At 38.9% G+C, this 144,179-nt stretch overlaps 1 protein-coding gene and 1 pseudogene across 3 annotated transcripts; both read right to left on the bottom strand.

The window, feature by feature from the left end:
- Positions 1–25,649: 25,649 nt before the first annotated feature.
- LOC132295542 (plant UBX domain-containing protein 7) lies at positions 25,650–100,675 on the bottom strand. Of its 3 annotated transcripts, none has more exons than XM_059793840.1 (10): positions 100,454–100,675; positions 86,680–86,810; positions 86,276–86,386; positions 77,529–77,724; positions 37,767–37,844; positions 37,588–37,656; positions 35,443–35,586; positions 35,122–35,224; positions 33,411–33,688; positions 25,650–26,056 (listed from the first exon to the last, which is right to left on the bottom strand). In XM_059793840.1, exons 1-10 carry the CDS (start codon positions 100,553–100,555, stop codon positions 25,892–25,894), a joined length of 1,377 nt encoding a protein of 458 aa, XP_059649823.1. In that variant the 5' UTR covers positions 100,556–100,675; the 3' UTR covers positions 25,650–25,891. The 3 variants fall into 3 exon arrangements, with proteins under 3 accessions (XP_059649823.1, XP_059649825.1, XP_059649824.1); XM_059793842.1 differs by having other exon boundaries at positions 33,411–33,670; XM_059793841.1 differs by having other exon boundaries at positions 33,411–33,679; positions 100,454–100,674.
- A 6,620-nt stretch (positions 100,676–107,295) lies between these two features.
- On the bottom strand, positions 107,296–107,394 carry LOC132297788 (small nucleolar RNA R71; annotated as a pseudogene).
- Positions 107,395–144,179: the final 36,785 nt, after the last annotated feature.

Here is a 144,179-nt window from a genome sequence, read left to right as displayed (position 1 = left end):
AGCTCCACTTTCGGTCATTTATGCACGGTTAACCTTCTACGAATTCTACAAAGCTCACCCGCGCAGGGGGACTAAATGTAGGTGTTGAATATATCTCACTTTAAATGGCCCACATTTCTTAGTCAAACGGTCAACGGACTTTGCCACATTATCAACAATGACCCACAAAGCTTGGTCAAATGGTCAACAAGCGACGCCACATCAGAAATGATGGCTCACAAGTCAAACGGTCTAAGTTACATGACACTTACCACGTCAATATACTTCGAACAGAAGATCGAAGACTTGAAGACCTGAGTTGGGAGTAGGACTCAGGATTACTTGGGATCCGAGGAGGTGCTTGGTTTGGTGGATGAAGTTCAGGGCTCGTTGAGTTGACACTCGACCTGACTCGTAGAGAGAGATACCATTTTGACTCCCTACATTTTAGACCCATCTTAATTAACATTATTTTATAATGTTAATGGGCCCCACATATGATGTCATATGACATCATCCAACTTCTCACTTGGCCTATATAAGGACGTGCTCCAAGACCAAGGGAAGCAAAAAAGGGGAGGAGTAAATAAGCTCTCATGCTTTCTCCATACACCTTTATTAAGGGAGTCAATGGTGTACTATTACACTGCCATCTTCACCCTCTCTCTCGAGTTTGTTTGTGCTTCCACCTCTCTCAGTCCACCTCGGATTCTATTATGGTGTCTGGATCACTTAGATTTGTGTATGATATCACCATTTATATATATTTTATTGTGTTACGAAAACGAACCCCCATAGTCGTCAACAACCAAAGGACCAGCATCCGTTCATCTCCGACACGGGGTTGGTCATGAAGAGAGTATCGGTACTGATGGGCTGCTTGATGGAGTTCTCGCCAGCGAACCCATAGATAAACTCGCAGCTGTAGAAGGCACTGTTTTTTCCTTTGCAAAGCTCATGGTTCAGGTGGGCGAACCTGAGGTAACAAAACCGTGAGTCCCACGACCCTTCATGCTCCACCGGTGATGGTGACCGGTCTAGCGAACTCCATCCTCCATGGTGACACCGTTTCCTCTCTCTATGTTTTCTTCGCTACTCCAAGGTTACCCGTTTCAACAACATGAGCTTCGGGAAGTGACCATTGGAGAACTTCTAAAGGCAATGGTGCCGGAGGGATTCTTCATTGTTTTGAATTGGGTCTCACTGGTTCAATGAAGAAGCTCCGTTTTTTAGGCTCGCCGGGGTTTGGTCGCTGGAGTATGTTGTCTGCGCTGTTGCTAGCTGCTCTTTTTCTTTATGGATTTTTGTTCGGCTACCTGCTGATCACTTGCAGATATACACACACACACACACACACACACACACACAACATAAACATATCCTCCGTATATCAATTTAAATGTACACATATACATAAACAAAGCCTATAGCATCGCCCAACAAGTGTCAGGCCTACCATCTTTAATTGATATCTTGACGGCCGGTTTGGGAGCTGAATGTGTGCCTTTATTTGCAACTTAATTTGACAAGACGAGAGACAACAAACCCCATATCACGTGCTCAATGACATGTCAATAGATTCAAGTTATACTCAAATGAAGCACATATTATCCGGTGGTTCAAGGATGGACAATAAATCTCTTTTGCTGACATGTTGATTTCCAATATCTCATTTTATTCTTTTATGTATTCTTGGATGTTCAAACTGAACAGAAATCCTCTCCAGTGGAATAGTTAACTTGTTCCAGCCGGTGAGACACGTTCAAAATGAGGCAGGTCACTTAAAATCAATTGACTAAAAAACAATTACTGAGTACCAAATAAAAAAAGAAATTTTATACTTTATACGAAATAAAATTTATTATTATTATTTTTTTATCTTTTCTAAAAAACATCGCCCTAATTCGCTCTCCCCTCTTCAGATGGTGGTTGGCCATCAAAGGCAACCAGCACCTTACACAGGAGACGATTTTTCTCCCATCCTTGTCATTCTTTCTTCGATCTGGAAGTTTGAGCTTCACCCCGATGGATACTTTCTGCGGAGAATTGAAAGCCTAGTGTCACGAAGTGATTCCTAAGACGCTTGGAGGATGGAAGACACGCATGCTGGTTGGCAAAGAGCAGAGTTTGACTGGGAATGGTTCCAGGGAAGGGGCGTGCAGGAGCACAGGATGGTACCTCTTCAGAGTTCAGGCAGGTCGACTCGGTTCAATTCGAGGTGCTTGTCGCTGGTCGTGGACTTGACTATGAAGAAGGGAGTTGGCCATCCCTGCACAAACTGGTCGGGAGCTAGAGCCGTTCCCCTGACGAGGCCATGGCAGGCCGAAACCAGTCAGCATGTATCCTTGGGAGGGCAGGTCGTGGTGGCTGACCAGGGCGCTTGCGCGAGCTGAAGCAACGCCTTGGTGCCGCACGGGCCGTGCCGCTGCGCCAAATCTCTAGGCCCGTGACAAATGGTATCAGAGCAGGACTTGGGGAAAAGCACGGTGGGGTGCCCCCTTGTCGGTCCGGGAGGGGTCAGAGAATGAAGACGGTGCATTGAATTTGCGTCGATGAGGAGGAATCAATGCAGTTGGGGGGGAGAGCCTCCATCTCCCCAGGAAGAGGCGTCCGTTGAAGTTGCGCATTGAAGGGCCGGAGGGCCGCGCGCACCAAAGTTCGTGCTTAGTCCTTGGGTGATGTAAACCATGGTGAAGGGCGAGCATCAAGTCGGCAGGAGGCCATTGCTTGCTCGGGATGTCGCGGAGGCGGCATGACGGAGAAGAGTCACGTCCTTGAGGAGTGGACGTCCCCTTGGTCCGAGGCCTATCATTGGGCGAGTGCAGTGCCGGGAGCTGCACAAGGAAGCGATGGTGGGAAGGCGAGCATACCGCATGGAGGCAGACTTTGGAAGGGAGTGGACGCAGTAGTGAAGCGCCGCACTGCGACGAGGACGTCGCAGGATTTGGGTGGGGGAGAATGTCACGAAGTGATTCCTAAGACGCTTGGAGGATGGAAGACACGCATGCTGGTTGGCAAAGAGCAGAGTTTGACTGGGAATGGTTCCAGGGAAGGGGCGTGCAGGAGCACAGGATGGTACCTCTTCAGAGTTCAGGCAGGTCGACTCGGTTCAGTTCGAGGTGCTTGTCGCTGGTCGTGGACTTGACTATGAAGAAGGGAGTTGGCCATCCCTGCACAAACTGGTCGGGAGCTGGAGCCGTTCCCCTGACGAGGCCATGGCAGGCCGAAACCAGTCAGCATGTATCCTTGGGAGGGCAGGTCGTGGTGGCTAACCAGGGCGCTTGCGCGAGCTGAAGCAACGCCTTGGTGCCGCACGGGCCGTGCCGCTGCGCCAAATCTCTAGGCCCGTGACACTAGGCTAGAAATTCAATTGCTTTGCATAGTTTGGTATTGACGAAAAGCAGGGTCATCGCCCTAATTCTCTCTCTCCTCTTCAGATGGTGGCTGGCCATAAAAGGCAACCAGCACCTACACAGGAGACGATTTTTCTCCCATCTCTGTCATTCTTTATTTGATCTGGAATTTTGTAATTTTGAGCTCCACCCCGATTGATACTTTCTGCGGAGAATTGAAGGCCTAGGCTAGAAATTCAATTGCTTTGAATCCTTTGGTGTTGACGAAAAGTATGGTTACTGTGATTTTGGTGGTGTGAGAAGGATGTGAATTTGATCCTTCCGTTTTCGACGGAGGTGTTGAGTTCGGGTTTGAAGTCGCAGTAGATGCTTCAATCGACGACGAAACTCAGTTTCCTTCGATGACTTCCACAGATTCTCAGCATAATTTCTTTGTGAAGGGTATGTATCACAAATTTTAAATTTTTTATTTGAGCTAACTCGAATATGAAGCTAGAGAGAGCTAAAATGTGGGAAATGTGTTAGATGGAGTTTGAAACCCCAAATTATGTTGTTGTGTGTGTCACCAGGTAAATTCTTGATTTATATTGGGTAAATGGGACTAAAATAAAAAAAATAAAAAAAATAAAAAGAAATGTTGAATGATTCAAGGGAACATTAATAAGCTCCTCACATTTTCTACTTAAATCTGGACTGTGTTGTACAAATGAACAATAACAATGCCTTTCATTGGGGTAAAAGACCGAGGAGAGGAAAAAAAAAAAAAAATTGGATTGATCTTTAACTAAAATTGAGGCGTCAAAAAAATAAGCACAAAAAGTCTTGCATTTGGGTTTCTGAAGTTTTGTCAGCTATGGCCAAATTGTTTCTTGCTTTTTCCCATGGGTTGTGGTATTCTATGATTCCATTGACATTTTGCTGTTTTTGATGTAGGAAACGCCTCTTCAATATCATAAAACGATCTTCCAACAAATTTTGGAAGTTATGACAGGGGCAACAAAGAACAAGCAAAGGCATCAGTTTCAAGTCACAATGGAAATAAATCTAAATCTAACTCCAAGGTAGGAAAAACGATCACTCTTCCGCTTTCTTTAGTTCTATCACATAAATTGAAATCATAGGTTAGTAGTGCTGGTTTGTTGTTTATGTTACTTAAATGGAGAAATTGGTCTAATGTTCATAATGATAGAAAGTGCCTTAAGAATACTATTCCAATAATAATTTTAGCCAGTCGATTAGAGACTTATGATTTTCACTTATGGTAAGGATGAATGTTCGAAGAGAATTTTAGGTGCTTGGAAATCATGGCACATGGTAGGCATATATAGCCTTACCATTTTGAAGAGAACCTTAATTTTCATTGTGGGGTTAAATTTATCCATGTTTAGCCCTCTTTCGGTTGTAGTTTCTCTCTAGGTCTGGTTCCTTAATTTAATAATTAAAAATTCAATATTGTAACATTCAACATTTGCAGTCATATCATGATTTGATCAATTGGTTCAGTGGTTTGCAGTAAGACATGACGACTGCAACTCAGCAATTTAAAGGCTAAACTCTCTTGTTTCTTTCACATTATATTTTTATCTTTCCTTTTCAATCTTATATTTAGTTAGCAACTTCATTTGGTTACTGAGAAACCAGTTCAAAGATTACAAAAAGGAAATCTGAATTTCTTTCAATTCCTAATTCTTTGGTTTTCTAGTGAAAGGAAAAATAAATCAGCAATAGTACTGTTGTTTGATTTCTTTGGGTAAGCTTTCTCAGCCGTCAAGGAAGGAATTCAATTGCTCATGGAATTAATTTCATTAGAAAAATATGTACTGAATGACTTGTTTGACTATATGTTGTAAACCAATTAAGATTGTATTTATATTTCCAACTTCCTTCTATTTTTATTATTTATTTTTTTGTATACTAGTTGCATTGCATTAGTTTTGTTCAATGAATTGATTTTAAGTTTGAGAGCTAATTCACATAAAATTTAATTTTGGGGCCTATATCCTAAAGGCACTGCTAGTATCGAATGTATATATATTGTTTCAATTCTTCAATCATTTCTTTTTTAAGCGTTTAGAGCAAGACTAATTTATGCACCAAAATTTTATACTTTAAACTAGATAACAAATTTGTCACTTTCTTTGCTTAAGGTTTTATTATTTGATTTATAATAAGATTGATGGTGGCATTATTATTATTATTAGTACTATTACTATCATTGTTTTAATTTATTTGGTAGATGTTATATCAGTGACTTCATGTATATAGAGTTGGAGAGTATATATATGTTATCCACACGGGTAAACAAGCTGCCTTATTTCAATTTTTTTTTTTAAGATGGTTCTTTTGCAAAAAACTAAGTCTTTCAAAAAAAAGTCCAAAGAAACCCTTTTTTTCAATTTTAAAATTAAAGTTTTCATTCTTGTTTGCATTTTTATGCAAGTTTTTATGAGTTAATTGCTGAATGTAATATTAATACCATTTTTTTTTTTCTAAATTCTAAAATTAATGTGTTCATTCTTGTATGCATTCTTTTGAAGCAAAAAAATTAGTTAATTGGTGAACGTAATGTTAACTTCATGTTCCTTTCATGCCACCTTTGATTTCTATTGCATGCATTAATTTGTATTTCATATTTTGATTTCTTTTGCATGTGTTTGATTTCTTAGGTTTACATATCATTTATTTATTTATTTATGTTAGTGTATGATTCCATCTATAATGATTTTTGTTACATGTCTCTCATATATCTCGATGTATTAAAAACTTTCGTATTCGAATTTCCAGTACTATAAATTGAAAATATTGAGTTTTAGTTGACCGGTGCTACTCTTTCCTTTATCTTATGTGTAATTTATAATCATGATTTTTTTGCTATATTATGTTCAATTGTCTTCAATCAATATTCTTTTATCTTGTATTTTTTTTTTGTGCAAATAATGTTAAATATTAGGTATTTTTATGATCAATGTCTATTCCTTTTAAAACCTTCTATTAACATGGACCACATTAGTTTCAGGCATATCATTTGTTGTTAGTTCCCAACAAAATGATCTTTATATGCTCAGTCTGGTGTGTGTGTGTGTGTGTGCGCACTACAAGAAATGTGGACTTTTACGACATAGTATTTACGGGGCTTCTTTATTTTGCCTCGTGATCACCACCATTTACGGAGTTTTTAAAAGAATCCTCATAATTGTTACATTATAGGACATGCTTTCACGAGGATTTAGTAGAATCCTCGTAGAAAAATATTTTTACGGTGTATTAAAGTGCTCGTGAATATTTAGATATTGTTACGGCATATTTGTACACCTTTAACGGAATAAATGTTCTTCGTTGATAAAGTATTAAAATTTCACATTTAAGGCTTTTTTTTTTTGTCCTGTAAATAAGCAATAAAATTAGCCCGCCAAATTGAATAGGCACAATTAATAAAATTACTTAAAAAATATATAGATGAAAAAATGAAAAAATGAACTAAGTTCTTTTACGGTGTATTAAAGAGCTCGTGAATAAATTTCACATTTAAGGCACCTTTTTGCCACGTAAATAAGCAATAAAACTTTCCCACCAAAAATTTTTCACTCCCTCACCAAAGTGCCAAACTAAATAGCTAGGCACAATTAATATAATTAGTTTAAATATATATACCGGACAAAAAGAGAAAAAAAGAAAAAACACAACTTCTAGAGTTTCAGAGTTTTTCGTCCCAAAAGAAGCTTCAACGAGTGTGGAAAGAGAGAGCTTGATTTCCTAAACTCATCTTTCTCAGATTGGACTTCCGATGGTGTCGATCATTCCATAAGCGACCAGCGAAGAGGTTAGGGTTTTCAACCAGCGACCAAAAATTGACGTTGAATCGAGTCACCATGGACGATGGTACGTACCTTGTTACAGTTGCCTCTCATCCTTTCCATTATCAGTCTAATCTTTTTCACAAAATTTTCTCTATATCTATACATTTTTATGCACATATGTTTGTATATATGTGTGTGTGTGTGTGTGTGTGTGTGTGTGTGTTTGTTTGTGTGTCTGTGAACTAATTCCCGATTTGATCTATTTGAGCGAGCTATTTGTTTATACCACCTGGAGAAGAAAGTGTTAGAGATTGATAGCTTAATAGAAACATCTGAACAGTTGCTCGCAGTCAGAGTATTTCTTATTTTCTTTTCAAATCCCATAGATACTAAATCTTTCACTTCTAAAATTCAATTGGATTAATTACATCTCCTAATTTTGCAAAGGTTTCATGAAAGCAAAAAGGGGAAATAAATAAATTTAATTTGCAAGAGGAAAATAAAATTTATAAATGGTGGGTTATCTTTAAGAAAATAAGCTTTGGAGCATCAATTAGTACTATAAATCATGAAATTTAGACAATTTAATTTCATATGAAATCCCTAAAGTGTCAAATTTATTTGAATAGTGGAAATTTGAGTAGAAAAAATAAAATAAAATGAAAATCAAGGTCGTCATAAGTTTATCACAGATGATTAAAAAATTCACCCATGTTGGTCACCTTTCAGAAAATTTAAATGAATCTGTACCTATATCTAGTCAAATTTAAATAGGCCAAGTTATTATATATACGTATATATATGTGGGTAATAAATTGAGCTATGTATATATGAGGTTCTCTTGTTCAATTACTAGTTCTTCCCAAGTGAAGTTTTTGAGTTCTACAATTGATCATTTTTGTCATATTGTTTGTTCTCATAAGATGCTTGTTTTAGAGAAGTTGATTCTTCTGCATCAATGATTAAGCACTCACAGGGAGTGTTCTTTTCCATGAAGGCCATAATTCAAGATTAGGACCTAGAGTTTCCTTGTTTATTCAGGAAATGCCTTCCTGATGTACACTATATTTTTCAGTGAATTCAATATTGTATTGCCTCAAGAACTTGTTTTGATAAAATTACTTCTTTTAGCAGCAGTGAATCCTCTCGTTCTTTAATATCCTTGCAAAGATTTGTATCCTAAATCCTAAAATCCAAGGCGATTAAACAATGTCGATTATGTTATCTTCATAGATAATGCTTAAAGAGTATTAGTTCCGTATGAAAAAGTCCCTATTATCAATGAAAAAAGAAAGCAGCTGCAGCTTTAGAAGCACTTTTACACTTTGTCATCTAAAATTTATTGAAAAGAAATTTACCCAATACATGAAGGGGTGAGCGGTTCTCGCAGATCTGCCACCCGGAGGACTGAAATGTTTGGAGTGGTAGAGGATGGTTGAGGATTTTGTGCTAACCACAAGCTAAATAGTTTGAGCAATATTTCCTGTTACACTATAAAATCATGATGATTGCACCTCACAGCGCCACTGAATTTCTTGTTTGTAGTTGATGTATGTTGTGTTCATTGATATCAAATACTGATGTTTTTGTTCTTTATCTTAACTCAACTGAAGTGACTTCGTTTACTTGCTCTCATTTCCACCCTCTGCAAGTGAAGTAGGTCTTTGTGAACACAATTATTATTTTTATTTATTATTATTATTATTATTTTTTTTATTTTGGAATTTTGTGATCTTAATTCAATTTCTTTGGCAAGTATTTATTCGATTTCGTTACAGAATGCTTTGAGATTTTTGTGCATCACTAATTCATCTTTCATTAATCATGCACGCATTTGGTGGTAGAATAATTTATTTTTTGCATAACTCTGACTTTGCGAGATGAACTAAATTTTTGTAATTGTGTACAAAAACTTTATACCTATGAATTATATAACATGTGATGTAGTTGAAAGAGTTAAGACAAAAAAGGACAAGCGTGTTAAAGAGATTTGAAAATATATTAACAAGTCAGTAAATGTGATCTTATAACTAGATGTGTTTATTTTGGTGAACAATGAGGGGAGAGCTTCAACTACCTTGCTAAAATCTTGTTTTGCAATTACTTTCAAGCCTTTATCTTTGCACATCGTTGTTTTTTACTGTTGTTTCACATTGACATTTTTCTTTCACTTTCACAGTTATTTAGAGAAAAGATAGTAGAAAGAAGAAAGTCTTTGCAGGAACTTACTCCCTGGTGCTACAAGGTCTGTGTGATATCATTGTTGCTAAAAGAAATTAAGTTATCTTCCCGGATTTGCTTTTGGTTCCTCCTTTTCCTCTATCACTATAGCCCTTGTCTTTTAATTATGTTTGCAGTTGGCCAATGACCATGAAAAGGATTTAAAATTTTCTATCATAGAATTATATGGACTAGAGTATTTCCTAGCTTGAATGCAAGCTTAATGTATTCTTGGTTGTCAATAAGACATAGCCTATTAATGTGTTAAAAGACAAGATATGCTGAAATAATAAATGAAAGGCGAAACCACATAGAAATGCTGAAGAAAAACACAACAGCCCCTCCCATTTAAACCAAGCAGATGATCTTTAGCAGGCCAAGTTAGCGTGTACAAGTGTTATCTATTAGGAGTTAGCGTGTACAGCTGTTATCTATTAGCTGTTAATGTATTAGCTGTCAAATTAATTGTATAGTCGACTTACCTTGAATAGGTCTGTGTATTCTGTATAAATACCCTTGAGATATATGAAAGATTACAACTTTTTCAGCCATTTATCAATTTGGTATCAGAGCAAAAAGAAAGGAATTTCCGCTGCTTTCTTTTATTTTCTTTTCTATTTTAACCTTACTTCTAAAGACTTGCAACAGCCGTAAGCAATCTTCTTCGTGCTGCTGCTACTTGTCTTCAATACCTCTTAGCCACGATCCATGGCAGCCAAAACAACCACTTATTCTTCCTCTCTAACCAAAAATTCATCTGACAGCAAGAAGTCCTCCACGATGACTATTCATGAAACTTCTTCTCCCATTCCTATGAAATTGGATGGTGCTAATTATCGTGTTTGGTCTCAGATTTTGGAGATGCATATTGTTGGTAGACAGAAAAAGGGGTATATCACAGGGAGAAAAGTTACATTTGCAGAGGATGATCCAAGCTATGATGAATGGGAGGCTGAAGATGCCCTAGTCAAGTCTTGGCTTATCAATTCCATGACGGTAAATCTGATGTCCCACTTTGTGCAGTGTGGAACAGCCAGGGAGGTTTGGGATGCGGTAAAGAGAAGCTATCTTGATGTCTTTGATTCTTCTCAGGTTTATGAACTGATGAAGAAGTCCTTTCAATTGCATCAGGATGGTCGGCCTCTTGTAGAGTACTACAATGAGCTGAACTCAATCGTCAAGGAACTTGATTATCGAAGACCAAATGATATGACGTGTGCAACTGATATTGAGAAACAGAGGAAGCGTATTTATGAGGATCGGGTCTATATGTTTCTTGCAGGTTTGGATCACAGTTTGGATCAAGTTAGTAGCCGTGTTCTAGCTACCTCTCCTTTACCAAGCCTGGAAGAAGCATATTCTCTAGTTCGTTGTGAAGCACAGAGACAGGTCACCATGGCAATAGAGGATCACTCAGAGGCCTCGGCTCTGGCTGTCCAAAAGAGTTCCCGACCAGCTGCTCCTTCTTCCGACTCTACTTCTCGTCTCTACACTCATTGAAATAGTACGAGACATACGGTTGATGTTTGCCGGAAGAAACATGGTTATCCGGAGTGGTTCAAGCTTAAGCAAGCTGAGAAGAAGAACAAGAAATTTGCTCAGGTTGCTATCACCGACTCTTCTCCATCTTCTGCTTCTCATGTATCTCGAGTGTCTTCTCAAGGAGGTAATTCTGGTTTGGCCTTTATTTCTACTGCTTCTAACACTTGGGTTATTGATTCAGGGACCACTGATCATATGACTAGTAACTCTTCCATACTTGACTCTCTAATACCTTCACCTGTTAAGTCTGTTCAGGTTGCTAACGGGACTCCTATGCTGGGCTGAGAATGTCTCACTTTCTCCTACATTCTCCATATCTTCAGTTTTACTTGCACCTAATCTCTCTAACAGCCTTCTTTCCATTAGCAAAATTACCAAAAATCTTAATTGTTCTGTAACTTTTCATTCTACCCATTGTGTGATTCAGGACAATTTTACGAAGATGACGATTGGCATTGGTAAGGAGAGAGGAGGTCTTTACTACTTGGAGAATGGGGTAAGGGAGTTCAAATCTAAACCTAGCCGTGGTTTTCAAGTAAAGAAAGAGTCTGACAGAGAGAAGATATTTTTATGGCATTGTCGTTTGGGACATCCATCTTTCTCTTATTTAGAACGTTTATTTCCTAAGTTATTTTGCAATATTTCTGCTTCTAGTTTAGGGTGTAAACAATGCATTTATGCTAAAAACCATCGTGTTCCTTTTAAAGTGAGTTTCAATAAAAGTCCTATTCCTTTTTCATGTGTTTACACAGATGTGTGGGGTCCTTTTTCTACTCCTTCTGCTTCGGGCCATAAATACTTTGTATCTTTTATTGATGACTGTACTAGAGTGAGTTGGGTTTATTTGCTAAAATCTAAGAGTGATGTTATACATGTTATTCCTCAGTTTTACAAAATGATTGTCACCCAATTTCATATTCAGGTTCAGGTTTTTCATTTTGACAATGGTGGTGAGTATGTGAATCAGTCTCTTATTGATTTCTTCAAACAACATGGCATCCTCCCCCAGAAAACGGGCGCCTACACGCCACAACAAAACGGCATAGTAGAGCGTAAGAATTGTCATCTCTTAGAGGTGGCTCGTACCTTATGCTTTACTATGAATGTTCCTAAGCGTTTCTGGGCCGAGGTTGTCACGACTGTTGTTTTTCTTATCAACCGAATGCCTTCATGTATAATTAAATATCAAACTCCATTGAGAATGCTATCCCGATTTCACTCTATTCCTTCTACACTTGATCTTTGTCCTAAGGTTTTTGGTTTTGTGTGTTATGTTCATATACATTCTCTTCATAGGGATAAGCTTGACCCTCGTGCTCTTAAGTGTGTCTTCCTTGGTTACTCTAGTTCACAAAAGGGCTATAAATGTTTTCATCCTCCTACAAGTAAATACTATGTGTCCATGGATGTTCAGTTTTGTGAAAGAGAGTCTTATTTTTCTGGGGATGTATCTCCGATTCCTCTTCAGGGGGAGATTAGTAGTAAGGAAGAGGAACGGTTATGGCTGGAAGAAAAGAGGTGGATTTCAGGTAAGGAGGAGGATTCAGCTGTTATGAAAAAAGGAGAACCTTTAGATACTCTTGATCATGTGGAGACTGAGTTCGATGAAAAAATAGGTGAAAGACTAGCCCACTTGTTCAAAGAAGTATATGTGAGAAGGAACAAGGATGCCACTGTCATGCCGCCTCCTTCTAACTCTAGTACCCCTCTTGATGATACTACCATGCCATCGGATGAATCTTCTAGGATTAACTCTGAGGTACATGTTTCTTCTCCTTTAACTTCAACTTCAAATATTAATTCTAACCCTGTAACTTCTGTGGAGATTGCTGCCTTGAATCCACAGGTTGGTGATCAGGGTAGGAGGTATCCTTTTCGTGATCGTAAAGGACCTGATAGGTTGGGTTTCTCCAAATTTTCTTCTAATGTTGTTTATCCTATCTCTGATTTTGTTTCCTATCACCGTCTGTCTAAGACTCACCTAGTTTTTGCCCTTTAGTTGTCTTTAGTGTCTATTCCTAGTCATTTTCAGGATGCCGTTGGAGATCCTAAATGGAAGGCTGCTATGGTAGAGGAAATGAAGGCTCTCCAGAAGAACTTTACTTGGGAGTTGGTCGAGTTACCTCAGGAAAAGAAGACAGTGGGATGTAAGTGGGTGTTTACAATGAAGTATAAGTCAGATGGGATAGTTGAGAGGTACAAGGCTAGATTAGTTGCCAAGGGATACACTCAGACTTATGGGATTGATTATCAAGAGACCTTCGCTTCTGTGGCCAAGATGAGCACTGTTCGAGTTATACTCTCTCTCGTAGTTAATTTGGACTGGCCATTACAACAGTTTGATGTGAAGAATGCCTTCCTTCATGGTGATTTGATAGAGGAGGTGTATATGGATCCTCCCCCGGGGTTTACACTTGAAGGAGGTAAGGTATGCAAGCTAAAGAAGGCTTTATATGGGTTGAAACAATCACCAAGAGCATGGTTTGGCAGGTTGAGCTACTCAATGAAGAAGTATGGTTTTAAGCAAGCTTTGGCAGATCACACTCTCTTCTATAAGAGGAATGGTGATGATATTACTTTGCTTATCGTTTATGTGGATGACATGATTGTTACAGGTAGCAACACCAATGAGATAGAGAAGCTTCGGAGCTATTTGGCTGAGGAATTTGAAATGAAGGACTTGGGGGTTCTGAAATACTTTCTGGGCATTGAAGTGTCTCGGTCCAAGCAGGGACTTTTTCTCTCTCAACGAAAGTATACATTAGATCTCTTGGCTGAAACTGGTAACTCTGCGTGTGTTCCTATAGACACTCTTATTGAAGTAAATCATGGCTTAGCTATCTATCCTGATTAGATTCCGACAAACAAGGAGAGATATCAGAGACTAGTGGGGAAGTTGATCTATCTGACTCACACTAGGCCTGACTTGTCATATGCAGTTAGTGTTGTGAGTCAATTCATGCACAATCCGAGTGATCGACACATGAATGCAATGAATCGTATTTTGGCTTATCTAAAGTCCTCTCTAGGTAAAGGTATTATATTATCCAGGCATGGACACCTAGACATTGTGGGCTATACAAATTCTGATTTTGCGGGAGCCAATTTGGATAGGAAGTCTACTTCAGGGTATGTGTCATTCGTTGGAGGCAATTTGGTGACCTGGAGGAGTAAGAAACAGAATGTGGTATCGTTGTCTAGTGCAGAAGCTGAATACCGTGCTCTTCATCGTGCAATTACGGAGCTTACATGGTTGAAGATTCGCTTAAGTGAGCTTGGGTTTGGTCCAAAGAAACCTATATTGATTTTTTGTGATAATACGGCAGCTATTGATATTGCTAATAATCCAGTTCAACATGATCGAACTAAGCATATTGAACTTAACCGAAACTACATCAAGGATAACCTGGATTCTGGTGTGATAGAGGTTCCTTACATTAAGAGTGCGAGCCAGCTGGCTGATATGATGACTCATGGTGTTACTAGTGGCTCGTTTCATACATCACTATCCAAGTTGGGCATGTGCGATATCTATGCACCAACTTGAGGAGGAGAGTTAGCGTGTACAGCTGTTATCTATTAGGAGTTAGCATGTACAGCTGTTATCTATTAGCTGTTAATGTATTAGCTGTCAAATTAATTGTATAGTTGACTTACCTTGAATAGGTCTGTGTATTCTGTATAAATACCGTTGAGATATATGAAAGAAATACAACTTTTTCAGCCATTTATCAATTGGCCAATGTTCAAAGACTAGACATTTGCAGCAGGTCTTGCAACGAACACCAAGAGAATATGACACATTCAGAAAATTTGCCTTGCAATTTGAGAAGCTTTAATAATAATAGGGGATTGTTGTTGAACTCCAGATTTTTGATATCTTCTACCAGGAATGATTAAACATAGCAAAGACCCTTTTCTGCCTTTTCAATACAAAATGCATATATAGACCACCTAATAAATTTAAGTGCTAATAAGATTTATAGTATATATCAATTTTTTGTTCTACAATCTGAGAGAAGAGTTATTTCATTACCAACTTACTCTTTGAAAAGACCCTTTTCTGCCTTTATTCACATTATCATGAATATAGTTATATATTCTTCTTGCTAGAATTTTGACAAATTTTTTTATCTTTTGTGATAGGTTACTAGACAAAATAATTAAGCAAATAGTGATGGATAAAGAATGGATGCACATGTCTTACAGGTTATTATATGTAGTGGAGTGTGCTTATAAAAGTTAATGTTGTCTACACTAATTTTATGTTTAATTAAATGTTAAAGCTTTAATTTTATAGAGTTGATCCAAAGTATTTAGAAGGAGCACGGAGGTTTGCTGATAAGGTGCAAGTGAATGCGGGCCATCCAGAAAAGATTTTATGCCCTTGTAATTGCTGTCTAAATGCAAAGCACCAACACTTTGACATGGTGTTTAGGCATTTATTGGAAAATGGAATGGATCAATCATACACGATCTGGTACTTTCACGGGAAAAATCTGAATGAAACTCCCAAAACAACGTTTTCGGATTTTTTTATTTCTTCTTTGGTTTCATTAATCACTATTTATATTCTTTACATAATTTTTTTGCAATGCTTGTTTTCTTTTTGGTGATGTTTTTTTATTAGCAAATTTTACACAAATATTGTACTAACTTGTACAATATTAACATGTTCTATTATCTGTACACAAATATTTTTCCTGTGTAGAGAAAAAAAAGTGATGCACCTGACTCTATAACAAGAGTTGATATATGGATCGAAGGTCACATGAGGAAGGGTGGGAAACCTTTGAACGCTACGACAGAAGAAGCAGTGGTAACATATCTTTCCTACCTATATTATATTTTTTAAAAATTCATTTATAAACATGCTTAAATGCATAACAACAAGCATGATTAAAATATGGAATTTCAGAAACAAATGAAAGAGGACACCAAAACCCAACCCAAAGGCACAAGCTCTCTTCGAGATGATGGAGTCACTCATGTACTTGGTCCAGAACGTAAAGGGCGAGTTAGAGGCCTTGGTTTTGGAGCAACAATCTCCAAAATTGAGGCAAATGGTTTTCAAAGGGTGCAAGCAAAAAGAGTAGAATAAATAATTAAAGAAAGAGTAGAAGAAATCAAACATGAAATGATGAATGAAATGAAAGCCGAGATTATGAATGAGATGAAAGCTGAAATGATGAATGAGATGAAAGCCTTGTTGGTAAGTGCTACAACAAGTTATATACGTATTATGTTTTGCCTATATAGCATTTAAATTTAATGTACTAGTTTTTTTTAATCCATGTTTTTATTAATTGTAGTCCCAAAATGCTAGCGCTGGTTCTCAGTCTAATGCTATGCCAAGTCCTATTATAGAAGATCTATAAGGTTTACAATGTGAGTTGTTACACTGGAATGGGTCAGGTGTAGTTGTTGCCAAGGCTGAGATTGCAGCAACGGATCCCAATGCATTAAAAGATCATTTTCCAATTGGTCCAGATTGTTGGAAAGTATGGATTGATGATATCTTGGTCAGCGAGTGTCCTTTGTACCGAGCAAGCCTAAATGGAAATTTTTATCCTCGTGATGCTAACACAAGATCGGTTGTATGGCCTAAGAAATATGTGAAAATTATACAGGTCAATTAGTCATTCACTAACTTATTATTATTATTTTTAAATTAGTCATACGATCTGATTTTTTATGTATTTGTTGGCATTGCATTTTTGAAATATTTTTTTTGACAGGATTGATTATCACCAGTTCATTAGGAGCAGAAGAATCAGAATTTCTATGATTCTAGTCTACAACAAAGGTCAAATACTATGCTTTTTCATTTTCATTATCACCATGGCAATGTATTACATGCTTAAAAAGTTTATTGTTTTAGGGGGTCACGTGCCTTAAGTGGCCATTTTTTTATTATTATTCTGCATAAATGGAGGTCGGGAAATTGTTGCGGATGGAGTTTGGTTTTCATTTATCACATATTACGGTGTATAGGGGGTCACGTGCCTTAAGTGGCCATTTTTCTTTATTATTATTGTGCATAAATGGTGGTCGGGAAATTGTTGCGGATGGAGTTTGGTTTTCATTTATCGCATGTTACGGTGTATAGGGGGTCACGTGGCTTAAGTGGCCATTTTTTTTATTATTACTGGGCATAAATGGAGGTTGGGAAATTATTGCGGATGGAGTTTGGTTTTCATTCCTCACATATTACGGTGTATAGGGGGTCACGTGCCTTAAGTGACCATTTTTTTATTATTATTGTGCATAAATGGAGGTTGATATTAACTTAGGTATTTTTGTTTGTGCATTTTTTTTTTATTATGGTAGATGGTTGCTGAAGCCATAAGATGAATTTAGGCGGAGGGATTGATGTTATGATCCAAACTAGGTAGTTCCAAGGGACAAGCTGATGTGGGTTGTAGAATGAAGCAATCATTAATTTTACTTTGACACCTTAAGATTCTTCATACCCCATAATCAACAAGAAACTACATATTCTCTACCATTCGAAAAAAAAAAAAAAAAACTAAACTACATATTCTCAAATATCTTAGTGACCATTCAATAGTTATTATGTTGCCATATCTTACTGGTTACACTTCTTGTTTTTCTCACCCCTGAATAGATTTTCCCAGGTTTCTGAAAAATATATGCGGTGTTGTGTAAGGCTTTTGGATTACTTCAAAAAAATGTTAAAAAAAATTGGACCGGACAAGTTTGATTGTGCCACTCTTTTTGGAAAAATCTTGATTGGATTATGTTGGAGTGGGATTTGCCCCCATGTTCTACAATGCACAACAAAACCAGCTCTTTACCTCTGGTGTCCAACCAGCCTCTTTACCTCTGCACAAGAGGATCCAAATTTTCCAAAGTTCAAGCAACTTCTCGGAGCCGAAAGTCGACAGTTTGGATGTGCAGAAAATGAAGTTGCCGATGGAAAATCTTCGTGTGGTTTGTGTTTCTCCTCAGGTTGTACTAGCCACTCACCCTGCTTCTGAGGTACACCAACTATCAAAATTTCTTGTTCCTTTTCATACAATTTTTAGACATTTATGTTTTCAATTCATTTTTTATTTGGTCAAGTTTTGTGTTTTTATTTGGTCAAGTTTTGGACCTTTGATGGCAAAATTCAGAGCTAAATTACCATGGGATCAAGTATGCAAATCTAAGAAGGCTGGTGGTCTGGGAATTCCAGAATCCAGACATACATCTTTGGAACAGAGCCTCAATCATAAGACACATTTGGACTTTATGTTCTGAAGACACTCAAGTATATGGAAGGAATGGACAATGAAGCACCTCATGAAGCACAAAAGTTTTTGGGAAATCAAAATTCCAAATGATTGCATTTGGTTTTGGAGAAAACTGTTACAAAATAGACATATTGCACATCCTTTTATCAAACACAAGGTGAACAATGGGGCCTCTACTATGCTGCTCTATGATAATTGGCTTCCATGTAGACCTCTGTTTCAGGTATTACCGTCAAATTCTAGACAGGGATGTCACATCAACAAGTATATGAGAGCATCAAATGTGATTAGTGGCAACCAATGGAATTGGCCTAGAAACCTCCATACTCTTGTTCAACCCCATGTTGATCTTACCACCCTACCCCCACCAAACCATAACAACCCAGACCTTATCCAATGGACACCCTCCCCAACCAAATCCTACAGCCTCAAACACTCCCTCAAAGCCTTGACACCCTACCCCGTGTACAGTGGCACAATTTAGTTTGGTTTTCACCTCAATACCCAAACACTGTTTCTGCCTATGGACTGCAATCCAAGAAAAACTCACTTGACAAATCAGCAATGAGTTATAGAATGCTACATAATGTTTATATTATGTTTGTAAAAGCAGCTGAAAGCCATGAACACTTATTCGAACAATGCCCATACTCCAAATGTATTTGGGGAAAAATTCAAGATAAATGTGGATTCTACAATAATCCAAACTCATGGCAAGATTTTCTATCTTCAAATTGGAAACAGAAATTAAGTGCTAGCTGAGTGTTGACATGGAAAGTTACCTTGGCAAGTTTTGTGTATCGCATATGGATGGAGAGGAACAACAGAAAATTCAAGAACAAAAGCTCTCCTCCGATGAAGACATTCAATGAAATCGTGCAGAGTGTGAGGTTGAGACTCTTCTCGATTAAGAGATGTAATTGCCCTTATGGTGAGACCATTGCAGCCAACTGGAACCTCTCAAGTTCTTTCTTCGAACCCTCCCACAACAACCCCTTTTTCTCCTTCACCTTGCCTAATCAGTAGTGATGCTCTCTCTGTTGTTGCTGTGACGACCCAGGTCTAAGTTTGAATTTCAATTCCTTTAAGAGCAGTTGCATATGGAATGGGCTTTGAATTTTGGTGTTTGTTTCTGGTTGCTCTTTCTAGCTTTGCTTTTGTCTTGGGCCTCTTTGATGGGGACGCGATGTATAGGTTGTGCTCTATGATTTGTTCTGGGTGAACCTATGTTATGTTGTTTTCGGTGCTTGTCATGTCCAATGGGCTGCTTTTCCTTTTTGTTTTGGTTTTTGCTTTGGTACTGGGGAATGCCCCTTGTAATAGTGTATAGTTCTTTTTTACTTTTCAATTTAAACCTTAGTTACCGAAGTGTTAGATTAGTATTAGTAGGTACAGAAAGTCGAAGTCAGATTCACAAGAGACACAGGGCTATCATGTTTTATTTCATTATTGCCTCTTTTCTAACAAAATAGTTGTTCCTTGAATATTAACTTTTTGCAGCAACGTTAAATGGCGTAATCTTCTAACTCAAGGAATTTTCGTCTTAAATGTGGAAGACCATTATCATCTAAGAGCTAGTGAGAAGCATAGTCAGCCAGCTCCTTACATGGTGTCAAGAAAACTTTTGTTTATGTAAAAGGATCTTATGTTTCTTTTATGTACTATCTAAATCACTATAGAAATGAATTATAAATACAAAGCTTGATGATTTGAACTTAAAACAGCACAACCATTAGAAGACACCTAAACCTTCTTCGTCATATAAAACCATTGATGAATCAACTTACAAACCCTTTTACATCCTTGCGTCTCTGCATTCATTCAGCTCACCAACAAGAGAGTAAAATATAGTGAGAACTAAACAAAGAATCAAGAAATCTAAGATCCACTTACACAAACACGATATAATTATTTGGGACAAGTGCAGAAAACACGCTTAAAGAATACTCAGCGTAGCACTTTTTACTCCCTATTTGAAAAAGTGTACCAAAAAATACTGCTAATCTTTTCAAATTGTGCAAAAATACCCCCGACATAAATTAGTGCTTTAATACCCGTTTTGCCCTCTCTTCTGAAAATGCCCAAGGGGGTATGTTTGCATTACTTTATATTATTTTTTAAAAAAACTTTTTTCTTCTCTCTCTCTCTCTCTCTCTCTCTCTCTCTCTATAGATATATATATATATATCTTTAAACATTTTTTTTTTAAAAAAACTTTGAGAATTTGTAGAACAAGAATTTGAATTTTTTGAGACTCCAGTTTATTCTTTTCTACTAAATTTTTTTTCTTTATTTTATTTTATTTTCGTACCAATACTGTTAAACAAAAAATTTAAATAAATAAATTACAATATCAGTGTGCACGGGTTTTCGGAGTTTGAAAATTTTTAAATTTTTTTTATAGTTTGTACTCTATTTTTGTTTTTTGTTTTTTATTTTCTATTTTTATATTTACTATTCTTTTATACCTTTATTTTTATTTTATATTTTTATCTTTACTTGTCCATTGCTGGTGTTCTCCAATAGTGTCATTTCGGTCATTTTATAAAATTATTTATTTTTATATATTTTATAAAATGGTTCAGTAAGGGTAATTTAGTCAATTTAGGGTTTAAATTTGTTAGAGGGGTCTATTTGCACCAGATTTAAACTGTAGGGGCATTTTTTGCATGAGAGGGGCATCCACCAATAGTGTTATTTTCGGTCATTTTATAAAATTATTTATTTTTATATATTTTATAAAATTATTGAGTAAGAGTAATTTAATTAACTTATGGTTTAAATTTGTCAGATGGACCTATTTGCACCAAATTGAAACTTTAAGAGTGTTTTTTAGAGGTGTGATATAGGGGTGTTCTCTGTATTTTGACTTTTATTTATTAGGGTTAATTTCACTGACACCCCCTCAAGTTTGGCCAAATATCACCCTCAAATATCTTTCGAAAATAACTATCACTCATGCTACAAACTTTTATTCCGTTTTTCACTCACACCCCACCTGTTAGTTAAACAATTCTGACAATATATAAAATATGACTAAAATACCCTTTGACTTTGTCAAAATAACTTTTTAGCCTAAACAATTGGATTAAAAGACTAAAATATCCCTAAACTTTTGTAAAGTTACAAATTATATATATATTACACAGACATATACTCCTCTCTGTCTCCCCACCACCACCGTTCCTCTCTCTCCACCACCATCACCACCACCACCACCGATTCTATAACAGGAAGATGCCATCACCGCCACCAAAGATGCTGCCGATTCTATAACCCAACCACCAAAATTAAAACAGGAAGATGCCATCACGGCCACCGGAGATGTTGACTGTGTTTTGTGAAATTAGGTGATTCAATCAGTGAAAAAAAAAAAATTAGGTTCAATCAAGATGTGCGTGTGAATGTGTTTTTGATTTGATACCAAAATTAATTCTTATTTTATTTTTTTCATGTTACCTATGGCTATGGCTATCTGGGGTACTTCTTAGTTCCAGTCGTACCCATAGATCATATTTCCAGGGGCTTCAATTTATTAGTTGTTATATTTGTGTGCTAATAGTAATAGATAAAGTTACCAATATTTGAATAGAAACTACTTTGAATTGGACAGTATATTCTGTTGGTGAACTTGATAATATTGTCGACTCTTCAGTATTATTTTTTTTTCTACCGTCTACAGTTTTCTAATTTCTCAGCCTTTTAATTTGAACAGGAAAAAGATACTAGGCATAACACGTCTTCTAAATTTTGTAATGCATGAGTTGAAAGAGGGATTTACATGCATGTAATAATTACTAATATCTAAAATGGTATAGATTCTTGGGCCCGAGGCCTGTTGGTTGGACCTGAGGCCTGAGCTTAGTTTGACAACGGTGGTTGTGGAGGTGGAGGTGGAGATGACATGGTAGTTGTGGAGGTGGAGATGAGGAGTATAATGGTCATAAAAGTAATTTGATATTTGGTGATAAATGAGATTAAAAAATTAGAGGCAAAATTGTCTTTTTACATATTTTTAACGGAAATTGTGACGGAAAAGTGAAAAATTGACCTAGTTATTTTCGAAAGATATTTGAGAATGATATTTGGCCAAGCCTGAGAGGGTATCAATAAAATTATCCCTATTTACTATATTTTCCTGATTGTTCTGGATCCATATCTAGCTCACTGGACAGGATTATGCCCTAGAGCAACAGTCCTAATCTTTTTTTGAATTTGAGAGTTAAGTTTGATAGGTCTTGGATTGGGCCTAATATTATGTGGCTTTGATGTGTTGTCTTTCTTTTAATCTGTCTGGGCTTGGCCATGTAGAGCCTTTGGGCTTGTTTGCCTCTGTTTAGTTCTTGATATGTTTGTATGTTCCCACCTAATTCAATATATCTTTTTTTTTTTTTTTGGAATTAATATATCTAATTTGATTTGCCTTTCACCAAAAAAAGAAAAGAAAAAGAAAGTGTGTATATATATATATATATATATATATATTCTTATCAAAGTCAAGCACTTACAATATAAATATTACTCTTTTTAGATAAGTAAAGATTTTTAATCAAATACATTGCACATTTGCACATTCTTTTTTAACTACTGTGTGTGTGTGTGTGTGTATATATATATGTATGTATATTTACTCTTAATATGAATATGAATTAAGTGCTTACATATTTCCTTTTTAATAAAATATATTCTGTTTGGGTTTAATGTTTAACATTCTCTTTTGTTGCTGCTTTGTATTATCGCACAAGGCTATTCCTACTTTCACTGGACTCTTTTTGGCGGGTTTATCCTTACCTGTGGTGGCCCTTGCATTTGGGTCTGGGCTGATTCATGCCAAACCAGCCCCAGCCAGTAGGGTTTGTTTGACAGTCATCTCTCATTTTATTTTTTTATTACTTGTTGACAATAGTGCTATGGGATCCCTTAGAACACTCTTTACCTTGTGATTGTATATTTGTGTTTTGGTTGTCATTACTTTCATATTCTTATCTAATCTCACTTAATTTTTAGATACTTTTGAGAGTATTTGTCGGCATGAATTAAAGATTTTCATTTTTCAGGTGTATCGTGTCGTGGGCTTTATTGTATCATATATTCTCGACTTTTGGTAATAACTTTTTGCATTCTTACAAAGGGAAAAAAACACAAGGGAGGGCGGGGGTGATGTATAAGGGCGGATCTAGAAATTGTTAATGGAACATAAATTTAATAATAGAAAAATGATAGGTCTTCCAACGTTAATTGTCGACTCTTCTTACGAATATAACGTGGTTGTATCCTATTGGAACTCTTAAAAAAATTCCCGTAAACATCTATTTCTCTTCCACTCATTCCCAATCACGTTATATTCAGAGGAGTAATCGGCAATTGAAGTCGGAAGATCTATCACTTCTCTTAATAATATAATTTCTTAAGCAATTTTTTTTTATTAGGGCTTGTTTGGCTTGGGCCTTTATTTTAGTATTGTGGCTTAACTGATTTGGGCTTGTGTGGGTGGGTAATACTAATAATAAAATATATTTTATTTATTATTATTATTATTATTATTTTTTTAGGCTTGGTTAAAATTATCCATAGTAATAATTTGTTTTTTTTTTTTTTTTTTTGGGTGGGCTGGAGCCCAGCCGAGCCCAGCCCTCCCCTAAATATGCCATTGGTGATGTATCAATTCACATGTTATTTTCTTATTTATTAGGATGTTGATTCAATTACATTGCGTATGGCATTATTCATATTTCTTAGATTAGCCTGTGCCTACCTATTTAATGAGTGGTCGGAGTCATTGTAGATGTTTTTTTGTTCATTAATTTTGTGGTTTTTTTTTCCAACAAGTACTGTAACTAACACATCTTTGGCATGAACAAACCTTATAATTACTTCACTCATTAATTACCTTTCAATTGAAAGTAGCACTAAACTTAATTGACAACATGCATGCATTTTGGCCTAACATATAACTTTATTTCATAGTTTTTGCTTTTAATTTTTGCAATATTCAATTTTGGATATATCAATCATATATAGTGCCGGCCATGGGGCAAAATATGGGAAACCAGATTATTATCTTCATTAGGCTATTGATGGTACTTCACGGTCACAGCCTCGTACCGGTTCTAGACATGTAGCTTCTAATTCTAGTTCTCGGATGCACTCACCACTCAACTTTGCAAGTTTATTTAGGCGTTGCAAACTACTCTTCCATCCACTCCCACTACTATAAGTTGGTGAATATGAATAATAAATTGAAAGACATGTCAACAACTCAATATATATATATATATATATTAGGGACATTACACGTGGAGATTAAAAAAAAATGTTAGGCTGGCTCAACATTATTCACCAGATACTTAGAAGATGATAGTTAGTGAGTATGGACCACTTCACGCAAGTTCTATTTATACATCCTATTCATCTTTCTAGAGCTTTTCATAGTCAGAAGGTGATCTCTCGAAGAAAATTAAGGTACGGAAAAGATGATATTTAGTGAGAGAGGATGGACCACTTCACGCAATATATATATATATATATATATATATATAGAGCATTCGACAGCTGTATTGTGCGTAGCTGAGTGTATTGTTGGATGCTCCGACCCACTTCACGCAAAATATAAAGAAATTCTCATATTTTGTGAGTTCAATTATGTTTATGTTGCAGATAAGATACAGGAAAACCGAAAAGGTGCAAGAAAACTTGCTGAAAAATTTCTGTAAAAATAGAAGCATTTTATGCCTTCTATATCTGTATCCATATCCATGTGGCCGGCATCGGCAGCACTGGATCTGGTGGTTACATTCCAGGCCGGCCGGGATGATACGCTTGTCCCCCAACCCAGGTGTTGAGGGTGGTGGCAACCTTCCTGCAACAGCTCGTCCACGAGTTTGGTAGAAGCATGCATGTATTTTTGCGTGCGTTATTGCAATAGTCTCTCTCTTTTGGTGTTGATGAGTCCTTTTAATTCTCCATGTACGATTGGGTTGTAGAATATAATTCAGTTTTTATGAATAAATTTTAGGAATATGCTTCGTGTACAGTACACAAAAAGAAAAAACAAGAAGATTAACTTCGAGGATCCAACACATGAAGTACGTACTTTCAATTCTGTATCTCCAATTTTGAGTGCCCTGAGATATAGATCCAAAAACTTCTGCACAGCTTCAGCTAACCCACAGAGATATAGATCCTGACTTATATCAAGTAAATTCAAGGTAATGAAGAACTCCTATTAATCAACCACTGCCTTCAGACAACATTTCCTAATTTCCACATCTTTCTATTTTTCCTTTTTTTCTAATCTGGATTCTACCTTTGTTTCAAAAATACTTCGACTGGCAGATAATATACATTTTATTTCAACTTGAACCACAAACATGACGGTTGGTATATAAAGTTCAAAAACCACAACATGCAAGTACGCGGGCTACAAGCACCAGAGGATTTACATGAAATTGAACCTAAAGTTGTAAAAGCAATAGTATCAGACATAATTGAAAGGCAAGAAATGGAACAAACTTGAAATTGTACAATATAACGATAAATACGATAATAGTGTGATTTCCATGCTCCTGACGAGGACTCTATATGTAATAAACAAGATGCAGTATAAGACAGAGTTGTCTCCAAGAGACCCCTGTGTTTAAAAGCAACAAACAAAGAAACAATGTTCTAGCAGTTGCTCCAAAATTCTTCAATGCAAGATTCCAGTGATCGCAACACACTCAAAAAAGGTACCGAAACATCATCTTCATTCCCATGTAACTGAAATCATCGAGTTGGCAAGCCCCGACTCATCAAATGTTAATTTGCTATCATATTCGAGAAACTTTGAAGCCCCTGGGATTGCCTGCGTTAAGCGAAATGGACGCGACTCAGCTTCCTCAAGTACAGAGTAGCAAAATGACCACAGCAACTGCAAAACAAAAGCTAAATGAGAAAATAGTACTTGAAGGATTATGAATAAACATCAATTCAGACAGTCATTGTTCTAGCAAGGTATATGACATCATTTTATCCCCCAACTAAAAGACTATCTATCACAAAGATGTTAAGTGGTAAAGTTGTCGATAACTCAATGGATCCTAAGACCAAATTTGTCAGAGATAAAAATGAAGTATTTTAGGATCCTGGATATAAAAGTCTTGTAGGAAAGTTAATTTGCTTAACTCTAACCTAGACAGACTCTGGTTTTCACACTATAGTAGTTAGTCAATTATGGAGACTCCAGAACAACATTATTGAGATATTTAAAAGGAGTACTTGGGAAGGTTTAGTGTCCAAATTATCTGAACTTAGATATTATTAGGTGAACACAAATGTGAAAGAATAAAATTCAGATATTCCCCTTTTTTTCTTAATAAATATAATATTTTAGTTTACAGGCCTATATTTATAGAAGTGTATAACAAATTCTATCTAAGGAAAAGTTATATACAGATCATAGTTCCTATAATGTAGGAACTACTTATTTAAAATTTTAAAAAGTCAACTATCTAACTATAGATAATTTCTAAAAATCCTCCCCAACTAATTTCCTAACAATTCGGCCTAGATCATTCCACACTCCCCCTCAAGCTGGCTCGAAAATATCTTGCATTCCCAAATTGCATGTAAGATTGTCAAATTGCCCCTTCGGTAATCCTTTAGTGAGGATATTTGCTACCTGTTCTCTTGTAGGCATGCATATCACTCCTTATAATTTGTCCTTAATAAAATGTCAATCAACTTCCACATGCTTAGTCCTATCATGTTGGACAGGATTGTGAGCTATGTTGATTGCAGCTTTATTATCACAATAAAGCTTCATAGGCATTGGACTTGAGATTTTAAGATCTTCAAGTAATCTTTTCAGCCACAAAAGTTCACAAATTCCATGAGCAACTGCTCTGAACTCAGCTTCTGCACTACTCCTTGCTACAACGGTTTGCTTCTTGCTCCTCCAAGTAACCAAGTTGCCACCAACATAAGTATAGTAACCTGAAGTAGACCTCCTATCCGTCACACTACCTGCCCAATCAGCATTGGTATAGGCTTCAATCCTTAGATGGCCGTGGTTTTCAAACAACAAACCTCTTCCAGGAGTTCCCTTTAGGTATTTGAGAATCCGGTAGACTGCCTCAAAGTGTTCTTCTCCTGGTGAGTGCATAAATTGACTCAGTACACCCACTGCAAAGGCAATATCTGGCCGAGTGTGTGAAAGGTAAATGAGTCTTCCAACCGGCCTTTGGAATTGCTAGGGGTGACTAGACCTTAGACGACTTAGGTGGTCGCCTAAGGCCCCAGCCAAAGCCAGTAGGAAGGCCTCAATTTTTTTTTTTTTTTTTTTTTTTTATTTCTTTATATTATATCCTTCCTAAATTTTTTATTTCATTCCTATTATCAAACTCCAACCAATATAAAGGCCCTCAAAATTTTTATTTCCTTATATTATAACTTTCAAATATTTTTATTTGTTTATATTATAATTATAACCTTCCTAAAAATGTTATTTCCTTCTTATTATTAAACTCTGCCCAATAGAAAGGCCCCAATTTTTTTTTTTTTTATTTCTGTATATTATAACCTCCTTAAAATTTTTATTTGTATCAATTATTAGACCCAAACCAATAGAGATTTAATAGGAACCAAAAGATTTATATATTTGTCTTACCTCTTTTTTATCTCTCTCTCCCTCAACTTTTCAACAGAGATAACAGAGGGTTTAGTAAAAACTTGTTTCTTTTTTCTCCGGAATTTGTAAAACTTTCCATATTCTTATTTTAACTTTTATCTTCTTTGTTTTGTTTTCCTTCTTATTTCTTACATATTTTTCCTCCTTTTTCATTAAGTATAAGTTGAATAAATCTAAGATCAATTACGTGACAAGAAAGATTAGTTGGATCAACTATACATTAGATATTAAAAGGCCACTTTTATATATTTTTTCGCCTAAGGCCTCAAATTATACTGAGCCACCCTGGGAATTGCTCTTGGTTCACCACTTTTTCTGCACTTGCTGCCCGCAACTTTAAATTGGGCTCCATAGGTGTTTCCACCAGTTTGCAGCCAAGTAAACTTGTCTCTATAAGTAAATCCAACACATATTTCCTTTGAGAGACAAATATCCCTCTCTTGGATCTAGCAAATTCCATTCCTAGGAAGTATTTCAAAGCTCCAAGATCTTTTATCTCAAATTCCTTTGCAAGAAAAGAAATCCTCCAATTCTCTTATATTATCTTTGGTCAAGATTATGTCATCTACATAAACATTAAGTATGGCTATCTTACCATCACTTGAATGTTTGTAGAACAGAGTGTGATCAGCCTGACTTTGACAATATCCACGACCCTTGATAGCTTTAGTGAATCGATCAAACCACGCTCTGGGTGATTGTTTCAAACCATATAGCGATTTCTTCAATTTACACACCTTTACAGCTCCAGGTGGTAGATTCATAAACACTTCTTCCTCTAGCTCACCATTTAAGAACACATTCTTTACATCTAACTGTTGCAATGGCCAACTCAAGCTTGCAGTAAGAGACAACACCACCCGAATGGAATTTACCTTTGCCACCAGGGAAAAGTTTTCCTGGTAATCTATTCCATATGTTTGGGTGAAGCCTTTAGCTACGAGTCTCGCCTTGTATCTCTCAACATTACCATCAGCCTTACATTTGACCGTGAACACCATTTGCAGACTACGGTCTTCTTTTCCCTTGGCAACTCAACAATCTCCCAAGTTTTGTTCTTAACAAGAGCCCTCATCTCTTCCATAACTGCTGCCTTCCACTCGGTATGATTTAAAGCCTCCTATATAGTTCTAGGAATTGAAACACTAGAGAGATTAGTGGTAAAAAGCTCTATAATTTGGAGACAATCTATGGTAGGACACATATTTAGCAATAGGATGCATGGTACAAGAGCAAGTACCCTTCCTGAGTGCAATGTCAAGGTCATGAGAAAGGCTCTCTTCATTACTGGTTTCAAGACTTAAAGATGGATTAGAGACGAAAATACCTATTTCATTCAAGTTGCCTTTATCAGAACAATTTTCTTGGCAGGTAGTAGGTTGATGCTCTTTATTTTGATCCTTCCTTCTTCGAGTGCAAACACGGAGCTCAGATTGAGGTTGGATTTGAAGTGGTTCTCCCCCTGAAGTGTAGTCTATAATGTTTGACTCAATAGGCTTTGGAGTTGTTGAAATAGTGGGTTCAGTAGATTCAGTAGGTAAGGTAGAGTTTAGTGAAACACTCGGCAATGGTAAAGTGCCTAAAACTTCCCAAAAATGGTCTTCCCTCTCATTACTCCCCCCCTGAAGAGTATTTTTGGTGAAATAGGGTTGAGTCTCAAAAAAAGTCACATCCATACTCACAAAGAATTTCCTAGAGGTGAGGTTATAACATTTATACCCTTTATGTTTAGGAGAGTACCCAACAAACACGCACTTTTCAGCCCTAAGATCAAGTTTTGAACGGTCCTGTGTATGAACATGTACAAAAGCAGTGCATCCAAACACTTTAAGAGGTAATGAGGTGAAGATCCTAATATGGGAAAAAATTGACAGTAAGCTGTTTCTAGACATCTCAAATTTCAATACCTTAGTTGGCATTCTGTTGATCAAGTATGAAGCTGTAAGAACAGCTTCACCAAGAATAGAGTTGAAAAATTCTTTTTCATTGTTGGTTCTAAATACTTGAATCTGGGTTTGAAACTAGTTTTCAATCATTGCATAGAACTCTTTAAACACTCTCGTAACCGCAGATTTTTCTCTCAAAGATATACCCAACACACTCTAGTATGGTCATCAATGAAAGTGATGAACCAACTAGTTCAAGTCACATTAGTAACTCAAGAAGGCCCCCACACATCACTATGAGTCAAATAAAATGGTTTGAATGCTTAATATAAATGAGAAGGATAAGAAACACGATGATGCTTTGATAATTGACAAGATTCGCAATGAAATAACAAAGGATTTAAATTTTTGAACAGGGATGGCCTAACCTATAGTGCCATAACATTATTTGACTTTTAACAGAAATAGAAATATCACTACTACTCGAAGCTTGAGTTTGTCCACTCTTGAAGATTTCATTATCGAAATAATAGAGTCCATCAACCATCTTAGCACTGCCAATCATCTTCCCCGAATATAGGTCCTAAAATTCACAGTGAGAATCAAGAAATTTGACAACACAATTAGAATCCTCGGTGAGTTTACTAACTGATAAAAGATTACATGAAAGGTTAGGCACATGGAGGACATATTTTAAACAAGGTTTTCTGAGACAACTATAGAACCTTCTCCTGCAACTGGAGACAAATATGATAAACTAGTCATATGATCAGATGCACCAGAATGAATGATCCAAGGTGCCGGATTTAAAGAACTAGTGAGAGCACTTAAAGAGCAACCTTTTTGGGCAAGAGAACCTGAGGAGACACTTGAAACCTAAGTTTGGTTCAGCAGTTTGGAGAGATGATCAAGCTACTCCTTACTGAATGGAGATGTCTCGGTTTCAACAGTTTCCTGCATGTTTCTCGCGTGTGCCTTGGTTTGGTACAGAAATCACACCAGATCTTGGCTTTCTCTTCAATCTTCCGTTGTGGGTGATTTGTTGGTTTTGGATTGACTGCAGCTGTTGCCGTTTCAGTGGCTGTTACATTGAGTGCAGAGTTCTCATTATGAGTGCTAGAGGATTTCTTTCCCATCATCACCAACCTGCGGCTTTCTTCCATCCTAACTTCAGAGAAGACTTCTCTAGTGGTAGGCAGTGGCTCTTTGCCTAGAATACGTCCTCTCACTTTGTCTAACTCAATATTAAGTCCAGCCAAAAATTCAAATCCACGGTCCATCTCAACTGTTTTCTTGAATTGGGTACTATCAACTGCACACTTCTATTCAAAATCATAAAAGAGGTCAAATTCTTGCCACAAACCTTATAATATGTTGTAATCCTTTGTAACAGTCTGATCTCCTTGTCTTGTTTCTCGGATCCTTGTTTTAATTTCAGACTTGTGCAGAATTGCCCCAGTCTGAGTATGACTCACTCACTGTGTCCCATAATTCTTTGGCAGTGGAGAGATACATATATGTCTGGCCTATCTCCGACTCCATGGAGTTCACGAGCCATCAGTCCATGACATAATCATGGAATTTTATGCATCCCAGACGGCATATGATGGATCATCTTCCTTTGGAGCCAGCTTTGCACCAGTTAAATAACCAATCTTCCCCCGCCCTCAGACGAACAACTTTATGAATTGAGACCACCGTAGAAAATTCTGTCCATTCAGCCGATGAGTGGTAATTTGGAGGATTGGGTTGTCACCTGAACCAGATGAAGTGATCTAGGATTTCCGAGCATTTGAAGAATCGGCAGAAACTTCCTCAATGGAGATTCCAGACATCACGGATTTAACCAAAGAAGTCGTCCAAAGACAACGAATAATTCTTCTATAATTCTGGTATAAACGGCCAGAATTAACGATGAATGTTTGCTGATTTTATTGGATAATCAGCAGAACAATGGAGTAATTTACCGTCCTAGTGTGGGCGGCTCTGAACACAAAGGTGAAAGAGAATAAAATTCTGATATTCCCTTTTTTTCTTAATAAATATAATATGTTAGTTTACAGGCCTATATATATAGAAGTGTATAACAAATTATATCTAAGGAAAAGATATATACAGATCATAATTCCTATAATATAGGAACTCCTTATTTAAAATATAAAAAAGTTCAACTATCTAACTATAGATAATTCCTAAAAATCTCCCTAACTAATTTCCTAACAATTCGGCCTAGATCTTTCCACATTAGGTTTATCAAGGCAAGAGCATCTTGCATCGATATTATTACGGGATCCATTTTTGGGAGGATATTTGGTGTGGCAATCATCCTCTTGAGCTCACTTTTCCCAGGCTCTTCAGGATTGCTACAGATAGACATGCTATCGTCTCGATAGCGGGAGAACGTTATGGAATCTGCATTTTCAAGGCATTTTCAGGATTGGTAGGTTGAGGATGCCGTTGTTTTTTTGGAGGAGTTGTACTGCGAGGAGATTGTCGCTAGTGTCTATGACTCTTGGGTGTCGGTTCCATGTTCCCAGGGTCGCTTTGATGTTCGGTCACTTTACATGTGTATTACGATGACCCAGGGGATCCCTTCCCGTGGAATGCTATATGGCGCTCCAAGGCACCTATCAATGTGGCTTTCTATGAATGGAAAGCAGTGTTGAGGAGGAGGGGACAAGTTGTAGTCAATTGGTGCTACATGTGCAAGAGAAACGAGGAAACAGTTGACCACCTTCTTTTGCATTTCCCAGTGGCTTGCAATTGCTGGGTTTTGTTGTTGGTTTGTTCAGGATTCAGTGGGTTATGCCTTGTTCATCTAGAAACTTGATTGAGCCTTGGAGGGGCTGTACACGTTTGTGCATCTGGGGGTGTTTATGGCTTGAAACAAAATAGGAGATCCTTAGAAGGAAAGGAGAATCCTATTGGGGCGTTGAAGTTCGCCATTATTAGCACACTTTTTTGTTGGGTTCTAGGAAGAAATTGTAAATCCATAGAGGAGGTACGTAATTTTTTTGGACTCTGAGAGAGTTTAAAGGCCCTATTAGGCCTTGTGTATTTTCTGAGGGATGTGTTCCCCTTTTGCAACCATGACAATGGCTCACGCAATATGTGACATATTGTGGGTGAGGTTATTATTGGTAGAGGATGGTGAAATCTGGCAACTAGAATGTGGCTGCTAACCTAGCCGTTTATTACTTGGGAATGCACCAAACAATGAGGTTGACTACCATTTTGTGCATGATAAATTTTCCTATTTCTAGTCTTGTTATCAATTTGGAATGTCGTCATCAAGGTAGCTGTTTATGGAAATATTAATAATGTTTATAAGAGGTACATAGTATTAATCTACTTTCTTACATGTCTAGTGATTATATAGATATATAGAAGCCAACCTATTAAGGACTCATTGACTATAATTCTCAATGTACATTTTTCTCTACTGCAGCCTTGAAGTGTGACAATGGCTTAATGAACAAATACTCATTTGTCAAGATATTTTAATTATTTGTTTTCTTCATATTGGTTCACGTGAACCCAGGTGAATCCAAGTACTATGTTCCTCGTATTACAAACATAATTTGATATCTCTGTAGGTCCACCAAATCTATATGGGAGGATGAAAAAATAAATAAATAAAGATAAAATATATAAAAGAGAAGTAAAAAAATGAAGAGATCAAATTAAGAAAGCTAGAAAGAAAACTTTACCTGTATCGGATCAGTGCGGAAGAAGTTCCTCTGTAGCCTGCGTCCATCTGGAAGACGGACTCCCACCCTGCAAAGGAGGTTCCTATCACCCTTAGGTTCTTCAGGAAGAGGTGGATACACAGGCTTCTTTACTGAGCACATTTCTTTGTCCTCATCAATATTTGTTACGTCTTCCGAGGTAACTCCAGTAGCATGTTTCATGCCTTCCATTGAAGCAGCCAATGCTAATAGCATTTCTTCATCTTCTTCATTTTTTGCATCTGCAGCCACTGGAGCCTCTGAAGTCAGTTAATACACAACTTTGAGTCACAGTGACGTACCGAAGGGGACAATGGAAAAACATAGAGAAAACTCAACAGGAGGAGGAAACCCTAATGCAAGAAGAATATTATATACAGACCATATAATCCGGACTAGATTTCAGTATGTCTTGACCAGCAAGATGAAAATACCGTGATATAACTTAAGTCAATCAAAGTTGTAATAGATATTTATTAGGACATATTACAGAGAACCTGTACCATATATGGAAATCACCTACTTATACGTTGAGGCTTTAAGAGATTATTTCAGAAATTATAGCATGTTGTCATAAGTCCAACCTTAGGGGAATACTTTGTAGTGAATCAAATTCCTAGGGCATTCAAAAGGAAATAATGAATAATTAGAAGAGCTAAACACTCAATCAGAGGAAGAACTAAAGGTTTAAAAAAATGGTGTATGACATCTTCAATTAATTAAATAAAAATGCACAAATATCCAGAGAAAGAAGTAATATGAAACCGCAAAAGGAAAACCACCGAGTCTTTAGCTTTAGCAGTATCTCCTCCACTTTTCGCATGGGAGGTTAAGGGCTGAAGTCCCTACCGGGGCAATAATGGGTGTATATTAGTTGGGTATGTCTCTCTTACCTAAAAGAAAATAATAATAATAATAAAAAGGAAATTACCTAATGTGGATTCAGTCTATGTAGGGTGCTTGAGAGGAGAAGATTGTACACAGATGTAACTATCGGTATTACTTACAACAAAGTGACCAGTCTTTAGAATTGTAAATCAGAACTTTTAGCATTGCATCAAGCAATGACACCAAGGAATATGAAATTAAATGATGTAGGTTGTCCAGAAAGTATGATGCAGTGGCCAAAACAGTAATTAAATAACAGACACTTGAATAACCTTTACACAAGGAACAAAAATGAAATTTATATGTTGGGAATCTGTACATTCCTGGAGGTATTAAGATTAATTTCCAGATTATGTATCTTTCCATCAGATTTCATTCTCTACAAACAAAAATATTACCAACAATTTTTTTTTATGCAGTCATAGTCTCATAGTTTGCTATTTATTATTTAGCTATAAAATTCCAGATTAGACAATATCATTTCTAAAATTATGTCACCAATATACTAATGATTCTCTCTCTCTCTCTCTTCCGAGAATAACCAAATTTTCTTATAGCATATCAAGTATTAACATGTTTTGAGGAGTAAAACAGCATAGTAAGAACATATAAGTGGAAACACTAAATGGAAGTACGATTGAGATAAAAGAAGAGAACATATACCACTCTATCAATAGCATGAACAGTGAAGAAGAAATCTTGAAGTTTAAAGCATACTGGATCATTATAGTAAAAGATCATGGATACACATATAACAAAGTTACACGATGTTAGGCACATAAAATAGCATAAAAGCCTGAAACACCTTGAATTTTGTGAGGTGAAGTCTGGGAACTTTCTCTTGGACGTTTATGAGATAGACTGAAATTATGATCGTTGGGACTGCCATCCATGAATGGTAATAGGTCCTACAGATAAAAAGATACATCTTAAATCAGAGAGACTACATACAAGACAACCTTTATATTATGAAATCTCTTAGCCCCTTTCCTGCATACAAATCTGGCAGAGATGCTATATATAAGACAACCTTTATATAATGAAATCTCTTAGCCCCTTTCCTGCATACATATCTGAGGAAATACAAATTTTGTATAACTCGTTGCAGGAATTATATAACATATACCTCCAGCAAACTCTCTGGCTGAATCATCCCACGCCATAACCGCATTTTCTGCCCTGTGACCGGGTCAATTACGAGAATCACAGGAATCGAATCCAATTTGTAATACGTATGGACCTTCCTGCCCTCCTCTGTATCATCATATACCTGTGAACACAATAAGAGATGATATAACATAGATAATGAACAAAAAGAATGAGGCACCTTCAGAACATAAGATATTGATCAAATTTTATTTTCGAGACACATCCATCCTTACAACCTTAGATCCCATATTCTACCACCAGTGACTTGAGTCACACAGGTTAAGTGTATTTTATCTCATAAAAAGCTATAATAAATGACAAAACTAATAAATTTACCTGATAAAATTTTGCAAAAGGATACAAGGATATGCAACCCATCCGCAAATAAATGGCATTAAAGCAAGAAGCAAAACTCACCAGAAACCAGTTGCAGCTAAATTTGTAGCAATGGTAAATTGGAGATAGCATCATAGCAGTTCATCAACAAGGATATTTTTCTAAATGGTTCATAATACATTTAATCAATCTCTGTAGACAAACCAACCTTTTTGGTCAAGCAACAAGTGGTTGCTATGAAGTTCAACAGTGATGACATTCATAAGTAAATTTTTTTGTAGTTTCTGCAGGCAGCAGGGTATATGCTTCAACCCTGCAAAGCACTTCCTCTGTTAGGTTTTCTCTTTATTTTGATTAGATCTCCTTGGCTTATTACTTTCTCTTTTTACCTCAATAAACTTCATATGATATAAAAATACAAAAATAAAAAACTGATATAGGAAGGCACCATCACCGCAGATGCTAATTGCCTAATTGGTGTGTGTGTGAAATTGTCCAACAACCTGCACAAGTCGCCATAAAGAACCTCTTTCTTTCTTTTTTTTTTTTTTTTTCCAGGGGCAAAACAAAAAATTTATTAATCAGAGGCCACAGAAATAGACCCTCCCCGAAAAAATTTTAATAACAAACAAAAAGGGGCCTTATCGTATATTACAGTCAGAGCAAGGATGTAGAGGCAAAAGATGTCAAAAGAGAAACTCAAAAGGACCATTCAGTAGTGCTTCCCCATGGTTATCATAAATCATAGCTGCCACAAGACACAACAGGCTCCAAATATAGATATTAAAAACGAAGGATTTTGACTTCATTTATTTATTTATTCTTTTATTTTTTTGGAGTACAAATCCTGAACATTCCAGATCCCCTTACAGGCCCCAATTGCAATACGGAGGTACTTCACACTATATAGGAGGCACAAATGCCTGTAACATCCAATGATGAACAGCTATCACATGAATTTGAAAACTCCCTCTTTTGAGCCCAAGTTTACAATGTATTTCTATTTTCTTTTACAAATGTTCTGAAATCTAATTTGATCCTTCTTTTCAAAATCACTTTCAAATTTGATCCCTATTTCATAAGCATTTTCAAATTTGATACACTGAAACTAACAAATAGAATAAATGAACTCAATTTTTGACTCAAATATTTTGGAAGACAGAGGACTAAAGCATATCCAGTATGGGAACATATGTGACTTTCTTATTCTTAACTCCTCCGCAATTATTTGCTTGATTGCAGTTAAATACTTTCTAAAATAAATGTAGTTGAAACCATTCAAAAGCTTCACAATATCATATAAAGCAATTCAATTCTTTGAAACAACAAATTGAACAAAATAGCATACATATTTATGGAAGAAAAAAAAACAAAATAGCATACATATGACATTACATGGAACCAGTCACCAGTGATTGAAGTACTGACTAATACAATTGCCATATTGCCCAATTTATATTGATATTTCCATAATTGGAACAAATTAATAATCTCACACTGGCATCTCAAAACACAGTTGCATCAGGTACCATAATATTTGTTCTTAAAAATACCACCTAATACAATGTCTTTTATTCTCTTTATACATACAGCAGTTCGAAATCATATTAGAACTAGCAATACCATGAATAAGAGCAATATAATGAACATGATAAGAAAATCATGAGTGTGCTTCAGGGTAATACCAAATAGACAAAATAGCACTCTGTTCAACAATCCCAAATTAAAAGTAAAAAAGAAAAGCACCAAAACAAAAACTGATGGACATCAAAAGCATGATCCAAACCTGCCAGAAGATGAAATTGGAGCTAATTGTTTGAGCAACAGCTTCATTTGCCCAGGTATCACGGTTAAGCTTCACAAAGCAACATGCGTATTACTGAAAGTGAGACATGATCCAGAAACCAAATGCACAATTTTTCAACAGAAAAAAGGAAAGAGGCAAGCAAACTCAGAAAATGATACCATGTGCGAGCTGAATTCCTTGGTGGATTGCAAGTTTACTATTAGCCACTTGTTCTGGACTTTAGCAGCATCTTTTGCCTGCATTGTAGATCAGTTTGAATCACTAAACTTGAACCTCAAGTATTCCAGCCCCTTTGACTAACAAAGAAAATGTCCTTCTTATACATTTTTTTAATTTTTTTTTTTATAAATCGAAGATTTTATAGAAAAGCGCTCAAACAGGGGGTGCATTCCAGATACAACTGCACACAACCCAAATGCCACTATACCCTCAAACTATCCAAAAAATACAAGAGATTCTCCATAGATTTACACACCCAACCATGAGTCCAAAAAAAATAATGAAGTAAGAATATGGAATTCGACTGACCAAATAAAAGTCTACTAAAATTTTCACTCATTTTATGATTTATGTTTTAGTAAGAAGCTATACAGATTAACAATGGTTCTCAACAGAATTTTATGAAAACAAAAACAAGGAATTATTAACTAAAAAGCATGCCCCATTTATACAAGTTACATTTAAAGGTTGGGTGGACGTATCCCGAGCAGAAAGAGAAATTCCCAATACGCTTCTCCAGACAACCCAAATTCATAAGAAGGAGTAGCAAGATACACGCACACACAAAAAGGAGTAGCAGCAAGCCATAGAGATGAAGCACAAATTACATAAGACAAATAGCCGGAGAACAACTTTGCTTCAGTCAGCCAAAACATCATTAGTGGAAGTACTTCAAAATATGGATATTCTCAACCTAAACAACGTAGTTGTGATTTGTACAAGTGAACAAGGACAACCAAAAGAATGACTATTCAGTAACATGTCAACCCTTACACACATATCATCATGTTAGGATTTATGCCTCAAAATCTATCAATTATTAGGTTTCCATTATAAAGCCGTTTATATGGTAATTTCATGAAAGGAAGTCTTCGCCTCTAAGGAATTTTTTAAGGCAAATCTTGGCTGCTAAGATATTGTAATCCTTGCGCAACAAGAATAGAGTTTGGGACTCTACAAATAGATATCTAGGTTATTGTTGGGAGTTATGAGTTGAGAGAGATGTAGCCCGTCGAGGGCAGCTTTAGGAGGGAATGTTTACAGGTTTGGTAAAGAAAGCACTGATGGCGAGAGGGAGTCTTGTGATGTGGTACACAATGTAAGGCTCGGGTATCCACCTCAATACCCTGCAGCAGTACACAAAAGAATTCAAGGGTAAGAGTTTGTGAACATGATCCAGTGTTCAGTATTCTCTTCGGTTGTAATATCTTTACATGATTATAGTGGAATATCTCCCCATCCGAGGACGTACCCTAAATTTAGAGTGAGCCACGCATATCTTGTGTTTTGTGTGCGATTGCCTTTATTGCTTTCAGTGGATCTCTATGTTCTTATGTTATTGCTTCCGTTGTGCCCCAACAAGTGGTATCAAAGCCAACGGTTCGTCTAGGATGTTCAGCCTTTATGTGAAGAAGAAAACACAAGGAGTCTCAATAGGTGTTGCAACGGAGTTCAGTTGCAGGTGGGGTCAATCAATCGGATTGTTTGGTCACAATGGGCCGTAAGGTTCACTCTCAGCCTTGAAAAGAGTGGGAGAATCTCTCTCAGCCCGCAAAAGAGAAGGTTCGCTCTCAGTCCTAAAAGAGTGGGATCTCTCTCAGCCCTCAAAAGAGAAGGTTCGCTCTCAGACCTGAAAAGAGTGGGTTTTCTCTCAACCCGCAAAAGTGAACGTTCACTCTTGAGCCTGCAAAAGGAGCATGTAAAGAGAAGTGCTGGTTCAGTCGAAGCATTGATCGATTGAAAAACTAGCATCGATTGATCGTAGAACTAGCAAGTATCTATTGAAGCAAGGCTAGAAGGGTTCGATCGAAGGGGAAGCATCCATTAATAAAACGATGAAATCATGATGGGTGGCACGGAGCTCGAGTCAGCCCCAGAGATTTGACAGATGGAGAAGTATACAACGAGGCAATCACACGTTTGCCAGATTGAAGTCACGTGTTGTCAGATTCAATTGCCGAGGGAAGTGATGATTGATTGGATGGAATTTGAGTCAGGGTGGAGATTGATAGGATTTGTTCCTCAAATTCTATCAATTATTAGGATTCCATTATAGAGTTATTTTATATGGTAATTTCTTGTAAGGCAAGTCTTCGCCTCTAAGGAATTTTTTTTAAGGAAAGTCTTGGCCCTATGAAACTATAATCCATGTGCAACAAGAAATTGGTATAAATAGATACCTAGGTTATTGTTGAGAGTTATGAGTTGAGACAGATGTAGCCAATGGTTGATAGGTAGAGGGAGTGTTTATAGGTTTGGTAAAGAAAGCACTAATGACGAGAGGGAGTCTCGTGAAGTGGTACAGGGTGCAAGGCTCAAGTATCTGCCTGCCTCAATACCCTAGAGCAAAAGTACACAAAGACGAACTCTAAGGTAAGAGTTTGTGTACACGATCCAATGTTCAGAATTCTCTTCCGTTGTAATAACTCAACATGATTATAGTGAAATATCTCCTCATTCAAGGAGGTAAACCAAATTTAGGTTGATCCATGTATATCTTGTGTTATGCGTTTGATTGCTTTATCGTATGTTCTTTTATTGCTTCCGTAAGCCTTACTAATTGCCCTTTATCGGCTCAGCAGCACATTTCACGCTTCCCAATAAAGCTTGCATGAAAAATAGAAATAAGGATGCGCGAAAAAGGTTGTACCGCCATTCCTGCTTTCAATCTTTTGCTTGCCGAACGAAGCGATGGAACAATGGGATACAAAAAAACGAAAAACTGTTAGGAGTGTTGAAGGTGTTTAATGAGTTTGTTTTGTACAAAGAGAATGTCATCTTTATGAGCTAGGGTTCCCCCCTTACCAAAACAAAGGGCCTCTTTACTTGAGTAAAAAATCAAGTGGCAATGCGAAAAACGAAAAACTATTAGGAGTATTGATGGTGTTTAATGAGTTTGTTTTGTACAAAGAGAACGTCATCTTTATGAGCTAGGGTTCCCCCCTTACCAAAACAAAGGGCCTCTTTACTTGAGTAAAAAATCAAGTGCCAAAATGGTATTTGGATTAACATCAAGTGCCAGTACAGATAGAACCAAAAAGTACCTTCCACAACAAGAACCAAAAAAGACCAATTCCAATCCAATAAAGGAAAAATAAAAGAAATTTTGAAATAATTAGAACAAAAATCACAATTGCTCACATATTTTGAAAATTTGAAATTTTGAAATAAAAATATAAGAACAATAGAACTCAATCCTACCACATATTACTCACTGAACGCATTGAAGATAGAGTTACCAACTACCAGGTAGACCTCACATTGATGACAAATTTTGAAATAATTAGAACAAAAATCACAATTGCTTCCTTTTGGTACAACTTTGTAAACAGGAAAAGGAAGGGGATAAGAACTAAACACCACAAGCAAAAAAATTCAGAAGGGTCCTTACCAAGTGTGATCCCTGTAACCAAAGGCTAGGTTAATCGATGATTCTGGAAGGAATAGACTAGATACATACCTAACCTTTGACAGTAAATAAAAAACTAAATTAGGTCTTTTAATCTTCTCCTTCAATTTTTATATCAGCAGCATAATTATGATAATAGCTAGAAATTTTGACCAGAACACCACTGTTCAAGCCTCAGTCTGCCCTCTCCTAAAATTCCAAATTATGACTCATAACTGAGTTTGATGACACTATCCTTGGCACATCTCTATATGTATTTGCTCTTACATATAAATACAAGATTGTGCGTAAGCATCTTCCCACACAATATAGAAAAATCACCTGTGCTGGTTTCCTTTTACTAGCAGTCTAGCAAGCAATCGCATGTGTGGGATCCGGTTGTGCATTATATTAGAAGAATTATTTTACAATTATTCTTTAAAATGATTTATTGCTGAAAATTAAAATGTAACTAGACTGTTTCTTCTTTTTTGACACGGGTGGAAGAGAGGGAGGGAAGAAGAAAAATATGGTAAAAAAAAGACAACCAAGAGTTGGATAAACAAAGAACTATGCTCTGATATCATTATCAAAATATAATTCAAGTTTAAAAGTTCTAAAGTTACATTCTCATCTTCCGTCACCCATATCATTATCAAAATATATTTCTTACTTGGGCTTGCTTGTTGGGTGATTCGTCAAGGAGGGTGGGAAGTTGGGACCCGGTGATAGAGCATTTCGAGAGAAGGTTGGCTATGTGGAAAAAGCAATATCTTTCAAAGGGAGGGAAAGTTACTTTGGTGAAGAGTACAATGTTAAGTCTTCCAACTTATTTTCTTTTGCTTTTCCAAATCCCCTCCTCTATTGTTGGAAGACTTGAGATGCTTCAACGGAACTTCCTCTGGGGCGCACGGGGGGAGGAGTTTAAATTTCATCTTGTCCGGTGGGAGCAGGTCTGCAGTCCCTTTAAGTTGGGCAGTCTTGGGAATAGGAGATTGGCCATTTTAACAGAGCGCTCCTAGGCAAGTGGTTTTGGAGATTCGGTAGCGAAAGACATAGGTTATGGAGGAAGGTTGTTTCATATCGTTTTGGGGAGGATAGAGGGGGATGGTCATCTAGGCTGGTCAGATCTGCTGTCGGCGTGGGGGTGTGGAAATCCATTAGGAAGGGATGGGATGAGTTCTCTAAGCATATGAGGTTCAGAGTTCAAGAAGGAAGGGACGTCCGGTTTTAGGAGGATACTTGGTGGGAGGATCGTCCATTGTCTTGTTTGTTCCCAAGGTTGTTCAAGATTGCTGTTGATGTACATGCTTTGGTAACTGACTGTTATCAACTCGATAGCGGTAGGTTGTCTTGGGATGTGCGGTTCCGGCGATCCTTTCAGGATTGGGAGTTGGACGACGTCAATGGCTTGCTGGACCTTTTGTATAGACAGGAGGTGGATGGTACTGGTTCGGATTTCTTGACTTGGGTGCCTTCTTCCCATGGGACTTTTCAGGTCCGTTCCTTTTTTCTCCGCCTCTCAGGGTTTCATGGTTCCAATTTTTCATGAAAAACGGTTTAGCATTCGATGGCTCCTCTTAGGGTGGCCTTTTTTGTTTGGATTGCAGCTTGGGGTAGGATCTCGACTCTGGACAATTTGAGAAAGGGAAGACAAATCATAGTCAACCGGTATTGTTTGTGTAAGAATGATGGAGAGTATGTTGATCACCTTCTTTTGCATTGTCCCGTCGCTCATGACGTATGGAGGGGCCAAAGGGTGGGGGCTCATGTTCATGACTATTGGAGGGTGACCCCCCTTTGTGTTTGGTGGAGACTTTGGAAAGAGCGGAAGAGAAGATCTTTTGATGGGGAGGAATTCTCCATTGGGACGTTGAAGTTTTCTATTATTTGTTCTCTTTTTAGTTGGGTTATGGGCAAAAATTGTATATCTTTAGATGAAATCATGGACATTTTGCGTTCTTTGGATCCATAGGACTCCTTTTTTTGGTTTCGGTATTTGTACATCTCTTGGGACGCGTTCCCCTTTTGAACGTTTTCTAATACAATTTTACTTATCAAAATAAATAAATAAATCTTCATCTTGTACTCCACATTAAAGAGGATGCAACTCCTAACTTTTAACACAAAACACATAGCTGACAATTTTAAATGAAACGTAACTTTATAGGCACAAAATACAAAGAAATATAAATATAAGTAGTTCGGAACTCAAGTCTTCAATTGCAAGCCAATTCTCAAGACAACTTTTCGATCTTCCAAATAACAACCTAAGCATCCACATGGCGTTGACAAGGCTGCCATGTTAGGACTGCATCATCCTCCCTGCGTGAGAAAGAACTCGACCTCGAGTTTGGCACAAAATTGTCAGGATCAATTAAAAATCTAGACATAGCTTTCCATCTCTTCTTTCCTGAACTTGAGTCAAATGCAACTGATCTTCTTATACTAACAAAGAACACATTTGCATCATAAACAATGGTTTTTTAGATTTCCTTTGAAGTTGTGTAGATCCACAAAACATGGTGGAACACAAATCATAATCTAATAGTTAAATCAACTTCAATTTTAGTTCCAACAAACGTCTAGTAGTTGTCGTGCACTCCAAAAATTCATCCCAAATCATATTATAAAAGTGAAATCCATTATTTGTGAGCTCCATATATTCAAAAGCTTCATAATCAATCACAGTTCCAAGCTAGGGACACTTGTTTTAGCTCTCTGTTAGAGAGTGTGGTGGTTATTTCTTTTATTTATCAAGGACACTATTGTCTTTATGTCTACTTGTGGAAAAATACGAGTTAAGTCTCCTTGATTAGTGGTAGGTTAGCACTAGAATTGTGTAAATATTTGTTTCCTAGAGTTTAGGAATTTGATTGATAGAGAATCAGGGATTCCTGATTATAGGGTTTTCAAAATTAAGTTAGTTGCTGATTTTTCTCTCTGTAATTTCTTATATATAGCCCAACGGAGGCTCTTGTAAAGATATTAACATATTCAATATAATTGAATTCATTTCACCACATGGTATCAGAGCTGTAAGGCTTGGATTTCCCCAAAAAAAAAAAAAAAAAAAAAAAAATCAGCGATTTTTATTTTTTCTGTTCAGGCCTTCATAGCCAATTTTCTCTGTGACTTGTCTTCATTGCAGTCATTCTCTGGCAATTTCTTTTGCCAATTTTCGCATAACCCTTCTGTCCGGCCTTCATAGCCGATTGTTGAAGAATGTCAGAAACTACTGTTCAACCATCCCAATCACCCGAGGAAGAGCAGGTTCAGCGCCCCACAAGTGAACTGCAGAATATTCACCGGCGTACCAACTTAATGGAAGGAACTACTTGAAATGGTCTCAATTGGTTCGAACTTTTCTGAAAGGAAAAGGGAAATTAAGTCACTTGCTGGGAACGGGACCAAAGAAAGGTGATGTAGGTTTCGAAGCGTGGGACGAGGAGGACTCAATGGTCATGTCCTGGTTGTGGAATTCCATGACACCTGAAATTAGTGATACATGCATGTTCCTACCAACTGCGAAGGCCATCTGGGACGCTTTCAACCAGACTTACTCCAAAGTTCGTGATGCAGCGCAAGTATACAAGATCAAGACAAAGACAACGTCTACAAAACAGGGGAACAAGTCCGTGATTGAGTATGCCAATTTTCTGCAAAACCAGTGGCAAGAATTGGATTACTATCGGGTGATTGATTTGAAGTGCAGCGAATGCGCTGTAATTATCAAAAATTTCATTGAAAAAGATCGAGTTTATGATTTTCTTGCAGGCCTAAACTCTGAATTTGATCAAGTCAGAATTCAAATTTTGGGCAAGGAGGAGGTACCATCTCTTAATGAGGTGATTTCATTGATTCAGGCTGAAGAGAGTCGGAGAGGAATCATGCTTGAACCTCAGTTGATTGATAGCTCAACACTCGTAGTCTCTAGTAACAACAAGCGGGGTTTCACTCTAGAACAACGGCAAAAAGCTGAACATGGAAAGGCGGAATTATCAAAGGGGGCAAACCGAGATAATCTCTGGTGTACATACTGTAAAAAGTCGCGACATACCAGAGATCGTTGCTGGAAATTACATGGGAAACCACCCACATCCAGCCAAGAATGGGGAAACAAAGGAGGACAGCAACAACGACAACAAGGACAAGCCCATATGACCTCACAGGTGGGTCAGGACCAGGCAAAAGAATATGAAGGATTCGACAGTGAAGAGATAGAGAAGTTAAGAAACCTGCTGGGAACCTTGAGAAACCATCTTCTGGTGCTTGTTCTTTAGCCCTCTCAGGTGAGTCTTTATTCTCCCTTGGATTAAATATTTCTGATAAATTGTTTGTGGATTCATGGATCATAGACTCGGGAGCCACAGACCACATGACACATGCCTCAAACCAGTTCAGCACTTATACCCCATGTCCTAGCAATAGGAAAATCACTATTGCCGATGGAACCACAACCACAGTTGCTGGCGTAGGAGAGATCCAGATCATCCCTAGTCTTGTTCTTAAAAATGTTTTACATGTTCCTAAATTGTCCGCTAACCTTGTGTCCATTCAAAAGCTTACTAGAGACTTACATTGTCATGTTACGTTTTATCCCTCTTACTGTGAATTTCAAGACCAGGATTCCGGGAGGAGGATTGGACGTGCTAAGGAAAAGGAAGGACTCTACTACCTTGAGACACAGAGCCTTCCGAGTATGATCAGGACAAATTTATCCTCTTCGTTTCTCTCTTCTTCCAATAAAGATGTCATATGGTTGCATCATTTTCGTCTTGGACATCCTTCTTTTGCAATTCTAAAAATCATGTTTCCTTCTTTGTTTAAGGGATTAAATATTGGGATTGTGATATTTGTGAGTATGCAAAACACACTCATGTAGCTTTTCCCATTAGCAATGAAAGAAGTTCCTTCCCTTTCTATTTAATTCACAGTGATATATGGGGACCCTCCACAGTCCCAAATGTTTCTGGTTCACAGTGGTTTGTGTCCTTTATCGATGATTGCACTAGAGTCTCTTGGATATTTTTAATCAAAAACAAATTAGATGTGAGTAATATCTTTCTCAATTTCCATACAATGATCCACAATCAGTTTGGTACCAAAATAAAGAGGTTTAGGTCTGATAATGCGAGGGATTACTTCAATCAAGCCTTGTCACCCTTCTTTCAAAAGGAAGGAATTATTCATGAGTCATCTTGCATTAATACTCCACAACAAAACGGAGTAGCTGAAAGGAAAAACGGTCATCTCCTAAACACTACTAGAGCACTCTTGTTTCATCAAAATGTACCAAAACACTATTGGGGGGAAGCAGTACTTACATCTGGCTACATCATAAACAGACTTCCTTCACGGGTTTTAGAGTCAAGAAGTCCAATGGAAGCCCTTTCTAAATTCTACCCCGACCTTAGTGCCACAAACAACCTTACCCCTAGGATATTTGGGTGCACTTCATTTGTTCATGTCCATCGTAACAACCGGGGTAAATTATATCCTAGAGCCATTAAGTGTGTGTTTGTAGGATACTCGTCCACACAAAAAGGTTACAAATGTTTTCATCCTCCTACCAGGAAACTTTATATCTCAGCTGATGTCACTTTTGCAGAAGGGAAACCGTATTTTATTGAACCGTATCTTCAGGGGGAGTCATCTATCATAGAAGATAAGGATTTTTTTCAGCTCGCTTTACCATCTTCGCCTCGTTCACCATCTCTCTTACCTGTATCAAACACTCAATCCAACTCAGTACCTAAGCCTGAATCTCCTGTTTTGTCACCTATGTCTCCTGTTGTGTCTCCTGTGAAGGATAATATGACTCTTGATCACGTACGGTATGGGAAAGGGAAGGTGTACTCGAGGAAGCAAGGTCCAGCTCCTGATCCGGTGCAGGCCCAAACCTCTAACTTGACTCCTGAGAATGAGGTAACAGTATCTGAACCTACTCCACTTATAACTGACCAGGATTTGCCCATTGCCGTGAGGAAAGGAACTCGAGAGTGTACCAAACGACCATTATACCCTATATCTCATTATGTATCCTTAAAGAAATTCTCACCAGCCCGTAGGAGTTTTCTCACGAGTCTAAATGAAATCTCTATTCCAAACACTTTATCTGAGGCATTATCCAATGAAGAATGGAGGAAAGCAATGAGAGTTGAGATGGACGCATTGGGAAAAAAAACATGGGGCGTGGGAGGTGGTTGATCTACCAAAAGAAAAGAAGGCAGTAGGGTGTAAGTGGGATTTTTACCTTGAAATATAAGGCTGATGGATCGTTAGAGCGCTACAAAGCAAGGCTAGTTGCTAAGGGGTACACTCAGACATATGGAGTTGATTACCAAGAGACCTTCGCTCCAGTTGCAAAAATGAACACTTTGAGGATCTTGTTGTCATTAGCAGCCAATTTTAATTGGGAATTACAGCAGTACGATGTGAAGAACGCCTTTCTACATGGTGACCTGGAAGAAGAAATCTATATGAGCATCCCGCCAGGATTTGGAGGAGTTGAAGGGAACAAGGTATGCAAGTTAAGGAAGGCCTTACACGGTTTAAAACAATCGCCTCGTGCTTGGTTTGGCAGATTTACTAAGGTGATGTTAGCTACAGCATACAAGCAGAGTCAGGGAGATCACACTCTTTTCATCAAACACTCAGTTTCAGGGAAAGTCACGACCTTAATAGTCTATGTGGACGACATAATTATGACTGGAAATAATGAGAAGGAGAAGCAAGCCTTGAAACAATGTTTGATCAAAGAATTCGAGATAAAAGATTTGGGGAGATTGAAGTATTTTCTAGAGATTAAAGTATTTTCTAGGGATAGAACTGGCTCATTCTAGACAAGGTATCTTCATCTCGCAGCAAAAGTATGTCACCGATCTTCTTAAGGAAACAGGAATGCTCGCAAGCAAACCAGCTGCAACACCTATAGAGCCGAACCATAGACTTGGAGAGGCTATTGGAGATCAAGCAGTAGATAGAGAGATGTACCAGAGATTAGTTGGAAAACTCATTTATCTTGCCCACACCCGGCCGGACATAGCATATTCTGTTAACGTCATCAGCCAATTCATGCATGACCCCAAGGAGATTCATCTTCAAGCTGCCTACTGTGTGCTTCATTACTTGAAAGCTAATCCTGGGAAGGGGATAATGTTCAAGAGAAATTTTGAGCTTGTCCTTGAAGCCTACATAGATGCAGATTATGCAGGGTCCCCTATGGATTGGAGGTCTACTTCAGGTTATTGTACATTCCTTGGAGGCAATTTGGTAACATGGCGAAGCAAGAAGCAAAATGTTGTAGCTCGGTCAAGTGCAGAAGCTGAGTTTAGAGCAATGGCACAAGGTGTCTGTGGGTTGTTATGGTTGAAGATTATACTGGAAGACTTGAAGATTAAATGGAGTGGGCCATTGAGACTCTACTGTGACAATAAATCAGCAATCAACATTGCACATAATCCAGTGCAACACGACCGAACTAAGCACATTGAGATAGACAGGCATTTTATCAAGGAAAAACTAGAAAGCAGATTAATTTGCACACCATACGTTCCCACGGGAGGTCAATTGGCAGATGTTCTTACAAAGGGGCTCAACCGTGTTATCTTCCAAGAAATTATTTCCAAGCTGGGAATGGTTGACACCTATTCACCAGCTTAAGGGGGAGTGTGGAAAAATACGAGTTAGTCTCCTTGATTAGTGGTAGGTTAGCACTAGAATTGTATAAATATTTGTTTCGTAGAGTTTAGGGATTTGATTGATAGAGAATCAGGGATTCCTAATTATAGGGTTTTCAAAATTAAGTTAGTTGCTGATTTTTCTCTCTGTAATTTCTTATATATAGCCCAACAGAGGCTCTTGTAAAGATATTAACAGATTCAATATAATTGAATTCATTTCACCACACTACTTAATATATAATAGGTGAGAGGTGTGGGAAAACCCTAATCTTTTGACTCACCTTTCATAGAACACTCCTTGCTCTTTCTCTCCTCTTTTTCTCTACTTCTACAAACCCTAACTTCTTCAACTTTAACTTGGTATCAGAGCCAAATCAAGTCTAGAACTCATTTACATTCAGTTATCCAACACCAGAAGAGCTTGACGACAGCGTCAGTTCACTAACATCATTCTGACGTCAGCATATACAGTTCACAAATTATACCAACTGGATCGCCTGAATTTTCTGATAATTAAGATAGTATTCTTGTTGCCTTTTTTATGCTTTTTGAGGGTCATTTTCCATTGTTGAAACATTTTTAAAATTTCAGCCCTATTGATTTTGATTTGGATTTTGGAGCCATTTATGGTTGTTTATGTTATTGAAATCCCTTCAAAGGGTGTCGTTTGTGCCTTAGAGGAGATGGCTTGGTGGTTGTGTTGATTCATTGCATTTAGGTTGAGCTTTTGGCCAAAAGGATGTTCGGCTGAGGTTGTTTACAGGCTGCTGGTACTGTTTTTGTGAGTTTGGTGCTAAAATCTGCTGTAAAACCTTGTTTGGGTTCTTGGGCTGCAGGCTGTTGGTATTGTTTTGTGATTTGGTGCTAAAATCTGCTGTAAAACCTTGTTGGGTTCTTGGGCTGCAGGCTGTTGTTACTGTTTTGGTCAGTTTGAGGCTGAAATCTGCTGTTTGCTTTGTGTTGATTCTGGACCTATAATCTGTTCAGCTCCTGGTTTATTTTGTTTACATTTTACCCATGGCTGAGACTAAGCCACAAACCATCAAGGACGATGATATGCCTAAGTTCATTACCTCGCAAAAATTGAACGGAGATAATTATCTTTCTTGGACTCATGCAGTTCCAAGTTTTTCTACATGGGCGAAGGAAATTGAAATACCTGACCAAAAATCCTCCTCCTCGTGAGAAGCAAATTGAAGATTGGGCATGTGAGGATAGTGTTGTTATGGGATGGCTTTGGCACAATATGGAACCCAAGAATGCTAGTACAGTTGCATTTTGTGATTCTTCTAAGAAGATTTGGGACTCTATTGCAGTCATTTTCGCACTAGAGTATGTTTCTCGAGTTTGAGTTGTATGAGAAACTTTTTGCTACTAAGCAGTCTGGGAAACCATTGTTGGAATACTATAGTACCTTGAAAATTTGGTGGGATCAGTTACTACAACATTGACCATTTAGTACTGATTTAGGGTAACAGAAGAGGCACTGGGAGGAATTTATGATTGCTACATTGCTATCTGTTTTAGATACAGATCTTCGTGGCTTCAAATATCAGATTCTCACTAGCAAGAAGTTGCCCACAGCTGTTAATGCTTATCCTCGTCTATTACGATCATCTTTGGGGCAAAGCTCCACTATACCTCCTACAGAGTCTTCTGCATTAGTCTCTAGCAATGGAGGTTGTCGTGCTTCTCATGGTGGTTCTCGTGGTAACTGTGGTAGTTGTGGTTTTCGTGGCAATTCCCGTGGTGGTGACCGTTTTGGTGGACGTGGTGCCAAAAAGTGTGATCATTGCAGTGGTACAAATATATAAACTTGAAAGGGAAAAAAATATGGAATGAACTTTTTCTGAATTAGCTCATATTCTCACAAGTTTACACGGGTTCTCTTTATAGGAGAGAATACAACCACAAAATCAGGAAACTGATTTCCTAATTAATAATTTCCAATAGCTAGCTGGCCTAATTAATAATTTTCTAATTTACAACATTGACCAATATTCTATTTACAGCAAATATCCTCCATATTATTATATTTACAACTAATAATATTTGGTAGTATTACTACCGAATGTTTCTTTTTCAACACTACCCCTCAAGCTGGTTTGAAAATATCCTTCATAGCCAGCTTGCCAATTAGTCTGTCGAACTGTCTTGTAGGAAGTCCCTTTGTAAGCACATCTGCAACTTGCTCGGTAGTAGGAATGTATGGCATACATATCAATCCGTTTTCGAGCTTTTCCTTAATGAAGTGTTATTAGCAGCAGTCTCGGCAACAACAAGGGCAGAACTCTCAACAGGCCCAACATTAAATGTATGCAGCTCTCTTCTCTTAGAACCTCAGCAAACACCTCACCAATTGGAGAAAGTGGAGTCCTACCAATAATCCGTCCCCGTACTTCATCAAATTCCACATTGAGCCCAGCAAGGAATTTGTAAATGCGATGAGCCTCCGCGGTCCGTTTGTAGTGATTGGCATCTTCAGTGGATTTCCATTCATAATCATTGAACAGATCCATGTCCTGCCAAAGGCGCTTTAATGAATTGAAATACTTGGTGACCGAGTCTTCTCCCTGCCAAATCTGACCAAGTTTCAGAGTCAATTCATAGACCTGAGACTGATTTCCCAAATCAGAGTACATCTGATTCACGTTGTCCCAAAGCTCCTTGGATGTAGAGTAGCACTATAGTTGGAGCTAATATCCTCATCTATGGAGTTCACGAGCCAAGTCATCAACATTGAATTTTCTGCATCCCCGGTCACGTACGTTGGGTCCTCCAATGCTGGTGCCTTCTTGTCTCCTGTTAGGTACCCGATCTTTCCCCGCCCTCTGATGTACATCCGAACGGATTGGGACCACCGTAAATAATTGTCACCATTAAGGCGAATAGTGGTGATCTGATCCGAGTGAGAATCGGTATTGGCTTGGGTTGCAGGATTGGTTGGCTGGGTTGTGACAGGTGGGGTTGACACGGAGGAAACGTCAAACATAGCTGATCAGTGAAGAAATTGGGCAATATAGAAATTAGGGTTTTTTCCGAATTTCTTAGGGTGGCTCTGATACCATATAAACTTGAAAGGGAAAAAAATATGGAATGAACTTTTTCTGTATTAGCTCTCTATTCTCACATGTTTACACGGGTTCTCCTTGTAGGAGAGGATACAAGCACAAAATCAGGAAACTGATTTCCTAATAAATAATTTCCTAATAGCTAGCTGGCCTAAATAATAATTTCCTAATTTACAGCATTGATCAATATTCTATTTACAGCAAATATCCTCCCTATTGTTATATTTACAGCTAATAATATTTGGTAGTATTATTACCGAATCTTTCTTTTTCAACAAAATCACAACCTTGTTGTTCGGTGAAATATGGCAAACCACAACATGCAAATCAGGTTATGGATAGTACTGCACAACCACTGTTGCCTCATACTACATCTGGACATGTGGCTTCGGATTCTAGTTCTCGTGATACGCTCACTACTCAGTTGAGGGAGCTCACCCAGACACTACAATCTACTCTCCCACCCTCATCGACTGCTACCTTAGCCAACTCAGGTAATATTGCACGTGTGACCCAATCTTCTCCATCCTGGGTCATTGACTTTGGGGCTAGTTCCCATATGTCTGGTATATCATCTCTCTTTTCTGATCTCAAATCTATTAAACATCATATTGTTTTAGCTGATGGTTCTTCTCGTCCTATCTATGGGAAGGGTGTCCTTCACCCTACCAAGTCATTGTCATTATCTTGCAGCCTCTATGTTCCTAATTTTCCTTTTAACTTCTGTAAGTCAATTGACTTCCTTTTAATCTGCTTTTTTTAAGTCAATTGACTAAGGCATTGCACTGTAATAGAACTTTTTCTCCCAACTCGTGTTTTATAGGACCTTAAGACGAAGAAGATGATTGGTTCAGGGCATGAGAAGGATGGGCTATGTTATTTGGATCCTGGTGAACCTCCTACATTGTCATCAGCTTTGAGTGCTACAATCTCGCCTTTTCAATGGCATTTTCGTTTGGGTCACCATCGTTGGCAAAGTTGGGATTAGCTATTCCTACATTGAGTAATGTGTATGTCTTAGAGTGTAAAGCTTCCTAGTTAGGCAAGCATCACCGTAGTTCTTTTCCTAGTTGTGGTTATAGTCATCAAACTGAGTCTTTTGATGTAGTCCATACGGACATCTGGGGTCCTTCTCAAACCACTAGCTTGAATGGATTTCATTATTTTGTTATATTTGTCGATGACTATTCACGAATGACACATTTACTTTTGATGAAAGAGAGATCTGAGTTACCTCGTATTATTGCTAAATTTTACAATGAAATTTTTACTCAATTTGGTAAACGCATTAAAATTCTTCGATCTGACAATGCTTTGAAATATAAACAGTCGATTATGGATTCCTTTTGTGTTGATTGTGGTATCCTTCATCAGACTAGTTGTGCTCACACCTATCAACAAAATGGTGTTAATAAACGAAAGCACCGCCATTTGTTGGATGTTGCGTGAACCTTGTTATTCAATATGCAAGTTCCAAAACAGTTTTGGGTTGATGCAATTCTTACTGCTTGTTATCTCATTAACCGCATGCCCTCTGTTATTTTAAATAATTAGAATCCTTTCTCTCTTTTATATTCTGATAGCTCTCCTTTTCAACTTACCCCTCGTGTCTTTAGTTGTGTAGCCTTTGCTCACACTCTAGATCCTGGTCATGATAAATTGTCTCCTCATGCTTGTGTGTTTTTCTAGGGTACTCCCACACTCAGATGGGGTATCGCTGTTACAGTCTCGAGTCCTGGTGTTACTTTGTGAGTGTTGATGTTACCATTTTTGAGTCCACTGCTTTCTTCACATCGTCTGGTTTGCATTTGTCTTCTGATCTGATATCTTCTTGTGAAGGGGAGTCTTCCTTATCTTTACCTACCCTTCCGATGCCATTAGATCCATCTTCTAGTTCTCCTCCATCTTCTAATCCCCCCTGCAGTTTTACCAGCAGTCACGATCTCGGCATGTTGTTCCTTACGCTCTGGACACATCTCTTCTCAAGTTCTTGTTCCTCCATCATCCACTTCTGCCATTGATGATTTACCAATTGCATTACGTCGAGGTAAACGTACTTGCAGTCACCTCCTTTTGCATTGCCCTGTGGCGATTGATTGTTGGAATCTTATTGTTGGGTTGTTTGGCATGTGTTGGGTTATGCCACGATCTACTAAGGAATTGATTCATGTTTGGAGAGGTTGTCGAGTGAGAAGAGACGTTCGTGATTTCTGGAGAATTGTACCACATTGTGTATGGTGGTGCATTTGGAGGGAGAGAAATAGCAGAATGTTCGAAGGAAAAGAGTCGCCTACGGAAACGGTCAAACTTTACATTCTTCGTTCTCTCTTCAATTATGTGAAGAGGAGCTTTTGTTCTTCTTCATATGATTTAATTACTTTTTTGGATTCTTTGGGGCCTTAGTTCCGGTTCCACTTTTGTAATTGGGACGCGTTCCCCTCTTGAACGCTCTTTTTATGCTATTTTTACTTATCAAAAAAAAAAAAATGATCGTGTTTCTTCCTCCTTGCAGTCTTTTTCCTTTACCTTGTCCTCTGTCTCTATCCCTTCATCTTATAAGCAGGCCTCATCTATGTCTTGATGGAAACACGCTATGGATGAGGAAATGAGTGCTCTTCACAAGAATCAGACTTGGGAGCTTACTGTTCACCCTTCTGGGAAACAAACTATCGTTTGTCGTTCGGTTTACACGGTTAAGTATCTTCCTGATGGTAGTGTTGAGCGTCTTAAGGTGCGTCTGGTTGCCAAATGGTACACGTGGACCTCTGTGGTTGATTACTCAGAGACCTTTTCTCCTATAGCTTGTCTTTAACTCTGTACGAGTTCTATTGCCAGTGGCGGCTGTTTGTTGTTCTTGGCCTTTATAACAGCTTGATATAAAGAATGTTTTTCTCCATGGGGACTTACAGGAGGAACTTTACATGGATCAACCACCTGGATATGCTGTTGCTAGTAGTGAGCACCTTGTTTGTCGTCTGCGCAAGACTCTATATGGTCTAAAGCTCTCCCCATGCTTGGTTTTATAGATTCAGTGTTGTGGTGATTTGAGTTTGGTTTTCAGCACTCTACTTCTAATCATTTTGTGTTTGTTCGTCACTCTTCTGCTGGTACTATTGTCTTGATTGTTTACATCCATGATATCATTATATCTGGGAGTGATTTAGCAGGCATTGCAGAGTTGAAGCGACACTTGGGTCATCATTTCCATACCAAGGACTTGGGTGCTCTTCACCATTTTCTTGGGATTAAGGTTACTCGTTCTCGTCGGGGCATCTCACTATCTCAATGGAAATATGTTCTTTTTTTTTTTGATAAGTAAAGATGTATTAAAGAGCGTTCAAAAGGGAAACGCATCCAAGTACAACAAGCTAAACGTGAGAAAGAAAGAAAGAAATACAAAAGAACCCCCCCCCCCCCCCAAAAAAAAAAAAGAAGCATAAAAGACAGCTAATGATACGGTATTTTAGAATTCCTACAGGAGATTCCTCCCCCTCAAAAGATCTACTATTACGTTCCTTCCAGATACACCACCAAACGCATAGTGGTACCGCCCTCCAAAAATGAATAACATGAGAACCCATACCACACCCTCTCCATGAGTCAATCAAACCTCTCCTAGATTGGGGCATGACCCACTGCATACCAAACAAACCAAAGATGAAACTCCAACAGTTGTGGGCCACATGACTGACAATGTAAAAGAATATGATTAACTTACTCTTCATCCCTCTTGCACATACAGCACCAATTGACCACTACCTGTCTTCTCTTCTAAGGTTGTTGAGGGTAAGAATCTTGCCCGAAACGGCAATCCAAAAAAAAAAAAAAAAAAAAAAAAGAAGAAGCCACCTTTAAGGGAACCTGCGACCGCCGGATTGTCTTCCAAGGAAAATCAGCCTCTGAGAAACCAGAGAGGCAGCGGAAGAAAGACCGGACCTCAAATCTCCCCTGGGGAGAGGGGACCCAAATGAGGGAATCTAGGCCTCCCCATCAATCATCTGTCTATACAGTAGATCCAACAAGTCGGAAATGTCATCCAACTCCCAATCCTGAACACGTCACTGAAAACGCACATCCCAGGTGATCCTCCCGTTATCAAGCCGATAACAGTCGACCACCCAAGCATGTCTGCCAACAACAATTCTAATGACCTAGGAAACAAAGAAGCCAACGAACGTTCACCACACCATACATCCTCCCATAGCCTAATATCCCTGCCGTCTCGAACTCTGAATCTAATATGCTTGGAGAAATCATCCCATTCCTTCCGAATAGACTTCCAAACACCCACACCAGGAGACGATCTAACCACTCTAGAGAACCACCCACCTCTCTCCTCCCCAAAGCAGCAAGATATAACCCTCCTCCATAATCGATGGCGTTCACCTCCAAATCTCCACAACCACTCCCCTAAAAGAGCCTTATTAAAAGGGACCACCCTTTAGATACCCAAACCACCTAATTGAAAAGGCGTGCATACCTGTTCCCACCGAACAAGATGATATTTAAACTCATCCCCCAAACCACCCCAAAGGAAATTCCGCTGAAGCTTCTCTATCCTTTCGGTAACTGAGAATGGAATCTGAAAAAGAAAGAAAATATGTAGGAAGACTTGACAATGTACTTTTCATAAGAGCTTCCACCCTTCAGACAGATATTGTTTCTTCCACCCGGCAAGCCTCTTCTCAAATCTGTCAATCACAGGATCCCAAACCCCCACCCTTGTCGACAGCGAACCCAAAGGCAATCCCAAGTAAGAGATGGGGAAAGACGAGACCCCACACCTAGAACCACTACAAGAATGGAAATGTCCTGCACCTCCCCCATCGGGACTAAGGTGTTCTTCCCCACATTTACTTTTAGGCCAGAAACGGTGAACTCAATGGAAATATGTTCTTGATCTTCTTTCTGAGACCGGTCTCCTAGGTGCTCGATGCCTCGACCTGTTGATACTCCTATGGATTCAACGGTAAACTAGATGGTGAAAATGGGGAATTGTTTGCCGATGTTGGCCGATTCCGATGACTAGCTGGGAAACTGATATATCTTACTGTTACTGAGGAGGCCCAGGACGACATGGGCCGGATCTGACTTGCAAGCACGACATCCGGTCCGTATAGCTGGGTCGGCCCATAAAAAGACACTGCCATATGGGCCGAACGCGAATAAGCCCATCAAAGGTGACCAGGACTTATGGAGGAACAAGCCCAGATCCAGCAACCCGTCAATATTTGTAAATATCTTGTAAATATCTATAAATAGGAGAAGGAATGGAAAGAAAGGGATATATCTTTTTGTTGAAATGTAAGAATTCTAGAGAGAGAAAGAGTAAGAATTTCTTGCATCTTCAATTGGCGCCGTCTGTGGGAATCGCATGGAAGTTTGGTTGATCAATGAGGAATATCGAGTGGATTCAGACCAATTCGGTTGATCGAGACTCGATCTTTGGGATTTGGATCCAGATCTGAGCGATTGTGACCTACTCTGGAGGAATTACAGTTCTTGAAGCTTTGGCAGAAGTGGCTTCAGATCTACGCAACAACGAGTTGTTCGATTGTGGCAGGATCTGACGGATTTAGAGTTCAGACAATTCAGATCTCGTAAACGGTGAGCATAATTCGGAGAATTCGAAACCAGATCTGAAAAATTCCCACTCACGAAGCTCGGATCTACTCGCGAACTTGAGATTAATGCCTTTACTCCGTTCAGGAATAATGATAGGTGAAAGCTCCAATCCGATGGAGGCTGTCCAGCAAACAAAGCTTGAGGAGTTGATGAACTTGATTGAAGCTCTCAAAAAAGAGAATGCAGAATTGAAAGCTGGAATGCAACATCGGCAAATACCTGCGGTTTCGCATCCACTTCCGGTCGGTGAAGGAGGTGTTCAATCTAATATCGCGCGTCAAGGCGAGCAGGACGAGAACAATCAGTCAGCTCACCACCGTGATGAACGGATGATGGACAATTTGCCGCCAAATGTTCGTCGAGTTGAGGATCACGAAGGATCGACTCACGTTGATCCGCGACATGAGCAGATTAGACAGAATGATCCGCATCGGGAAAGGTTCGACCAAGAGGAAGGGATAGAGGTTGATCGCCGTCGAGTAGCGTCGCCTTGGCAAAGAGAGTTCATAGAGGAACGGTCGTTCGATCCGTCTTACCGGCCCTCCATGGCTACTATCACTCATCGCGGTTCGGAGGGCAGAACCGTAACTCACAGAGCTACCGCTGGACTCCAGAGAGAGAATGAAGCTCTCCGATCCGCAGCTCGGACGGTTGATTCACCATTCACCGACGAGATCTTGAATGCCCCGCATCCAAGGAAGTTTGCTATGCCAGTCTTTATTCTGTTTGACGGAACAACCGATCCGATCGATCATGTGTACCATATCCAGTTGAAAATGGCCCTGAATATGGAAAACGACTCTTTAATGTGCAAATGTTTCCCTACAAGCCTAGCCGGACCGGCGCTCAGCTGGTTCAAAAACTTGCCTAGGAGCTCCATTGGTAGCTTCAGAAACCTGTGCGATCGGTTCATAAGCCAGTACTATGGGAACAAGCGCCCGCCGAAGGACATCTCGAGCCTATTCACGATGAGGCAGCACAAAGATGAACGTCTCCAGGCTTTTCTTACCAGGTTTAATCTCACTAAGAGTATGGTGATCGAATGCCACCCTTCTACAGCAGTTCAAGCCTTCAAGTTAGCCATGACACGTGGAACTCCGTTTCACACCAGTCTGGTAGTGAACACGCCGACTACTATGGATGAACTCAATGAAAGAGCCGATGGCTTTGTGCGCCTAGAAGAAGAGGAGGCAGCTAATGCTCGGACAGCGTCGCTCGTGTCGACCGAGGAAAAGTCCAAGGCAAAGATCAGGCAGAAGCAGGCTCAGCCGCAACGTCAGACCTCTTGGAAGGCAGAAAAAAGGTCCAGGGAGGAAGAGCTGATTACTCCGCTGAAGGTCACTCTGGCGAGGCTGTATCAGGAGAACAAAGATAAGTTTCATCCACCACTGCCAATTAGGCAACCCCTCGAACAGAGGGATCAGACTAAACATTGTGCTTTCCATTCCGATTTCGGTCATCAGACTAACGAATGCAGGAACCTGAGGAGGCAAGTGGAGATGTTGATAGCTAGAGGGGAGTTCGCGAGTTATGTTCAAGGCTCGGCGATAGAGCAGAATCGACCGGTGGAACAAATAAAAAGGAGTCATAAACAAAGCTCCCACAATTCACAACCAGTTCGTATAATCAATGCTATCCATGGTCGACCCGAGCCTAGTGAAGAGTCAGATGAGCTACTCCGGGCGCGCCTGCGGCAGGCACAGATGAAGAAAAGGGTCAGCAGTGTGAATACTCTACACCAGCAGAGCCCGTCGATGCAGATAAAGTTCGACTGGACAGACCTGCAGCGTGTTCAACTGCCCCATGAAGACCCGTTGGTAGTCAGTTTGACAGTGGCGGACTGCTTGGTGCGCAGAGTTCTGATCGATCCTGGGAGCAGTGCGAATGTCATGCCGAGGGACACATTTGATAGGCTCGAGATTACACCAGAGAGGCTCAAGCCCACTGGAAATCCCTTGTTAGGGTTCGATGGGAAGAGGGTGGAGCCCGTCGGGATGGTGGAAGTAGAAGTTCAAGCTGCAGAACGAGCTCTTATGGAAACTTTTGTGGTTGTAGAAATTCACCCCTCGTATAATCTCCTGATGGGAAGAGGATGGATTCACAGAGTCCAAGGTGTACCTTCAACTCTGCATCAGGTCATGAGGTGCCTCGGACCCGATGGAGATAAAGTGATAGACATTCGGGGGGATCAGGTTGCAGCCAAAGAGTGTTATTCCGTCACACTAAAGTATGCTGGGAAAGGGAAGGCGTCCGTCCGTTCGGCAAGCCCCAGATAGCAATTACAGGAACCTCCGCCCGAGCAGAACAGGGTGGAGGAGTCAGTCGACTTGACCGAAGAGCCCCTTCTGGATGTGCAGATCGATCAGTCCAGGCCAGAACGAACTACCAGAGTAGGTATAAGACTGACCAGAGAAGAGCAGCAAGAGCTAGTGGATTTCTTGTCCCACAATGCCGACGTATTTGCATGGAGTCACCTAGACATGCCTGGAATTAGTCCCTCCGTATCCTGTCATTCCCTGAATGTCAATCCCAATTTCAAACCAGTGAAACAGAAGCAGCGAAGATTTGCTCCAGAACGTAATCAAATCATAGCGGAAGAAGTCGATAGGCTGCTTGATGCGGGATTTATCAGAGAAGTGCACTACCCTGATTGGTTGTCCAACGTCGTTGTCGTGCAGAAGAAGAATGGGAAATGGCGAGTATGCATTGATTTCACCAATTTGAACAAAGCCTGTCCGAAGGACAGCTTCCCGCTGCCTAAGATTGATCAAATGGTGGATGCCACCACCGGGTATGAGCGTTTAACCTTTCTGGACGCTTATTCGGGTTATAATCAGATCCCTATGGACCCCGCAGATGAAGAAAAAACTTCTTTTGTCACCGAGCGAGGAACATACTGCTACAAAGTTATGCCTTTCGGACTAAAAAATGCGGGAGCAACTTATCAAAGACTTGTTAGCAAAATTTTTAAGAATCAAATGGGAAAGATTGTGGAAGCCTATATTGATGATATGGTGGTAAAGAGTAGGAAGAAGGATGATCATCTGAAGCATCTGCAAGATGTATTTGATGTACTGAAGCGATATGGGATGAGGCTCAATCCAACCAAGTGCTCGTTCGGTGCGAGTTCCGGACAGTTTCTGGGACACGTGGTCAACCGCAGAGGCATCGAAGTTAGCCCCGCTCAAGCAGAGGCTTTGATTAAGAATGCCGAGCCAAAGACGATCAGAGAGGTGCAAGCCCTCACAGGACGAATAGCTGCATTAAGTCGATTTATTTCAAAATTGTCAGATCACTGCAAGCCGTTCTTTGACACGATTCGGAGCCATGGAAGGCAGGTCTGGGGGGATGAGCAACGACAAGCATTGACTCATTTGAAGGAATATATGCAGAATCCACCAGTCCTGTCAGCCCCAGATCCGGAAGAAAAGTTATTTCTATATCTTGGAGTATCTGGTGTCGCGACAAGTGCCGTTCTGGTTCGTTGCAAAGAAGGGGTGCAATACCCGGTATTTTATGTAAGCAAAACAATGACAGAGGTAGAACAAAGATACTCAAAGGCCGAACGGGTGATACTTGCACTTGTAAATGCAAAAAGAAAGTTGAGGCATTATTTCGAATCCCACCCCATAGCTGTTCTAACAACTTTTCCAATCAGAACGCTTATGCACAAGCCAGAGCTCTCGGGCAGAATGACAAAGTGGGCCATAGAGTTGAGTTCATTTGACATAACGTATGAGCCGAGAACAGCTGTTAAAGGGCAAGCGGTGGCCGATTTCCTGCTAGAATGTGATTCCGAGGATACGGAAGAAGACCTTAGATGCGGCTCTTGGAAACTTTTTGTGGATGGCTCCTCTAACCAGATGGGGGCTGGAATTGGGATCAAACTGCAAACCCCAGAGGGTACTTCCTTGAGTCAAGCACTCAGACTTGAGTTCCGAGCCACCAATAATGAAGCAGAATACGAGGCGTTGCTAAATGGGTTAAAGTTGGCCAGAGAGCTACAGATCAAAAGTTTGACTGTATATAGTGACTCGCAGTTGATTGTTCGGCAGGTAAATGGTGAGTACGCGACCAAGGATGACACGATGGGGGCATATCGTTCTGCCGTTCTGCATAAAGCCAAGGACTTTGCAAAGATTGAATTCATACAGTTACCGAGGGAACAGAATGCAGATGCGGACCGGTTAGCATGTAGTGCTTCGAGTTCCGGTGAAACATTGGCGAGGGTGATTCCAGTAGGAATACTGACCCAGCCATCTATCTTCAAAGAACCCTTGGACTCTGACCCTTGGCAAGTCAACGTCATACCGTATGAACCGAGTTGGATTGACCCCATCATTACTTATATTCGAGATGGCGTTTTGCCTATGCAGAGGGATGAAGCTAGGAGACTCAAAAAGAATGCTGCAAAATACGCCATCGTGCGTAACCAGCTGTACAGAAGGTCCTACTCTGGTCCATACTTGAAGTGTGTCACCCCCGCGGAGTCGCAGCAGGTATTGCGAGCTATTCATGAGGGTGTGTGTGGCAATCATTCTGGGGGGCGATCGTTAGCGCATAAAGCAATGACACAAGGGTATTTCTGGCCAAACATGTCAAGGGATGCGGAGGAGTTCTCTCGAAGGTGAGATAAATGCCAACGATATGGACCATTGATCCACCAACCACCTGAGGAATTGCACGTAATGGCCTCGCCATGGCCTTTCGCGCAATGGGGGATGGATGTGGTCGGTCCTCTGCCAACTGCAAGAGCTCAGAACAAGTATGTGTTACTGGCCACGGATTACTTCACTAAATGGGTGGAAGCAGAACCATATCCTAGCGTGACTCAGACTCATGTGAGACGATTTATTTGGAACAATATTATCTGCCGTTTCGGCGTTCCAAGATCAATAGTCATGGACAATGGCACAAACCTCGACAGCAGGCAAGTAAGAGAGCTGCTGGAGGAGTATGGAATCAACCAGAAGTTGGCTGCAGTAAGTCATCCTCAGACCAACGGACAAGCAGAAATCACAAACAGAACCATTTTCGCCTGCATTAAGAAGAAGCTGGAAGACCATAAAGGGAAGTGGTTGGATGAGCTCCCGAACGTTCTATGGGCTTACAGAACCACCCCAAGGCGGCCGACTGGGGAGAGCCCGTTTGCAATGGCATATGGTACCGAGGCAGTTATACCGGTTGAGCATTTGGTCCCCACTATCAGAAGCTTAGCATGGAGTCGAGATCAGAACGACAAGATGTTAAGATTGAACCTCGATATGATAGACGAAAGGAGGGACACAGCGGCTATAAGGTTAGCATCGTATCAGCAAGTATTGGCGAATAGTCACAACAAAAGAGTAAAGCACAGGGATTTTGCCCCTGGCGATCTGGTTCTGAAAAGAAAGGTGGGGATGGTCAAAAAAATGATGCCACCCTGGGAAGGCCCATACAGAATTGCAGAAGTCATAGGCAAGGGAGCATATACGTTGGAAACCATGGCGGGAAGGTCGGTCAGCAAGCCCTGGAACGCCACGTCTCTGAAGAGGTACTACCAATAAAAGCTAAGTTTCGGCTTTAATTGGATGTTGTTTGTTGTCAATCAAATACGTATGAATGTGCAAGTTACTGAAGTTTACAGAAAATAACTTTCTTTTCCAACGGCCTACTAAAAAATGAAAAGCCAAGTGGCAAGTGGCATTCTAGCCGAGCGCCAGGCACTCAAGCAAGACAAGTGGCAGCTGGCACCATAAGCCTGACATAAACAAACACACGGCAAAGCTAATATAAAAGAAAAGAGAGAAAAGGTATATATGTATTGAAAATAGATTGAACAGAGCACAACACAAAGGGAAAAAGAGTTCTGTCATTTCATTGATATTAAGCATTGAGTTTACAAAAAGTGAGATGTCCATCGTTACAAAAAGGTATGGAATCGAAGAGTCCGGAGGAGCCCTAGCTAGATGCCTCAGTACCAACAGCATCCTGGTTGTGCCGACCCGCCTCCTCGGTCCCATCAGCCGTCTCACCTTCACGAGGTGGGGAATCAAGATGAATGACTGAATCGTTCGGCTGGGGCTCAACGTCAGCAGTGGCTATAGAAGGTACCACAGTTGACGATTGAGGAGCGATCAGAGGCAGAGCGGTAGGAGGAGCTGTAATGATCCTTGAGGAAGCAATGTCCTGGCACTCATCGAATATGCGCTCCGCTTCGGTGGGTTCTGGGTCGACATAGACCCCCAGAGGTTCGATCCCTAAATCCTTGTCGACCTCATCTGGAGTGGAGCTGGTCTGTCCCTCATCCGGAACTCGGTCGGCGAAACCTTCTCGGAATCCTTGAGCATATCTAAGAGCACCGACCCTTGAGAACCGAGCGTGAAGAGCCAGCATCCCACCGCTCACTCTGCTGATCGCATCGATCAGAGCGGTACGCTTGTCCAGAGCTCTCTTCTCAAAAGCCATCCGGGCAGACTGTTCATCAGCCAGAAGGCGCTGGAGCTCTGCCTTTTCGTCTCTGATTGAATCACGCTCAGTCTGCCAGACGCTCTTTTCAAGCTCGAGGGCATCCTTCTCATCCTGAAGAGAGTCATTCTCCTTCTTCAGGACATCTCTCTCTTGTTTAGTTTTTTCAAGCCGAGCCAGTGCCTCGGTATTCTTGATGGCGAGAAGGTCATTTTCTTTATTAGCCACCTCCAGGCTATCAGAAAACTTACGAGCCCTGGCGTTCCCCATCTCCACCTGCTTCTGCATAGCCATCATTCCGAACAATGTCTGCATAGATGTACATTAATAACGGTTAAGCCAATAGTCAGGTCAGGCGAAGGCAAGACCAAATAATATGAGAGAATTCATGAGTTGGAAAATAAAAGTCACCTCCATAGCAGATTGGGGAAAGCGGCTGAACACATCCTTCTGGGATAGGCCCTTTGCCGCCTCAAGGTCTTTCGGAGTCCACATACTCCTATAGTACGCCATGGCGGTCTGGCCATCCTTCAGCATGGTCTCGTTCGGTTTCACGAACGTCCCATCCGTTCGGGTGTACCGAGGGGCCCATGGCGGTAAGGTGGGGATAGAAGGGGGGCCTGAAGCAGAAGCAGAGGCACCAGCTGCAATAGGCCCGGAGGGAGCAGAAGCTCTGATCGGGCGATGCAAGAGAGCACCCGGCCCGGAGACCCGGGTCCTTCTTATGAGAGGTTCCTCCTCAGGATCGACTCCACTGTCAGGATGAGGCCTTTTGCCTCGTTCTTTGTCCCGAACGCCCCCCGCGGCAGCAGGAGCTGTGGTAGTTTGGGGAGACGCGCTCGGGTTGGCAGCAGGGGTGCTGACAACGGAGTTAATAGCCACTGTGCTCGGGATAGTGTCAGAGATGGTGGCTGAGGAAGAGGCTGATGCTGGAGAGGAGGTCGCCCCAGCAGCAGGAGTGGCTGGGGGAGTATTTTTCTTCCTGCCAAAAAAAGGAATCTGAAGCCTGCTCATGTTGTAGCCGAGTGATGAGAGCGCTAAGAGGTTGTCTGAAGTGAGGAGATCTGAGCAGGAAGGAATATCGTTCAGAACGTATTTCTTCAAGTAATTACTCCTATCCCTGCAAACACTGTAGCTCAAGTCATCACAAGGTATTCCTAAGGAACGGCATAAGAAAGTACAAAAACGGGGAACGCATGTTTCGCAGGGGCAATCATGTTTATGAGATTTGAATTTCTTATAGGAGGAAACAGAACAGACACCAAAGGCGCTCGGGATTGGGTAACCCTCTGCAGCCGGCGAAGACCAAGCCCCACTAATGCCCACGATGCTATCCCTCCAACCCTTTTCAGATTTTATTGTGTCCGTACATATGGACATCTTCTCGAACGGGTAGAGGTGGTAGAAGGGCTCGTTAGTACGGATCTTACTGACCTTATAACACAGAAGAAGATCTATGAGGTCAAGGTCCAGATTTCTGTCACGCATCAACAGGAGCATAACGGATATGATTCTAAAGAAATTGGGGTTTACCTGCAGGGGGGATATCCCCAATCTATTGAAGACATAACTAAAGAAAGGGTGCAGAGGGAACCTAACGACATTCAATTGAAGGTTCGTGAATAAGACTTCGCCGGGCAGGAGGCCGACACCGGTCATAATGTTAACGTCCTTAGGGCAAACCCTAACTTCGATGTTGTCAGGAAGTCTAAGTCTCATACGAAGAACATCCAGATCTACAACCATGGTGGAAGTGCTTGAAGGATCTAAAAGGGGGTAAAAAGAAGCCTGCCGAAAGTAAAAAGGAACAAAACTAACCTCTGAGGACTGCAAGATCGCTGGAAGAATGACTCTTGAAGGATTTCACCAGAAAAAGCTTAGCACTGTTCTAAAAAGAGAGAGATTTGACTGATGATGGAGACGGTAAAAGGCGTGAAGTGGTATTCTAGAGCCTTATAAAGGCGAGGGGGGCCCGAGGGCCGAAGCGTCAGGAAGGCGAGAAATTCATCGAGCCCCGGAACATTGATTCTGGATCTGACCGTCCGTTCCCCCACGTGGTTCTCTCGAGCCGTCAACATCATGATGAGACACCATCAATAATTACCCCCTTATTAAATAAGGGGCAATTATGGGGGCAGTTGAGGAGGCCCAGGACGACATGGGCCGGATCTGACTTGCAAGCACGACATCCGGTCCGTATAGCTGGGTCGGCCCATAAAAAGACACTGCCATATGGGCCGAACGCGAATAAGCCCATCAAAGGTGACCAGGACTTATGGAGGAACAAGCCCAGATCCAGCAACCCGTCAATATTTGTAAATATCTTGTAAATATCTATAAATAGGAGAAGGAATGGAAAGAAAGGGATATATCTTTTTGTTGAAATGTAAGAATTCTAGAGAGAGAAAGAGAGTATGAATTTCTTGAAAGAGAGTATGAATTTCTTGCATCTTCAGTTACTCATTTTGACATTACTTATGTTGTTGGTGTGGTTAGTCAATATATGCATGCTCCTCGTCAACCTCACTTTGACGTTTGTCGTATTCTGTGTTATCTGAAGGGTGCAGATGGGAATGGCCTGTTGTAAACACCCTCTTCTTCATTATATGTATCCGGTTTTAGTGATGTTGATTTGGTTGGCAGTCGTTCCAAAAGGCGGTCTACATCTGGTTAATGTACCTTTGTTGGTGGTAATTTGGTTACATGGCGCAGTAAGAAACAAACAGTAGTTGCTCGCTCTAGTGTTGAGGCCGAATATCGTGCTATGGCTTACACCGCCTCTTAGATGTAATGGGTTCGCTCTCTTCTTCGGGAGATGGGTATTAACGGTCCTACTCCTATGCCGATGCATTGTATCTTTATTGCTAGTAATCCAGTTTTTCATAAGCGTACCAAGCATATTGAGGTGGATTGTCATTTTATTCGAGATTTGCTGATGCAAAAACAGATTGTTACTCCCTATATTTACTCTAAAGACCAGCTAGGTGATGCTCTTATGAAGCCGCTAGCCCGTCCTGCTTTTCAACGCATGTGTTCCAAGCTAGGCATGTTTAACATGTATGCTCTAGCTTGAGGGGGAGTGTTAGAGAGTGTGGTTATTATTTCTATTATTTGTCAAGGGCACCATTGTCTTTATGTTTACTTAATTTATGACAGGTGAGAGGTATGGGGAAACCCTAATCTTTTGATTCACCTTTGAACACTCCCCTCTCTTTCTCTCTTCTTCTCTACTTCTACAAACCCTAACTTCTTCAACTTTAACTTTCTCGAATCTTCCTGTGTCAACCAATGGTTAGTTTTTGTATCATTGCAAATCTCCCATTAGTGAAGCGTTAAGTGAAGTCGTACTTGAAATGACATCCTTAAACTTACATGAAAGGGAGTTCATGACAAGACTTCATGCTTACCTTCATTTTTCTCCATTGCTATTGTTGTCACCACATTCTCATAGCTTCCTGCTTTTGAGATTTCTTCTTTTGTAGCTTCCTTATCAAGGGTCGTGAATTGATCCCAATCCATAGGCATTTTTTACGCATATGATTCAATGCATGGTTCATCATCAAAAATTGGAGGCTTACTCCAATCAATGAATGGTTCTATAGCAATTAATGTTGTGAACGACCATGAATCATCATTAGTTGAATCAGTCTTTGAATCACGATTAACCTTTTCCAACCATGGCTCCTCAAGATGGACGGAAATGATCTCATCACACTCGTCACTAGAAGACCCACGACTTGATCTACCACGCTCACAACAAGCTTCTTGGCATTCAAGCCACAGGCTAAGTTGTTCAACTTGTCTTCTAAGTATTTGAAGTTCATAATCCCTTTCATCCCTCAAATTTCCAATCATACAGTTACCATTTCTTCCTCTACCTCTCCTAGCCGCCATTACAAAAAAACAATAGAAGTCAGCCCAAGAGCGTAGCGCAAGTTCTAGAACCAAATGACGCAGGTGGGTAGGAGGGAAGAAGAGAATACAAAAAAAAAAAAAAAAAAAGAAAAAAAAGAAACACAACCAAGAGGAGTTGGATAAACAAGGTATGCTCTATACTATCAATAGCAAAACATATTCATCTTCCATCACTCATATGTTTAAATCTTCATCTACAATGCTTACATTAAAGAGACTACAACTCCCAACTTTCAACATAAGTCACAAAGTTGACAACAACAAATTAAACACAACCTTTTTTTTTTTTTGATAAGTAATAATCGATTAGAAAAGCATTCAAAAGGGGAACGAGTCCCTAATACAAAAACAAAAGTTGAACCTAAGGCTCCGTTTGGTTAGATGGAAATAAGTTAGAAAAGAAAAGAAAAGAAAAGAAATAGAAAGTGAATGAAAAGAAAAAAGATTTTCTAGTATGCATTTGGTTAGTATGAAAATTTATCCAAGAAAATTGTAAAAAAATATTAGTTTGTTAGTTTTGATAGTATGAAAATAAAAAGAAAGTGATTATGCATACCAAAACTACCCTTATGAATTAAAATGATAAATTATTAAATTCAAATATATAATTGTTTATATTTATTTTTATTATTTATATTTAGAATAAGGCTTCATAATATTTTCTAGGTAAAACTAATTATTAGTTTAAGATAAACAGATTAAAAAAAAAAAAAAATTAGAGACTACTGTTTGGGAGAAAAATTAAATATTTCACCATATAAAAGATATATATATATATATATATACCGGATTATGAGTAGCTAGAATTGCAACATAGAACAGAGTATTAAAAAAAATAAAAAATTCTATTTAGAAGCAAGATCTATTTTACCATGAATTTGGTTAGTATTAAAGTCTTTCGAGAAAGTTATGATAAAATATTTACTTATCAAAAAAAAAAAAAAAAAAGTTATGATAAAATATGATTTTATTAATTTGGGTAGGATGAAAGTGAAAAAAAAAAAAAAAAAAATTCTACTTACCAAAATTACTTTTATATGAGTTAGAATTTAAAAAATAAATATTGTTCAATAGATGATAAAATAAAAAATAAAAAAAAAAAATTATAATAAAATAAGGCAAACTAATTTTTAAAGGTTGGATTACACATAATTAGAGAGCAGAGGCTCAACTAAATATTAATATTTTTTTTCTTTTATTTTTGAACCTTTGCATTAGACACGTGGATTATACTAAAAAAGATGCACCTATCCTATTTTATTGAAAGAAAAAAAAAATTATTGCTTAATAAAAATAGTTGTTGAAAACTCACAAAATCAGGAAAGAGAGAATTACCCAACAACAAATACAAACAAGTTAGTTAGATAAAATAGGAAAGTCAAATAAAATGGACTCCTTTCACGGGAAAATACTATTTTCACGTGTTTTGTGCGTGAAAATTTTTGGGGACAAATAGACCGATGCGGGAAACTAGATTTTCTCTTTCTTTTATTTTTCCTTCTATCCAAACTCCAAAAAAAGTTTAAAAATTTTCTCTTTCCTTTCTTTTCTAGTTGATTCCACCTAACCAAACGAAGCCTAAGGACCCATAGAGTCCAAAAGATCAACCAAGTCAGCGGTAGAGGAGCAAGTGCTTCCTTTTACATAACAAAAAATAGAGCGAAGAATATGAAGTTTCAAGGTCGCCAAAGGCGATTCCTTTCCTTCGAAAATTCCGTTATTCCTCTCTTTCCATATGCACCACCAAACACAGTGTGGAACTATACTCCAATAATAGCGAGCTTGACTTCTGACTTGGTATCTTCTCCACGCGTTAATCAAACTTATGGAAGACTGAGGCATTACCCAATGCATGCCAAATAAGCCAAAAATGAGGTTCCAACAATCGTACGCCAAAGGACAGTGCATAAGGATGTGATCCACAGACTCGCCATCTCATTTGCATAGGCAACACCAATTAACAATAGCATTGCCTCTCTTCCTCAAATTGTCCAGCGTCAAAATCTTAACCCCAGACGGCAGTCCAAACAAAGAATGCCGCTTTAAGTGGAGCCTTGGAGCGCTATATAGTCTTCCATGGGAAAACAGGACCAACAAAGTTGGAAAGGCATAGAAACATGGACCGGGCATCAAATCTTCCATGGGAGGAAGGAACCCACAAAATGTCATCACTACCTCTGCCTGATACAACATATCCAAAAGGGCACATATCTCATCCATCTCTCAATCCTGAAAAGAACGCCTAAAGCACACATCCCACATAATCCCACTGCTATCAAGCCGATAACAGTCAGCTACACAGGCGTGTCTATCATCGGCTATACTATAAAGTCTAGGAAAGGAGCAAGACAACAGTTGATCTCCACACCATAAATCCTCCCAAAATCGGACACGTCTACCATAGCGAACCTTGAATCTGATATAGGAAAAGAAGACATCCCAACCCTTCCGAATAAATTTCCATGCGTCAACGCCTCCCGCGATAGAGATTGAACGGGAAGACCAACTACCGCTCTCCTCCCCAAAACGACATGAAACAATCCTTCTCCACTAGCGATGTCATTCCCTACCGAATCTCCACAACCACTTTTCCAAAAAAGCTCTATTAAAGGGAACCAAGTTTCGGATACCTAGACCGCCAAGCTTCAAGGGCTTGCATAGTTGCTCCCATTTGACGAGATGATAATGGAGCTCCTCGCCCCTTCCACCCCAGAGAAAGTCCCTTTGAATCTTTTCAATCCTTTCGGCGACAGAGCATGGGATTTGAAACAGAGATAAGAAATAAGTGGGAAGGCACGAGAGAGTGCTCTTTATAAGACCTTCCCCCCCTTCGACAGATATTGCTTCTTCCACCCTGCCAACCTTTTCTCAAACCTATCATTTACAGGATCCCAACTCCCCACCCTCCTAGAGGAGACCCCCAAAGGTAGTCCCAAATAAGGAATAGGAAAAGCACCCACCCCACACCCAAGAACTGCAACTAAGGAGGAAATATCCAGAACATCTCCAACCGGGACAAGCACACTCTTGCCAACATTTACCTTTAGCCTAGAAACTACCTTGAACCAAACAAGAATGCACCTCAAATATCTAAGTTGGGAAACATTGGCATCACAAAAAACAAAGGTATCGTCCGCAAACAGCAAATGGGAGATCGCTATCTGATGAGCTAAATCTCTGCCCACTCTGAAACCCTTGATATAACCCAAATCCTCTGCTCTCCTCATTAGTCTGCTCCATAACGATGAGGAAGAGAAAGGACAACAAGGGGTCTCCTTGTCTCAAACCTCGAGAACTCGCAAAGAAACCAACAGGAGAACCGTTCACGAGAACAGAGAACTTGACGGACGAAATACATATCTCGATCCATTTCCTCCACCTACTTCCAAACCCCATCCTCTGAAGCAAGTAAAGAAGGAAACTTCAATTGACGTGATCATAAGCTTTTTCAATGTCAAGTTTGCATAAGACGCCAGGACCCCACTCCTTATTATAAGAACATAATCCAATATCTGCCGTCCTCCAACAAAAGCATTCTGGGACTCCAAAATAATTCCATCCAAAACATCACTCATCCTAAAAACAAGAACCTTAGCAATAAGCTTATAAATGCATCCCACTAAGCTAATTAACCGAAAGTCCTTAATATCATAAGCGCCACCCTTCTTAGGAATAAGTGCAAAAAGAAAGGCATTTAATGACTTCTCGAAAACGCCATGAGAATGAAATTCCTGGAAAGTACCCATCACCTCACTTCTCACCACCTCCCAGCTCTCCATCAAAAACCGCATAGTGAACCCATCTGCCCCGGAGCTTTGTCACCATTGCAACTCGATAAGGCCTTCAACACTTCCTCTTCAGAAAATGGGACCTCAAGACCATCTCTATCCAACCCAGAAATAGCATCGAAATGAAGACCGTCAAGCCTAGGTCTCCACCCCAACGTCTCGGTGTAAAGCTTTTGGTAAAAGGAGACGATCTCCTTGCACACCTCATCCTCTCTCCACAACTCCAGACCGTCCAAACGGATTCGCCCAATATGATTAATCCTTCTATGAGCATTAGCAAGCCTGTGAAAGAATTTCGTATTACGATCCCCTTCTTTAAGCCATAAAGCCCGAGATTTCTGACGCCACGAAATCTCCTCTATATTAGCGATCTCAGCAAAAACCGCCTGACAAGAAACTCTCCTAGAGCGCAGAGATTCCACATCCCGTCCCAACTCTTCAAGAAGATCAATCTTAGCGAGGTCTCTATTTTTCCTCCATTCAAGATTCCCGAACACCTCCTTGTTCCACCTCTTAAGCTCAGTCTTGAGGGTCCGAAGCTTCCTGGCTAACACAAAACTGAAGGAACCTATGGCCATCGCCTCCTCCCACCAAGACTGGACTTTCCCTTGGAAATCCGCTGATCTCAGCCACATATTCTCAAAGCAGAATGGAGTGCACTGAGATCTCAGACCCCCGCAATCTAGAACTAAGGGAACATGATCAGAGGTCACCCTTGCAAGAGCCGCTACAACAACATCCAGGAATTTCTCTTCCCACTCCCCAGAAATCAGGAATCTGTCCAGCCTTAATAAAGTAACCGAGTCCCTGCCATTAGACCAAGTAAAGGCTTCCCCTTCCACTGGTAAATCAACAAGAAAATGATTATCAATAAAGTCTGAAAACTGAGTCATCTCCGAGGACCACCTACCCCTATGGATCTCTCAACGGAGACCTAACAGAATTAAAGTCCCCACCCAGGCACCAAGGGAGAGACCACAGTACCTTAACGTGGCAAAGCTCCTCCCAAAAGGAAGGTCTCTCACTGTCAATAATTGGCCCGTAGACCCTAGAAAATACCCATCTGAAATTGTCTTCCTCCATCTTGAACACGCAGGACAGAGAATAACTCCCCTTCCATATGTCCATCCTTGACAGCCACCTACAATCCCACATAACTAGGATTCCACCAAAGCTACTTGAAGTGTTCAGTGGTTTCCATTCCACGAACCTTCTTCCCCAAAGACTCCTAACCACCCCGTCAGAAATAGAGCCCATCTTGGTTTCTTGCAGACAAACGCCATGGGCACTCCACTTCCTCACAGCTACCTTCACCACCCTCCTTTTGTCCGGATCATTGAGACCACGAATATTCCAAGTGATAATTTGTAGCTTCATTAACAACCATAAACAATCATCTCCCCTCCTCCCCTTCTCCCACTCCTGGTCCTTCCCCTTTCCCTCGCCACCCCATCCTTCCCTTCATAGTTAACATAAGAGATGAGATTCTTGACCTCCTGCTCCCCTTTCCAAGACGTTAAAGGTCTCCTACTTTTAACCTCTTTCGTGCCCTGCATGTTCCCTGCAACGTCTCTCCCTTCCACAATTGTGTGAAGAATGGATAGGACCTGATCACCTTTGCCATTTGATGAGACACCCAGCGCTTCACTTGTAACACTGATATTTGCAACTACCCAATCCTTGCCCATATCAGCATTCGTCTCTAATCCACCATGTCGCACAACAGCCAATGGTTCCACCAACCCCAAATTAGAGTGATCTGATTCCACCCATGGGACTAATTCATTAGAGCATACCCGTTGTATGGAAGCCAAAACTTCATCCTCCTCCTCTACACTATCCTTTCCACCAACATACAAATCCGTCTACGAATCTGTAACCGTAACAGAGTCACCCGTACCATGAGCCACCGAACTATGTGAAACAATCTCCCCTGATCCTCCGAGTAGCAAGCAGTTAAGGCCTTTAAGGGCGACACGGAGGTAGAGCTCTTTAAGTAGAGCTGCTGCAGACTCCTCTGTCAGTCGAAGTTGAAGATCACGTCCCACACAAACCGTAACCCCATCGGACAGTTCCATTACAGCACTGACACTTGGTTCATCATACCCAGAAAGAGAAGACCCATAATCGCCAGAAGCGTCCGAGCACATCCCTGACTCAACTTCCGGTACCGTTGACAGATCCGGCAGCTCACATCCCTTCTCCATCCCACCGCCACTCCTCAACACCCTACAAGGAGGAGTAAAAGAAGGAGGAGCATAAGAAGGGCTCCAAGAATCAATAACAGATGACAAACCTGGATCAATAGAAGTGGTGGATCAAGCGATCCAATTCTGTTTTTTGTAACGGGTCAATCGATTACCATGGCTGTACGATTTGCCCTGATTGGTCTGATGTGCACCGTTGAGGCTTTTATTTTCCGACAATACAGGGGCAGAGATGAAAGGCCCTGTTGTGATTGTATTACAATACATGTCGTGTCGGAAAGTCATGTTTTTCGTACTCGTACCTCCCTTACCTGCGCTGATCTGCATCAATCTCATCTTCTCCGCCATGGACCAATTTCTTTGTACAGATGGATGAAATGCAAAAGAGTTACGCTTTGATAAAGGATGGACGTGAGCATGGGTTGAGCTTCCTCTATTGGACCTTAATAAGACATTTGGGCTGGGCTTGGTAAATGATAAGGAGATGGACAGACGATTATTGAGGCCCCGCTGGACCATCCTCTTAATCCCTTGAGAAACACTAGGCCCAGACCAAGACATAAGACCATTAACCATAGGCCTATGTTGCCCATGCTTCAAATCATGCCCATCGTCGGTACTTTCCATAGCATCTGAATGATCACGTGGCCTGCCACATTGGAAAGCAGGCGATGCGTTGAACCTCACACGTCTCTGTCCTTAGGGATGAGAGGAAAGACGATGCTCGTGTCCAGATCTCAACTCCACTAGCTGTGGTGGGGATCTAACATGTGAGCCTATGGAGACTTTCGGGAGGATGGATGGTGATAATTCCTCCCAAAAAGCAACTTTAAAGGCCACTGTCTCATCTTCAACGAAGATGAAATTCGGGATCACATCTTCATCAGAAACATAGAGAGTAACTCTCTCTCCTATCACTATATCATCCGCCTCCACATCTCTAAAACCACCGCACATATTCCATATGGCTTCGAACAGTGTCTGACAGCGAAGATGAAGGGGCAATCCGTACATCACCACTCGTCTTCCCCTTCCCCTAGCTCTCACCACCGAGCAACCGACTACAAAATACCAAACATCAATTGACAGAGTAGCAATGCCCCATGTCTTCTTGCCAGAAAAAAGAACTCTTTGTGCCTCTTTCTCCGACGGTAATCTGAACAAAAGAAGACAGTCAGGCAGGGTTGAAACCGTTACCCTACACGCAATCTTCCAAGTCTGCGTCGCCCACGTCTTGATCCTCTCGATACTTCCCACATCTATATTGAAACGTCCAACAAGGCAGGATTTTAAAACTGATTCTCAGCATGCCGTACTGTGATGATCGACCCTGAAGGTCCTACCCTCTTCGGTTGGGAAGCTTTCAACCTCACTGCTGAGAATAAGATAGGGTAGATTCGCTACTTCAAGAAAAGATCCTCCCTTAAACCCTAGTCCATATTAGCAGTACCAATCCCCAAGAACCCTAATCGCCCAAGGATCGCTTCTGACAGAGAGGAAAAGGGCAAATTCATCCTCAAACAAAATAACAAATTAAACACAACTTACTAGGCACAAAAAACAAAGAAATATAAATATAAGTAGTTGGAAACTCAAACAAATAAATATAAATATAAGTAGTTGGAAACTCAAGTCTTCAATTGCGACCCAATTCTCAAGACAACTTTTTATCTTCTCATTGGCCACCTAAGCACCCCACATGGTGTTGACATGGCAGCCATGTTGGACAACTTCATTTCAAGATATATATGTATCTTTGGGCATATAAATATATAAAAATAGGGCAACAGAAGGCATTCATGCTATAACTTATAATCCAACAATTTATTAGTTGATATATTTAGTTTCTCAAAATTTGAACAATTACAATTCAGATAGATATAAAGGCTTAACATACTATCGTTTTCCACATCACTTCTGAATGCACGTACACCCTCATCATAGTCTCACTCTTCCTTCTCCACTTCCTATATGCCTCTCTACCAATTTATACTCACTTCCCTTACGTTTGGTACTAGTTTTCTTCTGTTTCCCTCATTAATTTGGAGCCATGGTTGGCACTTCTGGCTTTGAGAACACTGGAAACTATGATAGCAGCAGCAACAATAATTCTCAATTCTGTGAGGTAGAATATCCCCTTACAATAATTTTCTTGCTTGCTTTTATAAATGTTTCTCTACATTTTTACTTACCCAAAAAAAAAAAAAAATTCCTCTTACAGAAATGAAGATTCTATTGGCCATAAAAACTATCAATAGTCCAATAGTTACAATCACTCTTCATCATTACTCTATTGATTTCTTTGATCCTAATTACCAATGAAGACGAAATATATTGGAAAAGAAGGGGAATGAAACAACCACAAGACTTCGCATCATATAGAGCATGGCAAGAGGGAAATTTTAATTAAAGAAAAAGGTGATTCCTCACCTTATAATTGTCAAAGCAAAAGGCAGAATTGCAAAATTTAATATAGAAATGATTTTTTCTCAAAAACCACCCGATACAAATATAATAATCAAATTCGGAGGACTCTGCAAAGCAGATGTCATGGCCTACCAATGAATATTCTAAATTATTTGAGTATTAAACAAACCATCTTTTTTGTTACGAATAAGAGTGATATACGTTTATAAAGAACCTTATTATCCAGAAGAACCATAATTTGCCTCCAATACAGTTCCTACAAATTAGGAAAAATATTTGTTCTGCTGCACTAACCTAAAAATGATAATTAAAAAGGGTAAAGTGCAAAAAAAAAAAAAAAAAAAAAAAACCCTTAAACTATTGCCCATTAGCAAATAACCCCCCTAAACTACAAATTGCCCCCGTGAACTATTGATTTGTTGCAAATAATGACAAACCCATAAGAAAATATTATTTTACCCTTTCTCATTAATTCTGTCACTTATTATTAAATTATTTTTATTATATTTTCTATCATCTAAATTTTAATTATACCATCAAAATAATATGAATTTTTTTCATAACTTGTTACAATAAGAAATATATTTTAAGTGCAATTCAATAAGAAAGGGCATTATGATCATTTAATGAAAAATAGTCTAGGCATTGGGTCATTTTCCAACAAAATGTGATAGTTCTCGCGCGCGCGCGCGCCGGGGGGGGGGGGGGGGGGGGGGGGGGGGGGGGGTGGGGTGGTTTATTATGCACAAAATGTACTTCAAGTATTTGCAGATTCAAACAGAGTTAAAGGGGTTTGTTTTGCATTTGACCCTAATAAAAATTATTTAGCAGCATAAAGGACTCAAAAGAGCAATTAATCATTGTTTCTAACCAGCTTGCATTCTTCAGTCTTTACTACTACCATATGATAGTGCATTGTATATTCTATTGTTTCTAAATCATGTACTTATCTTTAAAAGGAAATAGAATAGCATAAATGTTCCTTATATTAAATAGCTATTAGTCCTCTAATATTTTATTTAAATAAATGCAGACAACTCAAAGGCATTGGGCTAGAAGCCCAGACCAGTCATTACTAGTGCAATTTCTTACTGTCATTTAAAATTTTCATCAACAAAAAATTACACAAAATGAACTAACCCACTTACCTTTTCAAAGGGCCCATGGTGCATCAGAGCAAATGGAGGACGATACAAAGAAGCCAGATTATCTCTAGAATTATCCACTGCAGATGTGGCACCTTGTTCAGATTCCCAAATCCCAGGACGTTTCATTTCCTCATTAAAATTGCGGAAGGGAACTACTGAATGAGCTTCATGTGACGGATATCCCATTCTTGATGCTCTGGATTAAAGAACAAAAAACAATACAAAAAGAAATTTCTCCTTTTATGAGCAAAATAATAAAGAATTAGATCCAAAACACAAAAGACTAAAAGTGAGTGAGTGAGAGAGAGAGAACATGCTATGTTGCCTCCAACAATGTGAGACATGCAGACTCACCAAAAATGAGTTTCGGATACATTTGGTAGGTGAGAATGGAATGAAATAAAATGGAATGCTCTTATTTCCATTCCTTTGTTTGGTAAGTAATTTTAAAGTAGGAATGATCATTTCTGACCATTCCCAGAGAATGGCCATTCTCACAAATCATTCCACTTCCCAACAAAAGTAATGGCCATTCCATTCCCACTTAAAAAGTACGGAGTAAAAATGATATTAAAAAACCCCTCTTCTTCAACGTTATGGTCCTGAAGCTTTTCATTCCACTTCCCAACAAAAGGAATGGCCATTCCATTCCCACGTAAAAAGTACGGAGTAAAAATGATACTAAAAAAACACTGTTCTTCAACGTTATGGTCCTGAAGCTTTTCTCCTCACAAACTCAAGTCCATCACCTTTACATCTGAAATCAGCCATTGGCTGCGATCAGTGACAAAGCACTGTCCGATATCAGTCATTGATGGCGTTCCGACTTCGGCAACAAAGCACTGTCCAAAATCGGCTCTGCTATTCCAGATTCGGGCTTCACTCTCTCTCCTCTGTCTTTCTCTTTCTCGTTGCAACAGACCTTATACTAGCATTTTGAGCTCCAATCGATGAGAGAGAGAGAGAGGTTCAATAAAAGGTAAATATTGTTGATTTTCTCTCTGAATTGTTCGTCGTGGCTCAGATTGGAAGATTCACAGGGAACTCTTCACTGAGAAACGAGAAACATAATAAGTAGCTACATCGCAGATTAAATTTCCAAGTCGATGAGAGAGAGAGGGGTTCAATAAAATGTAATTGGTGTTGATTCTCTCCTCAGTTTCCAAATATACGTTGTGTTTGGAATGGTTTGCAATTATTACCACGAGATTGGGAAGATAAAAGAAGAGAGAAAATATGTGTATTTATAGAAATATATTTGGTTGAATAATTTTCCTTTTTAACCCGTCTATAACCAAATAGTGGAATGGGAATGACCATTCCATTCCCACCTTATTTCATTCCTCCGTACCAAAGAAAACCTTACACTCAAGTCAATGAGAAATGAGCAAATTGATTAGACGCATTGTAGGCAGAACATAAACCAAAGAAACAGATGACAACAATTTGAGTAAAGAAAGAATTATAAGAAGAGATCTTTTTTCTATTGCAATTAAATTCTTTCTTCTTCTTTTTTTGTTCAGCATTTGTTCCCATCACTACAATTTTATATAAGCACACAAATATGAATCCAATTAGAAGAAAGGGATAAAATGATAATAAATTTATTAAAACAATTTGGACATGACACAAATATCAGCAAAGGCAGAAATGATCTGGACAAAGGTTGCTCAACTAGTTCCCACAGAAACATAAACGTAAGGAAAACAAATTATAAGATTGGACTAGATTCGGGCTTCAATCTATCTCCTGTGTCTTTCTCTTTCTCGTTGCAACAGACCTTATACTAGCATTTTGAGCTCCAATCGATGAGAGAGAGAGGTTCAATAAAAGGTAAATATTGTTGATTTTCTCTGAATTGTTCGTCGCGGCTCTGATTGGAAGATTAACAGGGAACTCTTCACTGAGAAACGAGAAACAGAATAAGTATCTACGTCTCAGATTAAATTTCCAAGTCGATGAGAGAGAGAGGGGTTCAATAAAATGTAACTGCTGTTGATTCTCTCCTCAGTTTCCAATATACGTCGTGTTTGGAATGGTTTGCAATTATTACCACAAGATTGGGAAGATAAAAGAAGAGAGAAAATGTGTATTTATAGATATATATTTGGTTGAATAATTTTCCTTTTTAACCCGTTTACAACCAAATAGTAGAATGGGAATGACCATTCCATTCCCACCTCATTTCATTCCTCCGCACCAGAGAAAACCTTACACTCAAGTCAATGAGAAATGAGCAAATTGATTAGACGCGTTGTAGGCAGAACATAAACCAAAGAAACAGATGACAACAATTTGAGCAAAGAAAGAATAATAAGAAGAGATCTTTTTTCTATTGCAATTAAATTCTTTTTTTTTTTTTTGGTTTAACGTTTGTTCCCACCACTACAATTTTATATAAGCACACAAATGTAAATCCAATTAGAAGAAAGGGAGAAAATGATAATAAATTTATTAAAAAATTTGGACATGACAAATATCAGTAGAGGCAGATATGATCGGACAAAGGTTGCTCAACTAGTTCCCACGGAACCATAAACATAAGGAAAAAAATATATATATAAGATTGGATCAGAGAAGCGCACAAAGAGGAAGTGGAAACGACAATGAATTATCAAAAACAAATTTTTTTTTTTTTTTTTGATAATTAAGCAAATTCAATAAAAGGAGTTCAAAAGGGGAACACGTCCCATAAACAACAAAAGGATCCTATGGACCCAAGGAAGAAATAAAGTCAGTTGTCTCCTCCGGGGAGGAACAATGCCTGCCTGAACCCCAAAAGCATAAATATGTAATAAAAGTTGACTTAAGAACAACAATCGAGGATTCCTCTCCTTCAAAGGATCTATTATTCTGCTCCCTCCACAAACACTACCATAAGCACAATGGCGCCATCCTCCAAAACCCACGAGCATGACCTCCCACAAAGCATCCTAGCCAAGCCTCCATCAGTCCTCTCACAGATCTAGGCATCACCCACGAGACCCCAAACATGCCTAACAAAAGAAACCAACAGTCAAAAGCCACTGGACAGTGCAAAAGAAGATGATCCACCAATTCTCCATTACATTTGCACATACAACACCAGTTAAGTGTGATTTGTCTTCGCCTCCTCAAATTGTCAACCGTCAATATCTTGCCCCACACCATTGTCCAAGTAAAGAAATCCACTTTGAGTGGCACCTTAGATCTCCACACTGTTTTCCACGAAAAAATGAACTCACTTCAAACCTTCCCCGAGCAGAAGGCACCTAGACAAGCAAATCTCCACCTCTGCCACGGGTCTCATGCCGATACAGGCGCTTTAACAACCCGCAAATGTCGTCCAACTCCCAATCTTGGAAAGCTCTCACAAACCACCCATCCCAAGTCAACCTCCCGCTATCAAGCCGATAGTAGTCAGCAACCAATGCATGCCTGTCAACAGCAATCCTAAACAAACTGGAAAAAGAACAGGCCAAAGAACAATCACCACACCAAAGATCCTCCCAAAAGCACACGTCCCTACCATCATGAACTCTGAATCTGATGTGTTTTGAGAACTCATTCCATCCTTTCCTAATGGACTTCCAAACGCCAATACCACCAGGAATCCTCACCCAATATGAACACCAACCCCACCAGCCCCACCCCCCCCCCCCCCCCCCCCCCCCCCCCCGCGACGGGTCTCTTCCCCAAACCGGCACAAAATAACCCTCCTCCACAACCTATGGCGTTCCACTCCAAACCTCCATAGCCACTTACCAAGGACAGCCCTGTTAAATGGCACCAACCTCCTTATCCTTAAGCCTCCCGCCTGAAGCGGCCTCCTGCTCCCAACGAACAAGGTGATACTTAAATTCTCCTTGTAAACCACCTAGAGAAAGTTCCGCTAAAGCCTCTCAATCGAGGCAACAACCACAGATAAACTCTAGAAGAGGAATAGAAAATATGTAGGAAGGCTTGAAAGCGTACTTTTCAAAAGAGTGACCTTCCCACCTTTCAATAAGTACTGCTTCTTCCACCCTATCAGTCTCCTTAAACCCTCTCAACCACCGGATCCCAAACACCCACAGTCCTCGAAGAAATTCCCAAAGGTAACCCCAAGTATGTAGTTGGAATACTACTAATTCCACATCCAAGAACAAAGGCTAACTCATCTATATTATGCACCTCCCCCACTAGAATCAAAGCACTCTTCCCTATATTCACTTTCAAGCCTAAAACCGCCTGAAAACAAACCAACACCGACCTCAAGTACCTCATCTAGGACACCTCCACCTTACAGAACACCAAAGTATCATCCGCAAACAATAAGTGAGATATCTCCAGGTGATGAGCAACATCCCCACCCACCATGAACCCCTTGATAAACCCCAACTCCATCGCCCTCCCCATCAACCTACTCAGGGCCTCCATAACAATAATGAACAGGAAAGGAGACAAGGGATCCCCCTTGCGCAGCCCTCGTGAGCTACCAAAAAAACCGGTCGGAGACCCATTAACCATCACCGAAAATCTAGCTGAAGAAATGCAGGCTTCACTCCAAGACCTCCATTTATCCCCAAACCCCATTTTTTTCATCAAATACAACAGGAACTTCCAACTCACATGATCATAGGCTCTCTCAACATCAAGCTTGCAAAGAACCCCTAGGACACCGCTCCTCAGCCTCGTGTCCACACATTCGCTAGCAATAAGAGCTAAGTCAAGAATCTGACGCCCACCAATATAGGCATTCTGAGACTCCGAAATGATATCATCCACAACATCCCACAGTCTATAAACTAGAACTTTAGCTATTAGTTAGTAAATGCATCCCAACAAACTAATAGGTCTAAAGTCCTTCACATCCGAAGTTTCCCCTTTCTTTGGAATAAGTGCAATAAACGATGCATTCAAGGAACTCTCAAACCTCCCCTGAGAATGGAAGGCATGAAACGTATCCATCACCTCTCCCCTGACCACACCCCAACTCTCCAAAAGAAACCTCATAGTAAAGCCATCCGAACCCAGAGCTTTGTCCCCGTTACAACTCTTAAGCGCCTTTAACACTTCCTCTTCAGAGAACAGAATCTCCATCCCAACTTTACTAAGCTCAAAAATGGAATCAAAGTGAAGCCCATCCAACCGGGGCCTCCAAGCATAAGGCTCCGTAAACAAACCTTGGTAAAAAGAGACAATCCCTCTACAAACATCCTCCTCCCTGACCAGAACCTCCCCATCAATAGTAATCCTCCCAATGTGATTGCCTCTCCTATGAGCGTTGGCCAGCCGATGGAAAAATTTAGTATTCTTGTCACCCTCTTTAAGCCATAAGGCTCTAGATTTCTGCCTCCAAGAAATTTCTTCCGACACTGCAATCTCCGCAAGCTCTATCTGGCACGCATCCCTCCTACTTTTCTGACTCTCATTAATACCACCCATTCCTTCCTGCCTATCAATCTCAGCAATCTCTGCGAAGGCCCTATTCTTCCTCCACTCGAGGTTCCCAAACACCTCCTTATTCCACCTTTTAATCTCATGTTTCAGCCCCTTAAGAACATCTTTACGTCATTTCATTAAGGGGACGGGCACATCCGTCATAGAGTCAAAAATTCCTAACGGTCCTAATTACTAATTAACAAGAGGGGGGGCGTTGAGCACATGCGGCAAACGTGAGGGGAGGACGGTGTAATTAAGGACCACATTGTGTAATTAGGACAACCACAAGGAGTGTGAGTGTAATTTACCCTAAACAGGTAACACAATACGGATAGCGTAACCTGTTTAACACCCTAATCCCCTCCCACCAAGCCCTCACACACCCCTAGAAATCCTCTGCTCGTAAACACATGTTCTCAAAGCGAAAAGGAGTACTCCTCATTCTCAAGCCACCACAATCTAAGATCACAATAATATGGTCAGAAGTTGGTCTAGCCAAAGCTACCTGGACCACATCAGAACACCTATGTTGGAGGAAAGTACCTCAAAGTGTGGTTGCCGGATACAGATTGGATTCTAGTCGTTATTACTATTATAATGACTAGCTCCTTGCTAAGGCTCAATGGAAATGGGTCTTTGTGGTCTAATTCTTGACCTTGTTTTGGGCCAATGGACTACTTGTAATCTTTTATAGGGATGCTCTTTGAAGCTAACCTACCTGGGCTTACTTAGGCCCATTTTGTAATTACCTTATTCATTTACTTTGATTGATTACAAGGTTAGAAGAGAAGCTTGGGAATCTTAGATAACCAAGAGTGCTAAGTGATCTTAGGGGTGGTAATTTATACGATCCTCCCCTTTCACTTGGTCAAATCTCTTGGAATGTGTGTTTTGTTTAGTAAGCCCAAGCTCAGAATTTTGAAATAAAGATGTTTAAAAGGATTAAGGATGAATAAATGCTATGCTTCCTATAGATTTTGAAAACATTTTCAAGAGCCAGATGAAGTAGGGAATTATAGAAGGAAGTGAAGAAAAGATGAAACTAAAGAGAGATCTTGAGAATCTTCTATTTAAGGACGAAGTGAGTTGGAGGGCAAAACTCTAAGCTCAAATCGATTAAGAAAGAAGATTTTAAATCAAAGTTGTTCTACAAGGTAGCAAATGGGACGTATAAAAAGAATATTAGTAAGTCTTTAAAGGTGACCTTATTGGTTACAAAATTGTCAGGTTTTTCTGGTGCAATGGTAAAAGCATGCGCCCAAATGACACGGGTTAGAAATTGACCAGTCACTTTATACAAAATGATATCACGAGTTAGCTTTGTCTTTAATCTTCCCTTTCCAACAACCTACATAAGTGGGAAATGCATTGGATAATGGCATTTTCGAATTATTTTCTAGGTCAATTAAACAGAATCCTAAATAGGAGTGTGCCTTCAATTTAAAGGGCTTTCAAGAAGGATTGGATTAACAAAGCTGTATTTAAAATGGACATAAATAAATCGCTAAATTAAGATGGTTTTACAATGGCAATGACTCAAGCTTGTTCAGAAACCTTGGCCTTCTTGTTATGTGGAACAAATCCCATTTACCTCAAGATTGTGGAGGTTTTTTACATACCAAAACTCTTTGTGCCATTTACTGATTAAAAGCAAGTACAATTTGGGGGAAAAAATCTAAAAAATTGGTTGGGATAGTAATCAAAAGGAAACTTACTTCTGTCTTTGGGAAACTATTTCCAAGGTGTTCCCAGATTTCACCACTGTACGAGATCCATCAACAGTTTTGAAGGATCAAAGGTATGATTTTTGGTAGGATTTGTGCCTTGGATACCATATCTTCACTCTTTTCAACTTCTCACAGGAACTTCCAGTCTTCATGGATCACCCAACTCTAATCTTGTGGTGCAAAGCCCCTCCTATTCTTAGAAATTTCATTTTTTAAGAAATTTGAAGCATCGTGAACTGGTTGAATTCTCTAACCTTCTCCTTTTGGATAAGGTCTAGTCCAGAAAAGAAATGTTGATATATGGATCTAGTGGCTTATTCTCATGGAATATAAGGTCGAACATTTTTTTTCTCCTTTCCCACTACCAAGGTAACTTGGAAGGCAAAGCACTCTCTTGAAATCAAGGCTTTAATTTGTTGGTCATTTGCAAACGAGAAAGTTAATACTCCCTCCGTCCCATATTAATAGTCCATTATCTCCTTTTTTTGCTATCCCATAATAGTTGTCACATTTCAAAAATCAATACACTACTTTTTATTACATTCCCAATTTACCCCTAAAAGATTAAAATAATTAAAATCTCAAAATGGGTGGACCCCATTAAATGTCTCTTGAAAGTCATTCAATCTTGGACTGATTCAAAACAAAACTTTTAAAAGGAAAGGGCAAATTGGGAAATGTATCTTTTGCCAATCTAATAAAGTATAATAAAATTTGTTGTCTTAAAAAGTGCGAAGTGTGGAATTGGACCATTATAGTGGGACAGAGGTAGTACTAAAGATATGCTCCAGTCTAGAAAGCCTAATAAGGCCCCGAGCCTAATACTTTTGTTTTAGGCAAATCTAACAATGGAACTCCAGCATCATTTTATTTGCACCCCTTCCTCTATTACTATCCTGCACAGAATTTCGACATGGTAAGCATTTCTTGGATATTTCTAGTAAACAATCACTCCTTACTTGAGGCTTCTTTTGGGATGCCATATTGGCTTCATTTGGGTGGCCCATACAAAGAAACTGTAGAATTTTTAAGAAAATGTAAATTCTAGAACTTTTAAGAAAAAGAAAATTCTAGATTTTTTAAGAAAGAACCCTTTGGAGGAGATTTGGTAGAGAATCCAGTGTCTCGCTTCCCTTGAGGCTACAACCTTACCGATTTCAAAGGTGGTTTTTTGGCTATGATTTCTAGTGATTGATTAGCCATGAGTGCCCCTACCAAGTAAAGATCTCTCTTGAGGTAGTTGCCACATCAAGGCAAAATTAAGCTCAAAAGTTGTTCTTTTAGTAATGCATATCAATCAGGGTAGAGGTATTTTAAAAGACGAGACCTAAAATATTTTTCTATGCTGTCTTTCTTCCGCGAGGTGTGACCCACAATCTCTTCGCTAGCGTAGCCCTCGGGTTCATCTGATTCATATCCAGTGGCTGTTTGTTTAGGAAAGATTTCTCCATTGGTACCGAAAGATCTTCGATCGGCCAGATGATTATTTAGTTCTATGGGCAAGATGCTTACCATTTCTGCCCTTCAAGGATTTGATCTTCCATCTTGTATAATCATCCTATTTCATAACAAGAAATCGAACTTCAGATCTGAAAAAGGGCGGGCAAGAACACATACCCATAAAATATTGCATCATCATAAAGAACCTCCCTTTTCACTGGTAAAGGTGGGCGTACTTCACTTCCATCATCTTGTCTAATATTTTCCCCCGTGTCCTTTTCAAGTTCACTGAATCAAGAATAGAAACCAATATTGAAAAAGATACCAAAAGAATAATAGTAAGCAGAGCTATAACAGATGAGATTTTTTTTTTTTTTTTTTCCTTTTTTTGATAAGTATTTGTTGAAGAGCGCCCAAAAGGGGGATGCAGCCCAAACAACTGCACAAAACTAAAGCCTCAAGCTATCCACAAAAGACAAAATAATCTCTATAGATATACAATTGGAACCCTGAACCCAAAAAAAAAAAAAAAAAAAGAACTATAACAATGAGATATTAGTGTTGCTCTGACACCAACACACCTTGAACTTTGATCTGGCAGAGGTGTATGGTCATTTTCTAATACAGGAGAGTATGAAGAGGATGTCACAGCCCCACCCTCATTTCCAACATAGAAAAGCTGAATAGCTTCTTCAAGCTTCCAACTTGTAGCCTGCACCCACAGGATTTTACCATCAAGTTCAACATTGAGAGGGAGAGAGAAAGAATAGGATCTAATACAAACATTTAACAATAAACGTCAATCCAATGAGTTTCTAGAAACAATTTTTTTTATTATGCTAAAGACATCCAGACCAGCTAAAATTTCAATATTTTTGGTTAAGATAGAAGGCACCGAAGCTCATATAAGCAAACTTAAGCAGCAGTTAAATGCATGTCAAATTAGGCAGACAATAGAACAATCTCTTAACTATGACAATTAATGTGTCTCTCTGTTCCATCTTTTAATAAATGCTTTCACCAATCTGAGTTGATTCATCAAAACATGAAAAGGATTACCTTGCACACCCTCGACCCAAGCCTTAGCCACAAACTCCCAACACCATTCATCAAACACCAGCCCTTTAGAAACTTAAAAGGTTTGGGCCCTGAGGGACAGTCAATAGAAGACGAGATCACAAAACCAAAGTGGTCAAATAAGGAAGCTGAAGACAATATTAACTTGGAGTTGGGGAATGAGTCCATCCAAAGAGAATTTAGAAGACCCCCTTTTCTAATCAATATTCATTATATTACTTAGTATTGGTACGCTTGCTTGCTATCAATATTCACCTCTTGTTCCTGTCACCTTAAAGGACCGATCACAAGCACAACAGAACCATCAGCCACACATCTCTAACTCACAATCCCACCCCACAACCCCTCCGACTAGAAATTGCATTCCCTGCCAATCATGTACCAAAGAGGGAAAGAGATGGAGAGAGAGAACCCCACAGCAAGCCAGCCAAATCCCTACTGACTAGACAATAGAACAAAAAATTCTTAGCTCCCATTTTACACATTCCACACCAATCAACTATATATGGACTAACCCACACAGGTGGTAAATGTTTAAGAGATCTCCTGGGGCAGTTCGACTCACAGTGCCGAAAAACTGGATTTAAATGATATGTGTGGTTTGCAGGTACTTGCACATATTCAAAATTTACCTTGCAGTCTCGTGTACCAAAAGTCACCAAGTTGGAAGGGTTACCCTTTCCAAAAACAAGACTATATGCTGACAACCATAGTTGCTAAAGACGCACCTACGCTCTGAAAAAGCCCCAGGCTCGTCAAGGCTCATCTAGAGCACCTCAACCTAGTACAAGCCGGGAGACTTCAAACTCACAGTTTTTAATAGGCTTCAGGCTAAAGAAAAGGGGCACCTTCTATTTTTTAATCATTTTCTTTTCTATTTAATGATTATTAAATTGAAATGCTCGATATCATATTATGATCATATTGTTCAACTTTATGAAATAATAAAAAAAAATTCATAAATTTATGGTTCACTACAACAAAAATTGCATTTAGTTCTTGACTTTGAATGTTTATATGAAATATGTTTAAAGTTTGCATGATTAAAGTTTTTCATTGTTCCAAATTTGTAATCACATTTTGGTTGATGCATATGCTTGTGAAAATATTTATGAGCATTAATTTACCTGATCCTCTTAGTTGATATATAAAAAATTCCATTATTAGTTGTGTCACATATCTTGAATTGTTCCAATTGTTCATTGTACATTAAATTTTTTTTTAAAACTGTTAAAATTGAAGAGAGAAACAAAAAAACACGACAAGAATATAAGTGGGTCAGCCACTAGGGCTAACATCCACGGCACACAAAGCCCAAAGGTCTCATCAACTTAATTATACTCTCTCTTAATTTTTGTATACAATGATCACCTCTATTTATAGGTGAAAGAATACAAACATGCGATAAATATGATATAGGAAAGATTCCTAAAATCACTATCATGATTCACTCGTATCAATATTTTGTCAATTAGTGATTTAAGGGCTTTAATCACTCCTACATCTCCAAATAAACATTTGAAATGGAAAAGATATATGTCATTCAAATGGGGAATGCATCCCACAAAAATTCCATTTTATTTTATGTTGATTTAGCTAATTCATTGAATTTATATGTTAAAAAATCCTTTATTTGGATATTGACAAGTTTGTGTTGCATAATTGAATTATTCTTTATATACTTATAATTAATATGCATTATTACTATAATTAAAATGTATTACGCCTTACTTTGATCTGGCTCATGCCTTATATTGCGCATTGCGCTTGGGCTTCAGGATACCTTTGTAGCCTTTGTTAACAATTATGCTGACAGCTCTTCTAAGGATTACCCATAGTCAAAATCTTCCAACAACCATCAACCTAAATAGAAGGAAAAATAAAACCTTAGGAGAGGCCTTAGTGCACCAAATCTCCTTCCATGGAACCTAGCCAACCCTCTACTCTAAGAACCCTATAGGAGGTCTCCATAAGTCAACTCAACAAGGCCAAATGCCAGCTATTATTATATTTGCTCTGCAGCCACATTTTTGCTAAATCAAATGCAATGATAGCAAGCAAAAGATGCTCACTTGATACTCCCTCTGTCCCATATTAGATGTCCCTTTTGCGGAGTAGAACTTTTTAAGGTGACATGTAATTATTGCATTGTTCCCCTTTGAAAAATATTAAGTTACCCTTTCAAGTTTGAATATATAATATAATCAAGTTCGAAATTTTTTAAAACTAGGGTATTTAATGGGAAGATGTGAAAAAAGTTGTTTGAACTTTAGAAGTTGACAAGTATTTTGGGACAACCCAAAAAGGAAAGATGGACAACTAAATTGGGACAGAGGGAGTATAAAAATAGCAAGTAAGATACTTGAGACCTTTGAGAGTATGTGGCATCTCCTCCATCAGCACCTATAAACTTTACATGTTTAGAGAAGCTTAAAATGATTGGTAACTCATGCATATCACGATGCATGCTATAAGAAGTTCAAAAATAGCAAACTTAAAGAAAGGAATTTTCCGAAGAAAAAAATTTTGATTGGGCCCCTTAGGATCTTTATTTTAGTTTGCTTGTGATTTGATTTCATTTATATTGGGCAGAAGACTCAAATTTAAAATTTTCAAAACACTAATTTTCCGTATCAAAGTCCATTTAGAAGTAAGAGAAAACCATCCGCATATATAAATCAATGTATTCTTCAATTCAGTAAATATCAGCATATTGAAGCTGTAATCATGAGTCATATTTGTTCAAATTATGTAATTAGATCTTTCTACATGCTCTTTATTAGATCAAGTTCTAATTGAGTCGAAGTCTTAAATTACTATTATAATTATAATGATGATGATGATAATGATGATCATTATTATTATCATTATATGCCAAGTAGATCTACTATGGAAATCATAGACTTAATAAGGCAATTAATATAAGAGTGTAGGAGTAAACAAACAGAAATACACATAGTTTTAGTAGACCTAGAGAAGGCATATAATAGAGTGCCAAGTGATATAATTTGGGAGGCTCAACAAAGATAACTAGTTGCTATAAAACTTATAAATCTTATTAAAGATATATATGGTGAGACATTGACTAGAGTTCGTATTACATGAGGAGAAACTAGTAAACTCTATTAAGTATGAGTATTTGAAGGATCGGTTTTGAAGTTCATAACTATTTACAATAGTGTGAGAAGAAATAATCTAGTTACCCGGACTCAGGTACTGGTGTGTGTTTATGGGTCGGATTCATCATACTCCTGAATTATTGGATACGGAGACACGACTAAAAACCAAAAATTGGAATTGAATACCTAGACACGTCACATATTTAAATAAATTCCATGTAATCTTTTTACCCATAAATATTTTATTTTCAATTATTTATTAGAAGTTAAAAGAGTTGTAGATGTCTGAATTTCTTCTTGTGAAATGAGTTTTAAATGAATATGTATCTTAAAAGATAAAGATTATTTTGTATACTAAGCATCAAAGTGAACATCAAGCTTTTCAAAATTACACACTCTTTTAGCCTTTTATCTTTTAAATAAAGGAAGAGTTGTCATCAACTTTTCAAAAAAGAGAAGTTGTCATTAATGTAGGTTGTAGAACAACTGTCACTGTAGAAGCCCAGGCTAAAAAAAATATAAGCTGATGATTTATATAATATCATTTTCTTTCTCTTGATTTGGTGGAGTTGTCGAGTCTTCCCCTTTTGTTGGTTTGGAGACGTGGCAGCAATACAACCTTTCAATGAAACTAATCCAGAGAACGCGTGAAAATACTCAGCACGTGGAGAAGAAGCATCTTCAACTTCCTGAAAGGATTTCACTTTTTAACCAGAGAGCTTGCAAACAAGATGAATGGCAGCCGAACCTTCACAAGCATCAACCAATGCAAACGATCTGTGGGTTTTCTTCACTAGCCATACCCAATAGATGCAAAGGAGTGTCTGACCCATATCCCATGTCCACGTGTCGGTGTTCATGTCGTGTCATGTCAACACAGACACCTTGGCCTTCAATGGAGAGTCCGGGTAACATAGAAAATAACTAAAAAAATTAACGTTCTATGGTGAATGTTGGCCGATGACACAATTTTATTAGACACATCTAGGGAAGACTTAACAACAAAGTTAGAAACGTGGAGAAAGACTTTGGAAGGAAAAGGCCTAAAATTTGTAAAATTAAAACAGAATATATGGAATGTAAATTTGATATCATAGCAAAAAAATGACACATACCGATATTACAAATCAAGACAAAAAAGTTACTCAAAATAACTAAAGTTGTTACATAGGGTCAATATTTCAAAATATAAGGAGATATATGGAGATTTAGCAAGTAGGACTGGAGCAGGGTGGACAAAATAGAGGAAAGCTAGTTCTACCCTGCGAATATTAAATAAATCAAGAGGAAAATCCTATAGGATGATTATCAGTCCAGCTATATTGCATGGAGCAGAGCGTTGAGCATAGAAAAGGAAATAAGAACACATTCCTGTAGCGGAAATGAGATGCTGTGATAGTACTTATTTAAAATTAAAATTAAAATTAAGACTAAAAGAGATTAGATTAGTAATGAACGAGTAGAGAAAATCTAGGAATAGCTCCCATTAATGATAAAATTAGAAAAAGTAGAATTAGATGAAATGCTCATATACAATGTCGATCCAAAGATTGTAACGGTTGAAAGAGAAAGGGGTGTTTGCCTAGAAGGTAAACGACATAGAGGCCGACCAAAGCAAGGACAATGATCAGGTCTGCCATATATTCCAGCAACTTCAACTTTGAAATTCCTATGACTAAACACCCAGCCAACCTCAGACCCCTTCATGTCATACAGCCTAATCTTTTGTCCATGGATAGAAGCCTAAATCTATAAACTCTCCGTAACCTAAATTCACAAAATAATCATTTATAATTTTATACAAAACAAAATTCTGAACTTATTCTACAGTGCAGCCCACATTACTTCTTGTATTATACGTTGTAGGTGAATGTTTGTTGCACCCCTTGTACATCACATCAAGAAACATATAGACTCATGAGTTGTATATTTTTTTTGATAAGTAACTCGTGAGTTGTATATATCTATTTTATCCCTATAGATGAGTATTAGTGTCTGCGTCCAGTTATGGAGAAAGAGGAATTACAGGATGACGAAGATCCTCATCGGTTAAGCTTAATAATGGCGATATAGGCACTGTCTCGGAGGTGAGACTCAGTGGCTAAGATGAGAACAGACACAACCTAAGAGACAGAGTTACAGTGACAGATAAAGAGATAGTGTGAAAGAATAAGAATAATCATGAAATTATTGCTTCTTTTCCTCTCTTCAGCTGATGATGCAGAAGCTCTTCTGAGTAAAAAATGCGACAGGAACATAGGGTGCAGAGGACAGTTGAAGATAACAAGTCCACATGCAAGAACAACTCGAACATTCATAGATAAAGTAAAGCATAGTTCAAAATATGTGAGGATTGTGGCTCGGAGGTCATTTGATGTCAAGTCTTATATGTAGCCATCGGTGTCAGAGTCGAGCACAGAGCACAAAACTCAACAAATCCCAAAATGACGCAATCGAATTATGAGGCACTATGTGGACTCTAGTCCTGTCCATGCAGACATAACGTGAGACAACTTTGATGAAATACGATAATGCGAAATTGAGTAGCGGAGACACAGTTCTTGTTATGGAAAACCAGCAATTTGAGCGGTAGATTAAGAGGTTTAGAAGATGGCTTCAGCCATGAGTGAGCTTAACAGGGGGGGAATATTCAAAAACCAAATGAACTGGTCGTAGGTTCGACTCCTACATTACATGAAAAAATGGGATGGATTCTTTAGAAACTGTCGCCCAGTAGTGGTAAGGAGCAAACCAAATGGTCGTAGGTTCGACTCCTACGTTACATGAAAAAATGGGATGGATTCTTTAGAAACTGTCGCCCAGTAGTGGTAAGGAGCTCCAAGTATGGGAAACCACCCCACCCCCCCCCCCCCCCCCCCCCAATGTATAGTGATCCCAAGGTTGAGTCACATCGTGTACTAATCAAGGGAACAGCATGATTAGCCTGCTCTTGTCCCTATCTGATGTAGAACAGCTCGCTCACGATTATCTGAGCATATAGGATCATTGCAAATCAGGGAGGCTGAAAAGGTAAGGAGAATAGAAGGAAATAAATAAATAAGGAAAAATCAAAAGGATCATCACTAATCAGGGAGGCTGAAAAGGTAAGGAGAATAGAAGGAAATAAATAAATAAGGAAAAGTAAAAAGAGATTTGGTGTAGTTGCCAGCAATAGAAGATATTATTCTCCATTGCAAGAATTAAGGAGGATTCAGAAAATAAATAAGAAGATTTGGTGTAGTTGCCAATAATAGAAGATATTATTCTCCATTGCAAGATTTAAGGAGGATTATACTCCATCAAATCTCATATTTCCCCTTTAATATTATTTCACGCATGCTTTCTTTTTTTTATTTTTTTTTTGACTTGCCTATATAAAGGCAAGAGATATAAATCTACAGACATCATCATTATCAATATAATTTCAGTTTCTCTCTTGTGAGTGTGTTCTTTTTTGAGTTCAAGGATTTAACCCTATTCTTTATCGTTTCCGCTACGTTAGTTGGTATCAGAGCAAAGTTCCAAATCCAAGATTCGCCTTTGTTTTCGATGGCTAGTTCACGAGATGGAAGCAACACCTCCAGCGACGGTGATCGTGATGGAGTAGCTCTTTTGAGGGCTGAGTTTACTGAGTTCCAGACCAACGTTAATCGAACCTTGCTTGATATGCATGAAACTATGCGTCAAGTATTGGAGAGATTGACAACAGTAAAACTGCACAACGAAAACAACACGCTGCCCAACAACAGTGATCATGGACATCCTGCTAGTAATCGTAACCCAAACCCACCGAATAGGCAACCAGCCTATGAGGAAAATGTCGGTTTTGGTAACAACCGAGCCGTACAGGTGTTTGGAGATAATCGAGGTCGATGGGAAATTGATGATTGCAGGGATTTTCGTATGAAGATTGACCTACCCACCTTTCAAGGTCATCTTTATATTGAAGAATTCTTGGACTGGATTAGTGAAGTTAAACGTTTCTTTGACTATATGAAAATCCAGGAGGAGAAGCAAGTCAAACTCGTGGCCTATACGCTGAAAGGCGGCGCATCAGCATGGTGGGATCAAGTACAAACTACCCGTGCACGTAAGGGTAAGGATCCGGTACGTACATAGGTTAACATGAAGAAGTTGATGAAAGTTCGATTTTTACCCCCTGATTACGAACAGTTTCTTATTAAGAAATATCAGTCCTGCACGCAGGGAAGTAGAACGATTGCTGAATATACTGAAGAATTTTATCGGTTATCATCCCGTAACAACCTAGTGGAACCCGAATTTAGTATGGTGGCCCGTTTCAAAGGCGGGTTACGATGGGATATTGAAGAGAAAGTGGCGCTGCAACCGTTATTCAAACTGTCTTAGATTGTCACGGCGGCAAAGAGAACAGAATCGTTACTGGAGAATTCGAAGAATCGGTCTCGTGGTTCATATAATACCCCACGTCCTACACATGACATGGGTAAACAGACCGCGGTAGCCCCAATTCCAATGACATGGTGAGGCATTGGGGATGGTCCAACAAAGGCCAAACCCGCAGCACCCATAGGCCCTGCTGAAAGGGGAGCCCAAACTGTGAGAGAAAATCCCTATGCACACCCAAGTATGGGCAAGTGTTTTCAATGTGGAGAACCTGGCCATAAATCCAACAAATTGCCCCAAGCGACCGATAGTAAATCTGGTCGAGCATGAGGAAGGCGAGGGTGAGGAAGGCGACAGTAAATCTGGTCCAACCTTTGAAGAAAAAGAGGTGACTAAAGGAAACAATGGCGAGTTGTTGTCCCACTCTGTAGTCGTGAGGAGGTTAATGTTCACGCCAAAGAAGGAGGAGCACCCGCAGCGTCATAATGTGTTCCGTACGTGTTGCACTATCAACCATAAGGTATGTGACGTTATTATTGATAGCGACAATAGTGAGAACATTGTTTCCTTAACAATGGTTTGAAAATTAGGGCTTAAAACAGAGAAACATCTCCATCCATACAAAATTGGATGGATCAAGAAAGGCTCAGAAACGCAAGTAACTGAAACCTGCACTGTTCCATTCTCAATTGGGAAAGCATATGCAGAGGAGGTGCGTTGTGATGTAGTCGACATGGATGCATGCCATATGATATTGGGCAGACCATGACAATTTAATGTCAATGCCACTCACCGTGGTAGAGACAATGTGTATATTCTATACAAGAATGGTCAGAAGATTGCTTTGGGTCCGCTGAAAGAAGCCGAATTTCCCAAAGGAAATTCAGTTATGTTGATCAACAGTGAGGAATTTCTGGGCGAAGTAAGAACTGCCCCTGAAATCTTTGCTATTATGCGCAAGGGGGAAGTAGTTGAACAACCTCCTTTTACAGTACCAGCAATAGTGCAGCCATTACTATAGGAGTTTAGTGAGTTGGTGCCGAAAGACTTGCCTGATAGTCTCCCTCCCATGAGGGACATTCAGCACCACATTGACTTGGTGCCCGGGGCGAGCTTGCCAAATCTACCACATTACCGAATGAGTCCCAACGAAAGTCAAATCTTACAAAAGCAAGTGGAAGAGTTACTACAAAAAGGGTTGATTCAGGAGAGCATGAGCCCATGTGCTGTTCCGGCCTTGCTAGTACCGAAGAAAGATGGCAGTTAGAGAATGTGCGTTGATAGTCGCGCAATTAACAAAATCACTGTCAAGTACAGATTTCCCATTCCACGGTTAGATGATATGCCGGATATGTTGGTGGGATTGAAAGTCTTCACCAAAGTGGACCTCAAGAGTGGATACCATCAGATCAGAATCCGCCCTGGAGATGAGTAGAAAACGGCGTTCAAGACAAAAGAAGAACTGTACGAGTGGTTAGTCATGCCATTCGGATTATCCAACACGCCAAGCACTTTCATGCGATTGATGAATCAGGTACTTAAACCATTTATTGGTCGATTTGTAGTTGTTTATTTCGACAATATTTTGGTTTATAGTCAAACAGAGGCAGTACACCTTTTGCACTTGAGAGAGGTATTAACAGCTTTGCAGAAGAATAAACTGTTCATTAATCTAAAGAAGTGTAGCTTTGTGACACCAAGCCTAGTATTCCTCGACTATGTGATTTGTAGTGATGGCATTTGGGTAAATGAGGAGAAGGTGAGGGCCATTCAGGAGTGGCCTACGCCAAAGAATGTGGGAGAAGTACACAGTTTCCATAGCTTAGCCACGTTCTACCAAAGGTTCATCAAGAACTTCAGTAGTATTGCATGAAGAAAGGAAAATTCCAATAGGGAGAAGAAGCTGAGATAAGTTTTGCCTTAATCAAGAAAAACTGTCAACAGCCCCAATCTTAGGTCCTTCCAGATTTTGAGAAGCTATTTCAGGTAGATTGTGATGCCTCAATAGTGGGAATTAGAGAAGTTCTATCACAAGAAGGAAGGCCAGTAGTGTTTACAGTGAGAAGCTGAGTGAAACACACAAGAAGTGGACAACCTATGAGTTAGAATTCTATGCGGTGGTGCAAGCTTTGCATAAATGGGAGCGGAGCATTCACTTATCCAGCAAGAGTTCGTACTGTTTACAAATCACCAGGCACTGAAATCCATTAACAATCAAAACAGTGTTAATCGGATGCATGCGCGATGGGCGACTTATATCCAGCGATTCACCTTCTCGCTAAAACACAAGTCAGGCCAACAGAACAAAGTTGCAGATGCACTAAGTCGGAAAGCGGCTTTCTTAGCGACTATGAGGGCTGAAATCACAGGGTTCGAGTGCCTGAAGGAGTTATATAAGGCCGACGAAGATTTTGGCCATGCCTGGGCAGCGTGTAAAAGGAGCCAATCCTTTAAAGGGATGCACATGCGGGAAGGATTTCTCTTTAATGGCAATCAGTTGTGTAGTCCACGGAGCTCTTTGCGGGAGCAAGTGGTTCGTGAATTGCATGGAGGAGGATTAGGAGGGCATTTGGGGTGTGATAAGACGCGAGAGCTGGTAGAAGAACGGTATTATTGGCCACAACTCAAGCATGACGTGGAGAACCATGTGCAGCGATGCTCAATATGCCAAACTAATAAAGGCCAATCTCAGAATACTGGTACACACCGCTGCCTATTCCAGATGCTCCATGGGAGGTTTTATCCATAGATTTTGTTCTAGGGTTGCCGAGGACGCAGCGAGGAGCAGACTCTGTTTTTGTGGTGGTTGATCGATTTTCCAAGATGTCCCATTTTATTGCATGCAAGAAGACGAACGATGCAGTCCAAATGGCCAATCTATTCTTTAAGGAGGTGGTTCGTTTACATGGGGTACCACAGTCCATTACCTCAGATCGTGACACCAAGCTCTTGTCTCACTTTTGGCGGACTTTATGGAAGAGATTCAATACCTCTCTTAATTTCAGTAGCACCAGTCACCCCCAGACTGATGGCCAAACAGAGGTGGTGAATAGGACCCTTGGAAATATAATTTGCTATATTTCAGGAGAGAAACCAAAACAGTGGGATCTTGCTCTTGCCCAGGCAGAATTTGCTTACAATTGCATGGTTAACAGGTCCACTAGCAAATCCCCACTTGCGGTTGTGTATTGCTATCCTCCAAAAGTTGCTTTGGATTTGGTATACTTACTGAAGTTGCCGGGGAAGAGTGTTACTGCAGAGAAAATGGTTGAGCACATTAAGACCATTAAGAAGAGTGTCAAGAAACATCTAGAGGAAACTTACGCCAAATACAAGGCTACAGCTGACAAGAGACGAAGGAAAAGAGTATTTGAAGAAGGGGACCTGGTAATGGTGTATTTAAGAAAAGAGAGGTTTCCAGTGGGAACATACAACAAGCTGCAAGCCAAGAAATATGGTCTGTACCAGATTCTAAAGAAAATCAACGACAACGCCTATATGATTGATTTACCTGCTGACATGGCCATTTCTTCTACCTTTAATGTGGCTGACATACATGAATGTTATCCGCCAGATTCGGGTAACTCGGGAACGAGTTCTTTTTATACAGGGGAGACTGATGCAGAACAGCTCACTCACGATTATCTGAGCATACAGGATCATCGCAAATAAGAGAGGCTGAAAAGGTAAGGAGAATAGAAGGAAATAAATAAATAAATAAAAGTCAAAAGGAGATTTGGTGTAGTTGCCAGCAATAGAAGATATTATTCTCCATTGCAAGAATTAAGGAGGATTCAGAAAATAAATAAAAAGATTTGGTGTAGTTGCCAATAATAGAAGATATTATTCTCCATTGCAAGATTTAAGGAGGATTCTACTCCATCAAATCTCAGATTTCCCCTTTAATATTATTTCACGCATGCTTTCTTTTTTCTTTTTCTTTTTTTTTGACTTGCCTATATAAAGGCAAGAGATGTAAGTTTACAGACATCATCATTATCAATATAATTTCAGTTTCTCTCTTGTGAGTGTGTTCTTTTTTGGGTTCAAGGGTTTAACCCTGTTCTTTGTCGTTTCCGCTACGTTACTACCTCATCAGCTAATTAATCAATCCGGGGTTTTCCATAACACATATTTGTACATGTGTTGATATTAATTACCCACAAAAAAAATAATAAGAGAAGTTGAAAGAGTGGGAATGGTTAGATTAGCCCACTTTTCAGTAGGTTATATATTTACTTATGCAGCTTTATTGATTGCCTTTACATCATGTAAATCTGGTTAATTCTTTTCTTTTCTTCTTTTTCCACGTGTGTTTATGTTGTATTCGCGATAGTCTCATTTGTTTCGATGGGGAGGATGTCCAAATTTGGGGGTCACGGTGTTTTATAAAACATTCTTGGTCAAGAAAAAAAATGTGAATGAATGATTAATTGGGTCCATATAAAAAACTACCCACATAAATTCAATCTTTCCATCAAAGGAAACAATCCATTCATAACACACAATCTAAGATAAAAGAGAAATGGTTAAAATTAGTCCCCAAAAAAAAAAAAAAAAAAAAAAAACTAGATATATGTGTCAATAGTAATAAGTACCCTCAGAAGTTCAATCTTTCCATCAAATAACACAATTCATTCACAACACACAAACTAAGCAAATATAGAGAAATGATTGAAGATAGCAGAAAGTAACGAGCTGGGTAAGATGGGTCAATATTAAGAAGTACTTTCAAAAATTCAAACTTTCCATCAAATGATGCATTCCATCCAAATAAGATACATACTAAGCAAAAAGAGAGAAATGGTAGAAGCGTTGAAGCTACAAAAGAACAAGCTGATACAATGGGACGATGTTAATAAGCTTAGTTATGTAAACTCCCCTATTCTCCCCAACACCCGTGTTGAGACGACACAATGTCACAGCATGTGTATGGGCACTGAATTTTTACATATGATGAAAGAAGAATAAAAGGTTAAGTTTGATAGCAATGAAGTGTTTTCTACTTCTAAGATAGATAGAATCCCTTTTGTAACCATATCCAATTTACTTTAAAACTATAATTGAATATAATTTTGAAAATAGGACGTGGCCACATACTCATAAGTCATACCCAACTTGTAGACATTCTACAAACCGAGTCCATGTAGTCAAAGATTTTAAATTCAATGATGCACAACTCATAGACACATACCCATAATCTCACACACAATACATGCACCAGAGTCCTTCAAACATAGTTAATAAGTACCCACAAAAATTTAAAATTCCCATCAAATGATGCATTCCATCCATATAAAAATACAGACTAAGCAAGTATATAGAAATGGTATTCACCCAAAAAAAAGTAAATAGAAATGGTATTCACCCAAAAAACAAAGTATATAGAAATGGTTAAAAAATGTGTTATTGTTAGTTGTTTCATTATTGGATCTCTATGTCTGTTTGTTATTTGCTTCCACTGTGCGGAACAGAGGATAGCCAACAATAAGTACCAAAAAATTTAGTCTTTCCATAAAATGATAGATTACAACCCGTCAAAATTAACACAGACTAAGTGAATATAGAGAAACGATTAAGTTAGTAATAAAAAATAAAAAATAAAAATTCTGTGTACAATGGGTTGGGTTCGATACCAATCACTACCCACAAAAATACGATACATTCCATTTTTGCCACACAGACTAAATGGTTGAAAGTAGTGATATACAAACAAATTGGAGACAAGAAAGAGTAATAAAAGATTCAAACTGGTTAAATTTGAAGATCATCAAAGATACAAATAGAGAGAGACCTGTAAGAACTGTCTGGCAGTATCGGCGGTCTGGCCTGCGGCGATCTCGAGGAAGGAAGAGACCAACCGTTGCTTGTCGGTGGCAGATAGAACGTCTTCCATTTTTTCCCCACAATTGAGCGACGAATTGAACCCAAAACCAAAATCCTAAAATGAGAAGGGAGCTCTCTCTCGAGCTTTCAGATTCTTAGAGAGAGAAAGAGGACACCGCCTTACCAAATAAAAAATATAAATAAAATCAAAATCAAAATTGTAATTAGCGAATAGAGACAGAGAAAGTATATTTTATGATTTTCACTAAATCAGGTTGATTTCTGGGTAAATAAGATATCTCTCCGATGGAGTAGTAATTATTCGTTAGCAGTGTAGTACTATTTATAACTTAGGTTTAAAAAAAATAAAAATAAAAAAAATGTATACTATTTAACTTAGGTTTAAATAACAATAATTTTTTTTTTAATAAAAAATATTTGTTATGATATTTAGGCCTACTATTTTATCCTATTTATTAAAGTAAATTAATTAAATCCTTCCGTAATTAAAGATATAAAAATAATAATAATATAAAAGAAAAACTCATAATATTCAGGTAGACATAACAATAGTGAGTTTTGCATAAAATCGTGTAACATTATTCTTTATAAAATATATTATATTATGGTTGATTGGACTTTAAAAAATAAAACTATATTTCTCATTGACGCAATCAATTTTTTCTTCTCAATTTTCATTCGAGTTTGAACAGTAGGACAAGTCGAAGCCAAATTTTACATGCACTTTAGTTTGACTGTTTATAGTCATATGCAAGTTCAATTAAATTCAATGATGATGAATGGAGTAACAAAGAGATATCATTATAATAGCCTTTTATGTTAAGAAATTTAGTATTTTTCTATGGCATTAAGAAATTTAGTCTTTTATATTAAGAAATTTGGCGTGATTTAGTAACATTTATGTGTTCTTTATTTTTTAACTTTTTTTTTTTTAGACATTTTTATTTATATATACAGTGTTTGGTAAGGATTATTTGTTTCTTAAATTTTGTAAACAATAAATCAGATTTGGTAATGAATATTTATCTCATAAAATAATCAAAAAGAATTTTAAGCTTTTAACACACACACACACTCTCTCTCTCTCTCTCTCTCTATAGCACACTGGTATAAAATCATGTACATAAAAAACAAGGAAAATGATATTTATGTAGATGGATTTATCTGATTTCCTAGGCAGAATCCTAGGTGGCGTCTAACTGGCAAAAAAAAATGCACGTGCGTGCGTGTGTGCAATCCATTCATCTTCCCCGTCTCTCCTCTCTCTCTCTCTCTAACGGTTCCACCACCATCTTTTGGGTCTTTTTTCCCCTACTCCTCTCTTTCTCTCTCTCCAACTTCATCACCCTATTAAGACGAGTAATGTTGGTGGGCCAGAATGCCAAATTTGAGCGCAGGGGTGTCAAAGATCAATTAATGGTGATGTCGGCAACAGAACTCCGATCGATTGATGGTGGTGTCGATGCAGGAGGCTTGTTCAGTGACGGAATCCAATCTTCTTCTTTTTGGGATTCTTATTTGGTGAAGAAGACAATGGAAAGAACTTATGTATAGCCCTTTCCCTACCATCTCTCTCACTAGTTTGTTGGGTGAACAGATCTCTCTTCCAAAGCTATAACTCTTGGATGATCTATTAATTTCACGGTGGTCGAAGCTCGCAAGATTAACGCCAATGAGAAGCAAGGACAAAAATTTTAGATTTTCATCGTTGTGCATTGTTGGGTCACTGGTGCCTGTCGCGAGTTGTGTCGTCACCGTAAGAAACTGATTTTGATTTTGCGGTCGTTGTTTATAGAGGTAAGGCTTAATCGGTTCTTTGTCCTTTTGGCTGGAAGTTGCAGAAGTGGTGAACGATCCAACTAGTTTGTCGACACCAATGAGTATAGGTTGTGTGAGATCGTGTGAATGAAGATGGATAGCTTCGGAACTGAGAAGATTGGATGTCGCTGTCCTGTAAAAGCTTGTTGGATTCTGCAGCTCAACCTTCACCATGGAAATTGACGATGAAGACCCATTCTGGCGAAGAATGAAGACGGTCCAAAGACCCGTTGTTTCGAGCTCGAGCATATGCCTCCATAACGCCGAGGACGGAAGCTACATCGTCTGCGCACGTCATTTGAGCATTGCTGGTTGAGTTTTTGCCGTTCACTATGGTCATTGGCCTCTGTAAGAACAAAACCCATTCTCACCTATAAAGTACTCCTTGCTCGCCAGACATAACAGCTGGGTAGATTTTTTGAATAAAACATAAAAGTTTTTTAAAAATTCTTATTTTTGACCCCTTATGACTAGTTATGTTTGTTAGCTAAGGGTGTGAAAATAGCCTATAAATATATGGTTATTATAATAGATTAAATACGCTTTTTACTTCTCTCCTTCCGATTTCTTTCTGTTTTAAAACCTCTATTCATTCAACCAAAATATTGTATGTATATATATATATCCAAGTTTATAGGCAACATGACACAAAAACTTGGTGATTCGTTTCTCTGTGAACGTGCTTATGGAGGACATTGTAGTTGTATCTTGGAACCTTTCATATTTGTCATAACCTGCACGTATGGAGGCTGTAAAGGCTTTAGGACAGCGCATAATGCATGCCTCTCCATTACACACGTCAAACGTTTCTTTACTCTTCTCTTATTAATTTTATACATTTTACTCGCCTATTACTTTAATATATTGCGGTATGGTTACACTGTGATATGAATATGGAAGCTCTGATGGCCCTGGATTTTTACAAACCCAGTGCGTCCTGTGATGACCCGAAACGGATCCAAAAGTGCAGAAGCTAAACATAAACAAGTCTCTAGGGATGTACATCATCCCTAAGACACCTAAGTGACCCTCCATGAGGCCACAGAACTCAACGAAAACGAACTCGGAAGGAAAAAAAAAAAAGGTAAGGATATACTAAGAATGGTCCAAGGGTAAAATAGTCTTTTCACACATAAAACGAAGTCTCTAAGGATGCATGTCATCCCTAAGACACGATTGTGACTTTCCATGAAACCACGGCACATAAAGGGACAACATACGGAAACAACGTTTTAAAAACAAATAAGTTTAGCCTTAGGGGCAAACTAGTAATTTTATAAAAAGTTTCGGGTGCTACCAAACACGCCATTGGATAGACAATGAAAAATTAATGAAGTTAAACTCAAGAATCGCCTAATTCGGAGTCTGGAATAAGAAGTTACGGCCATTTGAAAACGAGGCACCAAGGTTGTCAGGACATGGCACCATGGGCGCCCATGACACACATCACGCGCGCGCGCTAGCGCACGCCCTTGACAAGCTACTACCGGTAGTAGAAGCTACTACCGGTAGTAGGACAATTGAAGCTACTGCCCAAGCTTCGGAAATGCATGTTCGGGTTGTAATGACCCGGTCATTTTCCTTCCTTTCCTTTTTCTGAAATTTTACGGATAAATTTTTCCGTTGAATTTTCTTTTCTGAATTCGGCTACTCATCACTTAGTGTGGTCTTGAGTACTCGGAAATAGTTTTTGAGACTCTTTCATTTGGATTAACAACTTCTTTTAAGGACCGAGTCAATTCCACATTTTTATTTTTTTGACACTATTCACTTTTCGTCTTTTTCCCGAGAATGATTTTCTTCGCGTAACCTCACTTTTTGTGCTTGGATTTGGTTCCGATTGATGAGCGCTGAAAAGTGCGCATTTAAAACCCTTAAGCTTAGGTATTCTAGAACCTTTATCTATTTTATTTTCCCACTTTAGATTGATTTTGTATTATTTCCATTTTCAGGTACTTATCCCCAAAATAAGCTAACTCAGCTAAATAAGAGCATAATTGAACCAATCTTGAGATGAATCAAAGAAAGAAGCAAAGTGGGAGCAAAAGGAAGCAAGTGGTGGAAATTCAGCAAGTTCGATCGATCTCAGAATATATTCGATCGATCGAAAGTTCATCGATCTTAGCTTTCCAAGATGGATCCAAGCTCTTTTGTCCTTATCCAAAGATCCCACAAAGTTCGATCGATCCAACTTTTTTCTAATTGATCGAAAAGATTCCATCTTATCCACTTGTACCACCCTACCTACCACATTTGTCTCTTTCCCAAAAATATCTTCAAAATATCTCAGATTTGTTTTTATCCAAAAAGGCACCGTCATAGAGGATCGATCCAGCTTCAATTCGATAGATCTCAGCCATGTTCGATCGATCTCAACACAAGTTCGATCAATCAAACTCCCCAAAATCCCGAGAAATTCCAAATTCTAGCTCATTAAAAGTTGTCTCATATCCAATCATTGGGAGGAATATTGGTGTACGAGCCCAGCTCATTTGGGGTGATATTTGACCTACCTATATAAGGAATATGAGCCACTTTTTGAGAATGATACTTGATATACTTTAGAATAGAGAGGAGGCACAATTTTGATATTCTTAGGAAGGAAGAAAAGAAAGGAGGAGGCTAGAGACACAAGCTTGGAGTTCTTCCATTAACCAAGAAAAGGGGCAATCTCTATCATGGAGTTAGCCCTTGAGGGTTGGAGGACACCATCCATGAGTGGCTAGACATCCTCTTGGGGCTAGAGTTAGCCCTAAGCATGCTTTCTACATCTTGATTTATGTATTTTTGAGGGGATTTGTATTGTGATATATGTTTTGACACTTTTATATAAATAGATCTTGTTTATTCAATGATTTATGTGGTTTAATGCTTTCAATTGATCATTTCATTCTATCCATATGTCTATGTATGCTAGAATAGATGTTCATGTGTTTGTCTCTATTTCTTGTGTTATTGATGCATGTCTATGTGTATTAATGCTATAGATCTAGAGATTGTCAAGACATAGTACTTAATGGAATGTTCTTGTGATTTATTTGACGGTTCATACTCATTTCTTGATGGATTGTGCCTCTCCCTTACTTTAATTAGTTTAATTTCATATCATTAGCTTAATTGTAGTGTAGTTATAGTTTAGGTGTTAAATGGGAGGACAATCCATACTTGTTGTTTGATGTTCCATACTTATGAAAGTAAGTAACATATATCTCTAACCTTGTGATGTGTTTGGATTGTGAGCTTAAAGAAAGGATTAATGGCTTAGTTTGATATATTGTGCTATCCACCATGTTGCTTAGATAATATATGCTTAATTTGTCATCCATGCTTGTTGAAACAACCACACACACACACACTATGTTGCAATACATGATTTACCCTCATTAGTCATTTATTAAGGGTGTAGAAAAGCTATGCTTAGTGGTGATCTCTAAACCCCAAGATCTCTCTCTTATTTTCTCTCCATTACATTTAATTACCTACTTTAGTTTAAATTACATCTTAGTGTAATTCAACCACCAACCAATCTTTTTATCACTCGACCTATTAACCCTAATCTTGATTCCTCAACCTAGTACGACCCACCAATCCCTTGGGACGATCCCTACTTGCCTTAACTATATTTTTAGTGAAAGGTAGTAGTGGCAATTTCTAAATGCAAAACTTGGCCACATTCATCATAGCTCTACACCATTATCTTTTGGTGCACAAACTTTTGGACTTTGGGGGTGACGCCTCGAAGTAACCACCAAGTTTTTGGCGCCGTTGCCGGGGATTGATTGAAGGCAACGTCGTATTTGTGGAATCAATTAGGAATTAGTACTCTTTTGATCGTGTCTTTACTTTGTTTTCATTTTAGTTACTTATTGTGTCGGTTCTTATTTGACTAGGAGCATTGGGCTAGAAGGTGAGCAAAGGAGCATTTCAAGTAAGGAGCTAAGCAAAAGCAAAGGAAAAGGCTAAAAATCTAAAAAATTTGAAAGGCTAAAATTGAAAATTGAATTGAAGTGCTAAAGGACCCTTTGTGAGTTCTTTCTTAACTCAATCTCTAATTAAATCGTCGGCGCGTGTGGAGGCTTGTATTTCAATTCTTAGATAAATCGTGAGCCCACGTGGAGGCAATTTACTTTTCTTGCATATTGTTGATAGCATGGGAATATGGGAACATTGTATGTGGAGGAAGTTTGTTGATTGTTGATTTATTACGAATGTGAAGTGTTTGTTCATTACTTGTTGTGTTGCATTGTGCATGTATGGTCGTAGATCATTGAGACCCACTCTTGTCCTTCTAAATTTTCATCTTAAATTCGTTGTTCAAAACCTTAGGGGAAGAGGAAGTTCTAGTCAATCCATTTCATCAATGGAAGGACATAATGAGGACCATGTGGAGGACTTTGGTCACATAGACCAACAAGGCATCCTCCACCCCAATGTGCATCATGATAACATGCAAGTACCATTAGGCATGCCGAGGCCATTCATTCACCCACCACAACAACAAGGCCAAGTTCCATTGGGAATGCCAAGGCCAATCTATGCTCCACCACCTCTCATCATTCAAGGCAATCAAGGTGCCCATGTTGCACCTCCAATTGCTAATCCTCCCCTTGCTTTAAGAGATCACTACGTGCCTAATGAATACAATGCACCCACATGCATTCAATTGCCACCATTTAGAGCACACCACTATGAGATCAAACCACAAACCATTCAAATGCTTTATAACTATCATGGACTTCTAAGTGAAGAACCTTACAAGCATTTGGATAAGTTTTTTAAAGTATGTTCCACCGTGAGATACACGGACATGCCGGAAGAGGTCTTAAAGCTTAAACTTTTTCCATTCACCCTTAAAGACAAGGCAAAATATTGGTTTAACAATCTTAGACCTTTTTTAATAACTTCTTGGGCAGAAATGCAACAAGAATTCTTGAAGAAGTATTATCCGGTTTCGAAGACCAATGCCATGAGAACCTCAATTCGAGAGTTTTCACACGAGGATGGGGAAACGTTTCATGAGGCATGGGAAAGATTCAATGAATTGCTTAGGAAGTGTCCACATCATGACATGCCCAAATGACAATTAGTTCAATATTTCTTTGAGAGCTTATCGGACAATTACAAGGGCATGGTTGATGTTTCCATGGGTGGCTCTTACATTGATAGGTATGAGGATGACGTATGACGTCTTTATGAGAGCATGAGTGAGAATTCTTTGCATCGAACTTTATCTTCCAAGAATGGTAGAAATTCAAGTGGAAGGAAGAGTGTTGGCTTACATCAAGTCGACCATTCCAATGAAATAGCCGCCAAGATGAAATCCTTATTTCAAAGGTTTGATCAATTCTTGATCAACCAAAACTCGACAAATCAAGTATCTTCCATCCCTAACCATTCCCATCATGCATCCAATAAGACATGTATGACTTGTTCAAGTGTTTTACATTCTAGTTCCAATTGTTCCCATGGACATGTGCAAAGTGAGCATTATGAACAAGTCAATGCAACTTTTGTTAATCAAGGGAACAATCCTTATGGCAATCATTATAATCCTAGTTGGAGGAATCACCCGAATTTCTCTTGGAAAAACTAAGGGGAAGGCTCAAACCCTCCCCAAGGTGGTTTCTAAGGGAAGTATATTCCACCTCCGATGCAAAGCCAAGGTTCCCAAGGATATAGACCATTCCAATCACAAGGAAACCAATTCTCTAATTTTCATTTTCCTAATCAACCATCATATTCTCAAGGAAATGCTAGGAGTCCCGCTTTTGAAGAGAAAGTTTTGACTGCCCTAGGCACTCTAGAGGCGAATACTCAATTGCTTCATTCTTATTCTCAATCCATTGTTAAGCTAGAAACCCAAGTAGGGCAAATAGCTAGTACATTAAATGCTAGAGAGAAAGGGAAAATGCCTTTGAATGCCCCACAAAAACAACAATGTGTTGTAGAGACTCATTCCTCATCGGAAGGTCACACAATAGAGCATGTCAATGCAGTGACAACCTTGAAAAGTGTGATGATTGTGGACAACCAAGTGGGTATGTCCAATGAAGAGAGTGAACCGGTGCAACCACAAGTTGACACCCGTCCCGTTTCATATCCTATTCCTCCTTCATTGCATATGCATGATTTTTCAAATGAGAATATCTTGAAAAGTGATTTTGAAAAAAAAAATGTGCAACATAATTTCAAAACTTCTTGTGTTGAAGAGACTTCAAAGAAAATGTTTGAAAAGGTTTTTGAGCCAAGAGCTCCATTCCCAAATGCCTTAAAAGGATCCATTTCAATTGACAAGCAAAAGGCCAAAACAAATGAAATTGTGGATGTGTTTAGGCAAGTGCAAGTCAATCCTCCACTTTTAGATGCAATCAAGCAAATTCCGGATTATGCCAAGTTTCTAAAAGACTTATGCACCCAAAAGAGGAAGAACAAAAGCCAAGCACCTAGGAAAGTGGTCTTAACCGAGCAAGTAAGCTCAATTTTGCAGCATAACACTCTTCCGAAGTTTAAGGACCCCGGTTCACCTACCACTTCATGCATCATTGGAGATCATATCATTAATCGAGCTTTTCTTGACCTAGGAGCAAGTGTTAATCTTCTTCCATACTCGGTATATGTCAAATTAGGCTTAGGAGACTTGAAACTGACGTCGGTGGTTTTGCAAGTTGCCGACCGATCCATCAAAAAGCCTAGGGGTATCATCGAGGACGTATTGATTAAGATTGATAAATTCTTCTTACCCGTTGCTTTTGTTGTCATTGACACGGAACCGGTCCCGAATCCTAAGAGCTAAATTCCCGTTATCCTTGGCAGTCCTTTATTGGCAACCGCGAATGCCAACATTAATTGTAGGACGGGGATAATGAAGATCTCATTTAGCCACATGAAGGTGAAGTTGAATATCTTCAATCCGACCCCCAATTCATTTGACAAGCATGAAGAAGTTAATGTTGTGGAGAAATGTCATGACTTTAAATGTGAAGGAATTGAGTTTTTGTGTGAGACCGAAGTTTCAAAAAGTCCATCTTCAACCCTGCATTCTAAGAAAATTGTTTTAAATTCTTGCTTTGAAAGGGCATGGAAGCCCAAAGATCATTGTGACCAAGGACCAAAAATTTCTTTTGAGCCTAATCCAACAAGTTCTCTAGGGAACCATTTGTTGGGTGGAGTTCAAAACACTTATCGCCCTATCAAGGAGGGGATGCACTACAAGATGTTTGATCCGGGCTAAAAAAGCCCAGCGTCTTGCTAGAGACGTTAAAGACTAGTACATTTCGTAGGGTGTCAAAACCCTATTCCTCCTTCATTTCTATCTTTAATTTCATTTCTTGTGAAGTTTAGATATTTGGTTTAGGTTTATATGCAGCGCTAGGAACTGTGATTAGGATTGCATGTACTTTTATGTTGAAATTGAGCATTTTGCATAAGTTTGATTGATCTCAAAATGAGTTCGATTGATCGAACTTCCCACCTGCATCAAACCTGTATCCAAATCACCCTCTGTCCTATCGATCGAGAAAAACCTGCATATTTCAGCTCTTTGTCCCATCGATCGAAGACTTATCTAGATCGATCTTTAGTTCTTCGATCGATCCAACTTCATCTTGGATCAATCTGCAGTCTCAACAATTAGAAAATTTTTGAACTTGCATCCAACCTGCATCAAAAGGCTCTTTGTCCCATCGATTGAACATGTCTGCAGGATTTTGCATGTTCGATCGATCGGAGTCATTCTTTGATAGATCTTAAAGAGATCGATCTCTGTTCTTTGAATTACTGTTTTGTTTTCAGTTTAATTTCTTCTTGTTTTGAATTTTAAATTTAAAATAATAAATGTTTTATTTTGTTTATTCAATAAAAAAATAATAATAAAAAATAAAAAAAATATTTTCAAAAGCTTCAAAACAATTTGTCTTTTAGTGAGGAGAGATCGATCATAGTTCGATCGATTTGAGATTTCAGTTCGATCGATCGAACTGGTGACGGAATGTTTTTAAAAATCAAATCTAGGTTTGTTAGATCGATTCCACAGATCGATCTAACACCCTCTCCCTCGTTCCTCGCCACTGCAACTTACATCCTCACCTCCGGCGAACTCTCCGGCAACTCCATCTCACCTCGAATCTCACTCCCTCATCTAAGATCTTAAATCTCATCTTCATCTCATCTCATCTTATCCCTCGGTTTGAGGCAAAATCCGAACCCAGCTCTTTGATTCAAGCTCTAATTTCATGAATCTATGCTCTAAATGTTAGATCTAAGGTGTTTTGAAGATGAATCTTGCCATTGATGACGTTTTGAAGCTTTGTATATATGTGTATATATATGTATATATATGGTTTTATATGTTTTTGATTTTTGATTTGATTTCGGGGGTCACAGGCCAAATCAAGTGACCAATGTTGATGTTTTGTTGTGTAGATGGGCCAACGACCATGTTCGTGAAGGCCCCGTGCCATCCATGTCACAGATCTGTGACTTTTCAAGTTTCACCTCACAGTTCGATCGATCGAACTTTTTATTCGATCGATCTGTAACAGATCGATCTCACTTATTCTCGATCGATTGAACTTGCATCGATCTCACATTTTTGTGATCGATCGAACTTCACAGATTTGCTTTACACATTTCACACACCATCTCTTGTGTTTTATGCTATCTCATACATGCCCAATGCTTGTGTTTTCTACATTGGATGCATTCTATACTTATACTGTCTAGCATGCTTCACATCATGTCACTCATTCCTTGTCACTTGCATAGATTCATGTCCTTATCTGTTTTGTCTATCTTATTTGACATACATGATTCTATCAATTGTGCTTTAATTCTTTATACTGGCACTGACTTCCTTTTTGCAAGTTTTCCTTTTATTTTGCAGGCCATGGCGAGGGTCAAGACTGTTGCTCACGGACATTATCACCGCAGGGCCAGGCGGAGTTTGGACGACGAGGCAGGTCCATCTCATGCCCAGGACCCCATTCAAGAGGAGCTAGCAGAGCCCACTCCACCTCATTCTCCATCCGACAGTCGACTACAGTCTTCAGTCGAGGCATCTTCTTCACAGGCTGATGCTGAGGCTGAGCACATACCATCTTCATCACCATCGCCAGCTCAGCCAGCCCAGCACTTAGATCAGCCATTACCGAGATACTCACGCCTTTGGGTAGCGCACGAGTCGGTCTTTGACATAGACTTCTTCTCCCGGTCTGTTCTTACCAGAACAGCATATGACGATATAGACCGGAGGGGCATTTCAGCCATGCTAGTCCCTGTCACATATCCAGTATACCCGAGGTTGGTCCGGATGTTCTTCCAAAACCTCCGACCTGCCCCGAGTAACCTGGCGGAGCTGCGGATTACCATTGACGGCCACCCTATCAGTATTATGGTGGATGCTCTTTCCAGATCTTGCCGTTGTCCACACGTCTGCCCTCCCGATCTCCAGGATACCTATCCTATTCTATGGAGGCCCACATATGCAGACATGGCCGTTTTACTCACAAGTCACTATGCCGGTGGCGAGACTTTCGCCACCCGGACTTTTCTGCCAGATAACCTGTGGTTCTTCTATTCGGTGCTATACTGAATTGTTTTTATGGCCGGCCATAAGATACAGAGGCGCGGCGACTATCTGACAGCTTTATATGCCTTCTATACAGGGCACTGGATATCCATTCCTGCGCTCATCTGGAGCGTTATGATGAAGCTGTATGTTGACCATATCAGCAAGGCCAAGCCCAAAAGGGCTAAATATCTCCCATTCAGCTATCTCATCACACAGATTCTGAGAGACCAACACTATCCCTTCCAGCCACGGGAATATACTGAGTCTGGGGCCTGCACATTCAAGAAGAAGGATTGGTATAAGAGTTACAACGCTCTTATCAAGAGTCTGCAGGACGATATTGTCGAGGCAGCTGAGGAGCTAGAGAGAGAGGAGATGGAGCAGGCAGCAGCAGTAGAGCAGGCGGTGAATGATATACCAGTTGATCCGCCTGCCATGCACATGGATATTGATTTAGAGCAGCCCGCAGAGGACCAGGAGCATCACTCTCCGGCTGGGTCGCCCATTTAGGATGAGGAACAGGCTCAGGATCATCATTCTCCCGCTCCAGCGGTACCTGAGGCTCCAGCACAGACACCCGGCTTTGGAGAGCGACTCCAGGCTTTAGAGGATGCTGTAGTATCTATCCGCGCTGACACGGTCTTTATTCGAGAGGATGCTATCTCCATCCGAGCTGACATTACATCTCTCCGTACCGATGTCATGGTTGCGTTGCGAGACTTATCTCGAGATATCCGCGGAGCACGCTCTGCCCGTCCTACCTCCTCTTCTTGATCTCTCTATCCCTTTACTCCTGTCATTTTATATATCTGTGATACTTTATTACTGTTACTCTATTTTTACGGCTAGTCTGTTGGCCCTGATACTGTGCTATGATGTCTATTATTTCTGTTTATACATGCTATATATTGGATGTCATACCTTGTATTGATATATCTGTTTATGATTGACTCCATTAAGTGCATCCCAGTGACTTCAGTGAGAGAGAGTACTGCCCAAAATTTTCAGGACCACCCTTATACCTCTCTCTATTTTCAGTTGCTATCCTATTCATACTTGCATGTCCACTATGCACTGTTATTATCCCTCTTGTTATCTGATAAGTTTTATCCAAGTGCCAAATTTTTAGGACCACAGTTAATCCCAAGTTTGGGGGGGCTATGCCACTTACTTTGGATACTTCTGTTCCGGCTATTCTTTGCTATAGTTGCACTGGTATACTCTTTCCTTTTGTTCTCTTTGCACATTGAGGACACTGTGCCATTTAAGTTTTGGGGGTAATAGTGTGATTTGCAGTGTTTGCTTTAAATTCAAAATTTTGAGCATGATTTGTGTATTTGAGGAATTTTCTATGATTGGTCCATAACTAGCTATGGTTTTGATCTTTTGAGGACTATATTGCTTAAAATTTAAAAATTGCTTGACTTGAGAGTCCAATACTCCTTGTATGCCTTGTGGATGCCATTTAGGGGCAAATTTTTCGAAAGATTGATATCATGCTTGCACTTGTGGTCCACATCATCCTGATTTTGTGATTGTTTTAAGAGTCACTCTAGTATTCTATACTAGCATAGGTGCACACTAGCATTCATTTGTGGGGTACATGCTTTGTTGATTATTGAACTGGTTATATCCCAATTGGGCTAGTAATGCATTGAAAACTTTCATTTTTAATACAGGTGGATAACAACCCCTTTTCACTAAGTAGCTGGGATTCTAGCCTCATCAAGCACTGAACTTCTTGCGTCGAAAGGTGGAGGGCCTAAACTCTAGGTTAATAAATTAACTTAAAAAAAAAAAAAAAAAAAAAAAGAGTTACAAAAGCAATAAAAAGTGAGGACTTCTCCCAAAAGGTGAGAAATAGGAAATGATTAGATGGAGGTTGTCTTGATTTGTAGCTTAGTTGATTTGAGCTTGTAAGTCCTTAGGGGTGTTTCAACACCTAGTGCCCTAAAGTCGTCTGGTTTGGGAGTCATTGACCTAACGCTTGACCTCGTGGATCGCTAGAAAGCTTAATAGATCAACACATTACACCATGCTTCCATCTTTGATCCTAAAAAAAAAAAAAAAAAAAAAAAAAAAAAATTGAGTGAAAAGAATAAGCGCACTTAGAACAATAAAGCTTTAATAAAAGGTCAACTTTTTGTCTTGATGATCGGTACTAGATTTGTGTGCTAGTTTGAGGGTATGGATGTGATCATTTCTTTAGTTGGGTAAGATAGCAACATACTTGATGCCGGTCCACTAAAAAAGGATTCTAAAGTTGTTTTGATTTTCATGATCATTTTCTTGATATGTAGAGGACTATACTTGCTTGCTTGATGTTGAAATTTTGGAAGATTGATTGGAAATGTTTGAAAAATTGCATACTTGAGGTAGTTTTCTCCCAATTTTTGTTTGCAATATTGGTGCATCTTTTAAAAGAATGAGCTTAATGTTTATGGGTAACATTTCTGGAAACTCTCACGAGACTTCACTCATCCACTAGGGGTAACTTAGGGGTTTAAAAGGCTTGCTGCATATGATAAATGTAATCGTGTTCCCTACGAAAGTGGCGTTATCCATTTATTGCTTTCTAGTTCATAGTTCTATAGTTGTTCATTTCATTCATTTACTTTCTAGTTCATTGCTAGGGACTAGCAATATTTAAGTTTGAGGGTGTGATGAGCGCTGAAAAGTGCGCATTTAAACCCCTTAAGTTTAGGTATTCTAGAACCTTTATCTATCTTATTTTCCCGCTTTAGATTGATTTTGTATTATTTCCATTTTCAGGTATTTATCCCCAAAATAAGCTAACTCAACTAAATAAGAGCATAATTGAAGCAATCTTGAGATGAATCAAAGAAAGAAACAAAGTGGGAGTAAAAGGAAGTAAGTGGTGGAAATTCAGCAAGTTCGATCGATCTCAGATCAATCAGTCGAAAGTTCATCGATCTCAGCATTCCAAGATGGATCCAAGCTCTTTTGTCCTTATCCAAAGATCCCACAAAGTTTGATCGATCCAACTTTCTTATGATCGATCGAAAAGATTCCATCTTATCCACTTGTACCACCCTACCTACCACATTTGTCTCTTTCCCAAAAATATCTTCAAAATATCTCAGATTTATTTTTATCCAAAAAGGCACCGCCGTAGAGGATCGATCCAGCTTCAATTCGATAGATCTCAGCCATGTTCGATCGATCTCACCACAAGTTCGATCGATTGAACTCCCCAAAATCCCGAGAAAATCCAAATTCTAGCTCATTAAAAGTTGTCTCATATCCAATCATTGGGAGGAATATTGGTGTACAAGCCCAGCTCATTTGGGGTGATATTTGACCTACCTATATAAGGAATATGAGCCACTTTTTGAGAGTGATACTTGATATACTTTAGAATAGAGAGGAGGCACAATTTTGATATTCTTAGGAAGGAAGAAAAGAAAGGAGGAGGCTAGAGACACAAGTTTGGAGTTCTTCCATCAACCAAGAAGAGGGGCAATCTCTACCATGGAGTTAGCCCTTGAGGGTTGGAGGACACCATCCATGAGTGGCTAGACATCCTCTTGGGGCTAGAGTTAGCCCTAAGCATGCTTTCTACATCTTGATTTATGTATTTTTGAGGGGATTTGTATTGTGATACATGTTTTGACACTTTTATATAAATAGATCTTGTTTATTCAATGATTTATGTGGTTTAATGCTTTATGTATGCTAGAATAGATGTTCATGTGTTTGTCTCTATTTCTTATGTTATTGATGCATGTCTATGTGTATTAATGCTATAGATCTAGATATTGTCAAGACATAGTGGTTAATAGAATGTTCTTGTGGTTTATTTGATGGTTTATACTCATTTCTTGATGAATTGTGTCTCTTCCTTAGTTTAATTAGTTTAATTTCATATCATTAGCTTAATTGTAGTGTAGTTGTAGTTTAGGTGTTAAATGGGAGGAGAATCCATGCTTGTTGTTTGATGTTCCATACTTATGAAAACAAGTAACATATATCTCTAACCTTGTGATGTGTTTGGATTGTGAGCTTAAAGAAATGATTAATGGCTTAATTTGATATATTGTGCTATCCACCATGTTGCTTAGATAATATATGCTTAATTTGTCATCCATGCTTGTTAAAACAACCACACACACACACACACTATGTTGCATTACATGTTTTTTCCCTCATTAATCATTTATTAAGGGTGTAGAAAAGCTATGCTTAGTAGTGATCTCTAAACCCCAAGATCTCTCTCTTATTTTCTCTCCATTACATTTAATTACCTACTTTAGTTTAAATTGCATCTTAGTGTAATTCAACCACCGACCAATCTTTTGATCACTCGACCTATTAACCCTAATCTTGATTCCTCAACCTAGTACGACCCACCAATCCCTTGGGACGATCCCTACTTGCCCTAACTATATTTTTAGTGAAAGGTAGTAGTGGCAATTTCTAAATGTAAAACTTGGCCACATTCATCATAGCTATACACTATTATCTTTTGGTGCACAAACTTTTAGACTTTGGGGGTGACGCCTCAAAGTAACCACCATCGATTTTGCATGCATCCATGATATTTAAATTACATGTTTTGTGTATTTTTACTTTTCTAGAAAAGTATACTAGTTTACTTTTACGTGAAAGGGCATGGATGCATAGATTCTTCGGAAACATTATTTGTTGTTGAGGTTTTTTCGTAATTATAGAAAGTGATTATTTTATTTCTTAGGGACACTTTTTAATTTATTTTGGAAGATATTTTCAAAAAGGACCTTTTTGCAATTACCAAAAAGTGTGACAAGTGTCGTACTCTCATTGGGCCACTTGTAAGCATCTCGTTGGTTCACATTTGAAAGCCTTGGATGATGACATGTGGAGGGTAGAGATTCACCCATTTGTTGGCCTAGCATTGGTGCCCTTGTTGGCTTGGATTGTTGACAAGTGTAGGTTTTAGATTATGCCCAAAATGAACCATTGGATTAATGATAAGTGTAGGCTTCTAATTAAAGTCTAGCTTTTGTGTGTATGAGGGGATGGTGCAAGACTATGTGTGTTTGACTTCCATTGACCAAGTGAGTGGAGGAATACACTAAAGTGTTTTAATTATTTTATTTTACACATTAAACTTCTTCTTCCTCACTTAGAACCCTAGCCACCATTGAAGGAAACCATTAACCTAGACTTAAAACCTTGGTTTTGATCTCCTTCCACTCACCTTAGACCTAAAAGCTTGGAACACAAAACACTTGCCTCACCTTCCTTTATATAACCCTTGAAGGAAATTCCTTTGTTTGCTTTGGATTCAAGAGGAACAATCCTCTTGTGAGGTACGGGTTATTTAGGTTTCTAATCTAAGTGTTTTAATTGTTTTTATAGCTTACAATAAATTATTTACATGTCTTATACTTAATTTTTAAATTAATAGGTTATAGTACCTTGCATGCAATTAAGCTAGGACATGATATTCTTGAAGGCCATGACTTGATCTATAACTTGGATTAGTATAAAGTCATTTGGAGTTGTTTTAGAATCTAGAGATTTAATTATTTAAAGTTAATTAATTTCTATTTAATTGTTCCATTTACTTAATTAATTTTTTGAGTTGATATATGTAATCACCATGATAGTACCATTGGTATATAATTTTTTGGAGTCATTTGAAATTGATTTAAATTCTAGAGAAATTAATTAGTTAATTTAAATTGACATTTAATTAATTTCTATTCAAGTGTTACATTCATTTAAATTGACATTTGACTTGATATATGTAATGAGTATGGTATGTTCTTTACATATATTAAATTGAGAATATTTGAATCAGTTTAGAAAACTTTATTTAATTATTTTCTTGTATGAAATTTAATTCACCTAGTTATACCTAGTTAATTATTTTCTTGTATGAAATTTAATTATTCTATCATTAATAATCAATTATATCGGAAGTCATTCTCAGGTCCTTACCTGAAATGTTTAAGGCCCACTGAGGCCCTCACGATTCTAAAACAGGTTCATGACGGGGATTATGGCAACCACTTTGGAGGCAGATCCTTGGCACATAAGGTTCTAACTCAAGGTTATTTCTGGCCTTACTTGGCTCGGAATGCTGAAGAGTATGCCAGAAGAAGCAATAAGTGCCAGCGACATGGTCTAATAAAACATCAACCTGCCGAAGATTTGCATGCAATGGCGAATCCATGGCTATTCGCTCAATGGGGGATTGATATGGTCGGTCCTTTACCCAAAACTGTGGAGAAAAAGGAATATGTGTTGCTAGCCACGGATTACTTCACTAAATGGGTTGAAGCCAAAGCTTACTCAAGCGTGACCCATGAACAAGTGAAGAGTTTTCTACGGAACAATATAATCTGTCGATTTGGGGTGCCGAAGGTTATCATGATGGACAATGGCCCGAACTTAGATAACCAAAGCACAAGAAAGTTCTTCACTGAGCATGGGATTAGGTAGAAACTGGCTGCAGTTAGCCATCCTCAGGGAAATGGGCAGGTCGAAATAACTAACCGAACCATTTTCAGCTGCTTGAAGAAAAAGTTGGAAAAACTCAAGTCAAAATGGTACAAGAATCTACCTCAGGTGCTTTAGGCATATCGAACCACCTTACGAAGGCCAACGGGAGAAAGCCCTTTTGCCATGGCCTATCGGTCCGAGGCTCTCATCCCTACGGAATCAACAGTTCCTACTTTTCGGACCCACTTGGTGCTCGAAGGAAACAATGATCAACAGCTTGAACACAGCCTCAATCTCTTGGAAGAAAAGAGAGATGCCACAACAATTAGGCTCGCTTATTACCAGCAACAGTTGCATAATAGTTACAACAAGCGAGTCAAGTTCAGATGTTTTGTGGAAGGAGATTGGGTGCTAAAGCAGGAAACAGACTATGTAAAAAAGTTACAACCTAATTGGATTGGACCTTATAGAGTAACAGAAGTAGTAGGGAAAGGAGCTTACCGATTGGCGGAAACTGATGGGTGTCCAATTGCACGTCCATGGAATGCAATACACTTGAAAAGGTACTATCATTAGACAATATGGCTTATTAATTCTCTTCTACAGATAGTATATATTTGTTTTTTCTCTAAATATGGCTGTTGCTAGGCCCATATAATAAAAGTTTCTTGAGTCATACACATCTTTACTTCTTTTACTTTAAGTAATATGGGGGTATCACTTGTTGTTACTTTCTTTTTCATTATAGGGGGCAATACATATACCCTACTATGGATATTATGACATGTACCCTACTGTAGATATTATGACAAAAGAAAGAAATTACCAAGAAGGATATTACCACAAAACAAACAAAGCAAAGCTATACATTTTTTTGACTTTCTAATGATACTTACAAGTCCATGAAAAATGTACTTTAGAGTGCATGTGCATTGCAATGAATGCCCATTGAGCATTCAGGCTATACTTAAGTGATGGACCCAAAGGTGCTTTACAGTTTTACTCTCGTTTTTGGACACAAATCGCAAATGTGTATAGCTCAGAGCATTTATCTATTGTGGTCCCACATCGGGAAAAAACTACTTCTATACGTTCTTTTATATGGGAAAATATTAAAGTATTCTGGTGCATTGCAAAGAGGGCCCGTTGGTAAGAGTAACGGCCCAGCCCAAATTGTGTTCAAAGCCCTAGTGCCAACGGGCATCTTTGTAATAATTTTTGTTCTTTCTTTCCAAACAAACCAGGTTTTTGGCCCATATATTCCTTGTCCCACATTGAATAGGAGTACAAGAGGTGTATAGTAAATATAGAGTTAGCACACTACATTTGGATGCCACGAAGAGAGTCTCTGTGAACGAAAGTCTCACAAGCAAATGTATGGGGGACTTCTCAGTTACATGTACTTTTTTTCTTGGCCTCATGTCATTTTTAAATCGTTGGCCAGCCGTGCATACTTGATAAGTTTTCTAGATTAGGCTCATAGTCGAGGAACACATCGCCTCAGACCTTAAGAGTCCAGCATAATACAGTTCATCTCAGGCTCATAGCCGAGGAACACATCGCATCGGACCCCAAGAGTCTAGCACAATACAGTTCTTCTCAGGCTCATAGCCGAGGAACACATCGCTTCGGACCCCAAGAGTCCAGCACAATATAGTTCATCTCAGGCTCATAGTCGAGGAACACATCGCTTTGGACCCCAAGAGTCCAGCACAATATAGTTCATCTCAGGCTCATAGCCGAGGAACACATCGCTTCGGACCCCAAGAGTCTAGCACAATACAGTTCCTCTTAGGCCCATAGCTGAGGAACACATCGCTTCGGACCTCAAAAGTCTGACACAATACAGTTCCTCTCAGGTTCATTGCGGAGGAACACAATGCTCGGACCTCAAGAGTCCGGCATACAACAGTTCCTTTCAGGCTGATAGCCAAGGAACACATCGCTTCGGACCTCAAAAGTCCAGCGCAATACAACTCCTCCCAAGCTCGTAACCGAGGAACATATCGCTTCGAACAACAGGAGTTCGTGCAATATAATTTCTCTCAGGCTCCTAACCAAAGAGTATACCACCTCGAACAATTTAAGTCCGAGGCTACGCCAGTAAGGTATAAGACCAACTGGGGGCAAAAGTTCTCTATGGTAATAGGCTCACAGATCCTTTTCTAATGGACTAATGGTATATAACTCGTGGAAAGTTTTGTCCCACATCGAAATAATACAAGGAAAACAACTATTAATATTTCTATGCCATACGAATCAGTGGCAAGAAGGGTTCCCTTGACGGTTAGAATACTAGACAGAGAAACCATCCTCAAGATATTAATTAAACGGTCAAAGGGATTCCCTTCTTATCATCTTTCCTATTTTTGCTTCGGACCACAAGAGGTATGAAGTTCTCAGGCAATGAGCCTTCCTCCTTGAGGATAGGAACACATTATTATAGTATAGTAATGTAAAAACCAAAAGCATTCACAAGTATGAAAGATACTTCGGAATAAATGTAGTCATTGCATTTCAAGAGCAAAAATATATAGTTTCTACATTCATCCCTTCAAAACAAGAAAAAAAAAGAAAAGAGTTACACAACTCTACTTCCTTTTTGGATCAAAAGGAGCAGCAGAGTCAAAGGCATCCACTACATTCGGACTTGTGGATAAAGGAGCTGGAAGGTTAGAAGATGGAGGAGCTGGCAAGCTTGAAGCTGGATGACCCTCTGGATGAGCCTTCACCATCTCAGCAAAGAGCACCTCAGCCTCTTGGGCTTTGGACCCTCAGCATAAGGAAAGGACACTTCCATGTCAACATTAAAGGCTTCTGGATCCTTTGTTTTGTCACCAGAACCCTGGCTGAAGCCGAACCTAAAAACTTTTGCACTAGATAAGCGCACAATAGTGGAGTAATGTCCTTGCATTTGTCTTCTAGCAGTAATGCACGTACCAATGACATCATTCAAGCGTTGGTCTTCAACTTCCAGAATCTCTACCTTCGCCTTAGAAGCTGCCAAGCGATTATTATAGACATCCCCCACATAAGAAACGATCTTTGCATTCATAGCAAAATGTGAAGCCTTCTTCTCAGCATTGCCCAGGTCTCTTTCTAGTTTCTTAATGGAAAGAGACTGAGCTTCAGTAAGGGCATATAGTGCCATAGTGTGATATCCCTCGGACCCGAGACACGGGTTGATCAGGCCCAAGCCCAAACCCGAGGAAATATCTAACAACTAATATTTAATGAACACATAATACAAATTGAAATAATAAGAAATAAATAATAAATGGCTAAAATGAATTCTAATTGAAAATCCTCAAAGTATAATTATTAAAATCCAAAACTCTAAAATAACCTCATAACGTTAACAACTCGGGAATCCCTCAAATGGACCCTTAATAATGATAAAATCTCAAATTGGAAAGGAAAGAAAACTATAATCCAAATCCAAAGCTAAATAAGATAGTAGTCCTACGTAGTCAGAGAAATAGAAGTCCATTTCTACTCTGCATGATCAAGCTTTAACCCTAGAACTGACGCGCACCTGAAAAATAAGAGAGTGGGTCAGACCCACATGCAAGTCCTATTCTACTACGATCCAAATAGGAATCCGATACACAGATACATCCTAGATAGACTCAACAATATCTAAAGTAGTCCATATATGTATAAGTACACACTATAGGACGCTTACTAGTTCAATAGGTTTATCTCAGCCTGAGTAGAGATACTATGCAAATCGCACATAATGTGGTCATGTGTACCTAGACCCACCAGGGAACAACAACTACTATCCAGCTATCCATCCTAGGCAATATACGCACCCTACCCGTGGTCCTGAGACTCAAGCTCATACCATGGTATCATATTATATATATATAAAGTCCGTGTCCTTCCAGTACAAAATATCACCCATCTAGTATAGTGGTTTAATATATGTATACAATTCATCCCAGAAACCAAATTATGTCGCTCAGTTATTCACTGACCTGACACTAATATGAGTTGGACTTAACCTTTATGGTTAATTCACACCTTAATCCATTTTAGGTAGGACTTAGTATTTGAACCAATCCATCCCTAGTATGCCACCGTCCCATACCGGTGCATACAGTCCTCCAATCCACATAATTGATAAAAATAACATTAATTAATTTATCAACAGTTCTCCGAAATATGCATCAGTATAGTTTAATACATATATAATGACATTAGGTATTCACTACAGAACCTAAAAATCATGCTCCAATCATTAAAACTGCTAAAATAAATCATAGCGTCCCAATCCTCCAAAACAGCCGATAAATTGATACAATTATAACAATTTAAGTATCAATTAAATCCAAACTAAGTAAAGTTAGATATAATTAATTCACCATACTTATAACATTGTAAAAAAATATGATTATGTATATTAGATTATATATAAAAACCTTGCCAAGTTTCAGTAAGTAAAACTAACAAGACAGTGTGCAAGCTACCAGTTTTCTCTTAGGTTTTTTCTTGCTCTATTCTTCAATCCAATTTTGAATTTATATTTTTTCATCATAATACCAATCTTATACAGTCCCATACATCACTTAAAACAATTTAAACGAAGTGCATACACCCAGTATAACCCAAACAGCCCCTAAAAATCAATTTTGTAGCATTTTAGGAGAGAGCAGGCTTTTTCAAAATTTAGAGCCTGCTCAAACTCACTTAGAGCCTACTCAAACTCACTTAGAGCCTGCTCTAAATCACTTAGAGCCGGCTCTAACTCTATGGGAGCCGGCTCTAAGGGTTTTGGGAGCCTGCTCTCCCTCCCTTAGTAGCCGTTGTCCGATTTCCCTTTGTCTTCTTCAACTCTGGTGATTTCCAGTCTCTGAATTCAGTTTTATTACATGTTTTAAGGTTCCATCCTCCTCCTAGATTAATCACAAGACAGAATTATACAACTAAGAATTGAATTAAACATCAGTTTTTAAAGCAACGACAGTAAGATTCAACACTGAACTTTTAAACAACTGAGAACCAGATTAATTCAATGCTTCTAAATACTGATTAAACATGTATAAAAGATGTAATTAAGACTTAGTTTAATCCTGGAGTCTATCTAAGCATGCACAGAACACAGATTAAAGGGATATAGTAGAATAGAGACTTGCCTTTAAGACTTTGGATCAAAATCTCTACGCTGTCGTTTTAGATTTTCCGGTAAATCCTTCATCGTTAAATCCCTCTGTTTCTCTTTGGTTCCACACACTTACCACCCCTTCAGTCTTTCTTTGGTTCAGCTGTAGCCTAAGGCAAAACCCTAGACTTTCTCTCTGTAACTCCTTCTGTATTTCTGTATCTCTCTGCTTTACAGAACACGCTTACGTCTTGTTATTTTGTTAAAACCCTAACCCACTGTATTGCTTATATTTATAAGCTTAAACAATAAACCCTAATCCGTGTATAACTATAAAACCTAGCTACAATTTCAGTCGGCCCATTCGTGAAACCTAAAACCCTAAATAATTAAACAGTTCACAAAACGATTTACAGTTACTAATTATTAAAGCAATTAATTTAGTTAATTCAAATAACACAAATAAATAAATATAATTAATTTAATAATACAAATAGTTCAAGTCATCAAATACAAATAATTTCAATTAAATAAAAAATCAATTACCATACCACAATATAAAACAACTAAGCACATAATCAAATAATACGACACATGACCAAATAAAATGCACTTAAATGATAAATTTTAAATACCAGAGATATCCTTTTAAAATTAGGGTATTACATTCTTCCCCCCTAACAAAAGGAATTCGCTCTTACCTTCTTCCAATATTTCAGGAAACTACAAGCGAATGACATCCTCCCGTTCCCAAGTGGACTCAGCCTTATTGTGATGACTCCACTGAACACGCACCAAAGGAATAACCTTATTACGAAGGATTTGATCCCGACGGTCGACAATACGACACGGTGACTCCAAATAAGGTACATCCGGCTGTAACTTAGTCTCCCCAACATCGATATGCTAATATCGATCCTCATCTCGCAGAAATTTCCGCAACATGGAAACATGGAATACATTGTGTACGCAATCCAAATTATCCGAAAGTGCCAACCGATAAACAACAGCTCTAACTCGATCCGTAATTATAAATGGACCGACAAATCGCGGAGACAACTTCCCTTTCTTCCCAAAGCGCAATACACCCTTCATAGGAGACATTTTGAGTAGAACTTGATCCCCAACCTGAAACTCCAAAGCACGAGTGTGACGATCCGCAAAACTCTTCTGCCTACTCTGGGCAATGTGCATGTGATCCCTAATAAGAGCAATTTTCTCAGAAGTATCCTTAATGAACTCAGGACCCAAGAATCTGCTCTCACCAACCTCCATCCAACAAACAGGCGATTGACACGATCGGCCATACAACGCCTCAAATGGTGCCTTCCCAATAGTCTTCTCGAAACTGTTGTTATAAGCAAACTCCACAAGTGGCAAATAATCCTCCCAGTGGCCCTTGAAATCCAGAACACACGATCGAAGCATATCTTCTATGATCTGATTAACCCTCTCAGTCTGTCCATCAATCTGAGGATGATAAGCAGTACTAAGGTGTAATTCTTTACCCAAAGCCTGCTGAAAACTCTTCCAAAAGCCTAACACAAAGCTCGAATCCCTGTCTGAGCTAATAGACAATGGAATGCCATGCAACTTCACAATCTCTGAAATGTGAAGTCTCGCCAACTGCTCCGAAGTGAAGTCAGTGCGAATCGGTAAGAAATGAGCTAATTTCGTCAATCTGTCCACTATGACCCAAATGGAATTGTGATCCTTGAAAGAATTAGGCAATCTCTTCACAAATCCATTGAAATGCTCTCTCATTTGCACTCCGGTATCGGCAGTGGCTATAGAGCTCCTGGTGGCCGCTGATGATCAATCTTGACCATCTGACAAGTACTATATCGAGAGACAAAAATAGCAATGTCTTTCTTTATACCTGCCCACCAAAACTGCCGCTTCATATCCTGATACATCTTGTCTCCTCCTGGATGAACAGAAAACTCAGAGTGGTGAGTCTCAGTCGTTACATCCTTCCTCAACTCATCAACAGAAGGTACCACTAACCGTCCCTTGTACCTCAAACCTCTATCAACCCCCAACATAGTAAAATGGAACCTCTCCGGAAGCTATCTCTGCAACTTTGTCAATGCACTGCTGATCCGTGAGTTATGCCTTCAAAACTTTGTGAATGATAGAAGGTGTAACCACCATGCAAGCCATGAAAGCCTCCGACAACTCCTCCACCGTCTTCAAAGCATTCCACTCAGAAGTGAATAGAGCAGAAAGATTACCAACAGGTCGGCGACTGAGTGCATCCGCCACCACATTCGCTTTTCCTGGATGGTATTGTATAGAAAAGTGATAGTCTTTTACAAACTCCAACCACCTGCACTGTCTCATATTCAGCTCCCGCTGAATGAACAAATACTGTAGACTCTTGTGATCGCTGAATAATCTGAAGGACTCACCCAACAGATAATACCTCCAAATACGTAAGGCAAAGACCATAGCTGCTAACTCCAAATCATGTGTTGGATAATTAAGCTCATGAGGCTTAAGCTTCCGAGATCCATACGAAATCGGTCACTCCTCCTGCATCAAAACACATCCAAGACCCTGTAACAAAGCATCTATGTAAACAAGATACTCTATCCCGCTCTGTGGGGTAGACAAAACCGTTGCAGAGGTCAACTTAGTCTTTAGGTCATCAAAAACTTTTTGACAATGTTCATCCCACACAAACCGTACACCCTTCTTAGTCAGATGAGTGAGTGGTCCCACTATCTTTGAGAACCCCCGGATGAACATCCTGTAATATCCTGCCAATCCGAGGAAACTCCGAATCTTAGTAGGTGATATAGGCTATCCCCACTCAACCACCGCTTAAACTTTGGCCGGATCCATCGCTATTCCCTTTTCGGACACCATGTGACCCAGAAATTTCAGCTCTCAAACTTGGCATACAACTGGTGCTCACGAAGCATCTGCAAGACTATCCGAAGATGTTTAACATGATCGTCCTCTGACCACGAGTAAATCAAAATGTCGTCTATGAAGACAATTACAAATTAATCCAAGTAAGCCCTGAAGACTCTGTTCATTAAATCCATGAAAATTGCTGGTGCATTAGTCAACCCAAACGGCATCACTCGAAACTCATAAGATCCGTATCTTGTGAGAAACGCTGTCCTCGGAACATCCTGCTCTCGAACCTGAAGTTGATGATATCCAGACTGCAGATCAATCTTAGAGAAATAGGTAACTCCCTTCAACTGATCAAAAAGATCATCAATCCTGGGTAAAGGGTACTTGTTACGAATAGTAACCTTGTTCAACTCCCTGTAATCTATACACAGCCGAAGTGAATCATCCTTCTTCTTCACAAACAGAACTGGTGCTCCCTAGGGTGAAGTACTCCTATGAATAAAACCCTGGCTGAGTAGCTACTGAATCTGATCCATTAGCTCTCGCATCTCCACTGGTGCCATCCTATATGGTGCCCTAGCAATAGGCGTAGTGCCTAGAGCTAAGTCTATTATAAAGTTGATCTTGCGACTAGGCGGCAACCCTGGAATCTCCTGAAATACATCTGGGAAATCCTGTACAATTGGTATGTTATCCAATGCTATAGTAGTCCACTCCTCCGTTTCCTCCTTCATATGAAACAAATAGGTGCTAGTGACCCCGCTAGAACGCGACATAGTGACGACGTACATGTCCTGACCAGGTATGGTGAAAATAACTGACCTATCATAACAATCAACTTGGGCATGGTAATACGATAACCAATCCATCCCAAGTATCACATCATAAGTGTGCATGTCCAGGACCAAAAGATTTGTAAGAAATCTAAGTCTACCAATATCTAGTGTCACAGGCCCATCACTTTCATGAAGAATGGCTGTATTGCCTAACGGTGTAGAAATCCCCTGAGGTCTACTGAATACCCGAGTCGTCATCCCAGAAAAAGCAACAAAAGATCTAGCTACAAATGAGTGTGTAGCATTCGTATCAAATAAAACACGTCCATGCAAACCATGAATAGGAAACTTACCCTCAACAGCCTGAGGTGCCTTCATATCCTGTCGCATAGGGTTGTATACCCCACCATAATGTAGCTGCTGCTGTGACTATCCCTGAGGCTGCGGCAGTGCTGGTAACGCTGGATATGCCTATCCCTGAATCCGTGGAACCTGTGGAGCTGGTAGAGGCACTGGCGCCCTCTGCCCCTGCTGCACATGCTGTCCCTGTTCCTGTCGTGTTTTGCTTTAGGACACTGTCTGGAGGTATGACCATACTCTCCATAAGTGTAGCAACTACCCTGGAAAGTACCAAACGGCCTCCTCTGTCGGTTAGCCTGTGGCTGACCCTGTCCTGTTCGTGGTCCCCCATTCTGCTGTCGCTGAATAGGTGCCACATCCTTGGGAGCATCTGAACTACCTTTGTGCTTCTTCCAAGGCTGCTGTCCCTGGAATTTGCCCTTCTCATTCTGTCGATGTCCGTTCCCATTCCCTTTCTCAGCTGACTGATTAACAGAGTCTCTGTCACCCCGCTTCTCACCCTTGGCCTGTCTGAAGTCCACGGTCAACTGATACTGCTGTAGAGTGGCATCTACCACCTGAGCATAGGTAGTATAGGCTGGACTACCTATAAAAGCTCTCTTGATAGACCACATCAGTCCCTTAACGAAACTGTTGCGCTTTTTCTCCTCTGTATCCACCTCCTCCAGTGCAAAAAGAGATAAGCGCATGAACTGCTGCTCATACTCCGCCACTGTCATGTTCTCCTGCTGCAGATTTAGAAGCTTAGTCTTCATAGCTGCCCTGACTACATAAGGGAAGTATTTCTCTTCAAAACGTGCACTGAACTGATCATAAGTCAATGCCATCCTCTCTTCTGTGGTGGTAACTGACTCCCACCACTGTAGTGCATCTCTAACTAGCTTGAAGGTAGCAAGCATCTACTTCTGAACCTCCGTGCACTGAACCAAGCGAAGATGTCGCTCGATGTCCTATTTCCACTGGTGAGCTGCTTTCGCATCGGTGGAGCCTATGAACTCAGGTGGGCTCCCTTTTATGAAAGAACTCTTGACCTTCTCCCAAGTATCAGTCTGAATAACTGGTGTTGGTAAAGGTGCCGGCTGTACCTGAGGCTGATTTCGAAGTGCAGCTATTACCCCTGCTTCTATAGCCCGAGCAATAAGGTCATTGAGGTGAGGAGGATACTTTGGATCTCCTCCCTGATCCCGAGTTTGCTGAACTTCCTCTTGCTCCTCATAGAACAGACCCTCATCTCCCTGACACTGTCTACGGGCCGCTTCCCTTCGTCTCTAATTGTTCCGTCTGGTTCTTACGTTTACCATTCTGTCAACACAGAAAGACAGACATCAGTACGATTAAACCGAACTGTAAAGGAATACAATGAATCCTAAACTTAAGCTCTAATCAAAAGAAAATGCTACGTGAAAGTCTTAATACGAAACATCCTAGAGACACTTAAACTTGGAGTACTCTGATACCAACTGTAATACCCCTCGGACCCGAGACACGGGTTGATCAGGCCCAGGCCCAAACCCGAGGGAAATATCTAACAATTAATATTTAATGAATACAGAATACAAATTGAAATAATAAGAAATAAATAATAAATGACTGAAATGAATTCTAATTGAAAATCCTCAAAGTATAATTGTAACGACCCGGTCATTTGCCTCCCTTTCATTTTTCTTGAAATTTTACGAATGAATTTTTTTCATTTAATTTTCTTTCCTGAGCTCTGTTTTATGTCGCTTAGTGTCATCTTGAGTGCTCGGAATTGGTTTCTGAGACTCTTTTATGTGAATTGACAACTTCCTTTGAGGACCGAGTCATTTTCGCATTTTCACTTTTCGGACACAATGCGCCTTTCGTCCTTTTCCCTGTTTCGTCTTTTTCCCTATTCTGTCTTTTCCCTGTTTGTCATATTGTTGGCACAACCTCACTTCTCATGCTTGGAGTTGGTTTTTGACTTCACGTGCCTTCATCTTGAGTGATTTCCTTGAAATACGTATCTTTACTTTTGCAAGAAAGTACTCTGGTTGCTCCCGATGTCCATAGGGGCATAGATGCACAATTCTTCGGAATTATTTTCTTTTCCTGGGGTGTTTTTCGTAAATATCTTTTGAAGATATTTTATTCAGGGGCATCTAAGAAAATATCTTTTGGAAGATATTTTCATTCTTGGGCAATTTCGCAGTTAACCCTTTTTGTAGAGGCCATTGTGCAATTAACGAAAGTTATAACAAAATATCTCGTCTAGAGCTTGGATCCTCGTACGGGATTCATTTTCACTTTTCGTTGACTTGTAAATTCATAGAATTTCCTTCTGGTCATTTTTCTCCAGTTTCAGAGTTTTTGGACCCGGTTGCCGCCGAACTTGTTCGGGGCATAACTTTCTGCTTGGGACTCAGTTTTTGACGCCATTTCTTCCGTTGTTCATATTTTCTTATTTTAAATATTTTTTGTTCACAGAGTTTTTCCGTTTGAGCGCGTTTGCTCAAAATCCACTTTTCCGGACCCGGCGGGGCCCTTTCGGGGTACTTTTTGAGATTTCTATAGATAGGTTGCCCTAATTTTTAAAATCAGATTTTCAGACCTTCTTCCTCCTCTTGGCTTGCAGCCATGGGAGCCCAAGGGGCTGCCTTCACTCTTTCTTCTCCTCCACTTGATTTCCATGGTAGAAATCCTTCGGCCTTAGCATTTGTTGTTCGCCTCGTCGTGCTCTACCATTACCCTTTATTAGAAACCATTTTTGGCCAAGTTTTGAGTTTGGGGTTGAGGCCAAGTTTGGATTTTCATGGGGCTTCTTCGGGATTCATATAGATCGTGTTGTCCCCGACAAAACCCTTCGGTTTCGGCGGATTCGAAACACTTTTTTTTCGGTGGGCCTTTGAGGTTTTCATCTCAAATTGAGGTAGGAGGTGTTATAGGTTTAATTCTTGTTATATAACATGTTATTGATGCTTATAAAACTTGATTGCATGCTTAAATATGAAATCTAGAGATTTTATTATTTAATTTTCTTGTATTGGAATTGATTTTCCCAGTTGCTTATGACTTGTTTTAAACATGTAGCATGGTAATATAATGCTCTATAATATAGTCATTGACATATATTAAATTGAGGGAATTTGAACAAGTATTAAAGATTTTATTTAATATTTATCTTGAATAAAATATTAAATCATATGGCCTTAACTAGCTTAAAATCAATATGTGTTAGCATATTAAATTAGGCCTTAGCATGCTCTTCAACATAGTTGAATTTGAAAGTGATTGGAGGTGTTTTGAAAATTAGTAATTATTAATTAATTTGATTAATTAATTTGCCCCAAATGCACTATTCACTCTATTTAAATTCCGACTTGATATTTTTGACTTACATGCCATATAGCTTCACGTATATTTGATTTAGAATATTCGGTTAGGTTTTCAAACCCTTTATTTTATTAAATTCCTTGTTTAAGATTTAATCATCATGGTGATATACAACTTGGAATTGAATTGTGGCATGCTTGAAAATTCAGCTTAGGTATAGTTGTTCACATATATTAAATTGGGATTAATTGCATGGGAATTGCAACTTTTAATTTATATTTAACTTTAGTGAAAGGTTAAGTCATATGGTCTTAAATTGAATGAAATAAACTTGTAATGTGATATTACATTAGTCATTGGCATGTTATCTAAGATATGTTAAATTGAGAGCATTTGGTAAGTTTGAAAATCTAGAGATTTTAATTAAAAGAATTAATTAAAATCTATTTTGTGGTCAATTAAGGGTTTAACTTGATATTTGTATTGGCCTTGACTTGTTTACTAGTATATATTAATTTGGGACTATTAGAAGTTGTTTTAGAACCTTGGGATTTAAATTAGCATGATTTAATTAAAGTTCTATCTTGTTGTTGTATTTAAACTCATGAGCTTATATTTTCAATATTGAATATATTGTTATCTTGCGTAATGATTTGCACACTTCAAATTTAACATCATTCATGTATAGTGTATAACGAATCGCACACTGAAGATTCGACATTCATCCTAGCATATTAGTTGTGGATTTAGAGCATATATTGTATAGGTTTCCAAATTCGGTTGTGCTAGGTAGATAGTTGATTATCTTGCATATTCCTGTTGATATATGCATTATTGCACAACTTGTTGATTTTGGAAACTTGGGGATGTCATTGTTTGACTATGGCTAGGACGTGGTTCTAGTACTGGGGATAGTCCTTCTATATAGTCTAGTGCGCGCATAGGGAGGTGACCCATGTGCTAGTAACCCTAAAGTAACTATGTTGTCGGTCAGATCCGACTTGACGTCCGAGTATCCACTTTGTTTGACTTCGCATTTCATTTTCAAGTTGATAACTAGATGATGTTGTAACTTGTTGCTTCTTATTTGTCGTTCCATTTTAAGTTACAGGATGTTAACTTTGCGAAATTGTGCTTTATGCGTTGTATTAGAAGTTCCAATGTTGGTTAAATTGCATCGATGTTAAAAATCGTGTTTTGACGTTCTAACAAAGCTTAGGATTGATCCTATTGATTCATTTATAACATAGACGCTAGGTGACTACTGTTATTTTGTGCTTTAGATTCTAAGTTGATGGCTTTGAGAACTTAAACCTTGTTGCATTGTATAACATGCTCTTTTGTTGTTGAATTGCATGGATAATGTGATTCTTGTTAACTTGTATTCAAATATGCTTTTGTCATGTTGTATGGATTACTCTAGACCTAGTTCAATTGTATTGAAAATGTAATTCATGTTAATCTATGCTCAAGCATTCTTCTTGTCGTGTTCTTTGGATTATCCCAACCATGATTCGTTTCATACACGTATGTATATCATGATTCTTGTTGCTTAGACTCTAAGGTAGCTTAGGATGCTCCCCGAGTCTCACTTGGACATAGACGTTAGGTGGCATGAGCCCCTTTAACATGTTTCACCTTAAGGTGATAAATTTTTAAAATGCTAGGTCGATGCATGCTCATCTTCTACGAGTAGCATTATGTTACTCACCCCAACGATACTGGGGGATATTTTAGGTACGAAGACTTGGTCCCAACGATACTGGGGGATATTTTAGGTACGAAGACTTGGTTCGTGAAGCCTAGCATTCCTTGGATGTTGTGTAGCTTTCAAGTTTCCATTTCATGCAAATGTTAGCATGAAATGTCATTTTGTAGACTTATATATCAAAATATGTATATTTGATTCCATATATGTAATGTGTACATAAGTGCACTCCTTTCAATGTATTTGACATGTATGAGATGAGGCCGGAGGCCAATGACATGTGTATTGTATTCTATATAACTTTTTAACTTCATAAAATATTATGAAACCTTGAAAAATCGCAAGTCATTGCTTCACCATGGTTGCATCGGGTGTGGAATTCCATTTTCATTCTTTTATAGGGTCTTATTAATCTTGTATGAAGTGTGGCCAAGGGCCAAACGGTCATTTGATCCCGTTTTATATTTTTGGATTCCATATTTTCCATTCTAAGTCCATTTTTGCCTTTTTGCCCGTTGGGGGGTTGGATTTTGTGTCGGCTATGTTTTTAAGCCATGGACCATTGTAGCGCGTCTAAATAGGTAAGTTACGTTTGCGTGCATAGTCGTTTCCGGGCAAAACCACATCATTTGTGTTTTGAGCCTCCTACGAATTCATTCTGCGTTTTTGTTGCATATTTTGATCTAGGGGCATTCTAGACTTTTTAATTCAGTTTTATTTTCTTCTTTCAATATGGTTGAATAGAAAACATGATTTTAGGGGGGATTTCTTTTTTGTGTTTTTCCAGAAAATGTCGTCTTGGCATCAGAAATCGCTTACGAAGTTGAGTTTTCAGTTTTCTATTTAGTAGCTTTTTCGACCCTCTAGACCAGATTTCTTGGGAGGGCATTTCGGGCATTCTACATTGCGTTTTTTTTTAATTCTCAAATAAGTCACGTAGAAAACTCTATTTTGAGGGGGGTTTCTTCTTTGTATTTTTCCAGAAAAATTCATCTACTAGACCGTTTTTGCTCTCTATTCTGGTTGTTTCTGGAAAAAAATGCTTGTAGCAGCTTCTTGGGTCCATCTTGACCTAGGCTATTCAAGGGGCATTTTAGGGACTTTACATCGTATTTTTTTGGTTTCTTCTGCATAGTCGGGTAGAAAACGTGATTTTAAGGGGGGTTTTTCTATAAAAACTCGTTTAAGGATCCGTTTTTAGCCTCGGTTCTGGAAAAAATTTTAATTGGTGCTTGCTGTTAAAACACTATTCCTGCCCAGATTTCTTACCCGGAAAATAAGTCTAATTTTTTGAAACTTTGAGGCTTCATATCTTTTTTGTCCTGACTCCAAATCAAGTGATTTTTAAGTCTAAGTTTATTAGTTTTTACTTTTCTATCCAACGGTATTCACGGTTGCATCCAATTCTATCTGAAAAGACTATTTTACCCTTTGTAAGTTACCCTTGCCGCACTGATTTTAAACTCAAAGGTTGGTTTTTTTGAAACTTTGACGTTTCATATCTTCTTCATCCGAACTCCGAATCAAGTGATTCTTAAGTCTAGATTCATTAATTTTTCCTAGTCTATCTATCGGTATGCTCAGTTGCATCCAATTTTGTCTAAAAAGACCATTTTACCCCTTATCAATTACCCTTGCCGCACTGTTTTGAAATCCGAAAGTTGGTTTTTATGAAACTTTAGAGTTTCATATCTTTTTCATCCGGACTCTGAATCAAGTGATTCTTGAGTCTAGATTTGTTAATTTTTCGCTGTCTTTCCAGCGGTGTACTCGGAGGCACCCGAATGCACATTTTTTAAAAATGACTATTTTGCCCCTGGGGGCTTATTTGTCATATTTTTGACCTTTTGCTTCCGCAACAGTTCTCATTGAGTTCCACGACCTCATGGATGGTTACTTTGACTTCTTAAAGTCTTGTTTTCTGTGTTCGCTTTCGCTTATCGGATCCGTTATCGGGTCAACCTTCGGTTCATCACAGGACACGCTGGCCTAAAAACCAGGATAGTCACAGGTGGTATCAGAGCGTCTGGGTTTGAATACCTTGGATGACGGGTTTTGGGCGAATATCATGCTCATGTTGTTTTGCTTTGATATGTCATTTGTATCTTGATAACATGGTTTGGGTTTCTATCAGGTCTGCGTGCTTATGTTAGCATGACCGTATGCGACGTATGTTGGCATACCTTACGCTTTTCATTCACGTGTTTTGTCATACCATATACTTACGTGCTTCTTGATAACATGTTTGATTTGATAACATGCCTATTTGCTTATGTGGCAACTTGTTTACTACTTGTGTGAGTAGCTAGTCTGTTGCTATGTTATATGCTAGCCGTCCCCTTTTATGTCTGGTTTTGGCATTGTCTCTTAGGATCTGGCGTATCCCTTGGATGCATTCTTGTTTCATGAGTTTCCTCTTTGGATAGGGGAAATTCATTTTGTAAGGACCCATGTCGGGAATCTTCTTGTCTGTTCTGTCGATTGATGCGAGTAAGGCTCATGTGAGTGAAGAATCGCAATTCTTGTCTGGTGGAGTGAGACGTGGGCCAGGGAGGCACCGTTTCATTTCCTTTTCCTTCATGGCTTCTAGATCTAAGGTCTTAAGCGTAATGGTGCCAGTGTCATTGTTTTCAGAGTTTTGGGATTAGCTACCCCAACTCTCGCAGATGCCTGGTTTCCGGAGTGCCTTTGGTAATGACCATTTTCGACATTGATGTCATTTGTATCAAAAAGTTCCCTTCTGGGGCAGGATATGAAGTAATGCCTTATACTGTCATGCTACCTTACTGACGAGTAAGTGTGGGCGGGTTCTGGTCGTTGTTCGTACTTTCTTATCACTCCTTTCTTTCATCGCGTTTTGACGTTTTGTTTTCTTGGGATTCTCTTGGTAGTTGACTTTGAGTTAACATGCCTATTCATATAAGGTGTTGTCTCAGTTCATGGTTTTGCATTCCTTCAGTTGATCTTTAGATTTCTGGATTTGTCCTTCAGTGCGTTGTGAGCTGTCCTTTGATTTGACCTTTTGTTCGGTCATTATTTTGTTCTCTCTGGTATGTTCCTAATTTCGGGGACGAAATTCCTTTAAGGAGGGTAGGTTGTAACGACCCGGTCATTTGCCTCCCTTTCATTTTTCTTGAAATTTTACGAATGAATTTTTTTCGTTTAATTTTCTTTTCTAAGCTCTGTTTCGTGTCGCTTAGTGTCATCTCGAGTGCTCGGAATTGGTTTCTGAGACTCTTTTATGTGAATTGACAACTTCCTTTGAGAACCGAGTCATTTTCACATTTTCACTTTTTGGACACTATGCGCCTTTCGTCCTTTTCCCTATTTCGTCTTTTTCCCTATTATGTCTTTTTACCTATTCTGTCTTTTCCCCATTTGTCATATTGTTGGCACAACCTCACTTCCCATGCTCGGAGTTAGTTTTTGACTTCACGTGCCTTTATCTTGAGTGGTTTCCTTGAAATACGTATCTTTACTTTTGCAAGAAAGTACTCTGGTTGCTCCCGATGTCCATAGGGGCATGGATGCACAATTCTTCAGAATTATTTTCTTTTCTTGGGGTGTTTTTTGTAAATATCTTTTGAAGATATTTTATTTCAGGGGCATTTAGGAAAATATCTTTTGGAAGATATTTTCATTCTGGGGCAATTTCGCAGTTAACCCTTTTTGTAGAGGCCATTGTGCAATTAACGAAAGTTATTACAAAATATCTCGTCTGGAGCTTGGATCCTCGTACGGGATTCATTTTCACTTTTTGTTGACTCGTAAATTCATAGAATTTTCTTCTGGTCGTTTTTCTCCAGTTTCAGAGTTTCAGGATCCGGTTGCTGCCGAACTTGTTCGGGGCATAACTTTCTGCTCGGGACTTAATTTTTGACTTTGTTTCTTCCGTTGTTCATTTTTTATTATTTTAAATCTTTTTTGTTCACAGAGTTTTGCCGTTTGAGCGTGCTTGCTCAAAATCCACTTTTCCGGACCCGGCGGGGCCCTTTCGAGGCACTTTTTAAGATTTCTATAAATAAGTTCTCCTAATTTTTAAAATCAGATTTTCAGACCTTCTTCCTCCTCTTGGCTGGTAGCCATGGGAGCCCAACGGGCTGCCTTTTCTCTTTCTTCTCCTCCACTTGATTTCCTTGGTAGAAATCATTCGGCCTTAGCATTTGTTGTTCGCCTCGTCGTGCTCTACCATTACCCCTTATTAGAAACCATTTTTGGCCAAGTTTTGAGTTTGGGTTTGAGGCCATGTTTGGATTTTCATGGGGCTTCTTGGGGATTCATATAGATCGTGTTGTCCCCGACAAAACCCTTCGGTTTCGGCGGATTCGGAACACTTTTTTTTCGGTGGGCCTTTGAGGTTTTCAACTCAAATTGAGGTAGGAGGTGTTATAGGTTTAATTCTTGTTATATAACATGCTATTGATGCTTATACAACTTGATTGCATGCTTAAATATGAAATCTAGAGATTTTATTATTTAATTTTCTTATATTGGATTTGATTTTCCAGGTTGTTTATGACTTGTTTTAAACATGTAGCATGGTAATATAATGCTCTATAATATGGTCATTGACATATATTAAATTGAGGGAATTTGAACAAGTATTAAAGATTTTATTTAATATTTATCTTGAATAAAATATTAAATCATATGGCTTTAACTAGCTTAAAATCAATATGTGTTAGCATATTAAATTAGGCATTAGCATGCTCTCCAACATAGTTGAATTTGAAAGTGATTGGAGGTGTTTTGAAAATTAGTAATTATTAATTAATTTGCCCCGAGTGCACTATTCACTCTATTTAAATTCCAATTTGATATTCTTGACTTACATGCCATATAGCCTCACATATATTTGATTTAGAATATTCGGTTAGGTTTCCAAACCCTTCATTTTATTAAATTCCTTGTTTAAGATTTAATCATCATGGTGATATACAACTTGGAATTGAATTGTGGCATGCTAGAAAATTAAGCTTAGGTATAGTTGTTCACATATATTAAATTGGGATTAATTGCATGAGAATTGCAACTTTTAATTTATATTTAACTTTAGTGAAAGGTTAAGTCACATGGTTTTAAATTGAATGAAATAAACTTGTAATGTGATATTACATTAGTCCTTGGCATGTTCTCTAAGATATGTTAAATTGAGAGCATTTGGTTAAGTTTGAAAATCCAGAGATTTTAATTAAAAGAATTAATTAAAATCTATTTTGTGGTCAATTAAGGTTTTAACTTGATATTTGTATTAGCCATGACTTGTTTACTAGTATATATTAATTTGGGACTATTAGAAGTTGTTTTAGAACCTTGGGATTTAAATTAGCATGATTTAATTAAAGTTCTACCTTGTTGTTGTATTTAAACTCATGAGCTTATGTTTTCAATATTGAATATAGTGTTATCTTGCGTAATGATTTGCACACTTCAAATTTAACATCATTCATGTATAGCATGTAACGAATCGCACACTGAAGATTCGACATTCATCGTAGCATATTAGTTGTGGATTTAGAGCATATATTGTATAGGTTTCCAAATTCGGTTGTGCTGGATAGATAGTTGATTATCTTGCATATTGCTGTTGATATATGCATTGTTGCACAACTTGTTAATTTTGGAAACTTGGGGATGTCATTGTTTAACTATGGCTAGGACGTGGTTCTAGTACGGGGGATAGTCCCTCTATATAGTCTAGTGCGCACATAGGGAGGTTACCCATGTGCTAATAACCCTAAAGTAACTATGTTGTTGGTCAGATCCGGCTTGACGTCCGAGTATCCACTTTGTTTGACTTCGCATTTCATTTTCAAGTTGATAACTAGATGATGTCGTAACTTGTTGCTTCTTATTTGTCGTTCCATTTTAAGTTACAGGATGTTAACTTTGCGAAATTGTGCTTTATGCGTTGTATTGGAAGTTCCAATGTTGGTTAAATTGCATCGATGTTAAAAATCGTGTTTTGACGTTCTAATAAAGCTTATGATTAATCCTATTGATTCATTTATAACACAGACGCTAGGTAGCATGAACCACTACTGTTATTTTGTGCTTTAGATTCTAAGTTGATGGCTTTGAGAACTTAAACCTTGTTGCATTGTATAACATGCTCTTTTGTTGTTGAATTGCATGGATAATGTGATTCTTGTTAACTTGTATTCAAATATGCTTTTGTCATGTTGTATGGATTACTCTAGACCTAGTTCAATTGTATTGAAAATGTAATTCATGTTAATCTATGCTCAAGCATTCTTCTTGTCGTGTTCTTTGGATTATCCCAACCATGATTCGTTTCATACACGTATGTATATCATGATTCTTGTTACTTAGACTCTAAGGTAGCTTAGGATGCTCCCCGAGTCTCACTTGGACATAGACGTTAGGTGGCATGAGCCCCTTTAACATGTTTCACCTTAAGGTGATAAATTTGTAAAATGCTAGGTCGATGCATGCTCATCTCCTACGAGTAGCTTTATGTTACTCACCCCTACGATACTGGGGCATATTTCAGGTACGAAGACTTGGTTCGTGAAGCCTAGCATTCCTTGGATGTCGTGTAGCTTTCAAGTTTCCATTTCATGCAAATGTTAGCATGAAATGTCATTTTGTAGACTTATATGTTAAAATATATAGATTTGATTCCATGTATGTAATGTGTACATAAGTGCACTCCTTTCAATGTATTTGACATGTATGAGATGTGGCCGGAGGCTAATGACATGTGTATTGTATTCTATACAACCGCTCAGTTGAAAACTATGAAACAAGTCTGCGGTAGTTTAAAACTGGAATTGGCACAATATCGCGAAGTGGCCGCCTTTGCTTTTTAACTTCATGAAATATTATGAAACCTTGGAAAATCGCAAGTCATTGCTTCACCATGGTTGCATCGGGTGTGGGAATTCCAGTTTCATTCTTTTATAGGGTCTTATTAATCTTGTATGAACTGTGGCCAAGGGCCAAACGGTCATTTGATCCCATTTTATATTTTTGAATTCCATGTTTTCCATTCCAAGTCCATTTTTGCCTTTTTGCCCGTTGGGGGGTCGGATTTTGTATCAGCTATGTTTTTAAGCAATGGACCATTGTAGCGCGTCTAAATAGGTAAGTTACGCTTACGTGCATAGTCGTTTCCGGGCAAAACCTCATTGTTTGTGTTTTGAGCCTCCTACGAATTCATTCTGCGTTTTTGTTGCATATTCTGATCAAGGGGCATTCTAGAATTTTTAATTCAGTTTTATTTTCTTCTTTCAACATGGTTGAATAGAAAACATAATTTTTTGGGGGATTTCTTTTTCGTGTTTTTCCAGAAAATGTCATCTTGGCATCGGAAATCGCTTACGAAGTTCAGCTTTCAGTTTTCTATTTAGCAGCTTTTTCGACCCTCTGGACCAGATTTCTTGGGAGGGCATTTCGGGCATTCTATATTGCATTTTTTTTGAATTCTCTCGCAAGTCATGTAGAAAACTCAATTTTGAAGAAGGTTTGTTCTTTGTGTTTTTCCAGAAAAATTCATCTACTAGCCTGTTTTTACTCTCTGTTCTGGCTGTTTCTGGAAAAAAAATGCTTCTAGCAGCTTTTTGGGTCCATCTTGACCTAAGCTGTGCAAGGGGCATTTTAGGGAATTTACATCGTATTTTTTTTTGGTTTCTTTTGCATAGTCGGGTAGAAAACGTGATTTTAAGAGGGGTTTCTTCTTCGTGTTTTTCCAGAAAAACTCTTTTAAGGATCCGTTTTTAGACTCGGTTCTGGAAAAAAATTTAATTGGTGCTTGCTGTTAAAACACTATTCCTGCCCAGATTTCTTACCCGGAAAATAAGTCCAATTTTTTGAAACTTTGAGGCTTCATATCTTCTTCGTCCTGACTCTAAATCAAGTGATTTTTGAGTCTAAGTTTATTAGTTTTTACTTGTCTATCCAACGGTATTCACGTTTGCATCCAATTCTATCTCAAAAGACTATTTTACCCTTTGTAAAGTACCCTTGCCGCACTGATTTTAAACTCAAAGGTTGGTTTTTTTGAAACTTTGACGTTTCATATCTTCTTCATCCGGACTCCGAATCAAGTGATTCTTGAGTCTAGATTCATTAATTTTTCCTAGTCTATCTATCAGTATGCTCAATTGTGTCTAATTTTGTCTAAAAAGACCATTTTACCCCTTGTCAATTACCCTTGCCGCACTGTTTTGAAACCCGAAAGTTGGTTTTTATGAAACTTTGGAGTTTCATATCTTTTTCATCCGGACTCTGAATCAAGTGATTCTTGAGTCTAGATTTGTTAATTTTTCGCTGTCTTTCCAGCAGCGTACTCGGTGGCTCTCGAATCCATATTTTTTAAAAATGACTATTTTGCCCCTGGGGGCTTATTTGTCATATTTTTGACCTTTTGCTTCCGCAACAGTTCTCATTGAGTTCCACGACCTCATGGAAGGTCACTTTGACTTCTTAAAGTCTTATTTTCTGTGTTCGCTTTCGCTTATCGGATCCGTTACCGGGTCAACCTTCGGTTCATCACAGGACACGCTGGCCTAAAAACCAGGGTAGTCACAGGTGGTATCAGAGCGTCTGGGTTCGAATACCTTCGACGACGGGTTTTGGGTGAATATCATGCTTATGTTGTTTTGCTCTGATATGTCATTTGTATCTTGATAACATGATCGGGGTTTCTATCAGGTCTACGTGCTTATGTTAGCATGACCGTATGCGACGTATGTTGGCATACCTTACGCTTTTCATTCACGTGTTTTGTCATACCATATACTTACGTGCTTCTTGATAACATGTTTGATTTGATAACATGCCTATTTGCTTATGTGGCAACTTGTTTACTACTTGTGTGAGTAGCTAGTCTGTTGCTATGTTATATGCTAGCTGTCCCCTTTTATGTCTGGTTTTGGCATTGTCTCTTAGGATCTGGCGTATCCCTTGGATGCATTCTTGTTTCACGAGTTTCCTCTTTGGATAGGGGAAATTCATTTTGTAAGGACCCATGTCGGGAATCTTCTTGTCTGTTCTGTCAATTGATTCGAGTAAGCCTCATGTGAGTGTAGAATCGTAATTCTTGTCTGGTGGAGTGAGACGTGGGCCAGGGAGGCACCGTTTCATTTCATTTTCCTTCGTGGCTTCTAGATCTAAGGCCTTAAGCGTATGGTGCCAGTGTCATTGTTTTCAGAGTTTTGGGATTAGCTACCCCAACTCTCGCAGATGCTTGGTTTCCGTAGTGCCTTTGGTAATGACCATTTTCGACATTGATGTCATTTGTATCAAAAAGTTCCCTTTAGGGGTAGGATATGAACTAGTGCCATATACTGTCATGCTACCTTACTGACGAGTAAGTGTGGGCGGGTTCTGGTCGCTGTTCGTACTGTTTTATCACTCCTTTCTTTCATCGCGTTTTGACGTTTTGTTTTCTTGGGATTCCCTTGGTAGTTGACGTTGAGTTAACATGCCTGTTCGTATAAGGTGTTGTCTCAGTTCATGGTTTTGCATTCCTTCAGTTGATCTTTAGATTTCTGGATTTGTCCTTCAGTGCGTTGTGAGCTGTCCTTTGATTTGACCTTTTGTTCGGTCATTATTTTGTTCTCTTTGGTATGTTCCTAATTTCGGGGAAGAAATTCCTTTAAGGAGGGTAGGTTGTAACGACCCGATCATTTGCCACCCTTTCATTTTTCTTGAAATTTTACGAATGAATTTTTTTCGTTTAATTTTCTTTTCTGAGGTCTGTTTCGTGTTGCTTAGTGTTATCTCGAGTGCTCGGAATTGGTTTCTGAGACTCTTTTATGTGAATTGACAATTTCCTTTGAGAACCAAGTCATTTTCGCATTTTCACTTTTTGGACACTATGCGCCTTTCAAACTTTTTCCTGTTTCGTCTTTTTCCTTATTCTGTCTTTTCCCTGTTTGTCATATTGTTGGCACAACCACACTTCTCATGCTCGGAGTTGGTTTTTGACTTCACGTGCCTTCATCTTGAGTGGTTTCCTTGAAATACGTATCTTTACTTTTGCAAGAAAGTACTCTGGTTGCTTCGGATGTCCATAGGGGCATGGATGCACAATTCTTCAGAATTATTTTCTTTTCTTGGGGTGTTTTTCGTAAATATCTTTTGAAGATATTTTATTTCAGGGGCATCTAGGAAAATATCTTTTGGAAGATATTTTCATTCTGGGGCAATTTCGCAGTTAACCCTTTTTGTAGAGGCCATTGTGCAATTAACGAAAGTTATTACAAAATATCTCATCTGGAGCTTGGATCCTCGTACGGGATTCATTTTCACTTTTCGTTGACTCGTAAATTCATAGAATTTTCATCTGGTCGTTTTTCTCCAATTTCAGAGTTTCAGGACCCGGTTACCGCCGAACTTGTTCGGGGCATAACTTTCTGCTCGGGACTTAGTTTTTGACACCGTTTCTTCCGTTGTTCATATTTTCTTATTTTAAATATTTTTTGTTCACAGAGTTTTGCCGTTTGAGCATGTTTGCTCAAAATCCACTTTTCCGGACCCGGCGGGGCCCTTTCGGGGCACTTTTTGAGATTTCTATAAATAGGTTCCCCTAATTTTTAAAATCAGATTTTCAGACCTTCTTCCTCCTCTTGGCTGGTAGCCATGGGAGCCCACGGGGATGCCTTCACTCTTTCTTCTCCTCCACTTGATTTCCTTGGTAGAAATCATTCGGCCTTAGCATTTGTTGTTCGCCTCGTCGTGCTCTACCATTACCCCTTATTAGAAACCATTTTTGGCCAAGTTTTGAGTTTGGGTTTGAGGCCAAGTTCGGATTTTCATGGGGCTTCTTGGGGATTTATATAGATCGTGTTGTCCCCGACAAAACCCTTCGGTTTCGGCGGATTCGGAACACTTTTTTTTCGGTAGGCCTTTGAGGTTTTCATCTCAAATTGAGGTAGGAGGTGTTATAGGTTTAATTCTTGTTATATAACATGCTATTGAGGCTTATACAACTTGATTGCATGCTTAAATATGAAATCTAGAGATTTTATTATTTAATTTTCTTATATTGGATTTGATTTTCCAGGTTGTTTATGACTTGTTTTAAACATGTAGCTTGGTAATATAATGCTCTATAATATGGGCATTGACATATATTAAATTGAGGGAATTTGAACAAGTATTAAAGATTTTATTTAATATTTATCTTGAATAAAATATTAAATCATATGGCTTTAACTAGTTTAAAATCAATATGTGTTAGTATATTAAATTAGGCCTTAGCATGCTCTCCAACATAGTTGAATTTGAAAGTGATTGGAGGTGTTTTGAAAATTAGTAATTATTAATTAATTTGCCCCGAGTGCACTATTCACTCTATTTAAATTCCAACTTGATATTCTTGACTTACATGCCTTATAGCCTCACATATATTTGATTTAGAATATTCGGTTAGGTTTTCAAACCCTTCATTTTATTAAATTCCTTGTTTAAGATTTAATCATCATGGTGATATACAACTTGGAATTGAATTGTGGCATGCTAGAAAATTAAGTTTAGGTATAGTTGTTCACATATATTAAATTGGGATTAATTGCATGAGATTTGCAACCTTTAATTTATATTCGACTTTAGTGAAAGGTTAAGTCACATGGTCTTAAATTGAATGAAATAAACTTTTAATGTGGTATTATATTAGTCCTTGGCATGTTCTCTATGATATGTTAAATTGAGAGCATTTGGTTAAGTTTAAAAATCCAGAGATTTTAATTAAAAGAATTA

This window comes from Cornus florida, unplaced genomic scaffold (genome assembly GCF_030987335.1).
Source record: "Cornus florida cultivar Cherokee Brave unplaced genomic scaffold, ASM3098733v1 CherokeeBrave_3.0.0_Hap2_Chr02, whole genome shotgun sequence".
In the NCBI taxonomy this organism is placed as follows: Eukaryota; Viridiplantae; Streptophyta; class Magnoliopsida; order Cornales; family Cornaceae; genus Cornus; species Cornus florida.
This window is presented reverse-complemented; position numbering and strand designations above follow the sequence as displayed.

Coding starts and splice junctions, on each gene's coding strand:
- LOC132295542 (XM_059793840.1), bottom strand. CDS start 100,555: ATGGAAGACGTTCTATCTGCCACCGACAAGCAACGGTTGGTCTCTTCC. Junction 77,725..86,275: donor GATGATGCAATATTTTATGG/GTATGTGTTCTT, acceptor TCTTTAATCCAG/AGCATCAAGAATGGGATATC. Junction 37,845..77,528: donor ACCATGGGCCCTTTGAAAAG/GTAAGTGGGTTA, acceptor TCTACAATGCAG/GCAAAAGATGCTGCTAAAGT.